Below are 143,639 nucleotides of genomic sequence, written 5' to 3'. Positions count from 1 at the left end.
CCTATGATCCTTTTCTCAGATTTTAGAAAACCACATAGCATGATATTGTATGTATCAATGTTTCTTTAAAAATTTTGTGTTGCTTTTTTTCTTGAGTTGCTGTTTTCTAAAGCCTCCCTGTTATTTGAAATTTTTTTTTTTTTTGGTAATGAGAAAACTAGTTTCAAATTATACATACCAGAAGTACAGAAAAAATAACTGTTTTCTCTCCAATATATTCACCCAGTTTTTGTGATGTACAGCACAAAGTTACAGGATACTTTTTTAGTCATCTCCATTAAAAGCAATACATACACATAATTCAATATAATGGCTTAGATCATCAGCCACTGTAAATTAGCACATCTCTGCAGAAGGGAATTGCAAGAGATGAGGGTACTGACTGCTGTGTATAAGCATCCAAAAACACACAGAGGGCTGTGTTTCAGTACTCCAGTTCATAGATACATGATATAACATCCTTTTGTATAGAAAAACTTGGCAGACAATGCCTTGCATTTTCAATACTAACCTACTTTCTTTCCTGGCTAATGCATTTCTTTGTTTTCAAGGTTTGGGGTGGGGGCAGGGTTGTTTGGGTTTTTTGGTCTTGTTTTGTTTTTATTTAATGAAAGTAGGTTGTATTAGCTTTCACTTCTCCATATCAAATCCCATTTTTGTCATCCACATTTGCTCTTACTAGAACTAACTGAATTATTTTTCAGCCTTCATTTGTTTGCAAACACTCTAAAAGAAAAATAAATGGTTAAGAAAACCAGAAACAGATCCTTATGGTACCTGTATTTAATACTTCGCAAAATGTGACGCCTCTCACTTATGTTCTTAAGCAATTTTGTGAAAGTGTGCCATTTTTCATATGCAGACCTTTTGAATTAATCTGAGGTTAAGATCCTGTTGTCTTCACATTCAGAGAGACACTGCATGGACTCTATTGCTGGGAATGTAGAAAAGATCTTTCAAAGCATTAGAGAAACAGCCCCTCCTTCTTATCTAAATAAAACCATTTCAAATGCTGTTTGCTGTGGCTAAATGAATTTGGATATGCCAAGAAATCTAAGTCTTCTTTATCTGTGCACTTACCTATCTGTAATAGGACTATTGCTGCTAATCATGCCTCTGTGTTCAAATTGTCATCAAAAACCTCTATGAAATGTGATGAACTGAGAATTGGAGGGAGCTACTGTTATAAAAAGTTGTGCTATTGTGTACAGTTCATCCTGCTTCCTAAAGTTTTAAGTTTTTGGTATCAACATGCTCTTCATAATCACGAGATAAAATGGAATTAATTCTTAGCTTAGGTTATGATTTCACATAATGACTGTTCAGAGATTGTGCTTCTCATTTCATTTGGAGAATACTTATATGTACACTGGTTATATATTTATGCCAGCAACAAGTCCTTGTGTACATTCCTTGGTAGGCTGTCGCTTCATTTAAAATGTCTCTTATCACCTTCTCCATTCTCTCCTACTGCTCATGATTAGAGACCGAAAATAATTGTTTAGTTCCTGTATCTTTCACTCTCCCTCTCTACATTCTAACCTTTTTTCCTCATTCTAGAGCACATTATATTTTTTTCAACTAGAAGAAGAGTTTCCTACTTCCAAAATTTCTTCCTGTGAATGTTCTGGAGCTCAGAGGGCCCAAAAGTAGTAAATAACTCTTGGCAGCCCTCATGCCACAAAGTTGTAAATTTATAAAATATAAAGAGCTTTTGAACCTCTCTATGAGAGAGATGCTGGAGGTAGATGTGTCCCTTGCCTGTAATAAGTTTGTGTTTGCCCAGCTCACTCAAAACTTTTGGACAGCTCTGTTCAGGGAGTTTCCTTTCTCTGCCTGCTACCTGTTGACTTCTGCAAGTACAAAGAGTTATGATTAGCTATATAAACATTCTTTTAAAGAATGTTTCTGCAAGGAATGCAAAATGATATGCTTGAACATTGGCAAGTTCGGGCTCCAGGTTTCTTGACATATGTGTACGTATTTCAGTCTGAAAAAATTGTTTAGAACAAAGTGAAGTACATGTTTATATGAAACTGAAGGACTCAGACTTTACACCAAAAGTATATATCTTTTCTTCTGTGAACATGTCCCACAGTTTGCTAATAAAGACCACTTTACAGAATAATTCAGCATTCAATATTTGCCCTGGAGGTGTTGGGTTCAGGAATGTTTAGAAAGTGAATTTTGAGTGTAGGAAAAAAAATAGTCTAGTAGATGCATTAATAAATTTCAATCAGCTTTAAAAAAGAAAAGTTATTTAATAAAACTTATAAGAGATAAAAAACCATTACCATATGGAAAAATAATTGCTTTATGAATAAAATGAAAATGCATTTTAATTTTCCTTTTTCTTTTTTTCCCCCTTCATAGATCAATAACACGCTCTTATTATCGCAATTCTGTGGGTGGCCTACTGGTATTTGACATCACAAATCGACGATCTTTTGAGCATGTGAAGGACTGGTTGGAAGAAGCAAAAATGCATGTGCAGCCCTTTCAGATTGTGTTCCTGTTAGTAGGACACAAATGTGATTTAGTGTCACAGCGTGAAGTAACAAGAGAAGAAGCTGAAAAACTGTCATCTGACTGTGGTATGAAATATATAGAAACTTCAGCAAAAGATGCCACAAACGTTGAAGAGTCCTTTACAATTCTTACACGAGATATCTATGAACTTGTAAAAAATGGAGAAATCTCAATACAAGATGGATGGGAAGGTGTCAAGAGCGGCTTTGTTCCAAATGTTGTACATTCATCAGAAGAAGCTGTAAAGCCCAGGAGACAGTGCATCTGCTGAGTTTGTAGCATGCCAAAGAGCCCATGGGGTGTTTAGAAGATGATGCCAATCTAAATGACAGAAAAATAATTTTGAAACAATATTAGATCATGGCATAGCTGAATCATAGAATGGTAATTTGATTTTGTATCCTTCTGTCTAGGTTATAATCCATAACACTTTAAGTGCTTTTTTTCTTTACAGTGTACAATAACTTTGTGTGGTCTTCAGGAAAATAAATTATATATTGCTAAAGGGAAACCTAGTTCTATAGAAAGACACTGAGAAAGTGCAATAATCATCACAACAGCATCTTTGCTTGGGCTTTGTTTTTTGAATACTGTTTAAAATCAAGTCTTCTTAGATGAGGATCAGATGAGTTCATTACTTTGGTTCATCCTGCCTTAGCTTTGGACAAGAAAATATTATACGTTATATTTTTTAATGCGATTCTTTACTTAAGGGCAGGGTTACTAATGAACATTAAAGTTAGAATGCTGTAGAATTTGATAATAAAAATAACTCTAAGGAAAGCAAACTGAAAGATTGCTCCAATAGCAAACACTTTTGATATGACAATGACTACAAGCCTTACTAAAGAAAAAGAATGTTTTAGAACAGATGATTTATTTGTATATGAAAATGGGGAATAGAAACAATGGAATTTATTATTAAATATTTTCTGAATTGCCAATGAAACTAAACATAACATGACATATGATCCAGCTGTTATTTGACTTGTGTACAAAACAGCTTTCCCAACCACTGGAGTTACATTTCAGTGGCGAGATCCTCAGCTGGGTAATTATCATCGTCACATTGATGCCTACAGAATCGCGTTAATTTACACAAACAAATTCCATATTAGCTTTAAAAAATTAACCTGCTTCTAACTAGAAGTAAAAAAAGTTTAAAAGTGCTGCAACCCATGGGAACCCAGGCCTTAAATTTGAATAGAGCAAGGACAGTTTTATTCTTAGCCAGCAAATGTTAAACTGTTGTCTAAAAATGAAATATTTTAAACTAAAACTGTTACAAAGCAAGCATTTGGAGAGGAAAGAATTTATAAAATAATGCTTGTCTACAGAGAGCAAAGTAAGAGAGCTCCTAAGAAAGAAACACATAATAGCTTTTAATAACAACAGTAGGAGAAACCTGTGATAATGTAGCATTTTACTGAGCTTGGAGTCATCTTCCTACTCCTCTGAATAGAACACACACTAGCTTTATGCAAACTAGGTCTAGCACGTAAATACCAAATAAATCTATTTCTATTTTATTGTAGTAGTATAAAAGATGACTTGATCTCCAGAGTTAATAAGCATCTACAATTTATCTGGCATAATCATAGCCACCAAACATCAAGCCAGTAATCTTCATATAAAAGTGTGTTATCATGTACAATTCTCCTTTTTCAAGATCAGGCAACAAGTCTAATCTAATCTTCTTCTTCAACAGGCATATGATTGGTTTTCTCTCAGGTTACTTTTACATTCTTTTACAATCCTTTTTCAAATATTTTGTAGTTTGGAGACAGGTTATTTGGTTCCAGTTATTTTATACATTTAGGGCAACTAAAATCATTGACTTCAAAGGGAACTAAACTTAAAGTTTTTCTAAAGCCTGAGTCTTACTTGCACTGAATCACAGTTACACTATCATGGAAGGATACAGAGGCCTTAATAGAAACAGGAATCAGCCTTAATTCATTAGCAAATAGAACAGATAATTCTAGTCTCAGCATGCTAGAGAGTAATTGCTGTGAACCTGATTCTCTGTTAAACTACATGTATTGACACCAAATCAACTTTGTAGGGTATTTTAAGCCCTCTTTACAAAGTAAACATGACTACAGATGCCAAAAGGTAGTGCAGAATCAGGCTACGAGCATTTGATACTGATTTCTTTATGATATGAAGCTTATGTTGTGCATCTCAGAAGACATCTTTGCTGTTTAATTAATTTATTTAATTAAATAAATCAGTGACTAGGGAGTCAACAGACCCAAAGTCCACCACTGGTTCACTGTGTTTTTCTGAGCAAGGCATTTGTGTTTTTTGTGCCTCACGTTCTGTATCTCAAATATAGACATGATTGTTCTTCCTCAAATTCACAAAAACTGCTGAGACCAAATCAATCTATATGATCTTCAGTCCTGGACTCTATCCTCTGTGTGCTACCTGGTTTTGAGTGTTTAGCATCACGCAATGTGGATATTGGTTTCTTCTGGCATACCCAAATAACAATAACAACAACAACAAAAATTAAAACACCCTTCTAAGTGCCAGGTATTGCTGTGAATCTACATTTCATTGCATATTTAATTATTTTTAGATTAAAGTCTTGTATCTTTAATTTTTCTTCCTGAATACTCTGGATCCAATGAGCTTTTCATTCTGTATGAAAAAAAATGGGTTGTACTGGGGGGAAAAGGACTGGGAGAAGAGGGGAGTGGAGGGGAGGTATGCACAGAGAAACAATCATCAGAACAGAGCCTTAATCTCTGTTGTCAATGTTGTACCTGTGGTGTCACGTTTATTACACTGGGAATAGAGCTTTTAACCAGATTTAGCTGTGTAAGGAACTGGTATTGGCCATGCAACTAGAAGAGAAGTTCACTACATTTTAAAGTACTGTACACATAGTTGTCTTATTTGTAATTCCTAAAAATGTAGATTAACATGTACTTTCAAACATTGTCTGTCTTTATGATATATTAAACCACTACTGTATCTTCTCAATACACACTTGCAGTTGATAGAAATGTCTGATAAACAGATGATTTGTCAAAATGCATTGTTTTCTTTTCAGATGCTTTGCAAGATGATATGTAAGTAACAGCTTGGATAAGCTGTAGAATGGGTGATAGTTCAGTGCATGTATATTCTTTTTCTCCCCAAGGAAGCATGAATATTGACAACAGAATTAAATTCCTAGAAATTACAGAAATTAGATAGATCTTACATGGTAGACAAATTTAAAAATAGAAAATATTTAATAAGAAAACACAAACTTTGCAAATTAAGATTTGGTCAATCCCAGTTAGGAAATGAAAAATGTTGAAAAATTTTGACAAAGGTTTTATTTGGATTCATAGGCCTGGCAAATGAATGGATAAAAAGTATTGTTTTGGACTCCTAAAATGTTTAAACTTCCATTGCTTTTATTTTAAGTTTGATAAAGAAGAGTAAATATCGTCCTCTACTCATTAAAATATTTTACACATGAATTCTTAAGATATTTTGGTTTGCTCATAATTGTATCTGTCCCATGTAAGAAGCAGAAACTAGCCTCATACCTTAGGAATCAACCATGGAAAAGATTAGATTTAGTTTTGTTCATCTATGCCTTCAGTATGGAATAGACTTATCGGTCTAACTTCAAGCTGGCGACTGTCCTGTGCTCACAGAAAATGATGCAGGCTTGACTGAGCCCCCAGGCACACTGTGCTGCCCTGTGCTGAGATCCCTTCTGCCTCACACGAATGGCTACTGGTACCCCTGCCGCCTGTCTGAAAGCAAGGGTGGGGGGATGCGCCATGATCACAGATATTTCAGTCTCAGCATTTCAGCTCCCTGAGGGAGTACATGCTTCATTGCCCTCTTTTTACATAATTAACATCCAGGAAGAGTGCTTTTTCCTTCACTGAAGACCCCAGAACAATGAGAGCTCCTCCAAGTCTCTGCCCTCGCTTTTTACACAGAGCTGGCACAGCAATTTCAGCAGCCTTTATTCAGTCCTGAAGAAAAAGAAGGAAGGCTGAGGGTTTATTTTCTACATGGGCATGGAACCTTACCACAAACATGGTAGACTGTTTAAGAAATCATTAAATATCAGAAAACAATTGTCAATAGCAAAATATTTGCATTGCTCATTTCTCTGAGTCTAGAGACTATCTTTCAAATAAGTGAATGAAATTAAAATTCTAAAAGAGGAATCGCCCATCACCCACTGAGGCTATTGGGAGTAGTAGGCTCTTTATGAAGGATAGGTAAATCTTCATTTAAACTCAAACTGAGGAATTCAAATTCCTAATCTCAAGCTGCTGGAGTGGATCTTTGCAAGTATTTAATTCATTTACTTCTCAGAGAAAGTAACATTTTAGGCCAGGCCTCAGTGATGCAGGGATGGATGCTCAGTATGTGGATGTTCAGCATAGAGATGACTGCTCCCTGGGAGCAAGCTGACAGCAGCCCCCAGCAGCCTCACAGGCTACAAGGGCAGCTCAAACTGAGATTAATTGATCACAGGCTGCCAAAGGCTCACCTTGCAGCCAAAGAGCTACAGAAAGGTAACAGTAGAAGTAGCAAACTCAAAAGCTATGCATTGTAAATAAAAGCGATGTCTAGGTAAAAAAAACTGGCATTTCAGCTATAGTTCAATTACTGCCATTCCTCATTGCTGTGGCTTCAAATCTGTGTAATCTATGCAAACTGAGCTTTCCTGCTCCATGAAAATTGTGGAAGAACAAACTGAAGGTCCTGTAGCAATAATGTCAGTCACCAGGGAGAGGGCTGCACAAGATAAGGGTGGAAAAAGGACATAGATAATTTCTTCCATCCCTGCACAGCCCTGAGGTAGAAGTGAGACTGACCACTGTCAGAGCCTGTAAGACCCTGCAGAAATATCCATCAATGTAGTGGGACATGTGGGATGAAAGAAAGCACCAAGGACCTGGAGCCTGCATAGCGATGCAGGCTGCTGACTCCCTAATCCCAGCGCTCCCTATGGGTAGGTTACCTGTGTGGCACAGCTGCAGGAATGGTTGGTATAACTCTGTGCTGGCACCATGTCTACATTGCATAGTGTCTACATTGCATAAAGGCAAATGTCTACATTGCAGGCTTTTTCCCCTTTCACCTTCTCCCCCACGTGGTTTCTTTACAGGAAGAGACTGACAGAAGGCATATCTGGCACCAAGGTCTGACAGTGAGCAGGGCAATAGGTGGAAATTTTAGTGGTCGTTGCTAAGTATTAAGGTACTAAAACTGATGGTAGGAACTGTGGAAAATATTCCAGTCATAATCTTAGTAATAAAAACCTTCCAGGCCTGGCACTGCTCTGCAGCACTTTCGAGAATTGTCCATTTTGGTTAAGTATTCAATGCCAAGGAAATAGTTCAGCTATTTAGCAATAATTTATATTAGTTCGTCATTTAAAAATAATTACTGCATATTATTCAGGAAGAAAAGTCTTCTATGTGCAGATCATTTTAGTAATTTTGCTGACATACAACTTGTGTTGTGTATTTTAAAAGAACAGGCTATGCCAGGATGTAAATTTAAAATACATAAGTCTCAAATCCCATCAATCAGTCAAATCCCATCAAAACAGTTCATTTTATTGGGATTTTTCTCTGCCCAATTCTCTGTGGAAAAGAGTCTGATTCTCAGAAAAGCTTTTAAAACAAAAGAGAGACAAAACTTACCGAGCACTGAAAAAGAGATTCATATGTGAACAAGTGTCAGAAAAGAAGAACATGTTTTTTCTTGTGGTATCCTCTTTCACACTACCATGCTTCACAGCCCAACTCTAGCTCCCCAAGTGAATATGTGAACATAGTGAATGGAACAGTAAATTTCTAGCTGTCCAAAAAACCACTGGGAGATCAAATGTAATTCCCCACAGCAGCTCTCTGCAACTCTGTGCTTGTGTGAGGAACAATGGCCACATTCTGCCTAATGCATGCCATGTGTTTCTCTGTGTCCCAGGAGGAATCTGGCCTCAACAAAAACCCTCTTGCAGGTTCTGCCTGCCAACAGTCACTCTGCACCACCCCACACCATCCTCAGTGACACTTAGGATAAAAAGTATAAGACTTTATAAAAAGTATAAGGTTTTCCAGCAAGGAAACTATGAGGGAATAGCACTGTGGTCTAAAAAACACATCAGAGAAAAACAAATATCAGGGAGAGAGGTTATTTAAGCTATAGGACAATGCTGGCATGAGAACAAAGGGGTCATACTGAGATGCACAGGATAGGTGGCTCTGGCGACGCTAAGATAGCAAAGCCCTGGGCTGCTTTAAGTGAAAGCAACAGTAATCTTTACTGCCACATGCAGGCAATTTCTGCAGAATGCCATTGTTTTTAACAGAAAAGGTGATGTGAAGCCCAGATAGTAAACACTAGAAGTGTTCGTTTACTTGTTGAAATGGAAACAAACATAGAAGTTTGGTCACTGACAGTGCCTCTTTTTTCAGCTACAGGTAGATGTCTGAGTGTTCTTGTGCTTTTAAAAGGATTGTCTTTGGTGACTCACAGCACATTTTGTGCATGAGGTCATTGTGACAGTCCACAGCGGTGATAAACAAGAATTTCCAACTGAAAAAAAACTTTAAGTTTTAGTATCCCTACTGAATATAATTAGTTGTATGGGAGAAGAGTTTAAAACAGACTAATCAAGCATCACATGGTTTTTCCCTTCATGGACTAAGATTAGAACCACGTTCATCTTATTAGTTCATCTTTTTGGTTTCAGGTCATTAAAACATATATTTCTCTCTGATGCAACTCATTCAAAGCTTGGAATCAGTTTACTCCAAGACATATAGAATATTATGGTGGTATGAATTTCACTGATCATCCAAATCTTAATGAGCTGCTCCTTGCAAATCACTTTGAAGCAGTGCACGTCTGGGATTGCCATTCCCTCTGCCTTTTACAATCCATGCAAAAGATTAAAACTGTAGGCAAATGTAGTACCAATCAATAACTAATATCTTCATTACCAGCAGAATTTAATAATAATCCATTTGTAATAGAATTAAAGCAAATAAAACAATATTGTGTAACACTGAGCACTGTAGAAACACCCTGAAGTGGTACTAAAATACTACAAAACCCTAAGACTCACAGATGTCTTTACTTCCCAGAAAATTCATGCACATATCTTCAGGGAAAATCCCCCAAACAATTACAGTCATTGTGTAAGCCATGCAAAATGTGACACACACTATTTTTAATATCAGTAAAAAGTACCAGCATTTCCTTGTCTGTCTGCTTCTCAGATGTTCAAGTTCTCTTTATTCCTTGGCTAGCCTATTCATAACTGTTGAGCAAGAGCATATTGGGGCAGGATGCAGGAACTCTCATACTCAGCACAGTCACTGCTGACCCATCCAGGCCAGCAGCATAAGTGATACATAATGTCTACCAGGTGCCTAAGGGGACTCAGAAATGACCAGACCATGAAAAGTACACTGGTGCTCCTGCATCCTGTGTCCTCCCACATTTTTGTGGTAACATTTGGTAAGATTAGATGAAAAGTGCAAATCCATAATTTTCAAACATAGGATTTTAAAACACTGCCCAACTTCATTTAGCTTCAGTGTTGGTTAAGCAAGATTTGCAGTTACAGCATTCTAATGATTTGTGTCGTTGTCTAAGCTTTGCATCAAAGGGACCTGAGATGAAGCTCTCTATAGTAGTTCATCTTCTGGCTCTATGTATCAAAAGCAGTTTATAAACATCACTGAACTGTGGCATTAATAGCAAACATATATTAAAAAAGAAACAGATAAAAAATGAAAAGAACAAAAAATTATTGGAAATGCTCACATTTTTTAAGGGTTTGGGCAAAAGAGAATGAATCAGTTCACAGAGTAGTGACTCATAGAAGTGGCTGTCTCCATGTCACACTCTGTAGAATATTTACCTGTATCTCAGCTTCTCTGGTACTTACACACCTGTAACGTAATACACTGACTGGGCAGCGGAAAGGCTGAAGCAAAAATGCATAATGCACACATTTTACTACCCCTGCTGGAGGCCTCCTAACTTCAGCACTGTTGTAGGATATGTGTGCAATAGAAAGTGCATGATACAATGAGATCTATAATTTGCATAATTATATATTATATGCAAAACTGTATAACCGTGTCCATTATATGCGCAATAAATAGCATATACTGAAATACTGATAGTATAGAACATAAAATAACAAAGAAAATATAATAGCAAAGAAAAAAAATCATAAGTTGGAGCATTTGGAAGATGGAAACCTCGTCAAAATAGGAGATTATTCAACACCTCGTTTCCACTTCTCAATTAAAAGGAGGCCTTAATATGACTATCATAATTTATTCATTTAATAAGGCTGCAGGCCACATTTGGTCAGAACAGTATACACATTTCTTAAATCTTTTTTTACAGCTTTTCTGACACTTCAGGGTCCCTATACTCTGCAATATGAATTTATCTTCAAATCCTGTGCCCCAGGCAAAGGGCAAAGGGAGGGCTGCCATCCCTGGTGGCCAGTGGTGTGGCTGTCCGTGCTAATGACTCAGGGCAAGCCAGGTTGAACAGGAAGCATAACCTCTCAGGGCTCTAAGCCTGTACGGAAACCTTAGAGAAATTTTCTTCAAGGTAAATTTTTAGGCAAAGGCTAAATGTTTTAAGAGAAAAGTGAAATTCTGTTTTATATAAATATATAAAGAAACCCTGAAATTTTCCAAATCCTTCTCAAAAGGTGCCTAAATGCAAACTTTTCCTACTGAATATTCCCTTGTTTTTGACTTGGATGAACCTTGTATGTCCCTTCCAGCTCTGAAGATGCTGCGATCACAGCATCACAATGAGTCAGATTGGAAAGGACCATGGGGGGGTCATCTGGTCCAACTTCCCTGCTCAAGCAGGGCCATCCTAGAGCAGAGGATTGTGTCCAGGCAGTTCTTGAACCCTCCAGTGAGGGAGACTCCACAAGTTCTCTGGGCAATCTGTTCCAGTGCTAGGTCACCCTCACAGTAGAGAAGTTCTTCCTTTTGTTCAGGCGGAACTTCTGTGCCCCTTGCCTCGTATCCCGATTGCAGGGCACCACTGAGAAGAGCCTGGTCCATCCTCCTGAGACCCTGCCTTCAGACGCTTTCACACTTACTGATTCTGTAGATAGAACACTTGTGACAACTGGCACGAAGCGTGATGGCTTGGCCGGAGATTGGCTGTAGGGCAGCGGCCTGGCTTCGCAGCACACGGCTTAGTGCGGGCGGCCGTGCCGCAGCACCCGCGGGGACAGCACCGCGGCACGGGCCGGGGTTAGCTAGTTAGATAGCTAGTTAGTTAGACAGATAGCTAGTTAGTTAGTTAGAAGTCAAGTTATTTCTGCCCTTACAAACCACAGCGCCCCGTCCCGCCGAGCCCGGGGCTCCGTGCCGAGCCCCGTCCCGCGGGGCCGAGCGGGCAGCGGCGCCGGGGCCGGGCGGCGCGGGCGGCGGGCCGGCAGGGGGCGCTGCAGGCGGGGCCTGCAGCCGCGCTGGGCGGCGGGGCCGCTCCCGGCGCTGCATCATGTGGGCCCGGCCCCTTCCATGGAACCGCGGCCGCCGAGCGCCGCCCGGGCGGACGCCGCCATGAGGCTCTGAGGGGCGGCTGCGTGCGGAGCACCCGGCCGGTCCCAGCGCTGTCGAGCTCCCCGAGCCTCGCCGCGGGACAGGGAAGCCTAACGCTGAGGCCGCCGTCGCCGCTGCTGCTGCTGCCGCCGCCGCCGCGGGTCCGGCCGGGCGGGCGAGCGGCCCGGGGCCATGTAAAGCGGCAGCGGCCGGTGGGAGCCGAACCGAGCTCGAGCAGAGAAGCCGCCGCCGCCGTCGGCCGGGGAGGCCCCGCAGTGGGGATCATGGCGACGTCTAATCTCTTAAAGGTGAGAGCGGAGCCCGGCCGGGTTCTGCGGGAGGAGGGGGTAGGCGGCGGGGCCGGGCGGCCCTGCGGGTGGCCGGACCGGGCAGGGCGGCGGGGACGGGGGCAGGGCCAGGGTCGGGCCGCGGGTGCCACTGGCCGGAGTTGCCGCTCCCGGGGCCCCCCCGCAGGTGAGCGGCCTTGGGCTGCCGGCCTCGGCCCGGCCCGGCCCGGCCCGGCCGGCGGCTGCTGCCTGCTGCCTGCACCGCGCTCCCTGCCCCCGGCTCTCCCTTCCCAAACACGCCCCGTTGGGAAACAGCGTTGCGTCTTGCGGATAGACAGGGCTCGGTGTCTTCTCTTTGTTTATTTAAGAAAATCCGGGTGTACGGAAAATGAGTTTTAAGTTAAACAAAGAGTTGGAAAATGTCTTCGCTGAGGGCAGGTGCCGTTATTGGGGTGGCTGCCGTGTTCCAGTTTTTTTGTTAACTGCAGTTTTCCTGCAAAGGAAAACTCCCGGAGGCCTTTCGCTTGCGTTTAGCAGCTTTGCTTTTGTAGTCGTATGTTTTCAAGCACTTTCCCGGCGTTTGATGGCAGATGTCAGTCACCCCAAGCTGCCGCAGGTTGGAACGGAAGATTTCAGTGGGACAGTCCAGTGTTTGAGCTCAGGACTGCCTGTCCTGATCTCTGTGGTATGTATGAGGAGAAGACTCTGTGTGGCCTTTGAGGCCATGCTAGCACAGGGAAGATGGGCCTACTTGAAACCACTGTTAATGCCTCCAGTAAGTGTTTCTAAAACACTAGTTAACTACAGTGCTAAGATGGGCCTAGGGCAGGCTGTCTGCTTAACTTGAGGAATTGACAATTGAAGATATATATAAATATAGGCATAAACATGTGTTCAGCACTACGTTCAGTGTGGTCCTGAAGAAGTGTTGCTTGCATTTTATTAACCTGACCTAATTTGGATGTATAGATCTAGCCTGAATCTGCTGGTTTTATTTATTACACTGAGACAGTCAGTGTGAAGAAGTGAGAAGTAATTTATCCCTTGTTTCTTCTTGATATTCAGAAAAATCTCTGTATTAAAAAGATATGTTTAAAAAAATCTTCCTTGAAATTGAAATGAATTTTAATTGATTCCTGTATATTTTTATGCCTGTAAGAGGTTCTTAGATATTATTAGATAATACTTCAAAATACTTAAAAATCTAAAATTGAGGAACTGGAGAACACAGGTGAAAAAAATAATATCTCATAAGAAGAAATGTCCTTTTTGTGGAAATGCGTGTGTTCAGAGCAGGGCTCAGACAGTTTTATCCACTTGTTAATGTCTTAGACCATCTCTTTTCTGTATCTTTGAGGATTTCTTGGAAGTCCAGCATGTACTCTGATGATACCTCTGGTGGGATAGCCCACAGCAGTTAGGAGAAACATAGGCCTGTAAGATCTGTCAGCATTCTTCTTCAGCTATTTTGAAAGAGCAGTAAGTAGTAAAAAGCAGAGGCCTTGACTTGGTGAGATGGGTCTTGGCAAACTGAAGTCTTTGTGTTAATTAGTCATGTTTTTGCCATTGGCCTTTGAGTCATCAGTATTTTATATTGACAATAAAATATATATGCTCAGTGTCTTTTAGGAAAAATGCTGCAGAGATATATCTTCTAAAATAGCCATTTCTGGTTACTCAAAGTGTTTTTAAGCATTTAGCTTACTAACTAGTGAGTTTTCCATTGACCATAAAATATGATTCCCACATTACAGAAGGAAAAATTATACAGTGATTTGACTTTGTTTATAATGGCAAGATAAGCTAGTGTGAGAACTAGAACTAGGTGAGGTCCTTTGTTCCCCAGTTCCACTCCTCAGAGTGCTCTCCGAGGAGCAAACTGTTGATTCCAGGTCAGTGTTGCCTGGCAGTGCCTTGTGCCGTCTGAGTCTGTCCAACTTACTTCTGCTTTCATCTTTAAGGGGGAAAAAAAGCAATGTCTGGGCACAGTATAAATCCCAGGATAAGAAAGGAGAGGTGTTAAAATCTGTGAGTTTTTTCCATATCTTTTCCAAATAAGCCTGCATAATCAAATCTATGTTGTGTATAGACGGACCTTAGTTTTGCCAGCATGAACAGGACTTGAGTATTTTCTTTTGTTTTCCCCATCGTGGTCCAGCTTTCCGCATAGTTGACACAATGAAGTGAAATATTCCTTTCTGATTCTATTAACAGATACTAGCTGAATCCAAATCTGACTGGCTGTCATAATTTTAGAGGGCATCATTTAAACTTCACTAGCGCTTAATTTTCCTAATTGTAAATTCTTTTTTTTTAGTGAGAAGCATATTCTTGGAGAGCCTTCTTTAAATGCAAAATTAGAATGACCAGTCATGTTGAATCCTGGTGAGACAGAGCAAACTGTAATGTGATGGAAATGCTGCAGTACTTAGTAAGAACCATTACAGGGTCAGCTGGTGCCTGCCCTACCTGTAGCAGAGCTTCTCTCCCTCGTTGAGGCAGTGACTTTCTGGTAGGTGACCAAGCCATTTCCAGCTGACTCCCCTAGAGATTTTTGTCTCAGTGCACGTGTGACACTTCTAAAGAGGGGTACTTCATTTTAGGGGCCCTGTAGGACTTTGGTTTGTCTCTTTGCAGTGATGATACAGTCTAGACCAATTCTCTCATGTGACATGAAGACACTTGGGTTTTTCTGCAGCTTGTGGAGCAGAAAGCACGTCAGCTTACTGTAGCACAAAGAAAACCTGTAGCTGTTTCCATGCTAGCAGATCTTGACACTACTGTGGGGCAAATGCAGGAGTCTTTCCTTGCAAGATGAACTCCAGCATGAGCCTGATATTAAGAAAGAAGCAGCAAAGGAAACAACAGTTTTTCCCTGGGCTTAAATGAAATTAAAATCGCTATTTACCTTTGCATCAATTTCAACTGTTTGTCACTGACAACTAGAAACACATTTGAAGTTTCTGAATTTTTTGACTTGACTTACATGTTTCCAGATCTGTATTTGAGGTTTGTCTGTTTCTTCCTGGCTTCCATTTAGGATAGCCTTAAGAAGGTAGGGAGTGTTGCATGCTAGTTAGTTACATACAAAAGCTTTTCCTGTGGCTACTTTTCTGCTCCAGTAGAAACTTGCTACAAGCATTACACTGATTTTTAGAGCTACTTGTAGCGGAGATTAATCAGACAGTGTTTGTTTCCGTCTAGGACATCATATTTCCTACTTCATCCCTCTGTGAGCTGGCTTTAGTATAAACACTGTCTAAAAACAATGAAGTTATAAAGGTGAAGATGTTACTCAGATGTAGATCAGATGTACAGTAAGACCTAGAGAGCATTTCTTTTCTACAGTACTTGTGTAGAGTATCTGGCAGAGACCAGGGCTGAATTTCTGCGTGGCCTGAAATAGAGTACACAGCGTAGAGAGTTCCACAGAGACGTTTTTGACATTCAAAGGGAGGGTAACGTGAAGGTCTTGATGTGTTGCCCTGCCTTGTTATATCTGTAATGTTTCAGTACTTATGCGTAGAATTGAAGAACGGGGAAAAGTATAATGTGTAAAGTAGTATGTATTTCAAGTAAAGTTTAGTGTTAAAATGGAGCTTTAAATCTTTATGAACAAATATAATTAAGTGAATTTTAAAATAAAATATTTCATAAGTGGAGTTATTTTTCGAAGCATTAAAATTTAAACACTAGAATGGCTACTTGGCCAGGGTGGGGCTATCAGCTGTAGTCTATGTTTTCAGAGAAGATTTGATAAGTGGAGTAATTTTGTTTCATCAAAGGTTCTTCCTGCTGTTCTTTTTCCCTTTCCTTTGGAACTGTGGTTGGAAGCAAAGCAGGAAAGAAAAATTGCCTAGGAAATACTGCTCAGAAAGTGCATGTGTGACTTTGGTAACAACTAAGATTTGCCACTTTGTTGGACCTCCTCTTCTACTATAAAATCTGTTTTCTGTCATGCACTAACAGAGATTGAATTAATGAATGGGAATAATGCACAGTAGGTGGTATTTAATGTACCCTTTCTTCCTGTAATTACTGTATAAAATTGTAATGTCATGGAAGTCTAAATCTACCTAAATGATGTCTCTGTAATCTTTTTTGATTTCAGTAAAGCTTTCCATACTGTCTCCCAGAGCATCCTTCTCGAAAAAATGTCCAGCCCACAGCTGGATAAACACATCATGTGATGGGTGAGCAACTGGTTCATTGTAGGGAATTGGCTGATTTTAGACTGGAGACCTGTCATAAGTAGGGTTCCATGGGGCTCTGTCTTAGGCTCTGTGCTCTTCAACATCTTCATAAATGATGGACACAGGACTGGAAGGGACACTAAGGAAGTTCCCAGATGGTGCAAAAACAGGAAGAGCTGCTGACTCCTTTGAAGGCAGGGAGGCTGTGCAGAGTGACCTGGACAAATCAGAGGGCTGGGCAATCACCAACCAGATGGAGTTCAAGAAGGGAGAGTTCTGGATTCTGCACCTGGGATGGGGCAACGCTGGATGTAGGGGCAGACTGGGAAATGAGATGCTGGAGAGCAGTGCCACACAAAGGGACCTGGGGGTCCTGGTCTGTGACAAATTGAACCTGAGCCAGCAGTGCCCTGGGAGCCAGGAGGGCCAATCCTGTCCTGGGGGGCGTCAGGCACAGCATGGCCAGCTGGGCAAGGGAGGGGATTGTCCTGCTCTGCTCTGCTCTGGGGCAGCCTCACCTCCAGGGCTGGGGGCAGTCTGGCTGCCACAACATAAAAAAAGACATGAAACTATGGGAGAGTGTCCAAAGGAAGGCAACAAGGATGGAGAAAGACTTTGAGGGGAAACCACATGGGGAGTGGCTGAGGTCATTGGCTGTGTTCAGCTTGGAGGAGACTGAGGGGAGACGTCATTGCAGTCTGCAGCTTCCTTGTGAGGGGAAGAGGAGGGGCAGGCACTGATCTGTTCTCTGTGGTGAGCAGTGACAGACCTGAGGGCATGGCCTGAAGTTGTGTTAGGGGAGGTTTAGATTGGCTGTCAGGGACAGGTTCTTCACCCAGAGGGTGTTTGGGTAGTGAAACGGGCTCTCCAGGGAAGTGGTCACAGCACCAGCCTGAGAGGGTTCAAGCAGCACTAGGACTATGTTCTCTGGCACGTGGTTTGGTTCTTGAGGATGGTCCTATGCAGGAGCAGGAGTTGGATTTTGATGGTCCTTTTGGGTCCCTTCCAACTCAGCTATATTTCTGTGAATTGTTTATTGAACTTAAAGAATAGTTGAGTAGGATTTTTCATCCATTAATTTTATTTCATCTTCTGCTTAATTAAAGAATAAAGAAGGGAATATAGAAAAAAATTTACTCCTATGTATAGGAAATGAAGTTATACACTTCTCTAATGGGATTTCAGGATAAGCTTTATTTGAGGAATTCTTTTTAAGTAGGCAGATGTTGGTTACAAGTGGACACTGGGTTTCTTTACAACTGAAGTTGAATTTTATTTGTGCTTCTTAAGATTAAGAAGGTAATCACAATCTAAATCATATAAACAGTTGTGTTTGTAGTCCTCCTCCTCCCCATGTTTTACAGTGAAACTAATCTTATTCACAAAGAGCATTCAGGTTTTGTCTTCAGCTGGTTTTGGTGAAGGGCTGAATTGCACTTCTCAATAATTGCAGAACAGATTTTTTTACCTGTTCCAAAAAACTTAACGGGTCTTCTCTAATGTTTCATTCAAAAGGAAAACTTTTAAGGAAGTTGCTTTTACTTTTTTTATAATGCCTTTTCTGGAACTTCTAACTGTTCAGTAGCTGATATTTTATGTTCAGTATCTTTCCAAGAGGGACTTGGAAGAGAAGTATCTGCAAGTAGAAGCTAACAATTTTCACAGCAAAGATTAGAGCAACGCATCAAACATTAGGAAATAATTGTAAAGCTGGCTCTATATAGGGGAAGCATTTAGTTGATGATTCTCAAAGATGATGCATTCAAATTTTCTTTTTTTTTGCATTGGGAAAGAATAGGTAAAACTGTCTCTGAATAGGCAAACAATTTTTTATTTTATTTTTTATGTTGAAAGATTTATAGACTTCATCAACAGGGTCTGATTCTGTGAAAGCTGTGTTCAGTACCTACCACAATGCTGTGAGGCCTTCAGGTGCTGGGGCTGTAAAAATAGTTATTGTGATACCTGTTGCATCTTTATAGCTTGAAGATGAGGTATCCTTGCAAACTTGAGAACACCAGGGGATATGGTTGCCAAACTGTGCTTATTCTGAATACTAAATAACAGATTTAATTGTAAATTTCCATGTAGAAATTAATCAAAAGGAGGTGATTGAGGGAACGTGGTGTGCTGCTTGTACTTGTTTATCTGAAGAGATGTTAGTTGCAGAACAGTGCACTTATCAGAATTTAAAGCAGTTAGACTGTATTAGTTGCTCTATTTGAAGTGAATTGTGTCAAATGTAGTATTTCTAGCCAAGACAGTGATCTGTTCAGAAGTAAACAGTGCACTGGAACATAGCCCTGCAGATAACTGAAGCAGTAGTCTTTCTGCCATAGAACTCTCAATCAGTCTATTCTTTTAATTGCAGATTTTTCTTTTTAGAATGTGGAGCTTTAAGCAAATAGAATCACAACATATGTGGTAGAACTGCTGTTTTTCTCTCAAAGTTGTTGTCTTGTTTGGATTTTTTAATGTGGTGAGATTTTTCAGAATAATCGGAATTACATGGGAGTACTTCATTTCTTTACCTTTCCTCTTAATTTGTATTGTAAGTTTGGAAAGTCCACCTGGGGTTAGATTTTTCATCATGGTGTAAATAATTTTTATCTGCACCAGCAGTAGTCTTGGTCTTGCGACCAGTTAACCCACAGGAAGGGAATCTGGGATACAGCATCTCCTGCGCTACTCTGCCTCCTTCCTCCCTCTTTGCTGCTGATGCCAATTGCACAGTGAGAGAAAAAAGGTACATGGTAGCATCCACAATGCCATTTCTGACTCCTGGCTGCCATTTTGATCAGGGTAATTTATTGAAGGCAGGTTTGCAACTGCCACCTGACTTCCATTGGAGGTATCTTGGTTGGAGCAGTGAAGCTGCTCCAAATACCATCCATGTTGTCTGTGTATAACTCCACTAACAGCTGAAGAACACTTGCTAGAACTTTGCATTCTAGCTAATGCAGTGATTAAATGAAGAAATTGGCAGTTTCTTTGAACCAAATAATAGCTCTGTCACTTCTTAAAATAATACTAATTGTGAAAAGTGTTGTTCAGCTGTGGTAGTGTAGCTTAAATGCTGGCTTATGAGGAACACCTGAGAAAATATTTTTATGTTAACTGTATAAACTGCAATACTTAAAGACAAAGTAAGATACTGGTTTATTAACATTACTTTTTTGTTTTTTCTTTTAGAATAAAGGTTCACTTCAGTTTGAAGACAAATGGGATTTCATGCGCCCGATCGTTCTGAAACTACTTCGTCAGGAGTCTGTCACAAAACAGCAATGGTTCGATCTGTTTTCGTAAGTAATTGGTTTGTATCTTGCTCTTTCTGCATGGTGGGAATACAGTTACTGAACTACTCCTGAGACAGAAGGATGTGACACAGATTGTTTGGAAACACAGCACAAAAATACTAGTTTGTTTTATTAAGGGGTTAGTCTGCCAACATCACTCTAAGTGTGCGAAAGTTGAGCTTTGCTGAGATTCGGGTCTTTGCAAATAGGGTGGAGAAAGAACAGCCGAGCTTTTGACTTCAGGTGACTGTAGTAAACAAGTTTTGGACCTGCCCACAAACTTCTTGTTAGAATTAGAGAGAAAATGTTTACTGCTGCATCAGTAAATTAATTTAAAGGCGGTTTGCTGAATATTACATTATTCTGATTTGAATGGCTTTCTTCTAAAATAACTGAAGTAACAGGATGGTGCTGTTTAACTTGAATTAACAGATTAATTTGAATACTTTTTTTACCCTAAGAATGAAATATAAGAGTTTTCAGACAATGTTGGTATTAATGTACTTTCTATAAACCCTGCCAGTTTCTTCCTTCCAAAAAGCAAGAAGCTGCTTTCCCAGAAGCTTAGGTGATAATTTTTTTGTGTGATTTTTGAAAACATTATATGGAAGTGAGTTACAAAAGAAACATCAAAAGTATATCTAAAATAATCTTTGTCTCAGTGGAGTTATTTGTCCTCTAATGTAGTCGTAATTCAAATCTGCACACTATTCTTTTGCTTTTTAAAATCTGTCACAATTGTAGGGTTTTTTTCAAATGCAGTCTTGTTGCACTCTTTCTTCATTGCTCTTTTTGATGGGGACAATGTAGTGACTCTTTTTACACCCAATTTAATGCACCTGTCACACTTTTGTGCCAGCCAGGAGGAAAGGTAATCTAACATGTGGTGGGTTTTAATATCTTACAATGTCTCTGCTGTAGTAGTTGCCAGACATGGTATAGTTAAGGTAAAAATTAAGTTCTGAGTCATTGCTTTAATTTTTAATAACTAGTTCAATAATTCTGCATTGGAATGAAAACTTAATATTTATTGGTTTTTTTCTTATAGCTGAGTTATTGAATAGAACTTAAGTAACTTCATGGCTAAATTAAAGCTATTGAGGGAAAGGATCCCACTTCCCTAGACTTATATTTTTAGACAGTGCTCTTTGTTAAGCTTCTTAATAAAAATGCAAAATCTGTAGGTGTCTTCTACATGCCCTGCGAGTATAATTATCCGGTACTGCTTTTTATTCCACTGCTGTCAGGAAACAATGACATTCTAAATACAGTAACACCTTTTCTGCCTGTGAATGTTGTGTAAGTCTCACCAGTTGGGTTAGACCTCTGTAAACCTTGGGCCAGCGCCTTTAATCTTTGTGAGAGCAACTTGAAAGTTTTGCAGTTAAACTAAAAAAGGTGCTTTTGTATTGAAATAAGTGTATTGATTTAATGGGAACAAAGTGATAGCTTTAGACCATAGGGGTCTTTAGACCATAGGGGTGCTTTTCTGCAGAGATATGGCCCTGTTACTGAAAGGTGGAAGAAGAATCAGAGGATGGTAATGAGTCAAAAAAAGGCTTGCTAAACCATGTTATATATGATATATGGTTCAGAGTGTAACTTTATTTAGTCTTCAGTATGGAAAGAACAGGAGTTAATATACACTTATTGGGCTGTAAGGTAGGAAAAATTTAATTTGAATGACGATTAAAACTCAGAATTTTGCTTTGCAGTGCAGTTTAGTAACTTTTCTCCAGTAGTGTTTCACTTGAAAATGCTACCACTGCCATGAAATGTTTTGAGTGATCTTATTTAAGTCTTTTAAATCACCTGATCCCTCAGGGTTCAAATTTCTCACGAAGATGGTCTATTGCCTTTGTAGGATGTTGCAGTGTTTGGATTGTGAAACTGTCAAGGAAGGCTGCATGTTAATTATAGCATTTTAGAATAGCATGGGCTGAGTAGTAATGCTGTTACTTGCAAGTGATGTCTTTGTCAAAGAAAAGCTTTAAAAATTGTCCTTAATTCAATAACGATTATTGAGTAGGTACTGAAAACAGAATTGCCTTACACATCTTCTTGACCACAGCCTTCTTCTATATAGGTTGCGGTTATTTGCTTCCAGGACTTTTCTTAAAACTTCAGTCTCTTCCCCAAACACGCTTTCTCCCATGTGTCACTAGGATCTAGCTGTGTGTTGTTCAACAACACATTTAAATTTCTTTGACATGCTGAAATTATGACTGGTAAAACTTCATATGTTACGGCATTAAATTTGAGTAGCTGTTACTAAAAGGCGGATAAATTGTTTTCTAGAGATGTTCATGCAGTGTGCTTGTGGGATGATAAAGGTCCAGCAAAAATCCATCAAGCTCTGAAGGAAGACATCCTTGATTTTATTAAACAGGCACAAGCAGTAAGTTATTAATATTTCATAACTTTTATTCACGTTGTTAGAAAAATAGCCAAGTAATTCTGACTTTTGTTGGATCTAAATGCATTGCTTTTTTTGTTTGAAATTTTGTGATGTTCTGGAGATCGTAATTACCCGGCAAATTTCTATTGACATAAAGAAGAACCTTGAGCATTTGCCTGGCTCATTGTTTTCTCACAGTGCTTGAAGCTGGGATGGGCAGTGATTTTTATGGTATATTTTAAAAAAACAAAATACAGCATTATTTTTGTTTATCCCAAAGTACTTATGGAATTTTCTTCTACTTGAAAACTTCTAAAGGCAGAATTTTCCATAAGAAGTTACTGTCTGAAAAAGAAAAATATATAGCTTCAGTGCTATTTTGACATGTTCATGGATGGCTTTAAAAGAAGCCATATGTACAGTGTACTACAAATATCTGTGCTATCGCCTCAGCAAGCTCAGCTGTCCAGTTAAATGGGCTTCCCTCCAAATGAGTGGCACTGTCAGTAGACTCAAAGGAAGTTCTTGTGTTTGTAACACATACTACAGAAGACATCTTTTGCTATGAGGGATTTAAAAGAGGGAGTTGTGAAATGGAAAAGAAATTCTAAAGCATCCCATGACAGTGGTTTAGAAAGATTCTGTACACTTTTATTTTATCCTTTAAGTGATTTACACCACTAAGGCTTTCCTTCAAGAAAAATAGTTTTTTATAGAGGCCTTTTAATAACCAGGCATATAAATGTTGTTTTTTAAGTTCCATACCTTACTGCTTACATGCATAAATGCTATGCTGAGCTGAGGCCTTTTGATGTGGTTTGTGTTGGCTGTTATTTGATAGACAGGTTTTATTTTTGGCATTATGATAGCCAGTGTACAATGTAGCTAAGTTTTCAGGATTTAATAAAATATAGATGTTAACTATCTGTCTGAGTCTAATGAAAGGTTAGTAGATGCCATTGAATCAAAACGTGTCAGTGTATAGAATATAACACAGTCCTTACAGGTTTATGTTGATTTAATTTTTTTTAATATGGCTGTACCAGCACATGCCTTTAGACCCAAGATTTAAATTTTTTACTTGCACATGACTTAAAAAGAGAAAAAGAGGTTAATTTGCAAAATTTGAACTTACTGAGTACTTTTTTACTGCTGTCTTTCTTTGCCCTCTAGAAATGACCCATATGACATGGGTCAATAATTGCTTCAAGAAACCAAATGGCACTTCAATATGTAGACTTCCTTAGTCTGATATATGTGTTTATTTGAGTTTTATATGAGGAGTTATTTTCAGCATAAACAGAGCCCATATTTTGTGCATAAATTGATTAATAAATTCCCTCCTCTGCTTGCCCCACCTGCAGAGAGTGCTGAGTCACCAGGATGATACAGCCCTACTCAAAGCCTACATCGTGGAGTGGCGCAAGTTCTTCACCCAGTGCGACATTTTGCCCAAGCCCTTCTGTCAGTTAGAGATCACTCTGATGGGCAAGCAGGGCAGCAACAAGAAGTCCAACGTGGAAGACAGCATTGTTCGAAAGGTGAGTGAGCTGTACTGCCAGAGAGCTTTGTTGCACCAATCCTAATGTGATACAGCAGCATTAGTAGCAGCCACCAAAAATAAAAAATCACACAATGGAGTATAAAGGGTCGCATCATAAGAACCTCCATTACTAATCTTAAAACTTGGCAGTGCTTAGATGAGATGTGGAGATTTTATAAACTACAGACGTGTTACTTGAATACTGAACTTTCTTGTTGGATAAATGCAATACAAATCCATCAGTCTTTCTCTTCATGTAACTTTGGTGTTAGTTGAGTTTTTAGTTTTGTCTGAGGCCATGCCTGCCAAATAGTGAAGTATATTTAGGTATTTGCCTCAAAAGCACCCCAATATAGCAACTCCTAACACATTGTATTGCTGGAAGGTTACTTGACTGATTATGAAGAACTGTAGAAGTAATAGAGAATTATGAAATGAATACATGAATTTAAGACTGATCCCCTTAGCTGTCCAGTTACATAAAGTAAATTTGGAATGTGAGCTGAATATGACTTGTATAACAAGTTAAGACCAAGATCAAGTTCTGACATAACTGAACTACTGTGTAGGACCTGAAAATTACATGATATATTGCTCAATTTGTTTCTGATGTCTTGTACTTTTTTGCACAAACTTAGGTCTGCGTGTACCTTTCTGACAGGTTTTTTTTTTTTCTTCCTGATATGCAGCTCATGCTAGATACGTGGAATGAATCCATATTTTCAAATATAAAAAACAGACTTCAGGACAGTGCAATGAAGCTAGTTCATGCTGAAAGACTAGGAGAAGCTTTCGACTCCCAGCTTGTTATTGGAGTTCGAGAATCATATGGTAGGTCTTGCACACACTGATCTGTTGCCTCCTTACTTTATTAAATGAATTTTCTTCATACAAAGTTGACAGTTGTGGTAGTAGGGTTGGAATTATCTCAGCATTTTCCATTGATTTTTTTTTTTGTTGTTGTGCTTGTTGATACATTATACCAATTAAGTTTTGTTTATAATCTTTAGCTTCTTAGGTGATTTACCTGTGAATCAGTTACTGCAAAATCAATGTTTTCAAAGAGAAGAGTACTTTTTGACCTTTTGGGGTTGCACATATAACCGTACAGCTGTACAAAAACAATATGTCTGTACTCCTTTGCATACTGTTTCTGATTCTTTTGACAGTTTGAAGAAGAAATGCTAAGCAGTATACATTTTAAGTGTTTGAGTCTCTCTTTATTGCAGAACAGATCTGTCTATCTGAAACTTCTGTGATACTTCACCATTGCCTGCTACTTTTGAAAGCTTTCCAGCCTGTTGACCTAAACTTGTGGCTAATATTTTTTAAGACAGATTTTTATATAAGTAAAATTCTAACTTTTTTTAAAGCATATTCCATTTAATGACTATTCTTTTCTCTGTAACAGTTGAGAGGAAAGTGGAAACTCTCTTTCAAATAGTGCAAAGCACTGCAATAAGCTTACTGTCTCCATTCATGTAAAACAGGGAAAAAAGTCTAAAATGGAGACATTGTGATTTCAGGAACAGTGTCTAAGAGAAGTTTTTTGCTCAGTCAGGTGGAGAACTTTTCACTTTATTACGTACTATTCTGAGCTTTTTTATTCCTTCCTTACAATTTTGCAGTTGTATGTGTATGGTTACCAAGTTTGAATGTCAGAAGTGCTGGAGCTAAGTATGAAACTTCTTTCCAGTTTGCCGTAGCTGATCTGAATGTTTCTGGGAGCAGAGATTTGTCACATTTGGTTACCTTTGTGATCGGAGGCCATTTATCAGATCTTTCAAATTGCTCAATGCAACCTTTTAATACAAGTCTCACTCTCTCATTGAAATTTGCTTATTATTAGCCACATAAATTTCCATGACTTGACAGTAAGTTTGGACTTTCTCTTTGCAGTTAACCTTTGTTCTAATCCTGAAGATAAACTTCAGATATATCGGGATAACTTTGAAAAGGCATATTTGGATTCAACAGAGAGATTTTATAGAACACAGGCTCCTTCTTATTTACAACAAAATGGTGTACAGAATTATATGAAATATGTAAGTAAAAATTCTGTTGTAACTTTGTACTGAATGTGTTAGTACTTAAAATGATTGCTGTTCTACTTTTGCACAGGCAGATGCTAAACTAAAAGAAGAAGAGAAAAGAGCACTACGATATTTAGAAACAAGACGTGAATGTAACTCTGTAGAAGCAGTGAGTATAATGTGTAGAAGAATTGTGTATTTCCTAGTTATATAGTATTGTCTTGTAGTTTTTAGTTTTGTGTTACAGTATTATTTGATTGACAAAATTGGAACTGTTTCTTTTATGTTTGTTAATCATAAATTATTTGTTGCAAAAACAGGTATTTCTTTCCAATCTGGTAATCTACAATTTCTGCAAATGTTTAAATAGTACATGTAGATCAAAAGTTAGAACTGAAAAGCAGATTTTTATTCAGATTGGGTTTTGTTCTTTAATTTGGAGTTAGGTATGGTGGATATTTTTCCTATGGTTAACAGTGGAGAATGTTTGAAAATGAACTGTCAAATCTGTTTGGCAGACGATTTCTCAGTGCTCATTTAGAACACCTGAAAGAGTTATTGTTCATTGCAATCAAAAGGAACAATAGAAATTTCATTAAAGCTGTAATATATTTCCTCTTTGGCTGAAATATGGCCATTTAATATAAAAGATGGGTTTTCTTTTTTTCCTTCCCCTTCTTCCCTCTTCAGCAATTTTTTTACACAGTTCAGATTCTAGAGGAAGAATGCAATGAATATGTCATAATTGTCTGTGTTGAAATTAGTTCAGGAAACGGGTTATTTTAAATAAATACCTTTTAAATCTGATCATTTTTCTGAAGTGGATCAAAATGTGCTTTACACCTTTTGTTAAGCTGTGAGTCATTCATTTTGCACAGGTATAAATTGTAGCACGTATAAAGAGGCTGACAAAGAAGAGATGGTCCTGACATGTTCAGGCATTTTCTGTTCTAGATCTAATGCCTTGTTCAAGCCATCCAGCCTGGTCCAAATAGGGTATGCTGGAATGAGAGCTATTCTTAGCTCTTGGATGTATACTTGGAAATGAAATAGGGTAGTTACTGTTCCAGAAGTGGTGGCTCCCCTGAGAGAAAAGAGTCGACAGAAATACTAAGCTCCTTAATGGTTTGGAGGAGACTTTGCCACATTTACTAACCTAAACATTGTGAAGAAATATGGTTCCTGTATAGATTCTATTCAAACTGCCTCATAGTTTTATGAATCAGTGAATGAGTTAATTATTTTATAGAGCTAATTGTTGAGAACAGGTTAGATTTTGTGTCATGGCAAACTTGAGACACATCAGACTTTGGTTCAGGTGGCTGCTTGAGCTAATCCTGTGTTTAATGTATTTCAGCTCATGGAGTGCTGCGTCAATGCCCTGGTGACATCTTTTAAAGAGACTATTTTAGCTGAATGCCAAGGCATGATCAAACGAAATGAAACAGAAAGTAAGTGGAGATTCAAGAGCAGTGCAGGGTGAACCCTGCATGAACTGCATAAAAATAGATTTGTGTGTAGATATATCAAATTACTATTTTTAATAGATGGTGGTAGTGTTACATATAAAAATATTATTGCACATGAACAATCCCACAAAAAATGAGCATCATTGATTCATATTTTTTCCTATCACTTTTGAAATTGATGTACACAATACTTTAATTTGAATTAGTGGATAGTGGAAAGAAAATATTTTGTGCTCCATTTTCTTTATTTTTTCCTACACTTACTTGCATTATATTGACCAGCTCTGGTAAATGCTCCATATGTCTTTACTTTGTCTTTGAGTACTCCAGATAAAAACATTTTCTTTGTTTCACCCCTCTACCTCTTTATACCTGGGAAAAAAAGTGAAACATCTCTTTATAAAAATTTTTTTTTCTGAAAGGCAGGGAGAAGATTTTCTTATTCTGATTATTGATGCAGGACCTGTAGGTCAAATGAACAAAATCTTTGCAAGCTGTTTATGGGGTTTTATAGCCAGTATATCAGTGTGAGTATTGAAAGTTAGCTCTGCATGTCTTTTGAAAGTTTTCAGAAGATTTTTTTAACTCTGCTGCCAGAAGTTGAGAAGTTAGTATGATAAAACAAACTAAATATGTCATTAACATGTAGGAAAAATGAAAAAAAAAAAGAAAAAAAATGAAAAAATTCAGGTAGGAAAAATGAGAAAAAGAAACGAAACTGAAATCACAGATTAATTTTTCTTTGAGGTCTTGGTATCCTGCATCCAGGGAATATTTACAAATGTCTTCAGAGGTTTTCATTTCTATTGAAATGAGAAAACTGTTTTATGACTTATAATATTATAGAAAATACTTCTAAAACCAGCATTTAGGAAAATATTTGACCTCAAAACTATGTTATACTGATCTGTTCATCTAGCAGCATGATTTCTGGCAATAGCCCAGAGCTAAATGTAGAAAGCAGTGAAACTTCTTATGAGTATATGTTACAGCCTTTGGGAGAATGCAGGAGGCTTATGTAAATACAGAGCTTCAGAAGGGTTCATCTGCCAAAGGACCTTTCTTTAGAAACCTGTTGAACTATTCACAGAGCCCTCTCTTGTGGCTGTGTCTGTCCTGTGGTAGTGCTTGGTTGCAGGGCACTTCCGCTCAGTCTGTAAGAACTGCTTCAAATGCTTCTATGAAGGGTGCAGCTGCAGATGACTGAAACGTAATTAAAGACTGGAGCTATGCATAGTAATGTATACATCTGATAGTGTCCTCTGCTATGCTTTGCTTACTCATCTGACTTGCTGATATTATCTGCCCCAAAGAATTCAGTGATGTTTTCTTTATTAAACAGCACTGACAAAAAAGGACTGTTTTGGTGGGGATTTTTGGCTATGAGCTGTGCACATACTCTTATTATGTTAAGTAATATTTACATGCTGTGCAAAGACAGGAAGGAATAATATTTTTCCACTAAAATCTATCCAAAATGTCATAGCTTGCAAACGCTTCAGGACTGACTTTCTGTGTTTTTGTTTGCTTATATTGTTGGGGAAGGGAGGCCTAAATTTTATTTCTGAAGTGCAGCAGAAATAAAAAGTATGCTTGGCTTTCGTGAATACAGAATGAAAGCAAACTTTAAGTGCCCCGACAACTACAGCACTGATTTCTTTACTCTTCAGTGTCATAATATATTCTGAGAAAAGTTCCAGTAAAATACTCCTTTTGGTTTTGTTACTTTGAAATCTGTCTTTGAAGAATTTATGGGTTTTTGGAGTCTGCAGTCTTAGGGATGCACCTGGAGTCTTCCTTTGCTACTGATTCTTAAGAGAAACCACTGATTTTTTTTTTTTTTTAGTATTTATGGTATCACTACTGTACAGAAGTAGATGTAGAGCCCTTTAAGACAAGGCCTTTTTGTTTCTCTTTTTTTCTGCCCTCTTTTCCTCCCTCTTACTCTTTTTAAAAGCCTAGATTAAAATATCCAGTAAAAGTTGAGGTTTTTGGACTTTTTGTATGTAAAACAGTGCTACCATTGGTTATAGCCGATCTAAATTGCACTGAGAATGCCTCCAACTACTTTTATTTTCTTGTTCCTGGAATTCAGCCCATAATGAGTTGTCTGTAGTACCATTGCAAGTTCTTATTCAATGTTGCTTGTAGTTTCCATTCTCTAAATTTGCTTTGTTATGTTCTAAAAGGATTTATTTTCTTCTCTGTGCTTTTCTATTTACTTCTGCAGCAGCTGTTGCAGTACAGATGATGGTAGCATATTTCATCCTCAGTGGTGATGGGATCTTGATGTTTATTGCTGACAAAAGAAATGCAGAAAAGAAAGCAAAGGCAGGGCCTCTGACTTTTCCACTTTCACAATAGACATAATATTGAGGAACTAGGTGAATCTATAAATTTTGTTTTCTGACCAAAAAAAAAAGTGTCCATTTGTTCTACTTCATGAAGCAAAGTACTTTGCCAAGCTGTGTTGAAATCTCTGTGGTCTCTTTAAAATAATCTGGTGACCTTAATCCCAGTGTTCTTTGTGGACAACTTTGTCAAGATGATTATTGACGTTTCAATATCCTCTTTTTTTTTTTTTTTAAGCAGTATACTGTAATATCTTCGCAAAAAGTAGACAAATAAAGCATCACATTTTGATGTTTTTGTACTGGTAACTTTCTGAAAAACTAAATAAACTCTTTGGGAAGAAGAGTTTTCAGTGTTTGCATTAGTCAGTTTTGGTTACTTCAGAACTTTGCAAGCTTTTATAAAACAAAGCGTTGTAAATGGTGTTAAAACATACACAAAGACAGGTGTGTTTGGCTTTAGTTTAAAATGTAAAAATGTTTTGAATCCATACAGTCTGCTGCATAAACTCCTGTAGGCTTCCAGCTGAGAGACATTCCTGCCAGGGATTTGAAGGCAATTTGTTAGAACCTGGATTTAATCCAAATTGGCATTGGTTTTAGGAGGGGTCTTATTCAAGCATGTGGTACTAGATGCATTAGTATAATATATAAGATACTATATGCATAAGCAAGTATTACATTGCAATAAATATTGCTTTTTTTGCCTTCAAAAGAATCTTCTTGTGGGACCAGAATCAGAACAGTACTCAAGACATCTTTCTTTTTGAGATGGATTATCCGTTCTTCGTGTATTTAATGTTCTACTTGAGACATGCCTAGAAGAAATGCAGTATATTTGGGTTTTACAGATGTCTTTGACTGGTGGCTTCATCAGTATTTATATCTTTCAGAGTTGCATTTAATGTTTTCACTGATGGATAAAGTTCCAAATGGCATAGAGCCTATGCTAAAGGATTTGGAAGAACATATTGTTAGTGCTGGACTTGCGGACATGGTAGCAGCTGCTGAAACTATTACTACTGTAAGTGTATTGGGTTTTTGTAAAATAACAACAGGAAAACAACTTTTCAGAAGTTAAATAGTCTCTATTTTTGGGACAAATGCATGAATGGAAATAATTTTTAAGATTTTGTGTTTAGAGATCAAATTTTGATCCACCGAATGTCTTTAGGATAATTTTTATTCTTTGTTTTCAGCTGTGGCTTTAAAAACTGAATCTAATCTGCAGTAAAGGTTGTAAATTAAGTGCATGGGATATTTATACAATACAATCATGCTAGAATCTTAATTTTAAAAGCCTAATCAGTTTTCTCAGAATTATAACTTCCTGATGAAATTTGCAATTTGATTTCAATCTAAGAGTGGTTGTTCAGTGTGGCAATTATAAGGGTTTTTCCCCACTGTACCTTTTCAGCTTTTTATCATCTTTTTTTTATGTGGGTCTAGGATGCCTAAGTGTCTGCAGCAGTTAGGATGTGGCATTTGTCTGTTATTGATCCTTGAAAACATCCTTTAAAATAAAATGCTACTGTATAGTATTTGAAAGTTACAGGTTTTTTAATATTTTTTGTATAGTGGAAATATTATCCTGAAAGTCTGTGTTCAAGCCTACATGCTGTAGAGCTCATCAATCCAGAGACTAAAGATAAAATGTAAATTCACAGTATGCAGTTTTTTAGGGTACAGCATTTTTACAGATTAGGGAATTATGTGTATGCTCACCCTGAATTCTGTGGAACCTTGGTTTTTTATTTGATTTTTGCCTCTTTAGGATTCTGAGAAGTATGTAGAGCAATTGCTCACGCTATTTAATCGGTTTAGCAAGTTGGTTAAAGAAGCTTTTCAAGATGATCCAAGATTTCTTACTGCCAGAGATAAGGTATGTGTTTCTGCTGGTCTTTTGTTCTTTATAAGACTTGTTGCAATTTGTGTTACGATGTCTCCAAAACCCTTGTGTGCATTCGCTGTTAAATTTAGAAGCTGCTATTACTCTCTTAAATGTGCAGACTAAAATATCGATGAAACTTACCACCAACTTAAGTGCTTTCAGTTTCTCTTATAGTGCTGCATAAAGTTGCATATATTCAGCTTTGTAATGGTGTAGAGCACATCAGAAGATGACCTTTGTATTGAGAACTGTAATGTCCGATTCAGCAATTGGAATTTACTTTGTATTTGTGTCATGACTTCACATGTGCAAGCTGCTCCATGTAATCTCTTGCTAAGTTATTGTTTAAAGGAAACTAATATGTTAGTGGAAGAGAGGAAAGTGTCAGTTTATTGGGAAATTGAGTCATAAAATTTGAACTCTCAGACTGAAAATAGAATCTGCAAGCTTTGGGCTAATAAAAAAATTTTAATTCCATGTTACAGTAGTGTAAAAAGAGATAAAACCTTTGCAATTCATATCAGAGAGAAATGGAGTGAAGCACCAATAATCTAATTATTTTTCAGGCATACAAAGCAGTTGTGAATGATGCTACAATATTTAAACTTGAATTGCCATTGAAGCAAAAGGGGTAAGCCATGTAAACTTTATGTGAATCAAGGTTTTTAAAATGTCTCTTCAAAAATAATGCTGTGTTTAAAAGGGCTTTGTGTTATTTGCATTATGGAATTTCAGATTGCTCATTGACCTCTGGTAAGACTCTCTTCGTGTGGAAGTGGATTAGTGAATAGCAGCCTGGTTCAACTTAAATTTATTTGTAGTATTTGGGGATCTGTTCTTTTATACCATGAGTCAGTTTGTTAGCTGAAGTTCATAATGATTTCCTGGATTATTAATTCCAAAAACCTTAGCTGTATAACTCTGCCACAACTTCAGCAAAGGTCCTGGGGAAAAATGAAGCAGTAATCTTCATGGGAATAACTGTGGCTGATTAAGGTGTAACCATCCACAAGCTGTTTTCCACCTCCTCTTGTGCCAGTTGTGAGTGTGACCTGTCCAGCTGTTGCATTTTTGTTTCAGTGCAGGATTAACCAGGTTAGTTTAAACAACTTCCAGTAGATTAGGCAGACCTGCGTGACTCAAGAAGAAGGACCATGCTTACAGTGCCCGCTCTGCTAACTCAGCCAAGAGAAGGTAGCAGTCAGTTAATTGATTGTTAACATTTACTGTGTGATGTGCCACTTGAGTAGGAACTTGTATTTATTTAGGTGCTTGGGATCGCTTATATACAGTTTGTCGTCTGATTTACTGTGGATACAAAGCTTTTGTAGCTGGGCTGCCAGCTTCCCTTTCCAATTGCTTCTAGTTAGGGGTGGATGGTTATAAATATCTGTCCAGTGTCTTGGTTCATATTCTGGGTTTGGTTTCGGATAATGGCAAGCCAGAATAGGGATTAGTCTTTCTCCTTGTATTTATTGGAGGAATGCTGTCACAAAAGACTAGATCCTTGTTTTCTATACTTCACATAGATGTAGGTAAGGTAGAGGAGTTTCTTAGGTATCTTCTAATAGTTTCCTTTCCTCTGGGACCATCTCAATTGATACCTCATTCAAACTGTTTCAGTCCTAAAGTGAACCCAGCCTAGTGGTTTCTTAGAAACCCCTGTAATTGTGATGGTCTTCTGTTCAGCATTCTTCTTCCCAAGCACTTTCAAGTTGATTAGATATGCAGTCTGGTTTGAGCAAAATGAAACTTCATCTTGCTGAGTCTTCTGTAATAGCCAAAAGACTTGTGATCTGCTTGTACTTCAAATGGGCTTTAGGAGGGTGGAAGACATTAGCCTGCAAGCTGCTTCATGAATTTAAAAAAAAGGACAAGTTGTCTGAAGAGTGTTAGCCCTGTCTATACTAATTGATGAGAGGCTGAAATAATGAGCAAGAAAAATGGATTCTTGAGCTTGCTGTGGGCCCTTTAGTAGCAGTCAGGTTGGTGCTATCTGACTCTAGGAATTGAGATTGGTCCTTGCCATTTGATTTTATTCACCAGTCTAGACACAGGTTCAGAGCATGACCTGTGCTTGACGAATTTTGAAGAACCACAATTTGACAACTGTAGCATCTTGTTCAACTTTAGTCTGCATTTAATCTCCTGGCTATTAGTCCATCCTTTATAGCTGTGATGAAATAATTTTATCCTGTTACTATGTGTTAGATGGGTTGAGTTTTGCAGTCTGTGAAGTGTGGTGCAGGAGGCTGTTCTTGAGAACTCGTTACAGCATACTGAGGAGATAAGTGAAACATTTCACTGTAGTATTTGTTAATTCTTTACTGTAATATTTCTTTCCATACAATATTTTGTTGTTTCACGCTGTAGTTTCACCTGTATACTTCATTGTTACAGTTCTAAAATAGTAATTAGTTAAAATAAGCTGTAGGAGCTTTCTGAAAGTGTTTGGCAGTATTTATTCTTTCAAGAAGAAAGGGTGTTATTTCTAATTTTTCATTGGTTTAACGAGGATATAAATTCACCACCAGGATCCTTGCCAAGGGGATCAGGAGAGAGCAGTCTGTCTTGTTAACAATGTGACTTCTCCAGAATAGCAGGATGCTGTATGGTTTGAAGAATTACTGTTCTTCTTTTATCTAGTGTTGGATTGAAAACACAGCCTGAATCCAAATGCCCTGAGCTTCTTGCTAATTACTGTGACATGTTGCTAAGAAAAACACCACTAAGCAAAAAACTAACCTCTGAAGAAATTGAAGCAAAGCTTAAGGAAGTGGTACGTTTTTGCTTTTTATTCCACAATTATTCTGAAGAAGGAATTTATTTGCTCTAATTTATTTCCTTATGTGGGTTGAGGCCTTGATCCTCAAAAGCAGTTATGCGGGGTGTGATAGTAGAGAAAAGAGTTTATTATGTTATGAAGTGTATGTGTGTGTGTTTAAATATTGTAAATCATTCAGTGTTTCATGTCTCCTGCGTTGGATCACAAAATTGGTATATTAAATTAACGCCTATATGGGACTTTAACATATTACAATAACTAATATTTGTCTAGAAAAAAATACAGGGGATTTTCACATACCAGTGTCAATATCTTCCTTGATTTAAGATAATTTCTTGATGTTTGAAAAATTGAGAAATTGAAGGTGTGATATTAGGAAACATTCATCACTGATGCCTATGATAGTATTAACACAGTTGTTCTTAAGGCAATGTCAAGTAGCCTTTCTCTAGTCATACAGTGCCATTAGATCAGGATTCAGAGTCGTCTGGCTGACAATGCAAATAAATATATTAAACTCTGTTTTTGACAGCTTTTGGTACTTAAATATGTACAGAATAAAGATGTTTTCATGCGATATCACAAAGCTCACTTAACAAGACGTCTGATATTAGATATATCAGCTGATAGTGAAATTGAGGAGAATATGGTGGAATGGCTCAGAGTAAGTAGCATCACATCTTTCTTTGATTGTGCCTCATGCTTGTGATTAATTAATATTCCACTCTTGAACTTAAATAACTTTCTTGCTTAGGTGAGTTTTATCTTAAATAGCAGGCCCCTCAGAGCATCTTAATACTTCCCTTCTATCACAGTACTTCGTTAAAGTAAAACTGTTTGGCTCTTCTCTAGTAGTGCCAGTGACAGATTTTAAAATATTTCACATACAATTATCTAAAGGTTTCATATATTCCGTATAATCAAAATGCAGTGTACTTGTTTAATTATGTAAATAATTTGAGATCCATTCTAATTTTGATTTTTTTATGTAGATTAGAATATTATTTGCATGCCTGAAACATTCCTTCAAATTTCAGAAGTCATGGGTTCTTTAATGCATGCATATGTTCTTCGGCACTTGAATTTCTTTAAAAGAATCACCATATGTCCTTAAGGGATAACTACTTATGATCCATGCAAAAAACCCCTTTATATTGCATTGCAGATTAACTATTACTGTAAAGCAATGACACCAGTGTACTTCTTTGTGCTCTTAATTTATTTGAGCTTATTATTTTAAAAATAAAGTTTTTTGTTCATCATTTTCTATGTCATATTTGTTTATGTAGGAAGTGGGAATGCCAGCAGACTATGTAAATAAGCTGGCTAGAATGTTCCAGGATATCAAAGTCTCTGAAGACTTGAACCAGGCCTTCAAAGAAATGCACAAAAATAATAAGCTTGCTTTACCAGGTATTGTTTTCAAATTATTTGCTACTTTTTATTTCTCTTGGTGAAAAATAGCTCTGTTAAAATCTTAGGTTAAAAATTATGTCATCTGCAGGTTGAACACAGTCTCCATGGCATTGTTGCCCCTAGATTGGAATCGTCTGTAGACTCTGCTTTCTCCTGCAGTTGATGTTAGAGCTGTTATCACTCTGAGTTGTTGTGGGTTTTTCTTGTGAGCAGTCTTGTAGATACAGATTCCCTTCTCTTCTAGACAAATTGCAAGCAGGGGCTTGCATTGGTATCAGCCAGGTGAATGCCTGCACTACCTCCTTTTATGCCCTCATCATTCTTCTAGTGCTCCATGCTGTGCTCCTTCTTTATCTGCCAGCAGGAGAGCTGGATGCATGCTATGGAGGGCTTAAATCACATTCTGAGATTGTTTCACTGATGAGCGAGGCTGAGGAACATTAAGTATTGGACCTGCCATGCTGAAAACTCTTTGAGTAGTGCTTGTAAGCATCATCTGTAAAGCTGCACCAGTGTTTAAGGAGCTCTGCAGCAGCAAGAGAAAAAACAGGTTTTGATCAGTGCTTCTGGCAGAAGGCCAGTGGTGCATAGAGTGCCTTAATGTTTAAGTAGGTAGACACTCTGCAACTTTCTGAAAATTCAATCCTTCATAATTGTGTTGAGAGTAGGAAAAAAACCCAAAACATTTTGGTTTATCTATCTGTTATACCTGGAGATTAATATAATCCAATATCATCTTACAGCTGACTCTGTGAATATTAAAATTTTAAATGCTGGTGCCTGGTCCCGAAGTTCTGAAAAAGTGTTTGTCTCACTGCCCACGGAATTAGAAGATCTCATCCCCGAGGTCGAAGAATTTTATAAAAAGAATCACAGTGGTAGAAAACTCCACTGGCACCACCTCATGTCCAATGGAATTGTAAGTGTGTATTTTTCATTGTATCAGTCTTATTGAGTGCACTCTCTGTGTATTTATAACAGTAAGGAAGCTTGTGATTCAGACAGGCCTGTAAGTAAAATTTTCATCCTCTTCACAGATAACATTTAAGAACGAGGTTGGCCAATATGACTTGGAGGTTACAACATTTCAGCTGGCTGTGCTGTTCGCGTGGAACCAAAGACCCAGAGAGAAGATCAGCTTTGAAAATCTTAAACTGGCAACTGAGCTCCCTGATGCAGAACTTAGGAGGACTTTATGGGTATATCCCTTTCTCTTGAAACAGATTGCTTCTTGATTTTTGTACTCTGAAATACTGGATTAGTATTTTTAAAGCACTGTCTGATAACACTTTGAAACTGAAATGTGAACGCCTTTCTTGGTAATTAATCAATTGTAGTGCTGGCTCCTTGCACTGCTGCTGGACCCACACAGCCTTTATATTGACACACTCTCTCTACCCAATGTTACTTCAGAAGCTTTTGGAAACTGCAAGAATTTTTTGACCATATGCTGTCTAAAGCAGAGAGTTACAATTGTGTATTGTCAAGTAGGTCTGGTCTAACTCTAGGAAATTAGTGACACCTGGTAAATGTTGCTTAAAAATAACTTCAATGTTTGCTTTAGCAGACTACTAATTATTTAGCTCATGAATAAAGAGAGAAATCACGTAAGTCAGACTTAACACCACTTCTGTAGCTGTGAGTTTGTGTTTTACTACTTTGTATAATTTTGCTTATGCTAACCCATTGCAGAAGGAGATTTGGTAAACTGTCTCCCCTCTCTGATTTTACTAGTTCCAAACAAGGTTATGTGGTTCTCTCTCTACAGTCAGTACTGCAGTGAATTATGGTTGTAGAAAGTAGTTGTTTCCATTTAGAAAGTCTGGTGTTTTATTTTCATTCTTTCTCCCCCTCCCCTTTTCTCTGTAGTCTCTTGTAGCATTTCCAAAGCTGAAACGTCAGGTTTTATTATATGAACCTCAAGTCAATTCACCCAAAGACTTTACAGAAGGAACCCTCTTCTCGGTGAACCAGGAGTTCAGTTTAATGTAAGATGATGTTTGAAAAGTAAAATAACAATGTACTGTTCTATAACTAAAGGAATTCACTTAAACTTTGTTCTTGAAAGTTTTCAAAATTAACCTAGACACATACTTTGCTGCCCTGCACTCACTTATTTTGGCAATGGTCATGCTTCAAGTCGGTGATTGGACTAGATGACCTCCAGCAGCCCCTTCAAACAAATGTTTTTATAATTCTAATTTTTGTGAAATTAAATTTTTTAGACACTTAGGGACGAGGTGCAAAATTGGAGGCTTTGCTATGGCAGTAAGTCCATAAAGTTTCAGGGAAGACAGCCTGTAATCAGAGCAGTAGTGCTGTATTGATTATTACACATGCACAGAAGTTCAGAAGCAGAGTTATAAGTTAACAAAAAGGAAGTGAAGCTGCTTAATAATGTGGTGTGCTGTCAAGGGCCAGGATTTTTGGTGTGGCTCTCACCAGAGAGGAGTGTCTTTCTTTCTGTGAGAATTGCAGTGCTCTTTTACTGGTACTTTGAAATCCTTCGAGCACAAAATAATACAAAGAGAGAATGTCTAAGTGATACATTCTACGTTCAGTGTGGTTTACTTGCTTCTGCTTGCCTCTACTCTCAATGTCTATGATAAGAACTGGCTCCTTGCCAGGAACCCCAGATTCTGTGCCTCATTCTCAGCAGCAGCTGGACATGTGGATCTGTGGAGAAAGAGCTAAGTGACGAATTTGCTTCCCTGGGGCTTAGTTTGTTGCCCAGGGTCATAATGCTTATTCTTGTCATCAGGATTCTGAGCTTTGGAAAATGATCAGAGGACATGGCAGAGGACACAGGCTGTAGAGAAAGTTTGTGGGTGACTGCTGAAGAATGCCATCAGCTTTCTTTGTTGCAGTTAGCTGGGTTTTGTGCCAGACGGTTCTTTGATGGAATGTTCACTAGCCATATGTCCTGAATTTTGTTCTAAAACCTTCCTCCAGAGAACCCTACATTTATATAATTAAATTGAAATATATTTTTCTGAAATTTTCTTGTTTCAGCTGCTGGATTTACTTGTAATGCTTGCTAGCATTATTAGGTTTCATTTTGCGGAGACATTGGCATTGAGTTTTGATCTGTCAGACAGCTCTTTCACTGCTGCAATGCTAATAACCTATAAGTATCTGATCTGTCATGGTACTTGTTGCTGTTGTAATTTAAGTTTAACGGAATTATATAATTGAAAGTTTTGGGGTTTGTTTTTGTTTTGTTTTTTTTTTTGCTCACTTTTGTGCAATACAACTTTTTTCAGAAAAAATGCTAAAGTTCAGAAAAGGGGCAAGATAAATTTGATTGGTCGATTGCAACTTACTACAGAGAGGATGCGGGAAGAGGAGAATGAAGGAATAGTCCAGCTAAGAATATTGCGAACCCAGGCAAGTAACCTGCCAGAGAAATACAAAATTCCCCTATTTCTTTTGTTGCATTATCATGACTATAATCTGTTGTGTTATTATTACATGCTGCCCACTATTGGATGTTGGTATATGAAATGGGTGCCTTTGAATCCCATTGGAAGTCAGTTCTGCTGCATGACTCTAGATCCTTGTGAATACCTGATTTTGCATGTGTGTTTGTGCACTTGTAGTTATCAGCCTCCTGTTCTGAAGTACCAAGTCATCATCTCAAAAGGGGACAAAGCAGATATTACACAGGTGGTGAAGGCATATGGTGTGGGGTGGTGACAGCAGCAGATTGGTAAAGTTGAGTGACACTGGCCACCACCATGAATAAGCAGCATTGTTGATCTTGATATCTCTTTGGTCTGTATGAAGAGAATAATCTTGGAGGTGGAATCATGCTGTAGTAACAGTACTATGACTTCTCTTTCGAGGAGAAGTTGAAAAGTGCATCTTAGGTGTACAAACTACAGCTTCCTGCTCTGTGGTTGATAGTTAGCTACTATCAACCAAATCTTTTGAGCTGACAGTTTTTAAAAAGCCTGGATTTTTTTAGGCACTGGGGATCATTACATACAATGGAGTCTCCTTTTGCTGTCAAGTTTCAGGTCTGTTCTATCAGTGAGGTTGGATTGCAGGCCATGCAGATTATGAGTTGTACCGCCTGATGTAATTTACAATGTAACCATTCTGGCAGCAGCAGGGTTAATGCCTAGTTGCACTTAAAAAATGAGTGAAATGTTAACAAGGTATATCACAAGTCACCTAGGAAACTGCAACTTCTGCTCAGGGAGTGAGTGAGCATTTGGTTTTAGTGAGTAATTCACACTCTAGATACAGGATTTAACTGCTCCTTTGATTGGATTTGTCTTGTATCTCTTGCATCTTGCCAGTGCTTCATTCTTTTCCTTTGTCAGCTTCTTTGTAAAAGCAGTTCTATATAGGCTAAAAAATGCAGCGAATTTCTGATTTCTAAGGAAAAATACAGATTTCCTTGCTGTATTGCCTTACCAGGAGCCTCCTATTAATGCTGTGTTCATTTTGTCGCTTCACCCAGGCATTTAAAAATAATTATTTTTTTCCTTCTTGTCCCCCACTAGGAGGCTATCATCCAAATAATGAAGATGCGGAAGAAAATTACTAATGCCCAGCTTCAGACTGAACTCGTAGAAATATTGAAAAACATGTTCTTGCCACAAAAGAAAATGATAAAAGAGCAAATCGAATGGCTTATAGAGCACAAATATATCAGAAGAGATGAGTCAGATATCAACACCTTTATATACATGGCCTAATTGGAGGACTCTGCGGGATGCTGAGAACGTAAATGGAAGGGTGCTTGGACAGACAGCTGCAACAGTTTGTGCTGCAGAAGGACTTGTTTTGACTTTCATTACATATTAAAATCCCTGCCTTACCTTACAGAGGACTATATTTTGCCAATCTCATTCAGCTAGCATGATGGCATTCCCTTCATGTTGCACACTTTTAACAGCATGCTGTTTTGTGGGAAACTTGCATTCATGAAGAGCCCATTGTGAACTTTTTAAAGTAGATTTGATTTACACCCACCAGGAAGAATACAGGTTTGGGTTTTTAGATGACCAGTACTTGCACAAGGAAAAAATACTCAAATATTCATGCACTGAGGAACTGCTATTAGTTTTGTTTTGGGTTTGTTTTTTGTTTTGTTTGGTTTTGGTTTTTGGGTTGTTGGTTTGTTTTTTTAAATGCAATTAGGACTAGAAGTAGCACTTTCACTTTTGTGTTTTGGATCAACAGAGTAATGTACTGTCCATCTCTGATCCTTTTCATGTAATAACATTTGAGAGACACAAACACATGCATCACAACTGATACATATTTGTTACAGTTAAAACCTGTTTGCTAGAGCAGTGCTTCAATCTAGTAACTGGATTTTAATAATTGACACATTAAGTGACACAAAAGTAATTCCAAGTCATCGGTGATATTTTTCCCTAAGCAAGAGATCATTGTTTTTAAATTATTTCCTGTAAACAAGTGGATATGTTGTTATCTTAATTTGGACAGGTGATTTGCTACAATCCTTTTTGACGAGGTAAAAGTTTCTTGAATGATACTTCACTCTAAAAGCAGCTTTCGTGGGTGGGTCTGCTATAGGAACAGAAATATTAAGTGTATTTCCTTGTACATTTAATATTTATATTCCAAATATTTCAGTACGACTACATATATCAGGAGGCATTAAAGAGTAATTTATGCACAACTCCCGCAGAAAGAGAATAACACTTGAAGATCCCTGTACTATTTCCTCAGTGGTAACTTTTATATACATGCAAGGTTAATCCAATCGGACTAGTCAACATCTTTATATGAAAACCAAACCCTCTGCTTTCCATTTGGTAACTGGTAGGGTAGGAAGTACTCTTCTGATTAAAATGATAAAACGCTAAGGAAAAATACCTTGTTCAGTGTATGTAGAGAGAGTGCCAAACACATCAGGAATCTCAATTTCTTAATGTTACCTCTTCCATTCTCAATCATCTGAAGTAGTCATTTGGCACTGCCCTACTCTCTGCTGTTCTGAAAAGTCCCAGCATGTACTGGAGCGATACCATGAGTCATAGGAGCAGAGTGCCTGTCTTAGGACAAAGGTAAGTTGCGCTTTATTCAGTTCTGTATGAATATTTCTTCTATAAATTACAAGTGTGTGAAGTTATTTTTTAATTAACCAGTTGAACTACAACATCTAAAGGCCTCATCTTCTATGAGGATGAAATGGAGAAGAGGATAAAATTAACTTTAGTCAAAAAAGAAAGCCTTCCAGTAAGTAAGAGGAGGAGTTTTACTCTCACATGGTTACAGTAGAGTATGCAGGAAGAGTGGTTTAAAAGCAAACTCTTCAAGAATGGCTGTTTGCACCCTTAAGCAGGCTGTGTGCTCTGTTACTAATGTAAATGCCAGTGTGACTGCCTGAGAACAGTGTGGATTTCAACATCTGTTTGAGTAAGAAGTTTTTGGTAGTGAGGGTTTCATGACCAAGAGATGGAGAAATCAAGGCCTGGCCAATTACAATTGATTGAAATCCTACAGCTTGTATTACATGCTTTTATTGATACTCAAAAGTAGATGCTGTTTAAAAATATTGCATCTTTTATGTTGGCCCTGTGGTGTTGCAATTCAGAATCAAAAGGAAGTGGTGCTCTGTGTAGTTAACCAATGAAACTATTTGAACATTAGAAAACAAAATTCTAATAAAACACTTTGTGCTGCAAGACTTTCAGTCTTTGTAACTTTAAAGTAATAAATGTTTACTTGGGATAACTGGGGAGAACATGACAGTCTGAGCACACTCTTCAACATGAAAAATTCCAACCCTTAACCAGAGAAGAAAGGTGTGAAATGGTCACATGGAAAGAGTCACCAAGGGGATAATGCTAATTTTGAAGCCATTGGTTTAGATTTGAGAGAGAAGTTTAAGAGACTGCATCTCAGATACAACTCTTTAGGAAGGTGGAATGTATGCAGAAAGGAAAAGCTTGCTAAAAGCTAAGGAGCTACACATTCCCTCAGCTAATAAATACAATACAACCTGATTGTTACCTATACATTTCTCAAAACCTGGGATGGAAATACAATTGGTAATGTGCCTATGACATGGTCATTTTTTCTTTAAATATATACCAGAAATGGATGTTGGGTTTTTTATGAAATCTAAGACAGACACCAGCAAATTTGTTAAAGATGCAGAATCACGTTTACCATCCTTCATCAAGTCACTTCACCAATATGCACTTAAAACTAGTATCACCTGGGGCACAGGGAGATACCTGGGGTAAGCTGTTCTTTTGGGGAGGGTAGAGTTCAGATCTAAATGAAAACTATTCTTCACTTGCAATATGGCAACAACGCACTTTTAAGGCTGCAATTTTTAGCTATGAATATATATGTCCAAAGACCTAGCTTGAGGAGGTGCTGCATCTGAAAAACACGTTGCCACACACACTGCCACGGTGAATAGCTAAGGAATGAAATCTGGTGTAGAAGGGGCGGGGGGAAATCTCTCTTAATGGGTTTAATTAAGAAATACTGTTAAATATTTCTCTGTCCCAACAACTTGATGATAATCTCAGTTTCAATTCTGAAGTCTTCCATTTTCCTCTTTCCACAGTTGGTGTCCCTAGCTTCTACTTTTACTCATTTATTTTTCGTTATGACTGTAATGCAGTTACATTTCCAGATGACAATGTGACTTTCTCATTTTCATATTTTTAAAATTATTATAAATGTTCTGAATGTTCACATCTTGCATTTATCTGCATTGGGATGCCATTGTCCTGTAAAGTGCAAATTTTAAAAATACAATTGGCAAAAAGATTTGATAGTTTTACAGAAAGATTTGCTATCTCAAACTGTTTTCTATTTTCATCTAAATGACTGGGATGCTATCTTTGTAATTCTTTAAGGTCATATTTGTGAAATAAACAATACATGAAAGCTTTCCTGTCATATACACTATATGTAGTCTGGAGTGTTGAGCAAACTTGGGTTCCTGAGTTGTAATAACTATCTCCGTATGGTATTTACAATTTTGAATGTGTGCCACTACCAAGATAATAATGCTGTACAATTTTGAATGGTGGTAGTTTCTTTATGGCAGTCCAGCTGAACTATTTTGATGTACTGCTTAATTTTTGAATTTTATTTTTTAAGTTGTATAATTTATTTTCTTGCAAAATAAAAATGTAATTTAAAAGACTACTCATTTAGCAAGGTATTTTGGTGTCTCACCCTACAAAATTTTTAAGTTGAATTCAGATGCTGCTCCTAAAATTGCCACTGTATGAAATTTGCCTGACTTCAAGTCCCAACAGCTGTTATGATCAGAGTAATTAAAAAACAAAAGTGGAGACTTCCAATTCTTTTCTTGTTAAAAATTATTACATATGTAAGATTATATGTAGAGCTATTTAGTCTTTAAATTTTATTTAAAGATGAGCTGTAGTCTTTCAGTCAGTGTATCAAAGCTTGCCATGCCAAAAGTGGCTGGGAGTTGCCTAACTTAGTTTATGGAATTTTTAAAAAGGTTGTGTCTCTGTGCAATTTACAGGGATGAACTTGGATTGCTGAATATTTTGGTTTATTTGTCTCTGAAGTTATTTACAAGGTGCATCACTGAAACTTACTGGTGTTGCCACCAGGACCTTCAGGGAGCTGATCCTACAGTAAACAGTGATATGGGAACAGTCGCTTGCCTGAAGGAGTGCTTTTAATGTAATGGCTTTTCTTTTCTGATTGTTCTTGCCTTTTAATGTGAATCTCTTTTTACATTTCAACTCCTTTCTTTAAGTGCACCAGCTAACCATCGGTGTTTTGTGTTCTCTGGTACATGCAGAGTTTAGAACTATTTGTATGGAATAAACAGCTATTTTTGAGTGACTGCTCAGTACTGTGCATGGCAGTTGGCCAACTGGCAGTTCTTGCAGGAAGAGTTTTGATGGCAGGTTGCTGTTATTTCCAAACTTTTTCCCTCTGTTAGGGCAATATATAGTCTTCCCCAATGATTTTTCAGGAGAAGTTGTTCTCTAGAAGCCAGTTATTGCAGGAGTTCCTTGGCTGAATCAACTCCTACTCCTGTAAATTGATCACAGTTCAGGTAGAATCATTGACATAAATACAAAAAGCTTAACCTGGTTCATTCCTCTAATAAAGTGAGAATGTGGCTTTATTTTCTTCTTTGCTTTACCTGTGAACATAGAATCATAGAATTGTTTAGGCTGGAAAAGACCCTTTGAGTCCAGCCGTTAACCCAGCGCTGCCAAGGGCACCACTAAACCATGTCCCTGAGTGCCACATCCACTAAGTCCAGGGATGGTGACACTTCCCTGTTTTACTGCTTGACAGCCCCTTCCATGAAAAAAGTTTTCTTAATATCCAATCAAAACCTTCCCTGGCACAACTTGAGGCCATTTTTTTGTTACTTGTTAGAAGGGACCAACCCCTCCACCCTTGGCTACAACCTCCTGTCAGGCAGTTGTAGAGAGTGATGAGGTCTTCCCTTTTCTTCAAGCTAAACAACCTTAGCTGCTCCTCACAGGACTTGTGCTCTTGATCCACTCCCTGGATATCTCAACATCTCTAGGTAGACATGGTGCCTGACATTTGATCTCACTTATTTTAGTGATGGAGATCCACTATGGAAATTCATCTGGATACTGTGCTTCAGCTCCTGCATGCAAGCTTAAACACCTGTAAAGAAAGAACAGGTCGAGTCACGAATGGCAGCTGCTGCTTCCTTCTGCGGATCCAGGGCATGGCCAAAGCAAATACCACCTGCTGAGCTAAGCAAGAGCAGCACAGTGTTTTAATAGTCCATGACTGGACACCAAAAGTGAGTGACTTCGAAATTAGTACATTATAGTCAGTCTTGGTGAGAAGAGATGATGAAAAAAATTAAAGAATGTTAGCAGGTTATATCCCTGAAAAAGAGCTTTATACTGCAGGAGTAAAGGCAACTTAAATGAGAATTTTCTGGGTTTTGTTCTACCTGTTTTCAGCATTACTTATTTCTGAAAAATATCTTCATCCAACCTGGATGTTTTTTGCTATATGGTACGTATATATGTTCAGAGTAAAACCTTCAGTTTTTCCTGAGACAATATTTATCAGTTCCTATGTTATGTTATGGTTTGAACTTGAAAACTGTCTCTAAATCAAAGGTCTAGACTAGACCACCTTAGAACATCAGCTACTGAGAGTCGAGGAAGCAAAGGAGTACAAATGCTTCCCTTGCCAGTGCCTGTCCCAGTCAGCCTCTTGCTACATGTCTGGAGAATCTTTGGATATATATGGAAAGCAAGAAGTCTTTTACTTTTGAGAGCCAAGATAAAGGGAAATCCTCTCTCACAGGGAATGAATGAGATGTAGAACAGAAAATCAATTGAAGTAGTTTTGACAAATGTTAGTTCGACAATGTGAAGATCAAATATTTAAAAAAAAAGAAGTCAAGGTAGCAAATGGATGTTAACAGGTTGTTGAAATACTCTCGCTTTCTAGTGCTATATCCAAAGCCTGGTTCTTGGCATATTTTCTATTTTGGGGTACAAGAGGAAGGAAAGGTGCAAGTAAATGCTTGTTTATATGACAGGTCTGGGGAATGCTTCATTCAGTTGTGGGTTACTGTAACAGTACACTAACTCCTTCAGGGACTAAAAAAGTGGTTGAGGAGAAGAGACCGATCAGAAACAAATACAGAATTGCTTGTCCTAGACTGTGTGCTACAGCACAATTCAGAGAAAGTCACTTTGCGTTCTCAACCTGTTCCTTTGAGATACAAAGCTTGAGACCGGGAAAGATCCAGGCTTTTCCCGACCTAGCTCTGTGCGTGTTGGAGAGCCAGGGTGAAGTGGGGCACCGTCACGCTGGCAAACAGCTGTAGAGATTTGTGCTGGCTTTCAGTCTAGAAATCCAGGTTCAGAGACAAGAGAGTGTGAGGGGAGAAAGCACAGTGCAGAAAAGACCGTGGGGCTCGGATGGGCAGCCTGAGACTCAGCTGGGGTTGAGCTGGCATCAGTCGTTCCGTGAAGGCAGCTGCCGGGACCGTTCTCGGCCAGGTTCGAATTCTGAGCTAACAGTGTTAGGGGTTTATGCCATGGCCAGGCAGGAAGGGGTTTAGGGGGAGTTAAGTTGCTGACTGTTCCGAAAGCAGCGCTCAGCTGCAGCACAAGGGCACGCCAGACACAAAGCGTGCCGGGCTCACCAGCACTCGGCGCTTTCATCCCCACGACCTTGTCGTGCGCGGGATGTTTCCGATACGGGATTAAATGTCCGCGGCTCAGGTCAGCTTAACCTGCAGCGTGAGGCGGGCGAGGGCCAGGTCGAGGAGGGGCGGAGCGGTGGCGGAGAGGACACACCCCCGGGGGCTGGTTCTTTTCCTGTAAGGATTTTCCACGCTGTCTCCCTGCGGTTCGTTACCAGTGATTTTTCTTCTCGGCGCGGCTTTCTAGGCTGTCCACCCCGCGCAGCCCCTGCCCCGCCTGGCCCCCGAGCGGCAACACTGCCGGCGAGAGGAACGCGCCTGGAGCTGCAGAAACGCAGAATCCGCTCGGTCGGAAAAGACCTCCGGGATCACCGAGTCCAACCCGTGACCCAGCACCACCGGGCCAACCAGACCGTGGCACTGAGTGCCACGCCCACCCACTCTTTCCTTCAGCACCTCTAGGGCCGGTGGCTGGGCCGTCTCTCTGGGCAGCCCATTGCGATGTCCGATCCGCCTTTCCCTGGAGGAATTCCGCCTGATCGCCAGCCTAACCGGGCTCCCCGCTGCGGAGGTCCCGCGCACGCGGCAGCAGCGGCCCTCGGGCACCGCACGCGCCCGCCCCTCTGACGCCGCCACCCGCCTTCAGCGCCAGCCAATGGCAGGGGCGGGTGTGGCACCGCCCTGCGCCGCGGGACCAATGGCAGAGGGCAGGGGGCGGGGCGCCGCCGGCTATAGGCGGGGGCGGCGGCGGCGGCGGCGGCGGTGAAGGTGACGGGGGCGCCGGCGGAATCATGGCGGCGGCAGCGGGGGCGATGCTGTGCGGGCGGCGGCCGGCAGCGGGGCTGCTGCGGGTGAGGCGACCCCGGGCCCAGGTTTACCTTCTCCTTCCCTACGCAGCCCCAGCCACGCCGCTGGGCCCGGAAAGGCTCGGCCAAGGTCACACCGCCCCTACAGCGAGGCGGCTGCGTCCCCCTCCCCTCACCCTTGTGGGAAGCCCCGGCCCAGGAGGCGGCCGAGCGGAGGGAGCGGGTCCTGGGCCGGGTGGGGGTGAAGGGCGGCCTCTGTCGCCCCCGCAGCCCCGGGCCCCGCACTAAGCCCGGCGGGACCTTTATCCGCGATCCTGAGCGCGGCTTTTTCCACTGTCAGCGCCGCCAATGCCGCGGCTGCCGAGCCCTGCCCGGTACCGCTGCAGCCGTAGGGGTGTCCCGGCCGGGCCGGCCTGCGCTCGGGTTGGATTCCTCTAATTAAGCAGTGTAACGATATAAATTTACACCCGGGGGAGTTGTTTCTCAGCTGGGCAGTGGGATGCTGCTGACCCAAAGCCTGTGTGGCTGGCAGCGCTGCTGGCACTGTTGGGTGCAGGTGCTGGCACCCGGCACGGCGGCGGGGATCTGTGCTGGGGAGAAAAGGAGGGCAAGGGGATCGCATCCGAATTACCATATGCTAAGCTGGAGGTGGCATTTTACCAGGTGTGGAAGGGGGTCCTTCCTTCCTCCCTTCCTTCCTCCCTTCACGACAGAGCATGAATACTCCTAGCAGATGCCAGTTGCACTTGGTAAACAATTGGCTGGTTAGTCCACTTTAAATTTCAGGCCTTGTGCAGTAAGATTTTTTATGGTAGTATAGGTATTTATTTTACTAGGCTTGGTTAGGCTTTGTTTTTTTGACACTAACCCTTGGAAGCACTGCTGTTAAAGCCCTCTAAGGGACATAATTCTTTTTCAGGGAGAAGTTTAATTTAAAACTTCCTGCTGGCTATTATAACTTGAACTGGGGAGAAAACCAGACAAAAATCTCCAAACAAAACTAAAATCAAACAACTGATTCAGAACAGTAAAAAAAAAAAAAAAATCAGCCTTTTGTTAGTTGAAGACTGGCTGGTGAAGAGGAGAAACAGGCTAAATTTTCGTGTTGGGACACAACCAGAAGGCATTATCTAGTTTATAAAAAGGGTGATGTTCTTGTGGTGTCCTTAAGTGGTTGTTTTTAATTAGTATTTATTTAGGTGTTATTCAGTAATTGCAGATAGAAGGCCAGAAGTTTCCAGTGTGCTGAAATGTTGTCTCAAGAAATGGCTAAAGAAAGTGGTTTAAGCCGTTAGTAGAAAGATCACTTTGTTAATATAAACAATACCTACAGATACAAAATTATATCTTTACACTGCTTAATTAGATGAAGCTACTGGCTGGTGAATTAGAATGCTCAGATAATCCCTTTTTCTTGGTTTTGTTTTATTAGCTTATCTTGGTGTGATGTTCTGAATATGTAATCTTCATTTTTGTTCTTAAAATACCAAGGGAGTGGAAGTTGTAGATGCAAACTCCACTGTTTAGAGGCAGTGGAGTTAATGGTAGGAATGAATGAACAAAGTCCAGGGAAGCAGACAGAGGGACTAGTAAACTTTTTCAAGATAACAGCACACACCCCTGGCTTAGATATATGCTGTAGGTGTACATAACAGACTTGGACAAAATGAATTTGGCCTTGTTTTTGAAGGAGTTTTGTTTATTTTTCAGAAAACATTTTATTACAGATGTTATGGTGAGACTGTACTAGACTACACTTCTTTTCAAAGGCATGTTATGATTTTCTTCATATTTTCCAGTGTTTCTTAATAATTAATTTTTGAAATAATGACTTCTATGAAAATGGGTACATTTTAGAACGAAGCATCATGGCATTGGCTTTCTTGATGTGAGATTCTGAGAACTTTCTTGTTTTCAGGCTCTGAAGTATACAAGCCGTGGCTATGCATCACAGCGTACTTTAAATGTAAGTATAAAGCACTGTCTGACTAATAAACTCCTATTTTGGATTTGTTTGTTAATCACTGACATTTTAAAGAAAATGATCACCAAAAAAACTGTCTTAAAGACAACATCACTTGCACCCAAGCCACATTTTAATGCAAAATCTGAAATAAGTCAGATTGCCATTTTTATTTTAGTTGGCTAAGTGTGGGACAAAATTAGAAATGTGTCAGCTGACGTAAGCTTCATGTAGCTGTCAACCCAGAAAGGGAAAATACAGCTGATATCAACTGATCCCTTTGAAATTATTTGTGTTATCCTGCAACTTGCTGTTACAACAAGAAAGATGAGGACAAGTTTGTTACTGTCACTGAAGTCAATCATGATGAAGGGGTTACAGTAATAGCCCTTCATAGTTTTAAACACGTATCATTTGTCTTTGTTTATTTTTTTCCTAGTGTTTTCTTTCTTTGCCTGTCTAAATAGAAAAACCATCATGACCAGGCCCTGTAAAGCTTTGTGGTTAACTTTCACTGAAACCAATACAGCTGGAAGCAATCATTGCTGGTTCTTGACAGCTGTCAGGGGCAGCCAGAGGTCTGACATGTGCATCTTTTTGGTGCCAGGTTCTCGTGCTGCTCTCACAGGGTTGTCAGGTGCACATGTGGATGGATGTAGCACTAAAGCTAAGAGGCAAAATAAGAATAAATTGTCTTTATTACTAGCAGAGGGCTGAATGTCATAAACTGCTGCTTACATGTTCTGCTGGCACCTGGGCTTTTGAATATATCCAGGGGTGGAGACTTCACAACCACTCTGGGTAAACTGTGCCAGAATTCAGTCACACTCCCAGTGGAGAAATGTTTCCTCATGTTCAGTGGGAACTCCTTTGTGTCAGTTGGTGCCCACTGTGCACCACTGACAAGAGTTTGGCTCTATCTTCTTTGCACCCTTCCTTGCAGTATTCATATTCATGGTGAGGTGCTGCTATTGAAGTTCTCTGTGGTAGTACAACCCTCTGGTGTATCAGCCACTCCTCCCAGTTTGGTTTCACCAGCAAACCTGCTGAGGGTGCACTGCACCATCATCCAGTTCATTAATGAAGGTGTTACACAGGACTGGAACCAGTACTGATCACTGCTAACTGGCCTCCAACCAGACTTTGTACCTCTACCACCACTGGCCATTCAGCCCTTTTCTATCCCCCTCACTGTCTGTTTGGCTAGTCCATAGTTCATTAGTTTCTGTATGAGGATTTTATGGGAGACAGTGGTGAAAGCCTCACTGTAGTCCAGGTAGACAATGTCTGCTCTCCCCTCCTCTACCAGACCAGTCACTTCACTGTAGAAGGCTGGCAGTTTGTCTGAGCATGGCTTCCCCTTGATGAATCCATGCTGATGCCTCCTGATGATTTTCTTGTTCATGTAAATGTTTTTTAGGATTAGTTGTTTCATCACCTTGCCAGGGATTAAGATGGGTCTCACTGACCTGTAGTTCCCTGGGTCCTCTTTCTTACCCTTCTTGAGGATTGGAGTAATGCTTTGGCTTTTCTCCAGTTGCTGGGCACCATTCCAACATTATTGAAAGTGATTTCAAAAAGTCACCCACAGAACTCATGGGGGCATCTGGTCAGGACCAATGGATTTATGTATGCCCAGTTTGCCCTGACTTATTCCTCTTCCAGTAAGGGTGCATCTTCACTGCTCCACCCTTCCCCCAATCTCTGGGGCCTGAGATTCCTGAAGGCTGGTCTTAGCACTGAAGACTGAGGCAAATCAGGCATTCAGTATTTCAGCCTTGTCCTTTGTCACCAAGGAGGCCCATATTTTCCTTGCTTCTTAGGTGCTCATGGAAGCCCTTCCTTCCTTTGCTTTTGACATCCCTTGCCAGATTCAATTCGTGGCTTTCATGACCTCATCTCTGCTTGCTCAGACTGTGTGCCAGATTCTCAGTCCCTATTCCCATCACTTGTGTGATTCATTTTTGTGTGTGAGTTTTGGTACCCATCCTGGCATTTTTACCCGACTTACTCCTTGTTGGAATGGATTGCTCTGGACTTCAGAGGGGGTCATCTTTGAACATCAGCCAGCTTTCTTTGATCCCCCTTTGCTCCAGTATGTTCAAGATTCTTGCAAACATCAATGCCAAGGCTGAGCTCAATGCACTCCACCTGTTCTGGCCCATAAAGTGCAAGGCCTCTCCTCTTCCCCCTTGCCTTGTCTTCTTGACCTGCCCTTCCTGGAGAGCCCTTATCCCTGCATGGCAGCACTCCAGCCATGTGAGCCATCTCACCACAACTCCAGGATCCCAAGGTTGTAGTGCTGCAGCTGCATACCAATCTCCTTATGTTTACTCTCCCTGCTGCATGCATTAATACAGATTTTAGTGCTCTGAAACACTTGCAGGGTGAAAGAGAAGCTGTGACATCAATGAAATAATAAAAAGTAGATACATTTTAAAAATACTGCTATATGTGTGCAGTTGTTAGAGAGATTGTAACTTTTACTCTGTCGTTCTGTACTTAGGAGGTGGTGATAGCAAGTGCCGTAAGGACACCTATTGGATCATTCCAAGGATCTCTTTCCTCACTGCCAGCCACTAAACTTGGTTCCATTGCAATTAAGGGAGCAATTGCCAGAGCAGGTATGTATACACATTTTTTTCCTGCGACAAAGAAAACCTCAAGTGGCTCAGTGTCTTTTCAATGGCTTGGTAATGAAAAAAAACCTGCAATGTCCTGGATTTTTTTGCTCCTGTGGCATTTTTAAGTCTCTCCATAAAAGCCATTTAAGTAAAGTTGACTGTCAGGCTTTGGTTCAATCTGAATTAAGTGCTGCTTCTAGGAGCAGAATGTAGCCTAGAGGTGTCTGTGCTAGTCCAAATGTGATTGAACATGGTATTTGGTTTGTTGGGATGGGTTTTTATGGCACATGGGAGCTGATGCAAAGGCTGCTTCCTGCTGAGACCAGTGGCCATTCCTTTCCCTGCCTGGTTTTTATATGGGTGCATGTATTTGAAGGACAGCCTTGTCAGCCTTTTGATGCATTCAATCTAGGAAAAAAGTTTTTTAGGGAAGAGGAGGGTTAATACTACAAGACCTTAGACACCAGGGCTGTTGCAAGAGATGCAACAGGAGAGCAGACCTCTTCTCTGTGGTGGCAGCTTGCTGTGGCCTTGGCTTGCCCCTGCTAAACAAACAAAACTATCTTTAGACATAATTCTAGCACAAAAAAAATGTTTTGTGCATTTAACTATCCATGAAAATTGAACTTCTCAGGTGATTAGTGAGACTTGGAAATGTGGACTTCAGTGAAATAACTGCAGCTTGTTCTGTAGGTGGACAGGGGAATTATCTTCTGGGGGGATCACCAGTTCGCCATACTCCATTAATATGAGGGTAGAGATCTGGAATGCACCCACAGGGGCCTGGGTTCTGTTAGCGCATGGATTGGATGTAGCAAATTTCATTAGTCTTTGATAGAAAACTTCAATGCAAACCTTTGTCAAAAGGATCCTGTATCAAAACAATTTTGTTTTTCAGGAATCCCTGCAGAAGAAGTGAAAGAGGCCTATATGGGCAATGTCCTGCAGGCTGGACAAGGACAAGCTCCAGCCAGACAAGCAGTTTTGGGTGCAGGTATTCCTTCTCTTGCTGCTGGGGTTGAATGTTTTCTGTCTTTATGTAGCTGGAATCTCTTGGGCTGTGAGTTAAAGCAGAGTTGTGGGCAGTCCTTTGTCAGGACAGTCCGTGGATGCTTTTTGCCCTGTGATGGGTGAAGGGTGCACATTGCACTCATGCAAGTGGGATGTTATTGCCTACAGTGTTTGCAGGACTGGAGGCCAGCTGGTAATTCCACAATCCTTTTCATTAATGATGGATGCTGCTCTGCATCTTTATTATAAGACCTTTATAATGAAGATTATAAGAATAATGATACACTTATGTGTATCTTTATAATGATACACATAAGTGTATCGTTATTCTTAATTCTTACTGGATAAAGAGCCAGTGAGTTTCTTTCAGCTCATGAGTATGGACAGCTCATCTTCCTGTGGAGTCTGGAGCTGACACTGGAAGGATTCACCGTATGTTAGCTGTAACATGAAAGTTATTGGGGTGCAGAAATTATTTTCTTCTCCCTTCTTCTGTGGGAGTGGGATTCCATACCTTAGCATGTTTCTAGGCAAGCCTGTAGGTCAGGGAGGAACTATGTACTTTCTTGGATCTGTTGTACATTTTTGAAGAAAAAACTATTACCATATTAGGCAAAGTGATAAATATGGCTCTTTTCATTCACAGAATTATATAGTGCCTTGAGTTGGAAGGGACCTTAAAGATCTCATTCTAACCCCGGTGCTGTGGGCAAGAACACCTTCCATTAGACCAGGGTGCTCAGAGCCCTGCCCAGCCTTGCCTGGGGTTGCTAAATTCTGCAGCTTGTTTATGCTTTTTCAGCCTTGGATGCTTCTTAGAGGCAGGAATCAGGGTTTTGGACCAGGACCAGTTCTGGAGTCCCTTCCTTGATCTTCCATTTCCTTGCCTTTCTCCTTATCACAAGTCAGTTGTTGGAAGGGGAGAAACAACAGGGGCTTCCAAGAAGGATGGTAGCTGTGGATAAGTGTAGATAAATTGCCTTGGCAGGCTAAACAGTGCAAGCTGGACATCCTGGGCTTAGATAAAAATTAGTGCTATATGAAATATTGCTGAAACACCACTAAAATACTGAAGTCTACCCTCCAAATAACAGCTGTACAAACTTCTTTGACTCAGGTCTGCCAATCGCCACTCCTACCACAACTGTCAATAAAGTCTGTGCTTCAGGAATGAAATCAATCATGATGGCAGCTCAAAGTCTGATGTGTGGGAGTCAGGTATGTGGATTTTATGCTGTTCTATGGAAAAAACCACACAGTTAATGTTGTAGATCCTGTCCTACCAATAGCTGTGCCCTTTGATTTGGGATTGTGTTTTGGCTTGGGATAATAAAGCTAATTAGCAAAGGCTTGTTTTGTTTTGTTTATGCAACCCCAATTTTATAGTTGTTTAAGTATATTTGAGTTCAAAACAGAAAAGCAAGTAAATACTATAGTTGGAAAATTCAGATGTGTTTTTAGAGCTGAAGAAACAAGGTGGATTGTTTGGGGGGTATTTATCTCATCTTTCTACTTCTCTACCCCCACCCCACCTGCCAGTCTGGCCCCCAAAATATAATTAAGGGAATTTTCAAACTTTCAGTTTTGAAAAGGGAAGAAATTTTTATGTACTTAGTTTTTGGTGAGTTGACTTTCAAACAGTGTTAACATTTAAATAAATTTAAATGTTCGAGCAATGTTGTTTCCAAGAACACGAAAGATCTTTCAGGCTTATTTATTGTTTTAGAAGAAGCAGAATTTATTGTTGGTGAATAAGCTTTTTCATTACAGAGCTTGATGAAGGAGAATTGCTCATCTCTGTCAACTTTCTTACAAGATTTTCTATACAATGGGAAAAAAATTGTCACTTGATGGGAGGATAGGAGAATACATCATTTTCAGTAAGCCATTAAATGCTGTGCAGCAAAGAATGTGGGAGAAGTGTGAATGTGAAGAAAGACATTTCAGTTTTGTTTTTTATCCCACACCCAAAGCATTTTGGCAGCATCTTTGGTTCTCTGAAGTGAAAGTATAATCAGTTCAATTATATATATTTTTGGCTTTAAAATTAAGTGGCTCATAAGTGAGGAATGCTTTTGTGTGTGTGTTTAGAACAAAAGTAAAGTGTTTAAATTTTGATGTCCCTTTTGTGGAAATCACAGTGTAACTGGAGTTAAGCAACTGCTTTATTGCTTTGGCCTTGCCCTGCAGAAAAGAGCACTTTGTCTGGGGCCTGCTGAAGTTGATGGAAATCTTGTCACCAGACTTTGAACCAGGCCCAGCATGTCTTTGTAAACAGCTACATTTGGATTTAGTCATTTATATCCAATGACTTCATGAGAGTGGTTGTGCCTTTGGTTGGTTTGACAGATGTATGCCATGAGCTCTGAATAGAACTGGAATTTTCAGCTGAATTAATCAGACAAGCTGTGCTGCCAGTCTCAGCAAAATCAGACTCAGCCAGTTATTAGTCTCTTAGAGCTATTAATTATGGGGGGATTGGTATTGGTTTGTTTTTCCTGGCTGTGGGCTGTGAGGTATCTGTGGTATGACAGTCGGTGATGGTTCCCAGTGGCTTGAGTCAGTGTACACCATTATATAAACAATTGTATTGGCTCTCTCTCCAGGCCTTTCACTTAATGGAATTTAAATGCCAGGGCTTCTTGTTCCTCTAGTCTGCTGCTTCTTCCATATCTCCACTGCCTTTCCAATCTATCTGTCTTTTCTATAGTTTTGTCTCCAGCCTTCTTTTTTTCTTTATTACTTCATATCATGTTTCTGACAGGGTGCATTACCTATCTTCAGTTGTTCCTGTTTGCTTTTTAAATGCTTAAAGGGTGTTATTTTTATCTCCTTCTCTAAGACTTTCAGAAATATGAAGTGCCCATGCTTAAGCTTTTACTGATACTGTTCCTACAAGAAGTCATGGAGAACACACTGCATGATTATTAATTTCATCTGGTTTCCTTTGGGCAGGATGTCATGGTTGCTGGTGGAATGGAGAGCATGTCCAATGTTCCCTACACGATGAACAGAGGGGCAACACCTTATGGAGGAGTAAAGCTGGAAGACCTGATAGTAAAAGATGGGCTGACAGATGCTTACAACCATATCCATATGGTAGATATTCCTGCAGAGTGTTCATGTGTCAACCATAGATAGACCTGATGCAGATCTGAAAAGCTTGCTTGTAGCTGTTATGAAACTGCTTCATCCAGCAAGCCTGGAAATGAGGAGGAAAGTCTTCCATATCCAGTTGTAATGGAGGGACTGGACAGAAGACCAAAATAGCTCAGCAGTTTGTGTGTTAGCAATTACCTGTCTCTGTAGGCTGAATAGCCTAAAGCAAGGATTAAGAGAAAAATTAATTCTGCTACTGATGGGTTGCTGTTGCTCCATCTGAGGGAGGGAGCAATCAAGTTGCTTGGTGTCTGTGAGGATATCTGCTCTGAAGGATCCAGCAGGCTCATGTTTTTCCCTCCCCCAGAGTACATATCTCATATCTCCTGTGGGAAGGTTTGAGTCAGCTGGTGTGCTTACTCATCAGGGTAACTTAAATTGGACAAACAAGGGCAAACTTAGGATGGGTTTGGAAAACAACTGATGCAAAGACAGTCAAGAACAATCACCAGGGAAGAAAAGTTTTAAAAGAGAATGGCTACTTTCAGCTTATTAATATTTCTGACCTTTACCCAGTGGTAATTCACAGCTGTAGGGCATTATTGATTGATCGGCTGGTGTTCTTGCTGGGATATAGGAAAATGTCATGAAGAATATTTACTTTGATCCATAGATTTGGTACAGACCTCACTTGTGTATGATTTATTCTTTTTGTACTCTAGTGCTTAGGCTATGTGGGAATGTTGAAACTCATTCCCACATTTCAGCTAAAATGGATTTTGAATGTGAGGATTTTATAGGAATCTAGAGGGTGGCTTTGATAGCTCCCTCATGTGAGGAAAAATTCTAGCAGTTGGTTATAACACACAAGTTTTAATAGATTGGGACAGTATGTTGGAACCTTTTGTCTGTCTTATAGCAGATGTAGATTGTTTAGAAAGCCTTGGCAGTCTGTGTGAGAGCATACAAGAAAGTCCATAGGATGGCTTTGGGAACTTACTCTTGTCTGTGTTTTGGCAATAGCCCAAGTTGCTGGTGCTTTGAGGTTTGAAGACTTTGATTTCATTCATTACATAGAAGTGAATGTGTTTATTTGAAGAACTGGAGGGACACAATACTAAAGGGTTTTGTGTTGATTCATTGAGTTTTCTGATGAAATGAGAGGTGGAACAAAACCTCTTCAAGGGCAAATCTTTCCAGTTGACTAAATGATTTTTTTTTTTTAATTTTGTCACTGGATATTTAGACAGTGATGGTAATGAATTGTGAGTATATAATTACAATCATGATTTGTCTATATAAAAAATGATTTGGTTGTTTGATTCTACTTATTTCACTCCAGATATTAGAAAAAAGGGATACATACTTTTATTTCTACAGTTTTAGAGATTCTGAGTTGTAGAGTTTTTTAGAGATTCTAAAGGCCCTGTGTGTTGGCCTCTTCTTGTAATCTTTGGAATAGGCAGGGTAATAATGGAGTGAAAACACTAGGAAAATGATGTGATCATGTGGTTCTGTGGCTGAACAATGATCTTCAGTCTCTGAAGATGTCAGTCCTAAGCACTTTAAACTTACTTTTGTGTGCAGTTTAACTGGAAAAAAAAAAGCCTTATAAGGAAGGTTCCTTTATGGCTTTGATAATCTGGATCCAGAAAACATTTGCTAAATCTGACGATTATATTTCAAAACCACAAGTTGCTATTTGTTCATGACTGTGTAAATCAGAAATGGACACCAAATATTAGTCACATTCAGTTCTGGAAATCTGCTGGTTGAGGTTTTTTCAGTTGTAGTTGAGCTTTGCATCTTCAGGAACACCAAACCTAACAGGCCTGTTTTTCTCCAAGGGCAACTGTGCTGAGAACACTGCCAAGAAGTTCACTATTTCCAGAGAGGAGCAAGACACTTATGCCATAGGCTCTTACACCAAGAGCAAAACAGCCTGGGACTCAGGAGTACTGAAAAATGAAATAGTTCCTGTCACTATTTCAAAAAAAGGTATTGTGGAAAGGTGTGATGAGATGAAGTTTGTTTCTTTTAGAAAGCTGTGATGTTGTCAGTGTTCAGTGCAAATTTTATTGTTTAAACATGTGAATCTCAGGAACGTTAATTTTGATCACCTAAGAATTTTCTGTTAGGCAGACTTCCTGGTCAACAGCAGTCAGTGAGGTTTTTGGTTTTCAGTTTTTCTTTAACGTTGCACACTGTATCTTTTTTCTTTTTTTGGTCTAAGTGGAGGTTAGCTATTGAATTTAGTCATGGCTTAAGGACATCTATTTGTATCTATTTGTTTTAATTTACATTAAAGATAGGCTCTTTGTCCTTTTTGTTCAGCCACTGGGGCATATAAACGGATTTAGTGTAAATAAACTTGATTAAGGAATAACTTTTTCTTTCAGTTTATGAAAGCTCATTTTTTGATGTACATTTTACATGCATTTGCACTTTTTTACTGAAAAAAGTTATATAAATAAGGCAGTATTTAGTCAATTGTTCTACAAAATACTAAACCAAATCTGAATTTCAGGGAAGCCAGATACAGAAGTGAAAGAAGATGAAGAATACAAACGTGTTGATTTCAGTAAAGTTCCAAAGCTGAAAGCTGTTTTCCAAAAAGAAAATGGTAAGTATTGTTAACAGAACTGCTCTAATTTTCTGCCGAGTGCAAGGATGCTTTGTCAGGGCGGAGAGTACTGTTCACAAGAGCAAGAATGCTCAACAACAGCCCCTTTATTTTTAAATGTCTGCTGAGATAAAGAAACATGCTGCACAACAGCATGAACTGGCTTGGATTAAAAGATGGTCCAAGAACCTTAAACCAGTGAACACCTCTGTTTGGGACATTTACCTCAAAAAGAGTGAAAGAGTGATAGGTGGGTTTCAGTTTCACTGTTGGTTTTGGTCTCTGCCAAGTGTAAACTCCCGTTGCTGTGCAGCTGCAGTGGCTTTACAGAGTTGCCATTGCTTCCCAAATCTGTAATTGATAAACCTTCCTGGCTAAGTCAAAACTGCCCCTCATTCACAACCCCTCCTGAGCTGGAATTCTGTGACAATGCCAGCAGTGCAGCTGCCATGGAAGGCACGATCTAAACTGGCACCAGGATAAGGATACAAGTACCTCTGGCTGCATTTGTTTCATCAAACAGACACCAAAAACCAACTCATTTTTAGTTAACTGAATGCAAAGGTTTCACCAAATGATTGAGACTTTATGTTCAATGAACTCAGGGAGAAACAATCCTTAACAGGATATACATGAGCTGTTTTGCATATCGCTTTCACCTCTGCCTAAGGAATGTTTTACCTTCTCTAGGAACAGTTACAGCTGCTAATGCCAGTACTCTGAATGATGGAGCAGCTGCTTTGGTGCTGATGACTACAGAGGCAGCCAAGAGACTGAAAGTCAAACCTTTGGCACGGATAGTAGGTATGATCTTCCTTACCTCTAGGAAAGTCCTGGAAAATACTCCAATAGTGTGCTCTCAGACTGGGAGTCCTGTTTGGCTGGTTACCTGACATTATGGCTGCCATCTTCCCAGCACAGTCCTTGAAATTTCAAGTGTTACACCAGCAGACTTTTGACCATTATATATAATAATAAAAATCTGAAAATATTGTGTGGCTTACTTTGGGCACTACATTTTAGATGCACTTGTTTCATAGACCATGGTATTCAGAATTTCTCTATCTTGGCAGTGTTTGCTGCTTGCAAAGAAAATAATGTATGGTGAAAACACGAGGTCTTCAAACACCTTTTCCGATCGTTTCTCTTTTTTCAGCTTTTGCAGATGCTGCTGTTGATCCTATTGACTTTCCAATTGCACCTGCGTATGCTGTTCCTAAGGTAAGAATAAAACAGAGTGGGTTTTGCAAAAACAAGCTTCCCTAGCGTTCCACTGTTAGTTCATCCCCTCTCAGTGAGTCTTCTTGAATTAGGACTGAAATTTTAATGATGTCATAAATACAAAGAACAGATGTTTCACAGAGGGCCAAGGCTACACTGCAGATCTTCAGAGTTAAAAAATTTCTCACACCTATTTTGAAAGAGAGTATTGTTCTATACTGGTTTTAGCAACTTCTGACATGTTTACACCTTTGAAGTTTTGCAGCTTGTATGGCCAAAAGGCAAAATAAGTATGATTGTACATGGGTAGAATTGTTCTAAAAGGAACTGAAGAGAAGTGTATGGTATGAGGCAGTACTGGAGGAGTGATTTTAAATGGACTTACTGCAGCAGCAGTCTTAGTGTTGTGTGATGGAAATGCATCCTTAGCATGGGCTGCTCTCCATTCCTTCTTTGGTGAAAACTCAAGTTTGTGGTTCAGTCCCTCAGTTTTGCTTTTTCCCATCTGACAAAGAGGTTCCTAAATGCGAATTTGTGAATCAGATTATGGGGAGCCTGAGTCACTGACTTCAAAATAGACCTATTATTTCTTTAATTAGTTTCCTAATTTTTTCATAGTAGTAACTAATTTGTATTATTTCTAGATTCTAAATGAGACAGGCCTGAAAAAAGAAGACATTGCAATGTGGGAAATTAACGAAGCATTCAGTGTTGTGGTGCTGGCCAATATTAAAATGCTGGACATTGATCCACAAAAAGTAAACATTAATGGAGGAGCTGTCTCTCTTGGACATCCAATAGGGTAAGCAAAATAAGCTCTGGGTTTTCTCTGCACAGAGGCATTGTCTTTTAGGTAAATGAGTTTTAAGCAAGTAAGAGTATGTTTGAATTTAATCCTTATTATTGATTTGGTTGTGGGAGATCTGTTCCCTTCTTTGAAAGAGCTTCGCTGCATGTAGAGGAACTCTGTAATATAAAGGCTGACATAGAGGTGATTTCTTTTTCCCAAAGAAACTTTAGCGATACATACACAAACATTTAAGAATCTTTGTGTTTCTTCCTCTCTAGCTTGAGTACTTAATTTGTACTGCACAGAACTGCAGACAAAAGGATTGTTTCAGTTTTTTTGTTGGTACTATATTCTGCCAATGCCCCTGTGTAGGTCAAATTAAGAATTTCCTTTAAACTATGTTCTTTTGTTTTTCTGTTATCTAGAATGTCTGGAGCAAGAATTGTCGTTCATATGGCGCATGCTTTGAAACCAGGACAATATGGTCTTGCAGGAATCTGCAATGGAGGAGGAGGTGCTTCTGCAATGCTGATACAGAAGCTGTAGCCCAAGCAGCATCAGAAACACAGCCTTAAAAGCTCTCTGAGTGGTAGCTGTTACATCTTATTTATCAATCAGTGGATGAATTCTGTAACTGGTATTCTAAAATTTCCTAAAGCATCAATGATTACTGATCCAGACAACTGGCCTTTCATTGCTTTACCAGTTCAAGTTTTTATACAGTACAAGTAAGCAATGTCAAATTTTAATTTTGGCTTGACTTCTGACAATAAAGAATGTTCACTATGGCTCCCTCTGTCACTCATATATCATTTCTTAAAGGCCCTTGAAAAGGAGTTCTCTTGGTAACTCACAGAGTGCTGCTACTGGAAATGGCTGTTTTCCCCTAAAAATTATTTGCAGTACAACAGCAGCTTGGTACTGAAAATACTTTTTTTCTTATGAAAATGGATGAATGGATAATTCACATCTTCATAAGAATCAGAGAGCCTGAGCTGAAACATTATGGTGAGAAGTGGATGGCCCAGGCAAGAGTTACCTTCATTCTAAAACAGCAAAATAATTTTAAGTGTCACCATTGCTATTAAGCATAAAATGCTTAAGGCAATTTTGGAGCTTGCTCGGCCTAGTCCTCTGACAATTGCTATTAGAGCTTAGTGTTTAATATTGGACTCTTGGTCTTCAAAAACAACTGACCAACAGGACTTTTCTATTCAATATCTGCAAAGCTGCTTAGTGGACTTAAAAAGATTAAGCAAGACACACAACTTTTTATTAAAACAAAAATATTTATTCAAGCTGTAAATGCTATGCAGTATTTAGTTACTGGATGGGTTTAATATAAACATCTACTGCATAATCTTGGTTCCTTAGGAATCCTCGTATTGTATCTGAAACATTGCCCTGTTGCTGTACAGATCTCTTACAAGAAAACTTTTTTTTTTTTTTTAAAGATGTCAACAATTTGAGAACAAGAAGAAATACCAGTAAAGAAAATTTTGTAGTTTTGGAGCAAGGTGTGCTCATTCGGCAAAACGTAGGCTGAGCTCCTCCTGCACCCCTTTTGGAGAGTGTATAATAGCTATGACAACCTCTATGTTAAACAGAAAAATCAGATGCAAATTCTTCCATGTCTGGCTAAAAATTTAAGAGTTAGATAGTATAATTTCTCAGCAGTACAAATGAAAGGTGAGGGAATTGACTTTTGCATTAGAACACACTGTAATTCTTGTTTAGCTGTTGCTTCAGTTGAAGTATTTGTACTGAGGATGACCCCACACAAAAATATGTTGCTTAAAACCAGCTTTTGCATTTGAACAACATTCAGCAACAAATACTGTAAACAGAGAAGGCCTTTCCAAATTAAAGTTATTTTCTGAATGACTAGCTGGGAAAAGCTCCATCAGATGAGAAATGCTTTTTGAGGTTTTACTGGCCTTACATTTAGCTATTGGTATTTTTGTCATTTAGTTCAAAGCCTTACCAACATGGGCTTGACAATTATGAAATGAGAGAGTGTGAGCACAAGCCAATTAGAGCTGAATATTTAAGTAAGTCCCTTTCAGAGTCAACAAAACAATGAGAAGTGGCCAAGGTAGCTGCCCCATCTTAGAGTGGTGAGTGACAAACACCACCTTTTCACAGACTGGCTGAGTGCTTCAGAGGGGTAAGTAGAGAAAGCAGCAGAACACAGACAACGTGGTCTAACAGGAAATGTACAATCTTTCTTACATTTCATTTACACAAATTTACAGTTTTGCAATTTAAATGGCTCTATAATTATGCAAGTGCTTTTTCAAAAATAAACATATACCAACTCAATGATATTTACACTTTGCAACCTGCTTCAGAATCAGCACGACTTTGCTATAAAGTGAAACTTCAGTGCACTGAAAGTGCAACTTGCCCTTTAGAGTTAACTTTTCTTCCCATGCAAAACCTCAGCACTGCTCCAGTGAGCTTCAGATAGCCTCACTTCCAACTTCTTTTTATTCATTCATCATAATGCAAAGACAACAAGAACTTGTCCACGTCCATTCCTGCTGGAAAAGAATTTGGGAGCTTCTTTTTCTGTAGGAGAGGAAAGTAACAACTGTGTTAAATACAAAGACCTGGGGAACTGAAGAGTCTGCAAGCATTCTTTTCTTCCCCATCCATCCACCCACCTTTTATCTGTTCCTGCACAAATCTGCCCCAGAACTCAGACACTGCCATGTGCCCTTCACATGTCCCCCCGCTCCGTGGAATGGAGCATTTTCTAGTCTCAGTGTTTCAGGAACATGCTAAAGCTAAGTATGGGAATTACAAAGTTATACTCCTTTTTGGTTATTTACATCCAAAGATACCTTTTTGTGTCGCACACCTTGGCTATTTGCCTTTAAATCCTCAAGTCAAAGGCACAGTGCTGCACACTACAGAGATTGGGAGTATCACTAATGGTACTAAACAAGGATGCAAGAGCAGCCTGAATTCTAGTAAGGCCTACTTTGAGTTTGGCTTAATTCCTACATTCCACCTAAAAACTTGGAATTTAGAAACTCATTCACATTTTAGGAGAAATATTGCAATTGTTATTGATGCCTATTTAGAGAGTTAGTAGGAGTTACTTGTATCAGAAGACCAAACCAATCTTAAGAAAGCTTCAGAGTACGCTCAAGAGGCAAAGTTGGAAAAACTAGCTAATCTAAATAGGATGTCAGGGATTTGCACTAGCATCTCTGAACGGTTCCATTATAAAAAGTATACATGTAGATACCTAATACATATTTAGAGTTTTAATGAGAAGAAGCAGATGTTTGTACTTGCCTTGATTTTCTTTTTTTTGCATGGTGTTGGAGAGCTCTGAAGCTCTTTTCTGTTTGCAGAACGGGAATTTCTCTCCCCCTCATTTAAGTCCTCCGGTTTCCTTTTCTTTACGGTGCTCCTCAGAGCCCTGAACTGCTGGGTGTTGTCCTTGAGGGGGGTGGCAGTGCTAGTCCTTGCGATGGCGGCCCTCGACAGGATCATGAGGGTGTGGGCGGCCATGCTGACGCTGTTCTCGCTGCCCGTCTCGCTGGCGGGGCTGCAGGCGGGCAGGTCCGGCGTGGCGGGGGGCACCATGATGCGGGGCGTGCCGCTCTCCTCCGTGAAGCGCCGGCAGGTCGGGGTGCGGACGCTGTCCGTAGTGTCCTCCGTGTGCCTGTCCCCAACTCCGGACGGCGTCCGGGGCACCGGCAGCTCTCCGTTCTCAGCGGTCTTTGCGGTGGGGCTTTGCCACTGGATGTCCTGCAGCATCTCCACACACTGCTTACCGAACGGGCTGGACAGGCCCAGGCCCTGGCCGGAAGCTTTAGCAGCTTCTCGCTTGGGCTCCTTCGAGGACGAAGAAACGGACACAGATGATTTGCCGCTGCCAGCCCCACTCGACAGCGACCCCTGCTTTTTGTTCAGCTCTTGTACCGAAGGAACTGTCTTCTCATTCCATAAGGCAACGCTTTGTTGGCCATTCGAGAGTTTGGCAGTGTCCTGGTTCTTCTGCTTTTCATCAGTATCCCTTCGTAGCTCATTTTCTTTGTTTGCCGTCGTCTTGTGGAAGGGATCTAATGAAAGCCCTGCAGTTGCCACCTTCCGCTCGGGCTGTGGCTCCTTTGCAGATGCGCCTCTGTTGCTACCAACTTCTGGCCTACACAGAATTCTGGGCAATGTTTTGTCTTTGTCTCTCTTTGGTACCTGTGCCTTAGCAGAGGAGGATGCAGAGTCAACAGCAAATAAAGGGCTTTCGTTTCTTTCTTTCTGGGATGAACTCTTAGGAGGCTGAATTTGGGTGCTTCCTCCTGGAGTGGGTAGGACGTTATCAAAGCAAAGCACTCTTCTGTGACTCTCACTCTGTCTTGAATTTGAGCTTGTGCTCTCTGCTGGTGCAACAGGTAAGTTCTCTTCCACTTTCCTTCCTGGTTCTGCACTGGTAAGCTTGTCGTAATTTCCAGCCCTGAAAACGAGATGAAAACATTTCACTGACGTGTTTCTTCTTACTAGGCAAGGTAATTTCAGCTGGCTGGAAGTCCCCACCCATCCCTCTAAAAAGCTCTCTCCATCCTAAATACGAGTATTTTATCAACACGTAAAGACCAAGAGTAAGGAATGACAACTGCCAAAAGCTCAGAGAAGGCTTTCTTGGCAGAAAGGTAAGAAACAGAGCCTGTACACTGAACAATTAGATAGACTGGGGCTCTTCAGCCTGGGAAGAGAGATCACCGAGGGGAAATGCAACAGAGCTCTGAAGAAAGCTTATAAAAAGGACACTATCTGCTGCACCTTCCAGTAGAAAAACTAAAGGCATGAAGTAACACTGGTATTAGGCTCAAAACACAACAAGGAGGTCTGGACACTACAGGTAACTAAACCTGGGAACTTTTTTACCTTGGGATATTTGTGGATGCTGGTAGCTTACCTGACTTCAAAAAGAAACTGAGTGCATTCATGACAGGACAGTCCCTCCCAGAATACTACTTATGGCTCTGGAATCCTTGGAGCTGAAATTCCTAAGAGGCTGCCAGAATACATTGGACAATGTAATCACATGTGTGCCTTGTACTCTTCCCTATGCACTTGCTGTGCATGGTGGGACACTGAGCAGGACAAAAAGCTTCTGGTGGGCATCTGAACAACAACATCCAAACTCCCTGGGGTGTGGTCTCCACCTGACAACCAGCCCCATCATGTGAAAAAGCCACCATTACACTGTGGAAAGAAAAATGCTTCTGCTCTGTCAGCTCATGCCACTGTTCTGTCTGTGCCCTCTGCCTGGCTTATGCTGCATTTCCAAGAGAAGCTCTGGCATCACTCATTCATGCTGGTAAGGCTCTCTCCCTGCACATAAGCCTCTATGATTTCTAAGTGGAAAAGTCAAGTTTTTGGGATGCTAACTTGATACCTTTGAAATGGTAGAAAAGGTCTGAGTGGTAGCATCTTGTTTTATTTCCATGAAATTTGAGATCAGACAGAGGTAGAAAGTGTAAATAAGAAATTACATGTCTTTGCAGGGAAGATTTTGCTATCTTTCCTATGCAAAACACACATCTAGAGATCAATTAAAGATAACAGAAAGCTGAATTATTGAAATGCTATTGTCCAAATCTTGCTTCTGTGGTTTTTAAAAAAATCAGTACTTTTTGTGTGCATGTATATGGTATAACTTGATGTATGGTTGGGATTTTCTAATAAGTTGACTTTAATGGTCCTGTTTTACTTCCACTTTTCCAACATTTTAAGTGAGCTCTAAATAGGCAGGGTTTTTTTTTAAAGTATGTGCTAGTTTTCCAATAAAAGATCATTTCACCTCTTATATTTAAATTGAACTTCTGATCTCCTCCTACACTCTTTTGCTCATTCCAACAACCTTTTCTTTCAGAAGTCCATTAATGGTGAGGAGAGATTACTACTGCAGCCTTGCTTCCTTCTCTCATTTGTCCAACAGAAAACAAATACCTACCCCAAGAAATTAAGTCATGCTCATCAACATAAAGTTAGCATGCTGTTGTCCTCACCGTCTTTGCATTAAGTTCTCACTTTTTAATGACCAAGCAGAGCTGTAATCTACACAGCTGAAATACAGATGCAGAACTCAATCTTATAAACTCAACTGGATCTGGGTCAGAGAATGGTAAAGAGAATGAGACTACACTACAAAACCATGGGTACCACTCATGTGAAAAGAAAAAACAAAGATTTTAGTCATTTAAATCTACCAGTAAATGTACCAGGCAATTCTCCTAGCTTAGACTCCGCTCAAACAATTTTTGACAATTGACACAGGAGACAATGAAGACAAAGCCATGCAAAATTAACACAGGAACAGTGACAAGACAATTCTAGCACAGGCTGCAGCAGTCCCAGCACACATCTGTATCAATACTCCTAGCAGACAGGCAGCCACTACTAAAAAAAACTCCTCTCTTCACCAATACTGGATGAAGAAATTCACAACAGGAAAAAGAAAGCAAGTTTCAATACTCAGCACTACTGACCTCTGTGTTCGAGGATTTGCATTGTTCAAAGGCTCAGCTACATTTGGTACCAGTTTTCCTGGAACAACAGATGAAGTATTAATGAATAACAGGTAAATAATTTGACAGTTTTAGTACAATGACATTTCACCTGACAGAGGACCAATAAAGAAAAACCCAGCAACAAACTCCACAGTATTTCATAACTTTAAACTTTACTAATTAGCAGACTAGCAAAGGTCCCCAACTAAGAACAAAAAAAGAAGCTTGCTGTCTACACTTAGATAATACACAGCCCAGGGAAGACAAAACAAACTATCCTGAACTTAAAAATGCACAGTGGGGATTTCCAGGTAGAAGGAAATTAACTCAGGGAACTCTCAGCTATCCATCAGCAAACCAGAATGCAAGCTACTACACAATCCTAGATTTTATCTTAATTTGAAATTTCATTCTATTTTCATTTTTATGTGCAAGCCTACTCTTTTTTAAAAAGGCAGGCAGGCTAAAACAAGTTGTCTTTATAATTCAATGTTTCTATTTTCAATTATTTTTCTTTACCCCTTCCTAACACTGAGATAACTCCAGTTTTGTTACAATTAACAATTTAATAAAGCTAGGTCTCAATGAAAAGATTATAGAGAAGCATATGCCTGAAAGGGCAAAAGGAAGCAAATAGTAGAGTGCATTTTTTATATAAACATCCAACACTTCTAATAAATATTTTTCCTTAATAAATGTTTAGAACTGCTGACTCTTCTAATATCTTCATTAATATTGTGGCTTGGTTCCAATGGCAGCAGTAAACTACTTAAAACCAACAAGATGAAAAATAACCAGAAACATAAAGAAAAGTAAACTTCTAAAACTGCCTGAGAGCCTTGAAACATTACATTTTGGAAATAAGCTTGATGCAAAAACTGGAATTATGTTATATGCTGGAAGTTCTTTGTAAACTGACCACACAAGAGTCATTAACTGCAGGAACAGACCTCTCTTAAGACAACCCAGCAGTTGTCAGGAATAGAAGCACAGATATTTACAAAACTTTTTTTACTTAGAACTGACTTGTCTTTAGAACCCTCTGCTTTTCTTCTGCCCCTCTCAAGAACGCAAGGCAGGCACCTGTAGTATTCCTGTTTCTTGCTCCAGGAATCTTCTGGGATTTGGGAGGGATGGGAAGCTTTGGGACACTTCCGTTGCACACTGGATTAGCCACAGGCATGTGAAGAACCTTGAAAGAATCAAAATATTCTATTTCAATTTACCAAAGCACTTCTTATCACTCCAGCTTTAATCCTTAAAACCTTTATTTGTGATGTGCTACCTGGCAGGCAGGTGCTGAGAACGTATTTCCATTCTGTCCTACTACGGAGAGAGGTATCATTCCCACCATTCCTTGCAAAACTGGCTGCACTGGAGATGCAATTATAATGGCAGAACCTAAAAAATACCAAAGTGTTAAGATTGTACAGAAACTAAAAGTACTTCAGTGAAAAGAAAAGCTTCTTAATATTATGTGTGGTCAAAACCTGTGACAAGAAAAGCTCTGGATTTTTAGAAAAATTTCACTGTCCTTTGCTATAGTTCACTATTAGAAAACAGGGTAAGCACCAGTTTTATTTTTAGTTTATAAGGAATTCTTTAGTATGATAAACCTATCTTAACATTTACACTTTAATTTAAAGTGATTTATAAAAACCAGTAAAAGTAACATTAAATATCTTATTTAGCTGCCAGATATATGGGAATTATAAAATATGGAAACTATCTTAGCACATTAACTGAAAAGTGGAAGAATATTTTCAAAAGAGAAAGGAAACTGTTCCTCTCTCCATGACAAAAACATTGAAGGTAAGAGTTGCATAAAGAAATCAAATGGCAGAAAAAGCTGTCACCCTAAGGCCTTGCATGTACTGGTCTCTGACCTCAACGAAATGACTACACACAGAAATTCAAAGGTAACTGCAAAAAAGTTCATAGTTTTTGAAAGAAATCTAAATGTGCTGATTACAGCTGGTTTATAGCTGGTTTTTTTCATTTCAAAAAGCACTCAAGATTTTTATTACTATAGTGATAAAAATGCTTGTACAGATTTTAAATCATGGAAAGAAATAATGTTACACTTTCATATTGACTTAAATGTACTTCTAATGCAGACTAGGTTTTGAAAGATGAAACAAAACCAAGAAAGTGACTTGGGAAGGACTAGATACATCTACCCAGTTATCTACATAAAATATGGATACCTCTAGCACAAAACATTCCTTTTATAACAGAAATCTTATTAAATAAAAACCTGTTTTATTTAGCCAAAGTAATGGAATCCTTTCCAGTGTAAACCAAAATATGCTTCCTACATCTAATGCTGCTAAAATTGTATCAGTTAAGCTTCTGAAATATAAGGCTTTTTTTCCATTCAAAGCAGCCTGATCAATGACTTCTTGTAGTTTTATTTCATTTCTATTAGCAATTAATATATTTTAAAAAAATCTAACTCCTGCATAGTTTCAAGTGGCAGACAGAGCAGTTTAAAAATTGTTTTACTTTTAATGTTTACTTAGTGGAAAAAAAATAACAAGACCACCATACAAACACCACATTTTCAGTACTTTTCTAACAATGAGATTACCCTGTGGGAAGTTTGGGGAGACAGTCTGGTTTGCTGGAAATGTATTGCTGGATCTGGGAGGAGTCCGCAACTGTTGTACAGCTGGAGCTTGGGAGGTCAGTGGCATAGAACTGCCAGGCAATACAACTACATTTGACGGTGTTACAGCTGCACCCAAGGTTGCTGGATCAGTCATACATGTGGCTATGTAAAGGTTGCTTGAATTCCCAAAAGCTGTGCTTGTGGCTGGCATCAACTGTATAAATCCCCCTTCGTTGGAAAGATGAGTTGAACTTGCAACTGAAAAACCAGTGCAGTCTTCATTCTGAGTGTTAACCGAGGTGACCACAGGATCCTTAGGTCTAAGAACAAGCAGATTCTGCTCTGCCAGAGCTGAATCCACATTTTTTTCTGTGTCTTCTGAAGTCAGACATTTGGGCAGGCCTGAGGTTTTGGTTGGGGATTTGGCTGGAGATGACAGTATTATAGTAGGCAAATTTTCTCCTGTGATGCTGGAAACAGCATTATTTAACTCTGTGTCTGATGCAATAAATGGATCATCACTGATGATGATCTTGAGGGACATTATATTAGAAGGATCAACATCCATTGGTTGACTACTAGAAGATACACTGCTTATACTTTTGGCCTCAGTACCTGACTCCTCTGCTGAGGATGCAGTTTCAGGGAGAGGAGAGTGGCATATTTCAGAGGTAGCAAGATTGTTTTCAGTGGATACGACAGAAACGTCAGTACATGCATTATTATCAGATGAGAAATATAAATTATCAGTGTCTACTTTTGTAGAAGATGAAGGTTCTTGCATCTCCCCTTGTATACTCTCTGTGTTTGGCAGTTCTGAAGGGAGGTTAAAATCTTTCTTACAAGGCTTATCAAGTGTATGCTGATCATTTGAGTAAGCTTTGTTAGATGTATCAACAACTTCTAGCTGCAACTCTGTTTTGTCAAGATCTGGGACGTCCATCGCAGATCCCACAGCACAGTCTGCCTGGGTACTCTGGTCCTGATGATTAGAGGGGTGGCTGGAGTTCTCCTCGGAAACACCAAGCAAGGCAGCTGGATCACTGGTTACAGTCTGTTCTTTTTCTGCATCTGCAAGTGGACTAGAAATGGATGAGCTGTTTTTTCTCAGCAGTGCACCGTGGCCAGGGCTCCCATCAGAAGGGCTTCCAGGAAGTCTTTTTTCAGACAGGGATGTATCTGGTGATAATGGACATTTACTTACTGAATCAGTTTTGTTTTCACCAGCTATAGTATCCTCTGCCACTGAAATCAAAGGAATCTGTGGAGTACCAGAATGAACATATTCTAAATTAGGACTACTTTGAGAACTATCACTGGATGGGCCTTTTTCAATTTCCATAGCACTCTCACTTTCAGATACTAATGTAGATGACTCTTTTGTAACGTAAGCGTCTGCACACTGTTCATTACATTTGCTATCAGAACTTGGTCTCTTGTTAGGTTCGGTCAAATCAGACACCGAGTCAAAAGCAATTTCAAGCTCTCTAATATGTTCAGGGATAATGGCTGTAAGTTCTTCAGTCTGCTTCCTTGGTCTACAGTTTTCATGCAGCTGTTCACTGGCTGGATTTTTCTTAGCCATATCATCATCATTAATGCTGGTCTTCAAGGCACATGATGCTTCTCCTAACTGAAAGCCTTTACAGGATAGTGGTTCTCTAGAATTATCACCTGTAAAAGATAGAATAAACCAGTTCCATAATTATTAGAATGGATGATCCTTTTAGAGCATTTTAGAAATAACTATCAGTTCAATGGAAAGCTATTTCCCATAAAACTAAGTTGGAATGTTACTCATCCTTACATTCAAGTTGAGTGGAATATATACAAAAAATATAGATACACTAGATAATCTGGAAAATCAGTTTGGACATTACTAATAACTATACAGATAACATGTAAATATCTCAGGTCACTACATCAGATTTCCAGAAGCACAAAAACCATCTCATGATAAAAACCTCTTGGCTCTACTTTTCATATACTTTCACTAAATACCTGCTACTCATGAACTGTTGTTAAGAATGGTGGAGACAGACTAACATCCCCTTTGTCCAGAGTAAGACTCTTTTTGTGTATTAATTACCAGATAACATTACAGAATGGAGATAAAAGATTAATATGGTTCGATGTAAAATAATCTCTTTATGTGTTCCCCAAGGGACACTGCAAAGTATCCATTTATTGATGGCCTGCTTGCACTAAGGAGCTTATCAAGTACAATTTTAAAGTACGCTGATGGGATTACTGTTAAATTTAATGGACTGAAACTTTGTAACAGGCCAGGTGTATCCCTATGTTCAGGCAACATAAATGTCCACATGGATATTACCAGTGAAAAAATAAAATTCTGAAATGTACAAATTGCCTGAAAATATTTTCATAATGAAAAGTAAACAGAGAAATCTTAGAGAGAAAAAAAAAAACATACATCTGTTAGTTTCTTCTGTTCCTAAAGAACTTCCAAATGTTTCCAGGCTATCCTCAGCCACCAGGATTTCGTTCTCTACTCCATTCCGACCAGAAATACCAGCAGTTAAGTTCTTGTTTACCTTGCTCTTTCCTATTTTCAAAATAAAGCATGAAAAATAGTTAAATGTGTAATTTTCCACATACATGTCATCACTACCTTTTAAATGAACCATACCATAGTGTAAAGATCTCCTTATGGTTCATGTGAGAATACCCCTAAAAATTTTACAACAGCAAACAAATATAAGCTATCAATCTTCAGAGCTACAGTGTCTTAAAAAACAGCAATAAAACAATCACTGAGCCAGCACAAACCCGGAATATCAGCCATAGAAAAATGCTGTACTTTCACACAACTTTATAGCTGTGTATAAATGTATCTAAGAATCTAATTCTGTATTAAGGCATACCAATGTCATTTCTCTTGCAAGAGGCCTGCTGAATTCCTTTGCTTTGACAAGCAATGCTTGGGAGAGCTCATCATTCAGGATGCTTTACAGTAACAGTACAACTGAGTACAATGTAGCCTACCATAATCAAAGCAGTCAAACAGAGCCTGGAAAGCTGGATCTGATTCTGTCTGCTCCAGAATGTCCTGGATAGCCTCTTCTGACATATGAATTTCACCCTGAGAAAAGACATGATATACAGAACTGTTAGTCACTTCCATAACTTAAAAAGTTTTAAAAATAGACAAGAAGTGTTTTCTTTTCAGATTGTTTTTGGTTCTACTACTTCTGCTCAGCACAGAAACAAAGAGACTAATGCTGGGAATACTTCTGCCACAAACTTAAAAAATCTTAGTGATAGAAGTGTAAGAAATAAAGTTCTCCAAAACCCATATGTGTCTGTCAGACATCACCCCCACCATGTGTGTACTGGAGTATTCTCCACATAATGGCCAGTACTAACCAAAAAGGAGGACTAAATCTCAGGCTACACTGGAAGCTTATGCATGTGATATGGATGCTGTGAGCCTGTACAAGCAAACCACCATTAAAAAAAAAAAATCCCCAAATTAATCCTAATTTCTTAGGTTTGAATATATTGTATATCTAGAAGCCAACACTAAGTAAATAGAAGTTTTATTCCATATACCCATTTAATGTTCTATAATATAACCTCCAACTACTTCTTTGTGGAAGGCATTTTGGAAAGCACAGCTACATGGGACAGTGCTCTAAGGTTCCTGAATCTTGTTCTGTGGCAGCCCAGAAATAAAATGAGTATCTGGTACATACTCAAGCAATTAAATACAAAGTATCTCTTGCCTTTCTGGAGACCCTCTAAGCACTCTCTAACCTTTGAAATATATCTCCACCTTTTTTGATACTTTTAAGGGTGGATATTCCACGTTATATCCTTGATTTTGTCTCAGCAACTCCAAGCAAACCAAGAAGCTGCTTTATTTCTGCTCAGAAGAATGGAATACAGCTTTTTAGCTCTGTATTTTGACAACTGACCTAAAATCACCAAGCAACAGAAGAATAGCATTTATAAACCAGACATCTCCACTTCACAAACAGGGAACTGCCTCTACTCCTTTCTCACAAAGGCTGTGAATTTCCCTCATTAAAAGTCCTTTTTAATTCTGCGATTGCCAGCTTGAGACTTACAGAAAAATGAAGGGAGAACACCATAATTATGTTTAGCTTGCAGAAGCAGAACACACATTTCCTCCAAAAGCAAGAAAATACTAAATTAGAAGAAAAAGCATCATTATTTAGGCTCAAAAAATAATTTCTCCTGCTACAGTAAATGATCCATGCTTATCTTGGAGCAAATCACAAAATCAGATCAGATTAAATGTATTTGGAGACAGCAAGGTATTTTAAATTCTTTTTTCTTCTCTAAGGCTATTGATTAGGTCCCCAGTCAGAAGCTGGTAGCCAATTACTGATAGGAAAGACTGAGGGAGAGGCAGGCAGTTCTTAAATCCAGTCTGAGTGTAGGGTTACCAGCTAATTACTGCCAGAAGCAATCCTACTCTCTTGGCTTCGACCCTACTGCACGCTGCATTCTGCCTTGGACAGGCACTGGGAATGAATTCAGAATGCTAAGCTGGCACAAAACAAGCTCCTGCAGAACACCAGGGTCCTGTCAGCTCAGCTCCTTGAACCTGCCCTGCACCACACAAGGTCAGAGTTCACACCTCTGCAGGAGGAGCTGCAGAGCTGCCTCTGCACAGAGGGGAGCATCAGGGAGGCTCAACTGTGCTGGCAAACAGAAGCAAAAAAGAAAGGATAGGAAGAGGAAAGAATATCCTCAGGTGTCAGAGGTTCAGCACAGGTCCATCATTCTCACATGCCTTGTCCTTAAAGCAATGTGAACAGGGCAATCTACACCTACCTGAAGTCCAAGGATTTCATCAATTGAAGTCTCCTGTTCTGTGGGACCACTGTCTGTCTGTTTAGGGGCCTGAGCAACACTGCCATCACTGCAACATGTACATCATTAGTTCAAAAATTAAAAATAAATCAAATGGGAATACATATTAAGTTTAGAGGTTCCTTTTATTACCTCCCCAGGATTTTGTTAATGTTTTCAGCGAGCTTCTCCTGAAGAGATTTGTTGCTCAGGATTTTTTCTCTGGCATTTTCAATAACCAGTTGCTGGAAAACAGTTTTGAAGTGGTCAGGTTTCTATTTTTAACATCACTAGAAAAGGAGCATGAATTTCTGACTAACCAGTAAAACATAATTAAAAAATCAATTCAAAGAGAGAAGACTTCTATAACAGAGAGTAATTTGTGACTGCATTACATTGCTACAAAAAATCAACCCAAAACATTCCTGTACTTCTACTCTCCTAAAGGACAGCAAGGCTTATTGTGCCTTCTGGTTTCCATTCTCTGAAGAATTACTGTGTTCTGACAGCCTACAGGTATCTTAGTGAAGCAAATAAACCAAGAAAAACAAAACTCTACGTAGCCATGTCCACTTGATGAATTTAGTACACAAAAGAGCTAGTTCAAATACAAACCAGTACATCTTCTAAAGAAGAAAGAACAGAAAGAACAACATGTTAAAGACTAGTTCTCTTGAGTTTGACTTTATTTCTTAAGTGTAAATACCTTCTGTAGGCATATACTCACTGGGAAGTTACCATCAATTAATTCTTCTAGGGGCTCACTTTCTTTTTCTACTACTGCTTCTTCAGAGTCTTGAGAACTTCTAGCTGCTGAAAGAGGTCCAGATGTTGCAATACTTTTCCTCTTCTGAGATTCACTGAAACATTCCAGGAAATTTATGACACAGTTTATGAGAAAATTGCAAACAGTAGAATGGTGAGTAAATTAAGTGCTTCTCTTTCTTTTTAGCAAACAAAAGATCTTACTTACCAGGAAATTGAATACATATTGAAAATCCAGTAAAAACCTGTGTTATTATCTCTTATGCATCTATTGTGTCTGCCTTTACAGAAGTTATAAATTTAGAGAATTTAGAGATTGTAGGTAAACAGCTCAATGGCAAACTGAATTCCATGCCCACTATTCAGCATTTACTGCCGCTCCACTACATGTTACTCTAACTGGTGGTACCAGTTAATGGATCCTAATTAACTGCAACTCACAATCAGATTTGGGCATTACCACTGAAAACAAAGACTTCTCAAGGAGCACTTATTTTCAAAGAAGAAAACAAATCTTAAGTTCTGTAAGAATTTAGTTGATAAATAGGAAAAGGAATGTTTTTATAGGAGACAGTTTAGGCTCTTCTGAAAACATCTATTGGCAGGGGCATTAAAATTACATTAAAAAAAATCATGACAGATTAGGAAAGACTTGGTGAAAAATGGACATTTGAATCAGAGACTAAAAAATGCAAAACTAGTGTAAAAGAAGTTTTTCGCACAACTTCTAGTGCAAATAGTCTTATTTTTGTGATGAAATTTATTCAACTCAATAGTTTTACGAAGTTAAATGCACATTTTTATCAATAATAAGACTTTTCATAATTGAAAAGGACATTTTGGAAGGAATACCAAGTCTCAGCCCCAAGATTATTAGCCTAAGTCTAATAGCGGAGTAAAGACAGTGTACACAAAGAAGCATGAGTAGCCTCCTATCAGTCTACTGTTAAGCTCTTTGAGTTCTCTTTCCTCTGCGAAACAGCAAACACTGTCCCCCCTCAGCGGATCTTATATTTGAAACACTCCACCACTGAAGAAAATTTACACTAAAGGTTAAAACAGTCTGAAACACTGCCTAATTTGTAAACAATTAAATGAAAAAAACCACCCAAAACCAAACCCACATCCCTGTTTACCTTTTTCGCCTTCCTGGAGAAAGCAAGTTTGAATGAAGCTTTCGTTCTTGTGATGTTGGAACTTGAATGTGTATGAAACCTCCTGCTTTATAGAGGGAAAAACAAACAAAAATACCAGTCATTATGTCAATACCTTTTCCAGTGACACTGTTAAAGCACTACAAGATCTACACATTGCTTACTATGTTCGAATCAATTCCTGGAAAGTCATACAAAAGAATTTGGTATTATCATGGAAATGAGGACCAGTCCTTTTAAATATATCCTGAAATAGACATCCACTTAATGTGGATCATCTCTATCTGATGAAACAAGTTATTTGGGTAAGGATGAGAGCACAGAACAGAATATCCACAAATTAATGCACTTCTGATTTCTGAACTCACATTGGCAAGCAAGTATGCAACAGCCATCTCTTTTTTGGGCACTTATTTTCTTTTCATCACCTGAACCAGTCCAGACAGCTGGGAAACAATGCATGAATTTTCTGGAACTTTTTGGTGGAAGATGATTAGCCCTGATTTTAGAAAACTTCCATTGACAGCCATAGATTTTTCACAGAGAAATAAGGTTCAAAAGTTTTTGCAACTTACTGTTGATCTTGTTTTCTTGAGCTTGTGACTGGTTCACAAACAGTGTACTCAGTCTTGTCTGTGGCACGTTTTGATTGATTGTTGGCCTGTGAATTACTTGAGGAGGTACAACAGAAGAAGAGGAATTCTGTAGCCCTGACTGATGGGCTACTGACAACAGTCCTGAGTTTGCAGGAGCTGACTGCTGAAGCATTCTCTGTCTTTTCATTTCTACAATTCCACTTCTTGTACGTACTGAAATAAAGACAAGATGAAAACATATGATAAAGGAATTTTTAAAAATTGCTGATATTCACACAAAATCTGTTTAAAAAAATTTAAACAACAGAACACCACCCAATCCAGTGAATCTCAAATCTGGGAACAATCACTACCTGTATCTCACACTCTTTTCTTCTACAGTAAAAATACTACAGAGAAAAACTTATTTTTAAGTAAACCAATTTTTCTTTGTTGAGAGCTCATTTTCAGCTTTTGTAATGAAAGAAATGCATTTATACACAACAAGTATGTTTTTGTATTTTGGTTGGATATATGTTTATATATATAACAAATGCTACAAGACTGTAATATGTTTTTATGTTCCCCTTCTACAGAAATCCAACTGCATTATAATTAGACCCGCTACATTTTTAGTTCATCTATGAACCACAAATTAAGTCAGCAGTTTCAGGAGTGAAACAGCTGTTTTTAAACATTCTAATCATGTAAACTTCCAAAAAAGTTTTTTTTCAGCAGAGAAAATGCTATAATAGAGAATTTATGCCCCTTGCAAAAAGCTCAGCTTTTCTTATTTTCCTCTCCTGATCATTACAGAATTTCACAGACCCCAATGAAGACAATAGACATGCATTACTGATGGCTGCAGAAGGCCCCTATTTTTTTGCCAAAACAGGCAATTTTAACATAAAACCTACTGATCCCATGGAATTGACTCAGTTACTTACTCCTCTGGTTAGAAGAAAATCTGAAATCTGAATTCTGCATGCTCCTAAAAAATAAAGCAAATGGCAGAAATTAATGGAGCATAATGGAAGCACTCAGCTACACAGTGTGACACTACCTATCACATGGGTAATGTCACTCTGATCCTAACCACACATTCCTTCAGAAAAATCCATTGATTGCTCTTTTTATTCTTTCCAACAATTGTCACAGATCCTTCTAGTGAAGCTTACTGTTTCATTTTTGATCAAGTAACCACAAAGATATCAGATTGTAGATGAGTCACAGTATATTGTTTTATTACAGGAAGATCACATGTTCACACTAATGCCCTCCTTATTTGCTAGCCCCTCCTTAAAATCTTTAAGTGTCTGCTCAACTGTCATCTCTAACATACCCATCTTTTTCACTGCCTCTCAAATGAAACAGAGAGCTAAACCATACTCATACAATGATAAGGGGAGTTGGTCAACATAGGGACTCACTCTTAGAATAAAATATTACTTTCTTGATTTCAAAACTACATTACCTGATCTGAGAAAGTGTATAGTCTAATTTTTTCCACAGAGATGACATCATTGCTGGAACTTCATTTGTTGTTTCTGAAATGAACCATAAAAACAAATTGATGCCCAAAACTGATATATGCCGAGAGAAAAGTAAAATCACAAACAAAATTATTATGGAGTGTTTCAGACATAGTTAGAGGGCCCAAACTCTTAATTTAAAGAATTTTGATTGATATGGATACAGTTCTGGTTTAGAAGCCTTGATGAAACTGAATTAATGACTATAATTCTTGGTGGAATTTGCACATGGTGTTGACTCCTCAGCAAATACATGCTAACCTAACCCATGCTAACCCCCCAACTCACTTCTGGAAATGGTACTCATATTCCCAAGTGACTTTTGTGCCCTTGAAAATCATAACCGGGCAGACAGGCCTTTAAAAGTAATAGTTTGTTTTATGATATTACCCAAGCAGGTAAAAACATTTGGTCTTTCTGAAGCACAGAACATTAGAAGTGTGATGGAAAAGTAAACAGTTCAATTTACTAAGTTTTTCAAGATGCCAAGTACAAAGCATTTTGAAGGAAGTACGTCTGTGTCTTAGTTACCATTTCTGGCAAACCTAGTGTGAAAGGAAAAAAAATGTTCAGAAATGTTCCATGTATGATTTTTAATACCAAGCACCACTAATATATGATAATATAACAGATATCAAAAACGTGTATGATTTGGAAACATTCAGAAGCTTGCTAACTAATTTCAAAACCAGCAAATGCTTTAGCTCTGCCTACAGTATTCATACAAAATATTAAGTAGTTCTGAAACTCTTTTAGTCACTCTTAAAAACAAGATAAGAAATATTTCATACCATAGGACTCCTGATTATTTCATGGAATCACAGAATACCTTAGGTTGGAAGGGATCCATAAGGGATCACTGAGCCCAACTCCTTGCTCCTCACTGGGCTACCTAACTCTTAAATCATGTGACTAAAAGCATTGTCCAGATTCTCCTTGAACTCTGACAGGGCTCAGTGCCATGACCACTTCCCTGGGTAGCCTGTTCCAGTGACTGACCGCCCTCTCAGTGAAGAACCCTTTCCTAAGATCCAATTTGAACCTCCCCTGACATAGCATTTCATTTTTCTTGCATTCTGTTGCTGGTTGCCAGAGAAATAAGCACCCCCTGCCTCCATTGATAGTATAAGCAATAAACAGTATAATTTCACAAGCATAAACCCATATATTTTGCACATTTTATTATATCTCTAATCTCTATGCTTTTGAGATATAAAAATGCTCACATTTGAAGTGAAAATATATGCTGGCATATGCAAACTAACAGAATCAATTACTTTTGCTCGCTAGATGTCATGGCTGCTGGCTGTGTGATTTGGTAACCCTCAAATTGTAGCCTAAATGGGTGATTACTCTAAGACCATACACCTCTTCCTCAAGGAGTACACAGATAAATAAAAATAAAACAACACCTCATTCTGAAGGCTTACCTTTTGTTTTCATGGCTACGTATTCATTAAGAATTGTTGTCAAATTTTTTCCACACAGCGACTGGAAAAAAAAAATCAACTGATCTTAGAATCTTCACTAAAAACTTCTGCTTCATCATATCATAGTTAAGGAGCTCTTTAGCACTCTACACCATGCTGACCCTCAGTACAAGGGACTGTACTTGGTAGAGAGCAATCAACGGGATAAAATGCTCTTACGTACCCAGAATGTGAAGTACTCTATCTCAAGGCATAACACTGGTAGTTAGAGCAGTCTGACCTTCACTCAACTTTTTTTATTATGGAATTAAACCATGAAAATTAGATGATGAACAGCATGATGCTCATTAGTCTGTTACTGATGAGCAGTAACAGACTAATGAGCATGTTTCATGCTGGAAAACAACATGCACTAAGACGCAAATGTGAAGGAACCTCTGTCTGAAGTAAAATTTTTAACAGTCACACAGAATTAACCTTATCATCATGTTTACTTGTAATTTTAGGTGACACAAAGATAATTAAAATGTTAAAGTTACCACTATCCTGTACCTTCCTCTCTTGTTTACTAGTGGGAACTCTACAAGACATGACAAGTACAGCCCTTTATTGCAAGTACTTGAGCTGCAGCAAGAATTTTGTCTTAGATACTATGATATCACTTTTATGTGAATAATAGAAAAAACGTTTCTACTGAGAAAAGGATGATTATAAAAAAGCTTTATTAATCTGGATATTCTATTTACATTTAGGTTTTCTAATTTTTTCTGGCCATAGCTTGGTTGTCAACTCTCTACCAACAAAGTACAGACGACTAAACACTTGTAAATAAATAAATTTAATAGTTTGTTTTGAATAGGTGCATCAAGAAAGTGCACCTTGGATCTCAGAAAAGACTTCTGTAAATTTTGAATACTGTGGACAAAGTCCCAGACCATGAAATTAACTAATATACTAAAAGAATGAAACAGGAAACATAAAGAGGACACACACATAAACACTAAAAGTTTGATACACAGCAATACCTAAACCCTGTAATTTGCAAAATGTAATAAAAATTCCATTTTGTATATTTGTTTAAAATGCAAACTAATTATGCTTTAGCTCTACACACATATCTACAGATGTGGCTGCACACTATTTATGCACACCCAAAATTGTGACTTTCACTCAGAACAATGGAGATGATACTGAACAGTGAGTTATATTATTATTTTGTCAATAAAATTTGGCAGACTCAGACAAATCTGAGGTGCCTTACCTAAATATTTACAATGTACCTGAAAAAGAACATTATTGGCTGCCATGTCTAGAATAGGAAAGTGATACTCAGTAAATTAAAAAAGCAGCCCTAAAATCAATAAAACCTTTGTGACAACACCCTTCCATAAACCAATCTCAAAGCTGTAATGCAGACTAAGCATAATATGGTGAAACCAATTTGCAAATTCAATTTGCATATTTCACACTTAAATGTTTCTTAGTAAGCTTAAATACTAGAAACCAAATAACTGCTACTATCACAGGATGAAAAACACTAAACAAATCAAACATCAAACAGTTTAAGCAACATTTGAGAATTAATTGTTACATTGAGAAATCCCCAATATTTTTTTCCATGGATGAAAGACAATGTAACTTTCTCCTTTGCAAATACAAACTCACCAGCAAGCAGGCTGGAATAAAACCATCTTCTGTACAGTGCTCTGCATATTCTTTCAAATCTGAGCTTTCCAGAATAAATTGATGGCAGGTAGCTTGAAGATTTTCCTGTTGCAAATAGCCTGCAACAAATCAGATGGAAAATTTTGCTAATTCATTCATTACTTTTACTCAATAGGTATCAAAGCTGCATATAGTGTTGGAGTAATCAGATAAAAATTTCTATGTAAGAAAAGTAAAGTTACATTATTTTGAAAATACATAAGTTCCTACCAGATAGGTAACAGTAAAACCCAGAAGAACAAAAAATATAGATTGGAATTACACTGTATTTACAAAGTAGTCAAGACTGAAAGTGAGTCAATATATACAAATTTTAGTTTATCTTTAGTGCACACAAGAAAATAAAAGTTCTTGGCTCAAAAGGCTGACAAGCAAACCCTCATATGGGCTGAATCACTCTATTTGATAGTTTAATGGAAATCTACAATATTTTGTTAATAAAATGCATTGCTATGCAAGAGTAATTCTCCACACATTGTACTGTTTCAAAATAGGTAAAATCTGTATAGCTGCTGCAACAGTGGATAAGATTTATTAAAAATATTGGCATTGTACACAAATTAATAACAGAAAAAGGTTTTTTCCCTCCTCACTTACAGTAATTTTCATTTAGGATAGATGTACTAGATGCATATTGTGCTCTCTACACCCTAAGAATCAGTAGTTACCATCACAGAAAATGTACTGACAAATTTTTCTTTTCCAAAATTCCATTCCTCATCAAATACATTCTGCTTTAAACTTTTTACCCTGCTTTAATCTTCAAACACCTTAAACACTAAAAGCTAGAAATGGACCAATCTGAATGAAGGATTCTAGAACAAAGAACCACAAAGAAAACGTTTCTTCTTTCTTGCTCTTAGCAGAGCTTAGCATGGAATGTTTTAAGGGTAAGATAAAACATGTGCCTAGGTAAACAATGCAGGATATATACATTATCTATTTCAATGGACCCCCAAAATGGTCTACCTCAGTTCATGAGGAAAAATGTGCCCTTCAAGTTTAAAAGAAAACAAATATCTTTCAGCAGATCTGAGTATAGCTGAAGAAAACAAACCATATTTCCAACATGCAAGCCTTGTTCATCTTCAACAACTAGGCAAACTAGAAAGTTAAACACAGCCTGGGAATAACCACTGTGAATTTAATCACAATATATGAGCAGGTCTATCTGACAGAAAACATCAGCGGTGCCTATGGAAAGGAAAGGAATATCCTATTCAATTTTTAATTTTTCAATTACATTTTTCTAGAAAAATCTCAAGACACAGGTGGCTGAACGTGTATTTTGCATAAACATGATGATATCTCACTGTTGTCCAGGCTGGAAGATGGAGTATTAGGCTTGGTGGAGCTCTTATCTGTGCTGGTATGACTGCTCTTACAATCAAACTTACCTGAACACCTACAGAAAAAGCTGGAATTTTTCTTTCTTGAACCTGCTACTACAGTATCACTAGGGATGACCGAAAGCTTGGGTACAGGCACGTTTTACATACACCTGGTAATTTCCTGGTAATAAAGCATTCCAAAGGCTAAAAATGCCTGTGCAGCTGGCCCGAAGTGCTTGTGCACACACTGTATAATGACATATGAGTATATGGTCCCTACGGTTGCCAAAATCAAACTGAAGGCACAAAGGTGATGTATGTTTTGAATATATGGAAATTATTCAATATTTTGTTCTACCTTAAGAAATGTCTAACCCATAATACACATTCACTCTATCAAATAGGATAAGATAAATGTTCTTATACATTTTCCTCTGTGTGAGCTCAGCTTATCATTTTAGTTTTGTTTCTTTAACAAATATTCATCAATCTTCACAGCACCAGAAAGATTTTGGGGGGAGCTTGGGGGAGAAAGATGGAAGAGATGCACTGGGAAGTCTGTTTACCCACTGAAATTCAGAGATGCCTCACAGAAGAGGAATCCCTATTAGAGAACAGAAATGGTTACAAGGAATATCCTGTTCTACAACCTTAGGTTCCTCGGAGGTTTTCCAGACAAGATGCATACTCCATGCCATAACAGACACAAGATATGATGGATCATTCTCAGCACACAGGATGTTGCCAAGGCTCTGAACTAAATCTGCAAGTCTCAGGTAAGCACACAGATAAGCATTCTACCTGGAAATTTTTAACTTCCCCAACCTTGTTTGCAAGAGTGCAATGAGAAATCTCACTTGTTTGAATTCAAATCTTCTTTTACAGGCCATAGAGCTTCTAAAATCCTGTTACTTCACAGTAAAAAAAACCTGCATCTCTTACTAGCCTTTTTTCTCGAGACAGTAGCAAGCAACATTTCAGGTAGTATTTAAAAATAAATTGAAGAAGAGATTCAGCTTTAATGGCTTTGAACTTAAAAAAACTGAACAACTGAAAACTGAATCTCACAGAGCAAGCTGCCAGGAAATCTTGGCAACCTGTGCCAATAGGTACTTACTATGTGTGGGACTGAAATATGTGGGTCATATTTTTGCTTACCATCGATTTGCTCTCACCTTTGTAAGGATCTAAATAATCTAAAGCTTTAAGTAATTTTAAAAATTCACTGTCTGCTGCCAGTGTCCTGAACACACACTTCTGCTGTGCTTTCCACAGACTCTGATCACGCCTGAACTTTTAGCGCACCCTCAAAGGTGAGCAAAACACGGCCGGGAAGAAAAACCATCTGACCCTTAACGCAAGCCTTCCCCGGGATTTCAGGTCACCCTTGGACTCCAGTAACCAGGAACTGTTTAAGCACTGCTCAGCAGCTCTCAGACCGCAGGTGGGCACCGGAGACCACCACGGTTCCTTGGCCCCCTGAAGAACCCGAGCCCAAGGCACGGCCGGGGAGCGGCCTGGTCCCTCAGGACCCGAATCCCTCAGGAGCCAGCTGCCTTCGCTCCCCGCAGAGGCCGGGCCGGAGAGCGGCGGGGCCAGCCTAGGGACCGCCCGGCGTAAACCCCGGCAGTGACAATCCCAGCCCGGAGGGACCAAGAGGCGCTGCCGAGGATCAAGGGCGAAGCCGGCTGCGTCCCGCCGCGCCTCGGGCGGCTGACAATGCCCGGCAGAGCCCTCCCGGCGCGGCCGGTGGTCCGCGCCTCACCCGTGCATCCCCCCGTCCCTCCCGGCTCACTCACCCAGCACCAGCCGGGCCACGTCGGACGGCAGCAGCATGGCCCGAGGCGGAGCGGGGCACGGGCGGGCGCAGCTCCCCGAGCGCAGCCGGCCGCCCCGCCACCCAGGCGAAGGCGCGGAAACTCCGCCAGCCAGCGCCGCGCCCGGCCCCTTCCGCCGGAACCCGCCGCGGCCGCTCATCCGCTTCCAGGTCCGCCCGTAGCCGCTGCTTCCACACGTGAGCCCCGCTCCGCTCTGCGCCGCGCCGCCGGGAGCGGGGCTGCGTGCGCCCCGGCCGAGGTGAGGGGCCGGGCCCGGGCGGGGCGGCCGCGGCCCCGGCTGCGGGTGCTGAGGGGCGGCTCGCGGGCCGCGGGCGCCGGCGCGGGGGACGGCGGCCCGGGGTTGCCGGGGACCGGAGCTGCTGCTCGGCGCTGCGGGTCTGCCTGTGCCGGGGCACCTCGCAGCGCCCCAGCCAGCTCCTCTCTCCGCCTTTCGTGGTGTTCGGTGCGCCTGCATTGCCATGGGTCATTCATGTAGCGCGTGAAGGTGGCTGTCGTGTGGTAGTTGGAAAACTGTATAGGCAGGAAGAGAAGTAGTACGTGGATTCATTCTTGGGAATTTTTCACTGCTTTTGTTACGGCTGTTGAAATACCAATAAGTACAAATGAGAGGGCTGCCTTCTTGAGTGCCCAGGCCCTATAGCGGACGAGCCCTGTTGCCACACTTCGATCAAGCGCATCAGAAGCCACTGGTGTTTGAGAGGTTTCTGTTTCGTTTCCAGCAAAAGCATCAAGTGTGCTGGGTTGGGTTATTTTTTGTTCCAGTGCCCGACCACCAGAGGGACAGAGTAGTTGAGCATTTGCACAGGCTCCCAGCGCCAACCTGCCAGAATGCAAGAGCTGTTTGGAAACACTTTCAGGCCAGGAATTGGACTTCGGGGGTCCTTGTGTGTCCCTTCCACCTTAGGATATTCCATGGTTCTTGAAGTTAGGAAAGGAGCACTTAATTTAAATAAGTGTAGTTGTACAGTACAGGCAGCCTTCACACTTAAAATGTGTTATATTTCATACACATCTATCAGACACCAAATCTCTGATTGTACTTAGCCCCAGCCTGATCTTGATGGAAGCCAAAGGAAATAAATGCAGTCTAAGACAGTCGATATTTAAAGTTTTACTTAATTAAATGGCTATTTTTATTCTCATGTAAGCACTCAAGATGCAGTGCTGTGCATCATGAATACTTGTTCTCCCTTGCTTATTACAGCAGCAGCATGTGTTTGGAGTTACTTCCAGCCAGTGTGATATGTCTTTTCCAAAGAGGGTTTCTCTTGGGTCTGCTTTAAGGGTGTAAAAATAGAAGCATGGCAGTTAAATAGAATGTCATGGTTGTGATCTGCAGCATCATAATTTCATGTACTGCAAGGTCTAGCTAATTCCAACCTCTGTCAAAGAAGAGGAGGTGTAATTTTAAGTGATCACAGAAGGAAAAAGTTGTGTTTTTTCATATGACTAATACTTAATAGATAGTTTTTCAATAGATAGGGCCTACCTATGAAAGTGTACAATGTGAGAGAGCATTTTTCAAGTGTGCCTTCTCCTGGCAGTATCTGGTTAAGAGAGCTACTGAAAGTTAGTGCCACTTGCCAGAGTGTATTTAGCTCTGTCATTCTTCATATAATTGTCCTCCCACTCGTCTGTCCATCTCTACTCAGCACTCATAGAAAGGGAGGAAGTCATAGTTATGTGTAGGGGTTCTCTGCAGTTATTCTGTGACTGTTGTCTGTGGGAGCAGATTGCATTCTTGACGTGAAACTGCTTCAGTTTTGCAACCAATAAGACTGACCCAGCTGCAAATGAGCTTTTCCATGAAACATTGAACATTGTGGTTCTGTTTGATACTGGACTTTCAGTATACTTTTTTTACTTGGCTGTGTGGTCAATAATTACTGTTTTATCCATTTCTTCTGTTGCAGATATAAATGAGTCTTTAAGCTGAACCATGAGTCTTGCATTACACGATCTGCTGGTTTGTTGTCGTCGCCTTGAAAATGAGAAAGCTGTGGAGCGAAGGGTAACAAGTTTTCTTTTGGATGGTGTACCTCCAATAGCAATGAAGTGAATCATAAACAATTATTCTTCTTGTAATACATTTTCAGAAGGAAATTGAAAATTTCAAGCAACTTCTCCGTGATCCTGAAACGGTTCTCCAGCTGGACCGGAATTCTGATTCTAAACAAGGAAAGCAACTCAACTGGGATGCTGTATTTAGGTAGTTCCTTGGTTTTGTTTGTGAATGGTCACAATTTTCCTGAATGGGACATTGGTCTTTTGTTTGTTAAGCCTATTTTAGTGCTTATCTTTTTGTATATTGATTTAGACTTCTTGTCAGCTTATAAACAAGTAATTACTTACCTTAGTCTCCAAAGGAAGTAAGTTTAAAATGGCCAAAAGTGCCACACTTAACCCTTACAGAAAACTGCTAGGAAACTCATTAATTGGGTGGATTCTTTACTTGCAAATATAATAGTTGCTTTCTTCTGTGGAAAATTATTCTTCACTTCTGATTTTCAGTCTATAGTTCTTAGGTGGATTACAGGTAGGTTTGTTAAAGTTTCTTGTGTTGCTGAATTCCTCAAGATACAGTAGAAGGACCGTGGCATGTTTGTAGAGGCTAATCTTTGGTACAGTCTGCTTAAGGTGTACTTTAAGATTGGACTAAGCATGAGTGTGATAAGTTCTTAAACTTCATGGTAGAAGTTCATGTGAATTATTGCTTTTCATTGAATGGGTTCCTGCTCTCCATTATGTTCTTTTAGTTTGACAGCACTGGAATAGTTTTTGTTTCACAGGTTTACCAAAAGTTTCGTAAAAAGTACTTGATAAATTTTATATATTGCTTTAGAGACAGTAATATATTAGGAAAACACACGAGAAATACAAAAATAAAGCCTCTAAACTGAATTCAAATAGAAGGCTAGAAAATCTATAGCAAATATAGTGAAAAGTTTAATTTATTCATAGATCTAAAATATAATTCATATATTAACTTTGATTTATAAGGAAATAGGACTGAAAGGCTTTCCCAATAAAAGCAATGATAAGTACTTCTTATTATTTTGTTTTATAATGTTACAGCGTAAATAGAAATACTTAGCAATGCTTTTTTTCCTAATTGTAAGTTGTATGTTTAGCACTGTGCAAAGTTTAAAGGAAAGTTTGGTTCCTACTCCAAGTTACTTTTTTCTTTAAAATTTGCATCTCCTTTTATAGACTGTTTTCCCGTCATGCTTGGACTGTAGTGTATTTCAGTTTGGTTTAGTCTTTGATAATTAGAATTGTGAGAAGAACAGGAACTGGCATTTTAGCCTAAACCAACATCTTCCTATTTTACTTCGGTCATAAATGAGCAGATCCTTGGTTAATCTCTCTTTTATTTTTGAAGTGTCTTGCAGAAATATTTCCAGAAAGAACTTAAAAATCTGCAGCTGACAAAACCAAATGCATCTGCTTCAACCCAAACTACAAGACAGAAAAAAATTCAAGAAGTTGGAAGCTTGGTCAAATACTTAATCAGATGTGCTAATAAACGTCAGTAATACACATTATTATATAGAGATACTGGTTTGGTTTGGTGCTTTGCTTTCAACTTTGAATTTTAATTTTTAAGTTACCAATGTAGGGTTCATCATATTTGCTTCCAGGTGTTTGCTATTTAAAAATCTTAATGTGAATCCATCACTTGTGCTCCTTTTCTGTCCTTTTTGATGTTCACAGTGCCTTTTTCTAATTACTCGATGTGTCTATAACTGATAGATCCTCCCACTGGTAATTTATATTTTAGAAACAGTTTAAGAAAATATTTCCTCATAGAACTGTTTCAGAACTGTAAGTTTGGGTGTTTTGTTGTGTTGTTTTTTTAATTAGGTAACATTTACAAACAATTAATTACAGATTTATTTGGTACAATTTGGGTTAATTAAATAATCTCATGTTGTTTCTTCATATAGGAGGACCCAGACTGAAATGTCAGGAACTTCTGATTTATGTCATAGAAATTATAAGAGATCCAATAAGTTGTGCTGCTTATGGTTCTGACTGTAGTAGTATACTCCTAAAGGATATCCTGTCAGTAAGGAAATACTGGTGTGAGATATCCCAGCAGCAATGGTCAGGTAACATTTTTGAGCCTACTTAGAAATATGTTTTCCTTCTGTAGAAGCATGTTTTAGATGTGTTTTTATTTGTTCGATGTCCTGTTGTGTGAGGTAGTGCACAAAATATGGAGTTAAGCTGTGTCAGCCTCTAAGGGCTTACACTTGAAGTAAACAAAGCAACAAAGATTAGGAATTGATTTTTTTTTTCTTTCTGTGTACTGTTTGTCTATTCTTGCTGAAGCATAAGCACTTCTGTACAGTCAGGTCATGTATGCATGGTCTGCACAGGCAGCTGGATGAGAACAGAGGCATGGAGAGCCAGTGGGTTGCTGTGTGGTGGTTAGTTTCTTTAGGAACATGGAGGTTAGCTGAGTCTGTGTATGGGCAAAACTGGGAAGTGTGGCAGAAGAAAGGATGACATTAGATCGTAAGGAGCACAGTGGAATTTAGTTACTGAGGTGAGGCAGGGCTGAAGGCTATATATGTAGAGGAAGTCAGACTTTAATCCAGTAAGTGGAACAAGTTGCTGTTATTAAAGGAAGGGTATGTGATCTTTATGAAGGTTGCTATAAACTTTTCTAGAGATTCCACCTTAATGCTTGCTTATAACTCTTGGGCTACATTAGAGAAATCAGCTTTTTTATTTATAAAATCAGGGATCTGTTGCTGTTGAAAGTAAGAACATGGATTCCAGCTGTTGACCACAGAGGGGTGGTCTCTGTGTCTTTAATGCAATATTTTGTGTCAATATTTTTTAATGTAATCCTCTGTAATATATATGTCTATAATTACCTGCATTTTTTTTTTATACATTTGCAGAGTTGCTGACCCGGTATGGCCATTTATACCTCAAACCTTCTGGGAGCATTAATAGAGTCTTAGTGGCTAGGATAATTCACACACTTACGAGAGGGTACTGCTTCCAAACAGATGGGTTGTGTTCTGACATGCTTGTCTTCTTTTCAAAAGCAATGCAGTCTGCAAGGTATGTTGCAAGTGCTCCTTTTGTATGCTAGAAAATAATTTATATTAAATACTTGGGATTAGACTTGAGTAATAACAGATAATACTTCTTCAGATATATTTTCTTCTGCCTTTGAATGCCAGTTAAGGAACTTCTCTAAAATACTAATGACTTGTGCATTTGTTAAGCAAATACTATTCTGAATGTTACTTGCTAGTATTTGTGTTTAAACAATACTTACGAAAATAAATAAGATTATTTTGCTTGGAAGTTTGAGTGTTAGGTTTGTTGTTGGTTTGATTGTTGTTTGTTGCAGACAGGAGAAGAATACTGCAGGCCTGGATCATATTGTTGGAGCAATGAATATCTTCTGCAACAAGTTTGCTGACAACTGTCGCATACAGATTTGCAAAGTAGGGGAAGAAATTTTGCCTACGGTTCTTTACATGTGGACTCAGTATAGACCACAGGATTCCCTGAAAGAATCAATAATTGAGTTATTTCATCTCCAAGTTCATATTCATCATCCAAAGGGTGCAAAAACTCAGGGAAGAGGTACAATGAAAAGCGTATTTTTTTTTTTATTATTGCTGCATGTCATTGTTTAAATTATTGTGCCAACTCTGAATTTTGTTACTGAGTCACGGAAACATTAATGGTAGTGATGATTATTTGTCAGTAGTTTTATGCTGTGGGTTAATACTGAGTGAAAGTGAAAAGGAGTTTTCACATTGTATCTGCTAAGACTGTATTAATTGTGCTAAGTCCTTTAAAGTTTGGGGCATCTTTTAATTAAAAGGCAGTTTTAATTACTAAATGAAAATACAAAGTCTTTGGGGAAAGGAAATAATAATTTAGATTTGGTTTAGATTGCCACATGTATTGGTGTCTTACCAGATCTATTTAAACCCAGAAATTACTACTGTTAGTTGAGTCCGACTTACACTATAAAACTGGTCAGAGAATATAACTCAGTAATTATGTTTGTCATGGTCTATTTTAGTTCTAGCATAGTTTTTTTAATACTCTGTATAAATCTACCCATTACCTTTAACTCTATTCTTTCCAGTTAGATGAGAAATTGTTTATTAGAAGCTTAATTCCTACCCTAATTACTTCTATATGCTGATTAAGTTCTCTCTTAAGTTTTCCCCTTTTTTACTTTATTCGTTCTAAAGTATAGAATTTGCTTTTCAGGCCTGCACTTGCTGAGCTTGTGCCTTACTCAGATTTTGTCTGTATTTTTCATTGTCTAGGTAGGTTTATGTATTGTATCAAGTGGGTGATACATGCTATCTTTTAATTGTTTTTGCATGTGCAGGTGCATATGACTTTACAAAGTGGCAAAGCATCTTACATAACCTGTATGATCTGCTGGTGAATGAAATAAATCTCATCAGTAGCAGAGGGAAGTATTCTTCAGGCTCACGTAATATTGCTGTGAAGGAAAATTTAATTGAGTTAATGGCAGATATTTGTCATCAGGTAACATTTTTATTTGAATACATGATTGACTATACTGAGCTGTATCCTTTGCTGAAGTACTCATACCTTTTGTCTGTGATCTGTGGTATTTTGTTAATTCTGTACAGTTTAGAAGTGCATTATACTGTACTTCACTTGTGTTTCTTGTTAGGCTGTAAGTATTCCAGTTTTCTTGTAAAGGCTGCTGCTTTTTTTTTTTTCTTAAATTGACATACTTCTAAATTTTTCTTTATGAAAGGTTTTTACAGAGGATACCAAAGTCCTTGAAATTACCCAGTCATATGCTGTTTCACAAAGAGAGCCCAGTGAGAACGTGGTGCCAAACAAGCGCAGGAGGATTGAGCTTGGCTGGGAGGTCATTCGAGACAACATGCAGAGATCCCAGAAGGATTTTGATGTCATACCTTGGTAATAACATCTTTGCATGAAAAAAGTATCACTCAAGACATCTTCTTACATTTAACATTCTCCTGAATATGTTGTGCATTTAAGTTGGGTGTCTGGACATGCTGTGATTATATATCTAAGCAGTGAACTTAGATTGTCAGATCATTTGGAAAGTTGCTCTTAGATGGCTGTGTCATGGTACAGTGACCATTAAAAGTTTGGCAATTTTGGACGAGTTTGCACAGTTTTTTGTAATACCTATCCTGTAAACTATTCCAAAGCCTGGCTTCTTACCTTGGACCTTAACTGAGTGATATTTTGTTTGCCGTGAGTGGCCTCTGAACTGTAAGAAACTGTTAATGGTAGTGAGGCTAGATGAGAAGTCTTCACAAGTGAAAATGGTAGGAATACTGACTCTTTAACTTTTGATAGTAAACAAATCAGCTCAATGCCATAAAATATAAATGAGAAATGGCAATCAAAGAAGGTTTTGTTCATTTACTGCTGAAAATGCAAATTTCTGTATATTTGGTATTAATTGCTTTACTTTGTGTTTTCAAGGTTACAGATCACAAGTCAGCTAATATCCAGGTATCCCATGAGTATTCCTAACAGTGAGCTGCCTGCCTTACTCAATGTCCTTCACCAGTTACTGCCTCAGCAGCGCCGAGGAGAAAGGACCCCGTACGTGCTGAAGTGTCTCACAGAGGTAGCTTTGTGTCAAAACCAGAAAACTGATTTGAAAAGCACCCACAAGCTGGAGCTCCAGAGAACCTGGGCAAAAATCTGGACTCTTACCGTTCGCAGCGTAAGCCTTCAGCAAATTGAAGTGGAGAGCTTTGGGCTGCTTGGAGCTATGATTCAAGGGAACCTTGTTTTAACAGATAAAGAGCTCTGGAAAATATTTTCAGGACCTGCATGCAAACCTTCAAGGTAAAATGGAATCAAGGATAGTATCTTGTGTCTGATTCACATTCCTCTTTACTGTGTTACTCAATATTATTGTCGTTGTGACTGTATTTCTATTCAAGAACTGCACACATTTGTGTATTTGTGTTCCAAGCATTTGAAATTACCATAAATGTGTAAAAAGACTGAGAGTAGAGGCAGAAGAGGCAATCATGTTCACGTTTAGAATATAATAAAATTTAAAATGGACCAAAAATTTAAAGACATGACAGACAGATGTTGATTTTTTTCAAGTTAAGAAGCATATTTTCTTCTGAATTTTAATTCTGAAATAAGTACTCTGACATAGTCTTTAAGATAGGTAGGAAATGTCTGTAATAGCCAAAAAAAATGAAAATGCAAAGATTTTAATGAAGGAGTTGACCAGTATGCATGCTTTTTAACTTGCTTATGTACTTGATGCTTCCTGTGCTTGCAGAAATACTCACTTCGCTTTAGAGTGCTAATCAACAAATACTACATAGTTTCTGACAGATCCCCTGTTCCATTTTTGTTGCAGTTCTGCTATATGTTGTTTATCATTAGTGATGTCTGCCTATTCAGTGCCAGAAAATTTGGACATAGGAATGGAACAGAATAGTTCTGAAAGAAATCTGGGTTCTGTGTTAAGGGAGGCAATAATGAAATGGCTCCTGTCCAGCTACTTGGAAGAAGAAATAGAAGAATGTGCAGAGTTGCCTCCTGTGCTCCTCAGGTAAAGTTTTTGTGTCATAATTTTACATGTAAGCTCGCCCTGGAACACAAAATCTGCAGGGAAAAACATTTTATATTAATGCAGAATTCTTTTATATTAAAGCTTAAGCAGAGTCTGTAGGGTTTTTCAGCTTCCTGTTGAATGTCATTCTGGGGATATAATTTGGTTATCTGTCCATATCATGGCAGATATGTGACCTATGCATTAGAAATCTTCAGTGCAAACTTAAATTTCATTCAGGAATCCCAAGAGCTTGTCTAATTGCAAGAAAATATGAAAACATTTTCTTTCTTACAGTGATTTTCCTCATCTTGTATTACAAAAAATTCTTGTGAGCCTTACAATGAAGAACTGCAGAGCCTCCATGATCTTTTTCCAAAATGATGCTAAGTGGTATGTTTTCAAATTAATCATTGCAGGTACTTAAGCTAGGAATGCTGCTGCATCTTTCATCAATGCTTTGGACTATATCCAGTTTCTTCTTAATAAGACTGAAATATGTTCTGATGCAAGATAAGACTTCCCTACTAGAAGTTAAAAATGCTAGTTTTAGGGGCTTTTTGGATTTCTGCTTCAGCTGTGTCAAGTAGGCTGAGGTCAGGGACCCTAACACAAAGCAGATGCTGCTCCATAACTGCAGGAGAAGGTATGATCTCTGTGCAGCTTCATGTTTCCTTACAGTTCAGTTAGAGCTGGAATGGTATTGTCCAATCATGACAGAAAGTAAAGGTCTACCAGGGCAGAAGCGCAGAAAGATAAAATATTTTATTTTGCTTTTGTGTATTTCCTGTATTTAAATAATAGTATTTCAGACTTGTATATATACTGGCTGCTAAAGTAAAAACTGTGTCTCTTCTTCAAGTGAGCAACATGTGCAGAGGAAAGAAGAAAATAATTTTTCTGATGTTGAAGAGCTGTACCTGCAGACTACATTTGATGAAATGGATATTTTCACTAACTTTGGAGTAAATGTTGCAGATAAAAATGTGACTGGTTCAAGACTTGCCATCAACCAAAATCTTAGGGAAACACTGGAGAACTGCCTTTTAGCAATGTCAGAAAAGCTTTTAAGCAGTTGTGGTCCTAAGGTAAGTTAGATATTGTTGTTACATCCTTACATTTGTGCTCCCAAACAATCTATTTCCAAGGTTAAGTGTATGGAGTCTGTATTTTGTGGTGATGAACTGCTGGTATTGATACTGTATATTTGATTTAGTCTAAGGTTGTTGCTGCTGAGCACCTTGTCCGATGTGTCAGTCTCTTGGCTGGTGTTCTGGGCTGCTACTGCTACACTGGTATTTTTAAAGAGGAGGATGTCTGTAAGTCAGCATTGTTCCAGAATGCTAAGGTAAGCAGTAATGCATTTGGGACCTATTAAAAATGAAATAAAGCATTGAATATAAATTAATTAATAAAATTATGTTTGTATTGCCACATTTTCAAAGCACAGGTGTTGCCTCAAAAAAAGGCAGCTTAGAGAGGTTTAAATATGTTTCTGCTGCTGAAAGAGAGGAGTCACTTAAATTCTGTCAGTACACCTGCTCATGAGTTTTGCAGTGGAGATTATTCTAAATATTGATACATTTCTGAGTCATGCCTTTCAAAAAAATTGAAGTCATGGACATATAGACAAAGGACTAATTAGAGGATATTTCATTTTTAGGTCTTTTATTCAGGAATTTAAGATAATTTGATGGTTCAAACCAGTATGAAGGCTGCTATTGCTATTATTTTTATTATTAGTATTATCTGAGGTGGTTCTTGGCTTAAATACAGAAACCCAAAACTTGCATTTTATGGAGATGTGTTGTATTTTTCTTTTGTGATGAAAATATAAGAGTTTCAAGCATGCTTAAGCCATGGTTTTGTCGCTACTTAAGCAAAATGAGCACAACAAAAATCACAGAAAAGAAAAGTGGGTTCATTGATGCACACTATGAATATCAAAGCTGTATGAACAAGACTGTATGAATGAGAACCCATTCCTTTTGTGAAAATATGTGTACTGTGTAGGTGCCAATTTCACTGAGGTTTTCTAACCATGTTATATTTTTACTAGTCTCTCATTCATTATGTTGGAGAAAGCATTTCCCAGTCTAAAAACAAACTAAATGAAGATGCCCAGATCAACATGCTGAGGACCTTGATGATGCAGTGTACAAAATGTTTGTGCAATTGTACCAAGGTAAAGTTTATAAAGGAGTTTAAATTTCTTTCTTCATTAATGAGATCAGGAAATTGAGTATATCATACCTTTAATTCCTGAAAAAAAGTTAATTAATCTATCTGTACCTCTTGCTTCCTCACAGAACAGTGCTAATAAGATGCTGTCTAATATATTCCTGCGCTTGTTAACATCAAAATTTATGAACGATCTGATAGATATTTGCAACAATCTGGTAAGTACATTCTTTCTTTTTCTGAATGTAGTGCCCTTCTGTGAGGAGGATTGTTTTTACAGCGCAGTAATCTGGAGGCAAATCAAACAAGATACTGAAAAAAGAAATTGAAATACAGTGGAGTTTTATAGAAAATTCCTAAATAGAAACATTTCTGTTTAGCGTTTGAACACAGGCTTAGGGTAAAAAGAAGAGCAGATGTATAACATTTAAACAAGGTGAGCATTCCAGCTCATAGTAGAAAAACAAATTTGTGCTGTTTTTCATGTTTTTAGTATTTTCTAGCAGTAAAGGTATATACATAAGAATTCTGTTCCACTAGACAGTTAGTGTTAATGCACTTGTAAAGGAGCAGGGTTTTTTGTATTTATCATGTAGGTATTAAATCTTACTGTAAATTACTCCTTTCCCACTAGGAAAAGTGGAAGTGGAAGTGTGGCACATCACTGCACAATTCCTAAAACTTCTCTTTGGCACATGAAGCTGTAGTCAGCTTCATGTCAGCTAGGTAGGCAAATTCCTGCTTTTCAGATGAGGAAGAGCTGGGGGTTTTGCTATGTGTTAACTTGTCACCTGTTAGGGAAAGTAGTAATTAGTTTGCCCTCAGAAAGTCACATGCCTCCTTTTAATTTCTTTCTAATTATGAAGTATGATGAGAAGTTGGTGAGTCTTACAGAGAGAACTGTTTTTTAAAAACTTAACACTGTCCTTGGCAGAATGTAGAATGCAGAGATCATTATCTGTCTGAGGAAGCTTCTGTCCTAAAGAGAATAGTTCAGACAGTGTAGAGAAAACAGGTTTATCACAAAGGATGAAATTCATCAATTCTGTGTCACTCTTACTGTCTTAACCTGTTCTAGTTCCCTGGAAAACTGCAGTGTCTCTCCTTGTGCTGTGTCTATGATGTTTCTTCTGTCCCTAAAAAACAATTTTAAAGGCTGTGATGTTTTTTTCAGATGACAGTTACTGGAAAGCCAAGTGTACTGGGAGAAGTGGATCTCAGGAATGATCCTGAGGAGAGTATAATGGAAGTAGATAACCAGGCATCTGATGGTTTGTTTGATGATCATTCAGTGCCTGACATCAGTGATACAAATGAACCTGGTGACGTGCAAACTGTAACAGGCAAGTCTTTTCTACCTCCAAACTACTTTCAAAAGCTTGTTTTTGCAAGTATCTCTTTGCTTGAAAGTTATTAAGGTATAAAATTGTGCTGCGTTGTTAGTAGTTGAAGCAGGTAGTAGTTGAACCAGGTACTTCCTAAGGAGTAATAATTTTCATCAGTGCTTTAACGATGTTAATGAAGTGTTCGAGCTCATTTAGAAAGAAGTAGTTTATTTTAAATTTTATAAATCAAATAAGGCAAGAAGAGACACTTTTTCAGAGTCAGACAGAGGTTTTGGCATAGAAAAGACTAGAAAATATGTCTATAAAATGCTCCTCTCTCATTAGATTGTGCTTCATTATCTTAAAAATAGTCCTATTTAACTTTTCTGCTTCTCCTCATCAATAGTTCTTGACACTATATCTGGACCTTCAGAGGGGTAGGAGCATAAATCTGTCTGTTTATTTCTGTTAAGAGCTACATGTACTGATGTTACCTTTTGTTTTAAATTCTTACTTAAAATGCCCTAGCTGCTCAATAACAAATGAACATAAAGGTTGCTTGTACTCTTTTTTGAGAACTTATATTAGTTTTGCAAAGACTTAAAATGTTACCACCTCTTCCATTGTCTTTGGAGAAGCTTTTTTTACATGAAAATCTTACTTCCAGGTGCTTTGAGCCCATTAGCTGAAGAACAGTTGACCAAGCAGGATTTACTTCTCCTTGAAATTGTGAGGTTCTTATGTATTTGTGTAACTACAGTCCGAGTTCAGACACTGAGCTTCCGAGCCTGTGATATTCGGAGGAGGCTGTTAATGCTAACTGAAGGCAGTGTCTTTGACAGCACTAAGCCACTGCATCTGCACATGGTGAGTGTGAGGGATTTTTACAGCAGACCCACTTCTGTAATTGTACTTTTACTAAATTTGCTTAGTCTTCTCGATTGTGCATTGTCTTTCTCCTGTCATCAATGCCCTGGAAGACTTAAAATGGCTACATTTGGTGGTTTTGAAGTCAGGAAAACAGCAGTTGGAATTTGTAAGCCAGAAAATGAAGAGTTGAGAAAAAGATATATCTTGCCTTTATAATAAATTATTTGTTAAAGAACTAGAAATAGTCTCTGCCATAGAATAATATCTGTGGCTTAGTTTACAAAGGATATATTTTTTACTGCCAGAACTAAAAGTTTGATGACGTGTATTACTGTGTAATGGTGTTTGCATGAAAAGATGACCAGTCTAACATGCAATTGCTGATGATAGGTGTCTTCCTGCCTGGTTTTGTGTAAGACCTAACAAAAAAGTTCCTAATTTTTTTTTTGACTACTTATTCTTCCAAGTACTGTTTATAATTTTAGTTTTGTTTGGGCTTTTTATTCCATTTGGGTTTTTTAATTCCACAGTACTTGATCCTGTTGAAGGAGCTCCCTACTGAAGAACACCTCTTGCCTGCAGTCGATGTTGATATGCTTCTTAAGCCTCTTTCGTAAGAAAGAAACTATTCAACATGTTTTACATCTGTTTCAGGGGATTCGGTGGCTTTTTCAACATATTTTTTCTATCTTTCTTTACAGTACCGTGTGTTCTTCATATCGTCGAGATCAAGAAGTTTGTAAAGTAATCCTAAATAATTTGCTCCCTATAGCAGCAGGGTTGGCCCATTTCAAGGAACCTACTGAAGAGGCACGGAATGCCAAAGGACAGGTTTTGACAGTTGTTGGAGCCTTTTGGTATGTTATTCAATGCAGAAGTCTGTTGGACATAAAATTTTTGATTTTTAGTTTTTATCTTTGCTATCAGTAGGAAGACTGTAGTGCTGCTGGGTGCGTTGCTAGTTTTGTGTGCTGTGGAATCTTTATGTCGCATTTAACTTCTCAGATTTTCTGTGTCGTGCTGTATTTGTAGGAAAAAAATTAATCCTTAAGATGGTACCAGAATGATAAACACTACACTGCTGTATATAAATAAGGACTGATTCTATGCTGAATTGCATCAGTAATCATGACAAGGGCTGAACTTCAGCAACCCAAAAAGACTATTGTCTCCAATTACCAATAAAAATGTCAAATCCTCCCAGACATGCCCATGGAGCACAAAAGAGTCAACTGTGAGCAGCAGAAAGTAACTTGCCTAGACTGTTTCTCAAAATTGCTGACAACTTTTTCCGCTAATTGAGTATTCCTTGTTTTAGGCATTTGTCTCAAAAAGGGAAATACACAGCATCAGTAAGAGTGGCCCTTTTAAATTGCATGAAAACCCTCCTTGAGGTAATCCCACATTTTCTGACATTAATTAGCGTACTAAATATTTATTTAAGATGTACTTAAAAACAGTATATAAATATCTTTTGCATATTGCAGAGTATCTTCTATACATTTTGAATCACAATGTTCATTTTCTTCAGGTTGATCCTCATTGCGAGTGGGCAATCCTTCATGTGAAAAATGATGATCTACCTGTGAGTGATGCTTTCCCACATTTCCTTGCAGACAGTCACCATCAAGTTCGAATTCTTGCTGCAAAGTCAATTACCAGGTGATAATGTAGATATTTAGAAATTTTTTCTGTTTGTAGGAATAATGCTTAATTTCACTTAACTGGGTGTCACTTCTGCTACTGCATAGCTGCTCGTTTTGATACTTCTGGAACTGCAATCTTGTCGGAATATAAAAGCCTATCAGATTTTGTTGAAGTGTTCCAACTTTGCATTTCAATTATTCTGTGATATGAGAGATTGATATAGAGAGAGAAACTGCTCTATAAGAAAATAAAGAAAAATCTATATAAGGCAATTAAGACAAAAATAATTATATTCAGAAAATCAGAATCATTGGTATGCACAACATACAGTAATTCTGTGGTGTTATGCTAATAATTACTGTTCTTTTTTAAGTTTGTTTCAAGATGTGAGACAGAGAGATTCTTCTGGAATGTCAAGACCTCTTCCCCTGAAGCTTCAGCAAAAGGCTTTTGAGAATGCATACCTGAGAGTTCAGGAAGGAATGAGCAATATGGTACCAACATCTAGTCATTAGTTTTTGCCTAGTTTGAATGTTTTGAATAAAATTACTTTTAACATGATCATGGTTAGTTTTCTGAAAATATTAATTCTTCTGGACTTTTGGTAATCTGAGCTCATGAAACAAAGTAATAGTCAGAAAATTCCTTTCATATCCAGTCGCTTGCAGTTTTGCCCGCATTAGAAATTTGTGAATTTCCAAACTATATGTTTCAGACTCTGCTCCTCTTTATCATACTATATGTTGTTGACAGGTTCAATTCTACACTTAGGAATTGTAGAAAAATGTAGCCTCAATGATCTAGAAAACATCTAAATAATGAATAAGGAGCAGTGTAAATTAAATAATGTGTTTGCACAGTATTAAACCAGATTTGTAAATTTCAGAAAGATCATATTTCCAGTGGTATTAGAGCAGTGGTTTTCAAAACTGAGATTTGCTTCAAAATTTGAGCTATTCAGAAGAAGCTTGAAGTGAAGGAAAAGTTACACTTCAGTGCAGTGCCTGGAAATACAACAGTGTGATGTAGTACTGTGGAATTTCTTAATTTTTCTTTTAGTGTCTTTCACTTTTCCTCCTTCCTTGCCACCATGTTAAGTCATCTACTTCATCGTTTTCCCTTTTTTTCTGTCATGCTGTTACCTACCTGCATGTCATCTCTCTTCCTTTGTCTGCTGTGGCCTTGCTGCTGAGGCCTCTTCTCTCTGTCATCTTTTCCATCCCTCTGTACTGTCACCTCCAGCTCTTTGTCATCATCTGATTTCTGTGTGGCTTTGAGTCCTTGTTCTGTCCCCTCAGCTTGGTGGTGTCTGTTAGCTTTTCCCCTTTCACTGCAGTTTCTTTTAACTTTTATTTAAACTCATCACTTGTCAACACAGTGCCTTGGTAGGGGGAGAATTGCATTTAAATAGCAAGGCAGTTCTTCCCTATATGCCTCAAGGAGTTTAAAAAGGAGACTTGACTTGTTCAGCAGTATTTATGTCAGTGCCCTTAATTTTAAATTATTCATGCTGATTTATTAACTAGGAAATTGCTTTAACAGAATATTTGCTCAAGGTCTTCATAATTTCTTATTGTAGGTCAGGGGTGATGCAAGTCCTGAAGATCTTTTGGACAAACAGAGTAATGGAAAAGCAGTTTTGCTGATGCTTATAACCATGGTTCTGTGCTGCAGCCCGGTCTGTGAAAAGCAAGCTCTGTTTGCTATTTGCCAGTCTGTGAAAGAGAATGGATTAGAGCCTCACCTTGTGAAAAAGGCAAGTGTGATATTTCATCTGATATTTAGGTTATAAATTAAGGTTAGGTTAAGATTGGAAGACTATAAGATGTTCTGCTCAGTATTGAAATTTATTAAATATTGTAAAGGTATGACTAACGTAGTACTTACATAGCTGAATTAATTAGTCTTTATATTTAATGACTTACATAGAAATAATAAAATCATGAAAGGCAATTGTAATGGTAAATCTTGTATGTTCAAGGCACAGATCTGAAATACAAATAGACTTTTATACGTTAAATGTTGTAGATCTCATTTTAAAATATCATTGTACCCAGAGGAAGCAAGTTCTCTTTTGTAGAAAATATGTAAAATAAATGCAGTGTATTGGAAGATGGTATGTGTCTTGTGGAATTCTATTTTGAAGTTCATAAGGGTGTACTGAAATGATTGCTGTTCATACTTCAGCCTTTCATGCCAGGAATTTTTTTAGTGCATGTGTTCCTTTTATCCTTTCTTTCTATTCACTGCTTCCTGTTTTTGCACACAGTCTGTACCCTGCAAAATGGGTACTGGCCATCCTTTCTTAATGGGATAGTTGTAGTTCCTGGATTGCACTCTCCTGAGATATGGCAATACATATAATAAGATGGCTTATGCTAGAGAGGGGCTGAGTGACACAAATATTCATTAAAAGGCTAGAGGGTACACATGGAGGTGTAATATTGTCAGTTTACCATAATACCATGAGCTCTCTATGCTATTTTTGCATTATTAATTTGTGCATTTCAGGTTTTGAAAAAAGTGTCTGACATTTTTGGCTATAAAAGTATAGAAGACTTCATGACATCACATTTAGACTATTTGGTGATGGAGTGGCTGAAAATAAATGACACTGGATATAGCCTGTCTGCTTTTCCTTATGTTCTTCTGAACTATACTAGCCTTGAGGAGTTCTACAGGTGAGTTTGCTGTGTAATGAAAGTATTATTTAGATTTTATGTACAGTTATGACACAGGGTCTCAAGTTGCTAAATGTAGTAATGCATCAGGATTTTGTTGTAAGGTGATGTATTGAGAATTTTTGAAATGTATTCCAAGCATCATGTGTATTATATTTATGCAGGTAAGATTTTCTTCTTTTTTGTGTATGTGTGTAGTAGTAGCTGAACAATGATTGGAAGTTTAGTTATACAGTAGAGGAATGGTATTTACTATGTGATGCTCAAGGTTTTTTTAGAAAGTAATTTAAGGACATTTTGAAAATGTATTTACTACATGTAGGTCTTGTTACAAAGTTTTGGTTCCACACCTGGTGATTAGAAATCAGTTTGAAGATGTGAAATCACTTGCCAACAAGATTGAGAAGGACTGGAGACAAGTTCTGGCAGACTGCTTTCCAAAGTTACTTGTCAGTATCCTCCCGTACTTTGCCTATCAAAGCCATGAAAAGAGTGAAGTAGCAGAGCAGAGAGAAATGGCTTCTAAAGTCTACGACATGCTTAAGGATGAAAACTGCTTAGGAAAACAGGTATCCATTTAAAATGTGTAAGTTGAGTTTTATGGTGTTTAACAGAGCAGAAAGAAAAATTTATATATTATGTAAATAGTTCAAATTTATAGGTGCAAAAGTAATATTTTATTAAATTAAAACTAGATTAATTTTTATCCCAAGGATTTCAAGGAGCTGTTCAGTAGAAACTTTAAGGCAGAAAGTTGACTGAAGCATAATTTTTTTCATGATGCAATAATTTTTTTTACCATTCATTGTACAACCCTAAATTTCTCTGTTGTATATCTATCACATTTTCCTCTTAAAATATTTTTTAATGTTTTATGATGAGTCATCTTCTCCAGAAGCAGACTGTATGTTCAGAACTAGTAGCAAAGTGAAACTTTTTTTTCTATATACTGTAGGAAAGCAGATTATTCTACCTGTAGCTGCCACAAAGAAGCTTAATCAGGCTTAATGTATGAATGAATTGTATGTCATGGATGATGGAACAAGTAGAGAATCTAAACAAGTAGGCTTTCTCAGAAGCCAAAGAAATAATTCTGAAATACATTTTTCTAATTAAAATGCAATTTTTCTTCTTGTAGCAAATGGACAATTTATTTCATAGTAACTTGCCAGAGATTGTGGTTGAACTGTTGATGACTTTACATGAACCAGCTGGTACCACAGTCGAAGAAGGGTCTCATCTAAGTAAATACATAAGGTATGTTCTTGCCGATTTTCTAAATGTTGAGTGTGTTTGTGTAACATTGTGCATTAAATTGTGCTCTTCAGGCATTAGAAGAGGTAACCCTGCAGCTGAGAGGGTTTATTGTTCCTAGTAGTGATAGTCATACCTTCTCAGGTAGCAACTCCCCAAGGTCAGGAGGGAGAAGCTCCCCAATACTGCAGCTAATAGAAGGAATGAACAGTGGGGAAGGGAGTGCTGTTGTGTGGCACTGCCAATTGACATAAGTTCAAACCTAAGTGGACTGCCTTCTGTAAAATTGGTCAGATTCCAGTCTATAACTTAAAATGATTTAATGGTTTTTAATAACTTGAAGTCATGGAGAGGGAAAGTGAGCTGTTTCTTAGTGGTTCTGGCAGTGACAGCTCTTGCCTTTGGTAAAGAAATTGGTTAAGCAATGCCAAATAAAACAATTGCTAATTAATAGAAATAGCCTAGTGCCATAAATATCTTCACGTTTATTACCTTTTCAGTCTTCATTGTTGTCCTGAAGTATTCCTATTTGCATAATAATTCTCCAGATTTCATAATAATTATCCAGATTTTTATGTTCAGATAAAAACTTATTGGAAAAACATTGCAATTTGTAAAATTTGTGAAGAAAATATTGTAAAAATATCTTCTTTATTGTAAAATAGTTAGTTGAAAGAGTCCAAAGAATTTCTTGGAAAATCTGCCAAAAGTTAAATGGCTGAGATTTTAAAAACTCTTCAAAGAATTTTTTCGCAGTGGGTTTATTAACAAACTGTGGTGTCTGCGTGTAAACAAAGCTCTTCTTTTTGAGAAGGAAATGGTAAGAATAGGATTGATGAAACTTAGTTTATGTGCCTTTATTACAGATACCATGATGCATTTCTTTTCTTCTTGAGGTCCCAGAAAATTTCACTACCCTGTTTTTCCTCAACCAAATTGTTCCCATAATTACAAAATGCAGAAGATTTACCCATGAATTGTAATTAGATTTTTGTGCTAAGTATCTTAGATGAGGGGTTTTAACAATGTGATTTCTCAAAAAAAACCCTAAAAGAATGTTTAGAAAGTACAGTTTTGAAAGCTACCATAGAGGAACAAGAAGCAGATACAAAATAAGATGCATGTCATTTTTCTGGATGCTTGTAATGCTTCTTATTGAAAGCAGGTATTTTCTAGGAATTAATGTGTTTATTTGTTAAGACTTACTGTATTAAATACAAGTGGTTTGACTTTTGAAAAGAAAAATAGAAATCTCTTTTTTATTCATTTAGGGAACTGGATCCTGCTCCTAATCCGCCTCATTTTCCATCTTATGTGATTAAGGCAACCTTGGACTATATTAGCAAGTGTCATAAAAGCAAATTAAAAAGTATTATAGAAGTTCTTTCTAAAAGCCCTGTAAGTATCATGATGTATGAAAATGATGAATTTATTTCCTGTAGAATGCAAAATTTCTATTTATGGGTGTCCTTTAGTTAAATAAGACATTTTCATCATTTCTATGTGAAGAAAATTAATAATCTTAGACCCTTTTCTATTCATTTGTTTGCCTTTTGAAGTGTAAGATGTCCTAAATTCAGGGACAGAGTTATGTGCATCATATAATTATATTACTTCATTAATTATTATATTGTGTATGTAATATGTCTTATATAACTGTGTAAATTATGTAATTATATGCATTATATAATCCATATAAAGTAGAGTAGATTAAATTAAAGGTTTTTATTTTAAAATCTCTGTGTACCAGACACAGTTTAGAATGTGGCATGTTTGTCACGTGTTTGAAGAATGTTCTAAAATAATTATACTTGGCCAATTTTAACTAAATACAGCCTACAATTAAAATATAAAATTTACTTACTTTTACTGACAGTGTGAAAATTTTATGCTTAGGGATGTTTTTTGACACTTCATTTTCATTTGTTAAAGACAAATATGAAGACATAGGAAATTATACAGCCTTGCAATAAATCATAAATATATTAGTGTCTTCTAAATCTGTTCCATAGAAATGTATGTGTAAAGTTATGTTGCATGTGTAAAGTTTTATTACATATGTTGTCAAGAACTTTCTTTGCCTACCTATAAGTAATTAAAAATAGGAAAAAAACTTCTCCAAACCACGTTTTATCTAAATCTTTTGAGTGTAAAAGTTTATACTGCCAGCCAGGGGAGTAAGTTTTTTAAAATGTTACACTACTTGCCTAGTGTTTTATAAGTTTACAGTTTTAACAGTTGCAGCCTGCACTGCTGTGTTCTGTGAAATAGTGCATCTTGCATACATGAACATTATGTTTGAAAAAATATAGGTTGAATTCTTACCTCATGTCTTCATGGTTTCTAATTGATGTTTCTCTGTCAATTGACATTGCTGTCACTGTTTGGCTTTCTGAAAAATGGGCATAGCATATCTCGTGGGGGGAATAAAGAAAGGAAAATGAAAAGGTATATGGCTTATAGTCCTGTTTGGGGAAATGGTTTCTCTGTAGGTCTTTTGTTTGTTTAAAGCAATAAAAATAATGAAACTGTTTTGCCCATGTTATGTTTTAAGTTTTTGAAGTTTTTTCTTGATACCTATACTGACATTTTGAATAATTTTTTGTACTCATATTTTGTTAATTTTTAGGATTCATTCCAGAAAATCCTTCTAGCTCTTTGCAAGCATGCATCAGAAACAAAAAACATGTATAAGAAACACAGAATTCTTATAATTTATCACTTGTTTGTTGGTCTGTTACTCAAAGAGATCAAAGACAGTTTAGGAGGAGCCTGGGCTTTTGTCCTGCGAGATGTAATTTACACTCTGATTCACCACATCAACAGCAGGTAAACAAAGTAATTATCTCTAGTTCTTCCTGTCTGTGCTCCCTTGCTCCTGTAACCTTACATTCTGATATTGCTAGCAGATGTTAATTAATCTATAAAATTAATTATAAATTGCTAAAATTAAAAATAAAGTTGCCCTTCTTTTATAATTTCAGAATTTAAACATAGAATGGAATGTTTTGTACCAGCCTTGTATTTAGATGTTTGCTGTATTGCAGGTTTTGTATCTGTAAAAATCTTATCAAATTGTAGAAATAAGCAGTGTTAGGAGATTTTGATGACAGAGTGTTTAGGAATTTAAGTCATGTGGGAGAAAAATTGAAAATATGGAGTTAAGTGCAAAGTAAGCACATGTCAAATAAAATGTGCCTCTTGAGTTAATAAGAGTGTTGGCATTTATATTCTCACCACTAAGTACCTAGAGCAAAGTGAGAATTGTACACGTTATCTTAGCTTGCCTTCACATTGAGAAAACTGGTCCTTCATTAGGTTAAAGTGGAATTCTTACCTTTTGCATAAGAAGATTACAGATACTTTCTTACTTGAGCTTTAACTTGGGGTTTCCTAGACAGTTATTAGCCTACATGTCTCTGAGTTTATGTATAAATTGACTCCTTGGTCTGTTTGAAGCATTTCATACTCTGAGATGTTGAAGAGATGTGTGGATTTTATAGTAAATGCCATTATTATGGCATTATTTTTCTTATGCTGAGCACTCAACTGGGGCAGGGGCTGCTGATGCACTGGAGAGCAACACTTCCTTTCAGAGGGAACTCAGATTTCAGCTCAATAAAACCCTGAGAACCTGATCTGAATTTGAAGCTAACACAGCTTTAGAGGGAGGAAGCTGCACTGCATAATCTCCAGGTGTCCTTTATAACTTTTTTTTTTAAACTAGATAGAGGAGGATTCAGACAGCGTGTTTTCCATTTTTTTCTTCTTCTGTCAAGATTGTCCTGTCAAATAATAATCTAAAATCCTTCTGTGGATTTTATGTTCTTTTTGGTGTATATTTTTTAACAAGATTTTATTCCATTTTCTAAAGTGATCAGTGAGATTCACCGTGTTTTAGTTTCTCTGTGTCTCCTGAGCTAAGTCTTTAGAGCTGATTCATGGAGTTGATAGATTTTAAAGTTTACAATAAATTCATCCTGACTTTCTTTTCTTTTTCCCTTATTATTCCAAGATGCATAAAATGTTGATACACGAGACAGTGCCAATTTGCATTTCTTTAATTCCACTTTGTTTCCTGTGACAGACCCATCATAATCAGAGACATATCCATGCGCAGCTTCTCGCTCTGCTGTGATCTGCTGCATCATGTTTGCCACACGGCAGTTACATGTTGCAGCGATGCTCTGGAGACCCACCTTCGTGTCATTGTGGGAACCCTGATACCTCTTGCTGTGGATCAGTCTCAGATTCAGGAACAGGTAGTTTTGTGATGCTGCTTATGCCTTACCTGTTAGTTTTCCAGTTCATGTTCACTGTTCTTAAGACTTTATCTGTACTCGTGTTCAATTTTAATTCCTTTTTCCTATGCTTTGGAGATTTATAGAAAAGCTATTATTTAGATGTAACACTGTGCCTTTATTTTTTTAAAATGCAACTTCACTTTTGGTTCTACTGTTTTGCCAAACAGCACATTAAGCAGCTAAGCAACTCCTTAATAATTCTGTGGATGATTTAATGGGAAATATGATGAAGACCTTTGATACAAGATGTCTAAAGGACAAAAAGGAAATGTGTGCCGAGGATAGATTTCAGTAGTTCAGCTATTTTTTAAATAAATGATCATTTTAAAAAAATGTAGCACATAGGCCTTAAAAGGGAAACAAAGCAATTTCTGTTGTGTGACAAGCACTGTTTCCCCTCTAGTGTTGCTTTTTATGTGCATTTTGCTGGGGGTGGAAATATAAGAGGATCAGAGATTTACAATTAGTAGCTGTAGGTCAGAGGAGTGTACCTGTTGCACTTCAGTCCTCATGTTGCCTTCTGGCTTAATCTGATTCCACTGTACCGTAGGCATCTGCATGGTTGCACTGTAGCCTTGTGCTGTCCTCCTCCTTGTACTTCCAGTTCAGCTGGAGGGCTGTGCCAGCCCAGCTGAAAATAACCTGGCAGTCTTGTTTCACACCTTGTGATTGTGATCAGATTTACAATATGTCTGTGTAAACAGTTGCACGTGCGCATCTGCAAAGGCCACGTGTCAGGGTATCCCTGGGCAGGAACAAAGTGGGGAGGACAGAAATTTATCTGAACTGAGTTGGAACTGAAGTCAAATGTGAAACCTTCTCATATCATATCCTCCTCATATCCATCAGGGATGCCCACCCTCTAGTGATCATTTTTCAGTTTCTTGTTTTTTATGTTTTCTTCAAGCATTGAATGGAGGCTAGTTGATAATTTTCAGGTAAATACAAGTCTTCAAATAAAACCCTCATCATTTTGATTTAAAACACCTCCGAGGTGCTTGGATTTAATATCCAGTTGCATTGATTTTTAAGCAAAGCAGAAACACAGTGTTTTTCCAAAGAAAGTATGGTACCCCATTGACATTTATTCAAGTTGTAGATATGTTGTTTTACAAATTCTGCCACAGTTCAGTAATTTGGGTAGTAAGGTATGATATATAGGCATTTGTCTAAATTCCAAATTACCAGCACTTTAGTGAGAACAGGAAAGCCCTAATAACTCCAGAAATGCTTGGGTGCAGTGTGTTGTTAAATCATTGTGAATATCATAGAGATCATATTGGCCAGCATTTGAAATCAGCTTCATCAAAAGACAGAACAAAACTGTAGGCTGGGATAGTAAAAGCTTTGATTTCTGTTTGGGAGGGGGAAGAGCAAAAATGCTCCAGCATTTTAGAATGTATCTCTAATCATCTTACAATTTTTAACAGTGTAAATAAATTATCTTACTAGTTTAGTGAAACTTAGAGAAATACAAACTTTATAAGCTGAATAAGAAATACGGCTCAAAAATGTTCCTCTGTCTTTTTTGGTTTTCATTTGCTTTTTATATTCAGGTCCTAGACTTGTTGAAATACCTGGTGATAGATAATAAGGATAATGAAAGTCTGTACCAAGCAATCAAGTGCTTAGATCCTTTTCCTGAATACCCTGCTTTTAAAGATTTGCGAGCAACTCAACAGAAAATAAAATACAGTAAAGGACCATATTCTCTTTTGGAGGTAATTACATTTTAAGTACATCTTACAGCACAGTGTTTTTTGTAATGCAGACTTTCCACAGAAGAATAATTTTCTAACTATAGTTTAAATTTAAATGAGACATATGGATTCTTTTATTGCTGGTTCCAGCCACAGAGATACTTGTAGGTCTCCATTTTTACTTTGCATCCATATTGTGAACTTGCTTAGAGCCCCTTCTTTACCTGAAGCCTTTACTTGTATGCTGTATATGCTTAATGCAATTTTGTTTTGCAGGAAATTAATCACTTTCTCTCAGTTGGGGTTTGTGATTCACTGCCCTTGACGCGGCTTGAAGGACTGTATGATTTACGCAAAAAGTTGGAACAGTATAAAGATCAGATGAAGGATCTCCTGAAAATTTTCCAGGGTACTGATATCTGATTATGTGTTTTATTTCTTCTCTACCTGGTTTTAGGTGTTTAGTGACATACCCTATCATAATTTGACATGGAAATTTTTTTTGTATGTTTAACAATGTAATCGTATTATAATTCAACACACAGAGTAGATTGACATTTATGATTTATGCAACATCAAAAATATCTTTAGGAAAATGAATTATAAATTAATAGAGGAGATGTTACATGGCAGAGAGGAAAAAATACCCTTCAGGCATTTGGCATGGGTCATGTGTGATTGTGAGTGACCAGGACAACATAGCAGTATATTGATTTGTGGTTGCTTAATGCATTTTCTTGTATATGAATCTCCCTACTCTTTTAAATGAAACAAAACTTCAATTTATTAAAGGCATGTTAGAAAGTAAAACTCTCTGAACAAACAGTAAGATTTAGTTTAGTTGAATTTTGACACATGCCAAGATTGTGTTTCAGCCCTCAGTCCAGATGCAGTTCCTTCCTTATTTGGTTTTCAGATAATTGTGCCAGACCATTTCACTTTTCTCCTCTCCATCAAGTCTTCATCAGATTGTGTGCATGACAGGAAGATAAAAAGAGATGATGTGAACAAGTAAACAAGTGCAAAGTAAAATTTGGTTAAGAATTGTAATGTTGTAAGGCTACGGTTCAAGTGCATTTTGGCCCCCACATCCCCACACTTACAATTTTACAAATAACTCTCTTTGAACAGAGTTAGTGAAAGGGCAACAAGCTTGTGTGGAACAACTTCCATCTCAGCCTTTTGAGATTGGAAAAGAGATTGAGTAGGAATAGATAGAGCTGTATGAACTGGTGAATGAAATGATGAAGCTTAGTAGGGAGTGCTTAACACTTTTGTCACAGTACAAGAACAGATTAAATAATCTGGGAGCAGTTATACAAAAGAAACCATGTAATTTCTTCAAAATACATTCACTGTGACACTTACTACTACTTACTATGAAGATTAACAACATAACTGACCTTAAAAGGAGTTGGACATATTTTAGAGACATTATTAGGTATGAAGATGTGCTCAGTCCAGCCCTGAGAAGTATTTTCTCTTGCTTTGCTGGAGATGGGCTGGCAAGCTTAATGGGGCTTTTGCCATATAATAAAATTCTGTTAAGCACTTACAAGTCCATTATTCTATGTATTAATTTTTTTAAAGATATCAAGTAAGCATAAAGTCTGATTTCAGGTTTGTACTCCAGTCAGTACTTTTTTTAAAAGTACTGCTTTCTTGGTTTTTTTTTCTTCTTTACACTGACAAATCAACATATTATTTCCTAGACCATTTTGTTTGGAATGTTTATTTTTAAAAAAGACCTCAGGCAGGGAGCAAGTATGCAAGGAAATATCCATCTTCAGAGTTTATAATTTGGCAAAGTTAGTTTGGCCACTGAAAGCTGATCAAATTCTTAGAAATTCTTGACAGGAAGCCTAATTTTGAGATATTCCTTGAGTTCAAATTTAGAACGGAATGATTACATTAGCTTAAGGGCTGTCAGTGGAGCCACATAATATGCCTTCACTATTTCAAATAGCATTCTTACACCAACTTATGCTAATATTTCATGTATTTAGTTATGTATTTTTACATCAAAACACTGAAAATACTTGCATAGGTGCATTCTAGTTTGGGGGATTCTTTAGCTTGCTAAAATGCACAGATATTTTTCCAAGCCATGATGAATAAGAAAAATCAGTAATTTAGTTGGTGTACTGTTTAATAACATCTTGCTTCAACATTAATAATGCATATTGACATTTGTAGGTAAAAGACACTGAAGCAATGTTTTCTTCTAATAACTTCTCATTACAAATATACTGACATATTTGACATCTATTTTTCTTTCTGAATGATAGAAAAGCCAGAAGATTCTGTAATAGTGAAATTGGTGGTGAGCTTACTGCAGCTGTCCAAGATGGCAGTTAACCATACAGGAGAAAAAGCAGTGCTGGGTAAGTTAATTAGACCCGCAAGTAAATTATGGCTGTGATTGCAAACACCAGACTGAAACTGTGGTTGTTCTCAGTGTTACTTCCCACTGTGCTTTCCACTTCAACACGCCTGCAGAGTATGAAGGAGAGAGCAGGGAAATAGATTTTGGGTTTTTTCTAATGAACATTTAACATCCCTTGTTAAAAATTATTTTCAAGGTCACTTTTTTGTTTTATTTCTTTTCAGTTGTTGTGTGTTTTGATAAAATACTTTGTCTGGAAATGAGGAGCACATTGATACACATTTTTATGTAAAATATAGATTAATTCTTACTGAGTTTGCAGTCTATGTTTGGGCTCACACAGGTATCTGTTTGTATTTACCATACCCTTTAGGTATTGAAAATGAGTAATTGTGACCTTTTCCATTTGCCAGTTTTTGGCTGAAGCAAACATAAAAGACATATGTGATATAAGCTGGAAAATCCAGAACCATAGGCACTCCTGGAAAATTCAGTTATAAAGTACAACTGTAATATTTATGAGTCTTGAGCTGCAAAATTTGTTCACATGTAATTTTAATCATAAAGCTCCTTAAGTGATTATTTATAAATGCTTCCTGCTTTTTATCCCTTAACAATCTCAGTTCTAAAAGTAGGGTGAGACCTTGTTCTAGTATGCATAAGACTACAGGAAGACTATAAAATGACATGCATTTGCAGAGGCTGTTGGAAGTTGCTTGGGAGAAATAGGTCCCATGGATTTCTCCACCACTGCTCTTCAGCGGGCTGAAAATGCGCTGGATTCAAGAGCAGCAGATTTACTTGAAGATAGAAAACTTCAGTGTGTCTTCATAATGTTAATTCAAATAAACACTGCTTTAACAGATAATTGGTGAGTATACTTATTTATTTAGTTAACTCAAAAGCAAAATAGGAGCTATTAAATTGCACATGGTTCAGATCACCTCAGAGTAACTCTCTGAAAGTGTTCTTAATACCAGCCATGTGCTTCTCCAAGGCTCAGATTATTTACCCAGTCAATCTTAGATGTTTCCTAGAAATTCTGTAGTATGATGCAAGCCAGAGAGTCTCCTCTGTGCTGTAGAGGATAGCAGTGCTGTGGAGTCAATACTCAGGCTTTGTTCTGTAAAGAAATATGCAATGGCACCGTAGATGGTGGAATTATTTATCTTGTGTACTTACAAAGGTGATTTTGAAAAACAAATACCTGAATGAAATTAATGATAACAACGTTGTGTATGTTCTTTTTTTCAGTATTGATGTTAGAGCTGCTGCTGTTTCCTGTTTGAAGAACATATTAGCCACCAAGTCTGGCAATGAATTTTGGGAAGTTTATAAAAGTAAAGCTGATCCCATGTTAATTTATCTACAGCCTTTCAGAACATCCAGGAAAAAGGTACTTCTGATACACCTTATATACATGGCATGTGGAGTAGAGTAAAAAGAAATATCTATCTTTTTTAAAAAGTGAATTTGAAAAGATGTTTGAGGTAGGCTTTGATAAATGCCAGATTTGGCATCAATAGAATTGAAAATCTGATTGCTTTTGTATGTCTGTTTCTCATTTCTGTTTTACCACTTGCAGCTTTCCCTTCACATATGAAATTACTATTTAGACATTAGAAAGCTGTGTGCTTTCATTTAGAAAGACAATTATAGATTACCTAATGGAGAGTGTAATACTTTCTCAGGATTCCAGTGTTATTTGATGCAAAAAATTGTGGAAAATAAGTCAGAAAAAAGTGCGTAATTAAAAGTGCATAAATCAGACATTTCCTAATTTTCAGTCTTTTTATTTGTAAATTAAATGTGATGCGTAATGGGACCTTGTTGATGTCACCAGTAAAATTTTATTTTAAATACTTTCAGATTTCCTTGGAAAACTTTGCATTTGCATGAACAAAATTGATATTGTTAATCAACTGGAGAACCAGTAATAGTTAATATGTTTGAATGTGTGCATTGCAGTCTGACTTTTTAAAATGCCATAGAAGTTTTTTATATTTGCAATATGTATATTTTTCTTCTAGTTTCTTGCAGTGTCTGCTAATGATACAGAGGCTCCTTTAGAAAGATTGGATGACACTAACCTGTGGATTCCTCTGGGAGAAAGTCATGAGACCTGGATCAAGCACCTAACTAGTTCAATACTGGACAGTGGAGGTGTGAAAAATGAAGTTCTCCAGTTGATGAAGCCACTGTGTGAGGTGAGCTAAATCATACATTTTTATATGTATGTGTGCTGTGATACACAAGAAATGCGATTACTCATCTTGATAGCAGATAGTAATTTCTGCTATTAAATAATTCAGGGCCTTTGTGATCATATATTGCAGGTACTCATAAAATATACTCTCAAAAGACAGGATTTGAGAGATAATTGCAAACATAGATGAACTTTATATGGCTGCTTTAAGTGAATGCCAGCATAGCCCTGTTGGGTGGTTTGTGTGTTCTCTCTCAAGCATTACGTGTTTGTTTGGGCAGTTGTGAGTTTGGTTGTAACCTGAGAAAGACAATCAAAAAGCATTTCTTTCTTAGCAGCTGCTGTGCATTGTTATTTCTAGGTGAAAACAGACTTGTGCCAAACTTTACTTCCATACCTGATTCATGATATCCTTCTTCATGACTCAGAAGAATCTTGGAGAAATCTTTTGTCACTTCATATCCAGAAGTTTTTTGCAGCCTGTTGCAAATTTGCCTCATCTACTAGATGTACTCCAAATTCTGATTCAGGTAATGCCATAATAGTTTTGTTTCAGCTAAAAGAGGAATTACGGTTGTGAAAAAACTGTCTTCTGTTATCAAATGTATGATGTGCATTTGTAGGCAGGCAGAATTTAGAAGCTTCTGCCCAATTGATCTTTTTCAATGGAGATGCCAATAAGTTTGAATATCTTCATTGGCAACACCCAAGAAGTATCTTCTGTCTAACTTCTTTTCTTATTCATAACTGGATAATGTTTAGTACTTGCTGAATTTAGACGTTATCCAATGTTAAATGCTGCAAGACTGAGTTATGGACTGTCTTTTAAAATGACTGATGGGCAGGTAAATTCCTCTGTTACTCAAACAAGAGCAATAAAAAGCAGTTTTCACCTGAATTTTCCCCTTGGAGAAGACTAATCCTTGGTTTAAGTATTGCCTAGTATTGTTAATGGTCTTCCTATACCTTCAGAAGACCTGTTCCATTCCAGCAAAATAAAAGGAAGTTGTAAACAAAAGAACTGCACCAGAGTATGAGAAAGACAGTAAGTTAATTTTAAAGAAAAGCACCATTTAAACAAGCTGTTCATGTCCTTTTCAATTAGATTGTGGTTGAATTTAGGAGAAATCTGTGTAAAAGGAAGATCTTTGTTGTTAGACACTGGGAATGGTACATGCACTTTTTTTCAGGAGCTGAAATAAATATAGCAACTTCAGGTTAGGGTAGGTTTGTTTTTTGGTTTGGTTTGGGATTTTTCTGTGTAGTAGGTACTGTGCTATATCCTCTAACTCCATTGTTCAGTGAAAAAAAGAGTCTGTACAATGTTTTGCAGTCTCTTTACAGGCAAGTCATGCAAGCTTCAGGTTGCCAGAGAGGAAGGAGAACCTTTAGTATTGCAGTTTTTGCTAAGAGTGATATAAATAACTCTAATGATGCTAGGTATATTTTAAAGTATTTTCTTGGATGCTCACTAGCCTGGACTGAAATACTGGAACAGTATTCTTTCACATTTTTGAATTCAGGTAACAAGCTCTTTCTACAACTCACAAATTTATGCTCAGATGTACAGGGTGACCCAAAATATTTTAAGAAACGTATGAAGGGATTTTTCCAAGTTCTAGAAACTTGCAGTTAGTTCAGCAATACCAGTGAGCAAATGATGAAGGCCCCTTCAAACACTGTGATTCTTAGAACCATGATCACTTCATATGGAAAAGACCTCTGAGATCATTTGAGTCTAACCTGTGGCTGAACACTGCCACATCAACTACACCTTGCACTGAGTGCCACATCCAGTCCTTCCTTAAACACCTCCAGGAGCAGTGATTTCACCAACCCCCTGGGAAGTCATTCCAATGTCTAGTCACCCCTTCTGTGAAGAAATTCTTCCTAAAAAGAATTCTATGCAGGGAATCTTACTGAGGAAATAATTGGAAAAAAAAAAAAAAAAGACATACAGAAGCTTTAAATGGAGTTCTCCAGATGAAAAACTGTCCTGGTAACAAAAAAATACCCCAAACCATGAAGTAGTACACAGCTCATTGTATGACAGATTGTTTACAGATGAACTGGAGGTGTAGTAGCCAACAGAGCAAAGATAAGTTAATTCCAGACTTGGAATGATAGAGCATCAGTATTCAAAGCAAAAATTTTAGTCATTCTCAAGGAGAATCTGTTATCTTGAAAACAAGGAGAAAACTCTTCCTAGAAAATATACATAAATTTCATTCCAATCCATCAAGATCAAATGGGATAAAGCAAGCAGTTAGACATGGGAGAGTCAAATGCTTCTGAACACATTCATTTCTGTTTGTTGGAATGCAAAAAAATGCCCAGATACTTTTTTAACGTGGCTTTTGCATTCTTTAGAGGAAATTGCTACTTCTGCACCTTACTGTAATGTAGTAGTAATCAAACCTTTGCTTGTGTGCTCCCTATTTCTTGCTTCTTGTAATTGGTAGTTCAGAAATGACCAGAGGAATGAAGAAATTATTAAGCCAATCACCAGAACACAACCTGTAGCCATCTGTTTTGTTTTTTTAATCCAGAAGCAACATATGGAAACACAGATTCTTTGAAAGTATGTGCCTGTATGTGGAAAGTATGGGGTTTTGTGTAGCCATACACACTCTAAAATCTGCAATACAGTAATTTAATAAGAAGTATTTCTCTGACTTTGGAATAACTTACATGGTGGAAGCCTAATGGCAGAAGTCTGTTACAGTTCTTTTTGCAATGATGTTAGTTCATCTCTGAGTTCTCTAAAAAGAAATAGAATCCATAAGCTAATAATACAAAGATAATTTCATCAAATTGTGGTACAAATTACTATACTCTCACTAACATCATCTAAGGAGAAGAAATACATTTTGTGACAAACTATTAATTTAATTTTGGAAATGCAATTCAAGGAAATTTTTAGTTATTTTCTTGACTGAAAATTAATTACTTTTTATTTTGTAAATAGATGTCATATGACAAAAATTCATTATATTCTTTCCTTTGAAATATACATCCCAGATCAAGAAACCCATAATTTCAGAAGTTTGGATAAAGTATCTCGACGAGCCATGCTTGCTGTTGTTGATTATTTGAGAAGACAAAAGAGGTGAATCCAAGCTTTTCAAAGCATTGCCTTAATTTAATTGTGACTGTTCAAAGATCTGTTGGTTCTCTAGATTAAAGAAAAAGAACATGGTAAAGAACGTGTTGCTTAAAAGAAAAGATATAATAGTGGCCTTGCATTTGTTACAGAAGTGATATGGCTACCCTTAAAGGCTTCTAACTATGCTGAATGAGTTTTCTAAACCCTTTTGCCTGATGTACTTCTTGTAGTGTGGGTTTTTCAGGAGCTAAGATAAAGTTAGCCTTTGAAAAGCTTTATAGTTAATACTGGATTTATTTTGTGTAATGCTAGATAAAAGGTCTTTTACAGCAGTATTAAAGTCTTTATTTAATCAGATCTGTTTCAGGTACAGTTTTTGACGACAGCTTCTGGCTAGATCTGAATTATCTGGAGGTTGCTATAGCAGCACAATCTTGTGCTGCTCACTTCACAGCCTTGCTGTACGCAGAAATCTACGCAGACAAGATAAATAGGGACAAGCAGCAAAAAAGGTAGGAGGAGGAGTGCTATTTCCTGACATTTCTAGTAAAATGAATCATGTTTTGTGAGTCCCAGCAGTGTTTTGGTTTTAGTTATATGAAAAGTCAGGGAAGCTTTAAAAATATTCCATAGGTGTGTATATGGACATGGAAAATATTTCCAGTCCTTGAATGCGATCCGAGCCTCAAAAGAGTGTCATGTTGACTTGTAATCAGAAACTTTTCTTTGTGCTGTTGGTGAAATTACAGCCAGAAGTTAATCAAGGGGAGAAAGAAAACCCCAGAATGATGGCTGGAATTCTGTGGATAGAGCTAAATGATCCTTGTAGGAGCTTTTCTTCCATAACAGACAATTATCTTTGTTTTCTGGTCAAGATCAAGAAGATCAAAGTATGGAACTAGTTTAGGTTTTGTGACAAACCACTGTCAGGTAGTGAAAATATAACAAAAGTTTGGTCATATACACATATATTAACTACTTGCTTTTATTCTTTCACAGAAGAAAGAACACTTCAGGCATTCACAAAGCAATTTGATTTAATAAAAGATTACAATGTGTGTGTGCAATAGAAATTACAATGTGTGTGTAGGGGGCCTCTCCAAAAAAACACCTCTGTGTTATAATCCTTTGATGTTGATATTCCCAGCTCAGCTGATCACTTCCTCATTCTGATGGAGAGCCATACTGAATAAACTGAGGATATGATAGTCTTGCATTTATTGTTTGTGTCCCTTATTTTTTGAGTGTTGTCTCAGAATTTCTAAAGTTCTCTATATGAAATTTCATTTTGAAACATTTCTTTTAGATCGTCTTTTAAAGCAGCTAAGAGTTTGACATTTGAAGAGGAAAGTCAAAGAACACCTATTACTACCTTGAATGAAAAAAGTAAAGAAGAAACTGGCCTAAGTTTGCAGGTACTTGTGTGTACTTCCTAATCTGAATGCAAACCGCCTCATGTAATTATGATTAGCAGTAGGTTTCATCTGAGCTGAGGGTAGATCTAGTAGAATTCAAAAAATGTGTTTTAAAGTTCTCCTCATACTTTAATTCAAAGTGAACTCTGTTGCCTTCCCAACAAATTAAATTGATTTGTTCACCTGAAACACTAACTAACTGCCAAGTCTGAAATCACAGTGAAGCAGTTTTTGTTTCCCAAAAGAACTGACTTCAGGGTGGTAGCCAGCTAAATATTTTTCAGTTTGTTTTGCCACCGATATATATATGCATTAAAAATCAGGAAGTGATGTAGAAGTTGCAATTATCAAAACCAACTTAGTATTATCTCCCTCAGGTGTATTTGATATATCAAATCTGAACAAGTAGTCTTATCTAAGTTACTGCTTTCCATAGTTAATTATTCCAGGACTGTGCTTGTATAACTTCCAAGATGCATTGCTTACTTGGTGCCTCTGATGTCATTTACTACTATTGCCTTTTGCTTTTCAACTAGCCCACCTAAGACCCAGCTCTAGGTCTTTAAAAACTAAATTAGCATTGAAACTAGGCCTGAAGAGTTTGGCTAGACTGTGTAACTTTTTTTTCCCTGTCATGATAGGCTCAGATACTACAGAAAGGAAAATTAAGCAATGATGTTACCTGTAAAAACATTTATAAACTGATATGATATATGTAAAACTAACTTGAGCTGGTTCCAAAAAAATAGTTCTTTGTTTTGTGGTGCACGTTCTAGGACCTTCTCATGGACATCTATAGAAGCATTGGAGAACCTGACAGTCTTTATGGCTGTGGTGGAGGAAGAATGTTGCAGCCATTGGCACGGTATAATTTATTCATGTTCTTATGTTCTTTAAAGGCATTGTTTTCATTTGGAAGGAATGAAAGGAACTAGTAATTGAAAACTTTTTTCACTTATAACAGGATAAGAACATATGAGCATGAAGCAGTATGGGAGAAAGCCCTTGTAACATATGACCTTGAGACAAGCCTCTCTCCATCTACTCGCCAGGCAGGAATAATGGAGGTAATATTATTTTGTAAGAGGAATTGAGTGTAAGAAGTGATATTCATCATATTGAGTCATTTGTAGTAAGTCCAGACTTGTTTTAGGACTGAAAGTGATCTCTTTGTTCATTAAGTCTAGCCCATTGTCATAGGCATCCAGACTGCGGATATAAGACAACTCAGTATTTGTTCTGAAAATATTAAGGTTCTTAGTCCTCTTGTCATTCACCCATAATCCATCATGGGTAATGAATTTTGTGAAATACTTAAAAATAAGTATATTCAATATTCCAGATTTAGGCCAGCTCCTAAAATGACAGGATATAGAAAGTAATGTAATTGGTTATTTTTGCTATCTCATTCTTAAATCACTCCACTATGAATCACTATGTGATTTTTCTGATAGAGTAGATAAAAAGAATTGATGTTATTTTGAATCCTTAATATGCTTTGTCTTTTTAGCCTAAAAATGTTTATACCAGTTCTATAAAAATGTAGCATAGATGTTTGTGTGTTTCCCTCATTTAATTTTCCTATGGTACTTTTAATTTCTTACCAGAAATTATTTTGTATCGCTGTTAAAATTCCATTGCATTTGTCCTTCATAGTGGCGTGACATGTAATCTGATTAATTGGTCACAATTATAAAGACGTTATGGCCTTCAAACAGATAGGAATTATGGGAAATCTTTTCAAATCCTTATCAGGAGAAACAGTTCATTAAGAAGTAAAATTCAGTTTGACTTACCACCCAGGAATGATGGCCTGGAGTAGTGTGTGCTGAGAGTTAATTTGAAGCACAGTGTGAAAAATTATTTTGAAAAATGTCAGCCACAGTAGTAATAAAACCATTTTCCTGGAGTTGCAGATATCAATAGTGTGATTGGTAGTCTTATTAAAAAGTTTTCATTTTACATGTAGAGTTTAGAAGTAGTCATGGTCTTGTCTTTCCTGCAAAGGGTTCTTTGTTTCCAAAAGTAAAACAAAGCCCTTAAAAAATACCAGTTCCGTTTAATAAAGGAGGAAAATAAATTTTGAGTCATTTTCTTAATTCCAGGCTTTGCAGAATTTTGGGCTTTCCCACACTCTTTCCATGTACTTAAAAGGTCTGGAACATGAAAACACTGAGTGGTGTGCAGAACTGCAGGAAATACGGTACCAGGCAGCATGGAGGAATATGCAGTGGAGCCACATCTCTTCTGTCAAGTAAACCACCTTATCTTTTTGCTATTTCTTTAAGCAAAAGGCAATAGGGTCAGATCCAAGGAAAAAAAGGCAAGATCAGAACGTAATTTCTGTAAAGCAGGTCACCTAGTTCATCTTAATCATTGAACTGAAAAGCAGTGTTTTTCACTTAGACTTGTCTGAATGCACATCACTTTTTGTTTTCCTGGGAAACTGTACACAGGTGATTCTTCTTTGTGATTGTTCGTAACGCTAAACTGAAATTTTCCATTTTTGACTCATATCTTATATGTACTTGTATCTTAAGTATGAGAGAGGGATAGAGAGAGCTTTTAGTATCTAATTTATAAGAAAACAGGAAATATTACTCAGTAAGCCACAAGAGGTTATCAAGTCCTGGATAAGCAAACGCCAGTATAGATTCATGGCTACTCCTTCACAAGGAGTAATGTCCTGGAGAGAGGATACTGCTGGATGCCTGGCAGCAGTTACTTGATATGACTGACCAGGATCCAGTGTGAACTCTGTCCTTCCTTAGTACAGCTGCATCAGTGCACAGTTTAGGAGGAATACAGAATTGACTCACTGTGTTTTGGCAAAAGCAAAAAAAAGTCACAAAAAAAGTAGCTCCTACATCAATTTTGAGTAGTCAGGAGAATTTTTCTAAGACTCTTACAGCAGGGTGGAGAACATACTCTTCATGTGCTCATTCTCTGCTGATCATTGTTTAGACATACCTGGAGAACTTCACAAATGGCCTGTTGAAGGGCATATGCCATGCCACGATCAGAACAAACTTTGTATAGGTGAGCTATAACAAGATTCAAGAACAGCTAGAATTTATAAAACACTAAATTGATTTTAAATGTATAGCATCACATGATTTTTTTATCATTCAAAACAGCAACCTATCCAACTGCAGAAAATGTGCAACCAAAAATACTTGTTACAAAGACAAAATTTACTTCTTTATACAGAAATATGTGTTTCATTTTATTCTATGTTAACTTTTGTTTATTTGTTAGAGATGAAGCAAGAAGTCCAGGATACCATGAATCATTGTATGATGCTCTTCAGTCTTTACGAGATAAAGAATTCTCTGCTTTCCATGACAGTCTTAAAGATGCCAGGTAACAAACTGTATGCAAATACTGTGATGTGGGAGAGAGAGGTGGGGACAATGTGTGTGTTTGTAGTCACAGGTTGTGTATGAAAGACTATCAGGAGGTTTTAGGGCTCAAATAAAGACTCATGCATAGAATAAAACTACTTCAAGACTGCAACAATATTTTTTAACTTCAGTTTGTCATCTGTGCATATGTACTTTGTGTGCTAATTGAAAATACATTTCCTGTACACATCCCTTACTTTGTGGACCTCTTAAGTGGATTCCAGTGCTGAGTGCTCTTTAGCTGAGCTATCACATTGATTTTGGAGTTTCTGTGTCCTTACTGTGTTTTCATTTATTGACAAACTTAATTTTTTTGAATTTGAGTGCTAGTGCAAAGTTAACTCTAGACTGAAGAGTTTTGCTGTTTAAATTCTGTTCACTGTGTGGAAACTATGTTATGGATATTTGGAATTACTTGCTGATATTAAATAAAAATAATTACTATTTTTCTATTAAATCCTTAGAGTGAATGAAGTAGAAGAGCTGTGCAAGGGCAGTCTTGAGTCTGTTTATTCTTTATATCCAACCCTTTGCAGACTACAGCTAATTGGAGAGTTGGAAAATGCGGGTCTGCTGTTCTCCAGGTGATGTTTTAAGATTGTTTCACACCACTTCCTCAGTTTGCAGGATTTTTAGTAATCAAGCATAGCACAAAACTTAAAATGACCTTAAGAGATTTTATTCATCAACATCTCAAACTTCATATTGAGAATGACAAGGAATTTAGCTCTACTACGTGAAGACAATTTTAGATTTTCTTTATTTCCAGACTGGCTTAGTTTGCAGTCTAGTTTGAGTTATTTGAAATCATGCCAATATAATGTTTTAATTCATTGTTTTCTTTCCTTTATATTGAGTTCCCTCATACTCCAAGGTAGCAGTCATATCTCCTAGCTTCTGGTTTACTCAAGTAACTGAGTCCTCCTCTTTTAGTTTCTTTTCTAAAAATCTTTTCCATTTCCATAATGACATCCATAGCTTTACTGAAAGCTGTTTCAGTTTGAATAATTTTCTTCATGGACCTCTATTACCATCAGTATTCTTCTTAAGTTCTTAAGATTGCTTTTTAGTCACAGGAAGGTATTTATCTCTGCAGTGCTATTAACACTGAATTTTCTCTGCTATAGTTCTATCCCTTTGGTAGCTAATAATCACCCTACAGTCTTTTCAGCAGCCCTGTGTTGGAGTGTGATTCCCTTTGCTGATGGACCTTTAACACAAGATTTTGATGCTTAATCAAGAATATTTACAGAGGAGTAGTTCACCTGAGTGTTGTTGTACTTCATGTTTGTTAAAACTGGAAGGCTTCCAGTTTAGTCTGCCTATGGTAACCATTGTAGGGTTTTATCACTATTTCTTGAAGTGTAGGATTTGAACTTTCTCTGCAGTTTACTTTTTACTCATCTTGCATTTCACTGATATTTACTGAAAATTAATAACAAATCTTTTTTCTTTTGGGAACAATTGCAGATCTGTTACTACTCAACAACTGAATGACATTTATTTGAAATGGCAGAGACAGTCCCAGCTTCTCAAAGACAGTGACTTCCATTTCCAGGAGCCTGTCATGGCTCTGCGCACTGTAATTTTGGAAATCTTGCTTGAAAAGGAGAGTGAAAACACCAAAAGAGAATGTATTAAAGACCTGCTGACCAAACATCTGGTGGAGCTCTCTAGATTGGCAAGAACCGCTAAAAACACTCAGGTAACAAATTTCAGGAAAGACCAAGAACAGATGTTTAGGTTTTTTTAGTTTATAAAAGAACTTTATTTTTAACAGTACTAATGATTAACTGTATTCTAAGATTATTCAATAAATCAATCTGAGACTTAAATTATGTAGAATTTATTAATAAATTGTATTTATGAGCATGTTTTTGAATTTTGTTCATAAGTGTAAGCCACTGGATGAGGTAGATAATACAGAAATGACATTTTTAGTGAAGAGTGCTTTTCTAGCTCTGTTTCTCATTTTGGTGTAGTTTTACATATCCAACTTTCACTTGCATCATATGTTGTAGTGTTCCAAGTAAAACTGCAGAGATAACTTCATTGCATCTCTGTATTTAGTGTTGTCTTCAAAGCTTTGTACTCTCAAAACCCCGTTGCGCTGCGGTAAATCTGTTTCTGTGAATGACTTTTTGGGATTTGCACTGTCAGTGGTTTTTTCAGTTGCTGATGCATTTAAGGCCCAGAGTCAGCCTTGGCTTGTTCAAGGTGGTGCATCTGGATGAGTAACTCCACAAGAATTTACAGGGCAACAGTATCCTCCAAGGACCTCTACAGAAAATAATGCCAGCTAAATACAGAACCTGGAAAGGTGTTTAACACTTCAGATATGCAAAACTAAATTAAGCTTTGATTTCACTATTCGCTATTTCACACATCACTATTCATAAAACTCCTTTTATGAATAGTGATGAAATCGGTAGAATAGTGCTGTCTTTGATTCATGAATTTGCAGAGGCACTTTACTCAGTGCCTCTGAAGCTGTTGGGGAGAATGATTTCAGATATTTTTGTCTCATGCCTGCCCAGCCACCAGCACTGTGGCAGTGAGTATTCTGTAAAAGCCTCAAGTTTGTTAAAAGCATAGTTTGCTCCTTGTGCTGTCGCAGTCATACTAAGTAGTGAGGATGGTACTTTACCAGTGATATATGTGAAGATGTAGGCATGCTAAAGAATTAGTATATGGTGGTGCCATTTTTATAATTATTTTTCTGTGGTCTGTAATAATGTATGTAATGCATGTAATAATGTAATAATAATTGCTAAGCTGTAAATTCATTACTTCAGTAGGTACTGATTATAGAATTTCTCTACCTCCAATTTAAAATGTTAAACGTAGATACTTTATTTTAGAGTTTGTGAGATTTGATTCCAGTCTGTTTTTGTTGCAAATCAGGATTTTCTGCAAGTATATAGAAAAACAATTTCACGTCTTTGCTGCAAATAAATTTTTAATTTGGATGGGCAGACTATGCTGCACAAATAGAGAAAATGGAGACAGAGTCTAAAAACAAAACTTGCTGTGAGATACAGATATTTTACTTAAAGAATTGTTCATTATTTTTCAATTTCAGCTTCCGGAAAGAGCTATGTTTCAAATCAAACAACACAATCCAAATGGAAATGGAGTTTCTGAATGGCAACTTGAAGAAGCTCAGGTTTTCTGGGCTAAAAAGGAAGAGAGTCTTGCACTGAATATACTTAAAACAATGATAAAAAAATTAGATGCAGATTGGTTTCGGGTATGTGTTACATAATGTCTGAACTTACAGGAATTAAATTATTTAAGATCCTAATTCCACTTGCAGAAGTTTTCTCATGGAAGAAAATTAAAAGCCTCTCTGCAATATTAAATACTAAATCTGAGTTGTACTCTCAAAATGTCTGAAAGCAAAAAAAACTGTGTTAGCAAATCTTGTTAGGGATTTTCAAAGAAAGTCTGTAAGATCGGCAGATGTAAGAATTCATTATTCATGGTCCAACACCAAACCATGTCCCTAAGCACCACATGTACATGTCTTTCAAATCCCTTTTAAACAGGGATGGTGACTCCACCACTTCCTTGGGCAGCCTGTTCCAATGCTTGACAATCCTTTTAGTGATTAATATCCAATCTAAACCTCCCCTGGTGCAATTTGAGGCCATTCCCTCTTGTCCTACTGCTTGTAGCCTGAGAGAACAGACCAGCCCCACCTGGTTGCACCCTCCTCTCAGGAAGTGACAGAGGGCGATAAGGCTCCCCCCGAGCCTCCTTCTCTCCAAGCTGAACACCCCCAGCTCCCTCAGCTGCCCCTCCCAGCCCTTGTGCTCCAGCCCCTTGCCCAGCTCCGTTGCCCTTCCCTGGACACGCTCCAGCCCCTCAATGTCTCTCTTGCAGTGAGGGGCCCAGAGCTGAGCACAGCATTGGAGCTGTGGCCTCAGCAGTGCTGGGCACAGGGGGACGGTCACTGCCCTGCTCCTGCTGGCCACACCCTGCCTGATCCAGGCCAGGATGCCACTGCCCTCTGGGCCACCTGGCACACCCTGGATCGTGTTCAGCTGCTGCTGACCAGCACCCCCAGGTCCTGTTCTGCCAGGCAGCTTCACAACTTCTTGGGGTTGTGACTTGGTGCTTTACCTTGTTGAACCTTATACAGCTGGCCTTGGCCCGTCAATCCAGCCTTCACAAATGCCTCAGGATGATGTTTGTTAAAATATGGTCTACAAATACTTGACTAGAATTTGTGTGTACCACTGCAGTAAAAAAGCCTTTTTGTCTATACCTTTACATTTACCTGTGATGGTATTCTTTGAGAATTTCAAAGCCATTTGCTTTGAATCTGTGTATGTTCTTAAGGAATATCACACTTCAGAAAAGCTGGGTTATTTTGGGCCAAGTTCTCTATACATACCAGGGCAGAATCAAGAGTTGCTGTTCTTTTGATTTTTGTAATCTCTCCATGAATCAGTTGATGAGGCCCTCCAAAAATTTTGTCCTTCCTTACATTTACCCTGTCCATGTAAGGAGAATTTGTGTTTTCACAGCCTGTGATGTTCACATACGTATTTCACAGTCAGTGTTGACAGCATGGTCACATGGTTCTTTATATTTGAAGTATTTTGCAAACGTGTCCAACTCTATATTTAAAGCTGAACATCCAGTCTGGAGAAAAGTCTTTTGGAAGTGTACTCCATCATTTTCTCAAAACACTTTAATCAAATTTCCATGTAGAAGTCTGTCTGAAGAATTTGATGATCACACATGGTTATTGTGGTTCCTGACTGTTACCTATGGAGTTGTCTGTGATACTTCAGACTAAATGGGGATATTTATAAAATACAATTCTGAAAACATACTGTGAATGTTTAAGATTTTTATTGCATTTTGTCTTTGGTTTATTCTGCTTTTGATTGTTCAAACTATCAGGCATTTTAATATGTGCACTCTCCTTTTGCCTTACGTAAAATGTGAATGTGATTTAAGGTTATTGACTATTGTAGATGTGGATGAAAAATGACTCTGTAGATGCATTATGTGTGACAGACCTCAGTGATTGAATTCTGTTGGGGGTTTAAAGGGTTTAGAAATTTCCTACCTCATATGTAAAAGATATTTTTGTTTGATTCTCTTTAATTTTTTCCCCAAAACTTGCTTTTCCAAAGGTCGAGAATGATCCTCACCTGAAATTGATGTATACAGAATGCCTGAGGCTCTGTGGAACCTGGTTAGCGGAAACATGCTTGGAAAACCCTACAGTCATCATGCAGAAATACTTAGAAAAGGTGCATCCAGTCTTTGAAATGTTCAATCTGTGAGATAATGCTGTGTTAAAGTGTCAAGTAGATTTTTCACTGCAGTTTTTATTTTTCTGTATTGAAAGTATGGTTTCTTTATATATATATTAAGGTTTCACATTGTATTGTGTAACACTGTAATCTCATTAAATGTTTAGAATATGGCTTTGTAGAAATTACAATGAAACGTCTTTTATTGGCTTAGAAGTGCAGTGATTACAACTACTTGTCTAGTTTCCTTTTCCTTTTCCCTATCCCTACTTCATCCTTCTCAGGACAATTATTCCCTCACCAGCTTTTCAGTACAGCCACTGTATTTCAGAGAACCATAGAATCAGTTAGGTTGGAAAACACCTCTGGGATCATGGACTCCATCCTGTGACCCACCACCACCAGGGCACTGAGTGCCACGTCCAAGTCTATCCTTCAGCACCTCCAGGGATGGTAACTCCAACACCTCCCTGGGAAGCCCACTCCAGTCTCTAATCACCCTTTCTATGAAGAAATTCTTTCTAATGTCCAACCTGAGCCTCCCCTGGTGCAACTTAAGGTTAAGGTTATGTCCTCTTGTCCTACTGCTTGTTATCTGGGAGAAGAGCCTGACTTCCCACCTGGCTACACCCTCCTTTCAGGCAGTTGTAGAAAGTGATAAGGTCACCCCTGAGATGATGCAAAGTCTTGGTCTAGTGTTTCAAAGTGCTGTATTTTTTTGTTTTAAACTTTTAGCCAGTAATAGAAATATTTGTATTAATATTTGCCCACTCTGCATTTCTTTATTTCATGCTAATTTGTGAAACTCAACATAGTTGCCTATATGCTTTCTTCACGCTGATGATTTGAATCCATGACTTTTTTTATATGATTTCCTTTACTTTGGGCACTTTTTGGACTGTCTTCCATTTTTTTTTCTCACCATCTTGTGATACAAGTCTGTAAGACTATTTTAAAACTTCATGCCTCGTTACTGTAAAAGATAGATAAGCATGGAAAATTCCTGTATGGCTATTGAAGCTGTTTCATACAGGATAATATTTTTTGACTGTTTGCACTGAAACATTTCTCAAAGATTAAATTCACTTAGGAGAAAAATATTTAGCCTGTTAGATTTATTTTGTATGCATATTTATTCCATCACAGGCAATATTAAATAATCTATTCAAGCATATGACTCTGGCTGAGCAGGGAGGAAGTTGGACAAGATGAGCTCCAGAAGTCCCTTCCAGCCTCAGCCATTCTGTTTTTCAATGAAAATAGAGTTTCATCAAGTTTTCTGCAGCACTGTTTATCTGATTATTGATCTTACCATTAATGTAACTTCTCCTTTAGGCTGTGGAAATTGCTGCAAGCCACAGTGGAGACAGCAGTGATGAGCTGAAGAAAGGAAAGATGAAGGCTTTCCTCTCCTTGGCCCGTTTCTCTGATAATCAGTACCAGCGAATTGAGAATTACATGAAATCCTCGGAGTTTGAAAATAAGCAGGCGTTGCTGAAGAAGGCCAAGGAGGAGGTTGGTCTCATCAGGGAGCGTAGGGTTCAGACCAACAGGTGAGCATTAAATGGAGACTGGATACTATGGAGCTGTCACAGGCTCCTGCTCTATTCTCTGGGCAACAGCTGCAGCGTGGATCACATCTCTACAGCTGCATTTTCCCTTCTCCACAAAGCAGTGGCCAGATCCACAGTGCTTGTTGTGAATGGTTTCTGAACTGTGCCTGGACATGGTCTAGGTGTGTGCTGGATAGTGTGGGCCAAAACTAAGCCAGAGACATAAGTGTGGATGATCATGGTGTGGAATTCATGTATATCCCCTGGATCTGTTCAGTTTATTTGACAAAAATGTTACATAGTAGAAATAAATGAGTTGACATTTTTCTCTATTTCATGTTTAGTGAGAGAGTAGAATTAAATTTAATACAGGATTCTTAAGGATTTAGTAAGAGCAACTGCAAGTGAGTAGACAAGGATGAACTTCAGCTGCTGGAAACTGAAGTCCTTACACAAATGATCTGTACTGGATATTCACATTTATGCCAATATTGAGATTTAATCAAGAAGACAGAAGACAGGAAGTTTACTTGTGTGCACATACAGCAAGGGAGTAGCTCCAACAATACAGTTTCTTCTGTTTATTTTACTGTGCTTGTACATAGAGAACAACTTAAAAAATGTTAAATTAGCGAGAGACTTAGGGAATGCCTTGCTGTAAGTTGATTAAGAAATAATTTGTTGTTTAAACGTGACGTCTGTTCATGTAGATACACAGTGAAGGTTCAGCGAGAACTTGAGCTGGATGAAGGGGCAATACAAGCCCTGACCGAGGACCGCAAACGCTTCTTGTGTAAAGCAGTGGAGAACTACATCAGCTGTTTACTAAGTGGAGAAGAACATGATATGTGGATATTCCGACTCTGTTCCCTCTGGCTTGAAAATTCTGGAGTTGACAGAGTCAATGAAATGATGAAGGTATATGTTTGCTCCATTTTTTTCCTAATGCTTTGGCAAATAAATATCCATCTTCTCCTTCTCCTGTACTTCTAGAAGATGAATTATGTAGCTCCTTAACTTTTCCTGAAAACTTGTTTTTTTCAGTTGTCATTGCTTATCAGTTAGTTTTTCATCAGTGAGACCTGTAGTTCTCAATGCATTTTAATTATATTTTAATTAGCATTTTCATTTGACAAGTCTGTATGATTAAACATTTCTCATGATCGTTTACTGTGGTCCCCTTGTTCTTCACATACCTTGGAATCTACCCATCTTCAACAGCCTTAGGTACATTATTCTTGTTTATATTACATATACTTTCAGGTTAAAAGCCGTGAAAGGTAGAATAGAAAATAGTACTCCTATGAAGGACTTGCAACATTTAGGAGACATGGGCCAAGATGATATGATACTCCCTGAATTGCTGCTTGATCAGACAGCCATGATAATTTATTTTTTATTATTATTATTATTATTATTATTATTATTATTACTATTACTATTATTACTATTATTACTATTACTATTACTATTATTGCAGCTTTTGTTAGGTTTAGTACAGCTAGTTTAGTTTAGTACAGCTCTCTAACTGAGTTTTCTCTCCTACAGAAAAACGCACAGAAGATCCCTTCATACAAGTTCTTGCCTCTGATGTACCAGCTGGCTGCTCGAATGGGAACTAAGATGATGGGTGGTTTAGGATTTCATGAAGTTCTGAATAATGTAATTTTTGTTTTTCTTACCTAAAGATACCTTGATTGGCTTGGTAGTGCCTACTTCTAAATAATATCCACCTTCCTGTGAGCAGTTACAGCTAAAAGAAGTTATGGCTGTGATAGGGGTGTATTAAACATGAGTGATGCCAAATCAGTATGGTGGGGGCAGAGGATTGGGGACTTCTTTCATTTCTTAACTTAAAAAATCAACTTTATTGATTTTCTTGTAATATAAGAGTAATTTTTTGCAGTTATAGAAATGTACTTTAAAGGTTTTTTCAGTTGTGGAAAAGTATTACCTTTTATTTCATCTTAGGAACTTAAGAAGTTCAAAAGAAATAATAATGTTAATTAAGTATTGGGGGTTTTTTTCTCTTCTGTACTGTTTTCAATAATGGGATCTTTTTCTTTTGTTGGCAGCTAATGTCTCGAATCTCACTGGATCATCCACATCATACTTTGTTTATAATATTAGCTTTGGCTAATGCTAACAAAGATGAACTCCTCACGAAACCAGATGCAATAAGAAGAAATAAGTTAATTAAAAATGCACCAAAAGAGATCTCCCAGCTTGATGTGGTGACTACAAAAACTTCTGTTCTCTTAATCACATTCAATCCTTTAATTTTGTTAAAAAATGAAAAAACCCAAAACATGTAGAGGGATGTTTCAGTATAGAGATTATTAGCAGACTTTTGTTAAGAAGCAGTAGGAGGGAAACAGTACTTTTAATAATTAAAAAACCCCTTTTGTGCATACGTAGGTAATTATTATTGAAAGAAATCATTACAGGGTTGAGCAAAATATGGTTAATGTTTTGTGCCACAAATAGCCCTGATTATTGCAGACTCTTGTGATAAAAGTCCCTGATGTGTCATTCTGTAAAAGGCCTTTTAGATGCAAGAAAGACTTGAGTGGCTTTATTGTTGAAAGTACCTACTGAATTGGGTATTTTTTCTGCTTTGAGTGGTAACATGTTCCATCAGGCAGTTTGCGTTGTGCAGTATATCTTTGGGTCCTTGATATGTTAAAAGCCATGCTGATAGGTAATACTGACCTCTAGTTTCATGATAATGTTGGTTTTGTTTAATTTTTGTTTAACCTGTCTTTGGAATCATCCCACATCTAAAATGTTGCCCCTTCTTTCCCCCATCATTGTAGGCCTGACATGGTTGGTTGTCATTGTCCTCTTACCCCCCAACACTGATACGTTTTTTCACCACATTTTAATGTGGCTTTTTTTTGCCTTTCTCTCCCATCTGTAGTTCTTTTGTGATTTCCTCCCTTAGGATTGGGATTATGATAAAGTAAGTCTCTCAGAGCCAGGCATAGAAGGAATGCATGGACAGGTTGCTGTCTTTTGCATACAAGACTTTTTTTCTTCAGCTGGGAGGAAATAACAGAAGCGGGCAGATGGGGGAAGAACATCTTAAAAAACCTGCCTGTCCTTTATTCTGAAGAACTTTTGCATGTCTTTTGCACTTTGCCTGGACAGGTTTGCTCCCTCTCCATTGCCAATAATATTTTACATTACTCATTATCTCAGATCAGACAGCACAGAATTTTTTCTTATAATTATTTCAGGTCTTCTCACAAAGGGCTGTCCATTGCTGCAGTTTGCTCTGTTTTCATAGGACATGTCTCAGTTGTACTTAATTGCTGCATGTTATGATGCATCTTTAATATTAAAAAATATAGACCTGATGTTTGTTTTCCTTGGATTTTTTTAGGACAGAATGGAAGCTGCCAGTACCATAATGAACATTGTAAGGAAAAGAAGAGCTCCTATGGTTAGAGACATTGAAGCACTTTGTGATGCTTACATCACATTAGCAAATTTAGATTCTACTCAGTGGAAATCTGAAAGAAGTAAGTCTTAGGAAAACTGGGTTTTGTTTTAATAATGAAGATAGGTTTTATTTCCTCAGATTAAAAAGTTTATTTCTAAATACTGATATTTAGTTAAAAGAGGTAGCAGTACTGTGTCCTATTTTTGATAGATATAGAATGTAGTCTGGATTAAAAGTCATAGTAATTACTTGCACTGTAGGGCTCAGACCCTTAGTATGAAATTCTTAAAATCACCAGTTGTCCTGTGGTCATCTTCATCAGCTCATTAAAAGTATGCAGTGAGCTTTTGGGTCCAAAAGCAATGTAAGTTGGGTTTTGTCAATTCAGGTGTATTTTATAGCTCTGAATTTAAAAATATTAATTCCTCTTAATTACAGAAGGAATAAGTATTCCAGCTGACCAGCCAATCATTAAACTGAAGAACCTGGAGGATGTTGCTGTTCCTACCATGGAAATTAAGGTGACTGAAGTTGAAAAAATATATACTATAATATCATCATCATAGAACCATCTTCAAGCTTTTGTAATGTCAGTTCTCTTCATTCAATTCCCATGGTCTTTGCAGGTCCACCTATGGGGATACTTCCTTGTCAGATGGGAGGTGCAGGGTGAGATGGTTTCCTTAGAAGACCATGATCCCAGGCATTATGTGTGCTGGATAGTGGTTTATTTTGCCACTGTTACCTCTGAGTAGTCTCTCATTATCAAAAGGTGATATCACAGTGAGCTGCCTAACTCACCCAGGGGATTTGGGAGTGTGAATCTCCTAGCACCTTGTAGGTGCTAGCTCAGAGTTTCAGGGAGGCAACTGAATGTCACAGAAGGTGTGAGAATAATAGGTGTGCCTCTTCTCTGTTCCTGTGCTTATATCATTCAGTAATGGGCAATGATCCATTCCCATTGGCTGGGTGGGTGCACAGGCACTCCCCTTTTGATACCACGCACTCCACCTGGGAAATTGCGCAGTTTCAGGAGTGTAGAGTTGCTTTTTTGACCAGCATCTAAGTTTAAATGTTGCAAGACCAGAATTCCTCCTGTTGAAATCCCTTAGGCTAAGTCTATAAAGCTGAATAAGTTCAAGGGAGTGCTTTAAGATAATTGACTTCAGAAACCAGAAGTTGCCAACCATGCTAAATATCATCTGTTTGTAGGGCTCCAGTTGGTCCCAGGTGTTGCTGCTTTGTACAACTGGATCATTCTTTTCTTTGCCTTTCTTCTCCTCCAGTACAGGCTGACTGTATGGCTGCAGGTCTGTGATGTAGCCCCCTGGGGCAGTATTCCTCTGGGCATGAGGATACAGGGGCTGGCTGAGGTATAGATCCTGTACCCTGCAGCAGGTTTGGCATTGTAGATTTGGTCCTTAAATTAGTCTAAGCCTAATGGTCCCCAGCTATATGTGAGCAGTTTCTTGGGACAGTGCTAGCTGGGACAGGCTGACATTGTGTCACAGCTTGTGTAGTGGAAGTCTGCACTACCAATGAGGTAGTGCACTACATCCTCTCTACCAATGAGATGAACAAGGAGGAATAAAAGAAAAAAATCCTTTGCTCAGCATATTTTCATAGCCTTTGTGGTATTATTTTTGTAGGTGATGGAGTGCTCATATTAATATTTAGCATATAGTCTGCTAATGAGGTTTGGAAGCAACTTATTACTGCTTTGTCTGAGTGAAATGGAGGTAATATTTACATTCATTTTAACTGTATTTTTAATTTCAGGTGGATCCCACAGGACAATATGAAAATTTGGTGACAATAAGTTCGTTCAAGCGAGAATTTCGTTTAGCAGGAGGCATAAATCTGCCTAAAATAATAGATTGTGTAGGATCAGATGGTAAAGAAAGGAGACAGCTGGTTAAGGTGGGTTCTGTCAGTTTTAATGATATCTCAGAGACTTAGCATGCTGGAAATTTTTTTTTAAGTACTCCTGTCAGTTTTCTCATGTATCATTTCTGTACCATGAGCAGACTTTTCACACTTCACTGTCAGCTTCCTCAGCTGAGGAATGCTTTAATAAACTAAATTTTGAAGTATTAATAAGTAATATAATATAAATAATAAGTAATTATATTAAATATGCTTGTAATTATTTTTTCAGCAGTGCATGTAATTAATAGCTAGTAGCTTATCTGACAACTACCAGACTTGCCTGGTCATGTCTCAGCTGGTGACCTGAAGTGTTCTGTAAATAAGAACCATCAACATATTGTGTTAAATACCTCCTTTCTTCTTCCACATGTAAAAAAGTATTTGCAATTCAGATACAATCAAAAGCATGCACATAGAAGTAAGGATCTCTAAAAAAATTTATTTCTTCTTTGACCCAGCTGATTTCATTCTCTCTTTGAACACAAACATTGGGCAGTTGCTGGGAGAATTCTGTTTTGCTGCCAAGTATGGCTTAGTTTTGAAAGCTTTAAAGAGAAGCATGAATCAGTAGATCTGCATCCAGCAATCAGAACTGCAGTGCCAACTGATGCTGCTTCGCCTGTGTGCTGGCTTGCTAAATAATGGTGAATCAAATACCTGTTTTTAAAAAGAGAACCATTAGAGATGTCGGTTGATAGAAACCTGAATCAAATAACATCTGTCAAAAAAAAAAAGAAAAAGAAAAACGAAAAAAAAAAGGTGATGATTTAAGTTCATGATGCTTCCATTTTAAGCAGCTGAGCACTAACAGAAAACCAAACACAGACAAAAAAAGCAATTGTTAATTACATTTAATTGCAAGTGACTGTTGTGGAAAAGTAACTTGTGTTTTGTGCAATTTTTAAAATAATTTTTCTACTTGCTGAGCAAGAAATGGATGCTGAGAAGTGTTTTTCAGCTGCTTTTTCTGTTTATGCTGAAGGGGCGTGATGACCTGAGACAAGATGCTGTCATGCAACAAGTTTTCCAGATGTGCAATACATTGCTCCAGCAAAACACTGAAACAAGAAAGAGGAAATTAAATATCCGAAGATACAAGGTAACCCCGAACACTAAATTTTCTCTGTGGCAGCAGAGAAATAAAATATATTTCCCCCTTCTCCTCTTTTTAACCCAAATGCAATATAAAAGGATTTTTATTTATGGGCTATTAAAATAGTCACTGTGCCTTCAGGGATGGAATAAACAATATATTTATTACAATTTAATTTTTTTCAAATCATTAAAATAAATTTTATGATGCCTAATATATATTTAAATACTCTTCAAAGATTTCTTTATATGAACTTCTAATTGAAAAGAAATTAGGTAATACACTGTCATTAAACTGTAAGTTGCTAGTCATTAAACTTGAACATACAAGTTTGTTTATGAATTCTCATTAATTTGCCTTGTGATATTCCTTAATGAATAATTAATTCTAGTCTTGCAACATTCTTTACAAATAAATTCAGAAGTCCCATCTAGGGTCCTTCATGCAGAATTTGAACTGGTTTTTTTGGAATTGGGAATACAATTCCAAATTGTATTGGAATCAGAATTGGGAATAGGAATTGGAATTGGGAGTAAGAATTGCAATAAATTCTTATTGTGAATGCAGAAAGTGTATTTAAACAGGAACTTTTGCTTCCTCCTTTTATGTACTTGGCATTATAATAATAGCTGTGAAGGTGACCTCTGAATAAGTACTCTTCTCTTTGACAAATGAGAAATGTGCTCTCTGGAATCTCTAAAGGTGCTTATCTGAATTGCTAGTGTGGTTTTAAGAATTCTCAGGTGGAGTTAAAGTCACTTTTTTGAATAATTTTCAAGTAAGACTCAGGTTTCTATGTGTGTAAAAATGAGCGACAGCAGGGAAAAATAGAATTGGTGAAAATAATAGAATTGTGAGATACAGAGACTTCCATAAGAAGAGAAAATTGAAGGAAACAGGCAGTAACTAATCATTACATGTCTAGTGGAAGGTTCACTGGGCTAGGAAAAAGTTGCAATTATTAGGTGAGAACATTTGTATGGATTTTTATATATACATATGTGTGTATTTAGAAGATATATTGAGGTGTCAGCTGCATGGTTTGGCCTTCTTTGTCTTTTTAAGCAAACAGAAATGTACATCCATGCTCTGCAGGGTGTGTATTCATAGTTTAGTGTGTATAGCCTTCCCCCATGTATAATCTTCCCTCTGTGGTTTTGCTTTTCTAGGTGGTTCCCCTTTCCCAGAGAAGTGGAGTTCTGGAGTGGTGCTCAGGAACAACTCCCATTGGAGAGTTCCTTGTGAATGCTGAAGAAGGAGCTCACAAGAGATACAGGCCAAAGGATTACTCCAGTTACCAATGTCATAAAATAATTCTGGTGAGTCCAAATAACTTAAAAAACAAAACAAAGAAAAAGCTGATTCATAATGTTTACACAGAGAGCTGTGTACTATACTTTTGGTATATCTAATAATGAATACAACCAGTGGCATGGTATGAATAGATATTCAGACTTTCAGTTCAGTTCCACAGATCACCTCACCATAATTTCACAAAATTGCAGTCAAGTATACCTGTTACTTTATATACCCATGATTGTGCAAGAATTGATTTCCTTTCAAGTTGCTATAGTAGTAATGGGATAAAAGTGTGTTTTTATGCTTGGTGGAGCATTTGCATGGAAATGAGTGAGAATGACTTTCTCACAGTGACAGGAAGCCATCAGATAAGCAGAGGTACCAGAAAAGAGTGCAAAGAAAGGAAGTGTCTCCCAACAAGATCCATTTACCTCCACATGCCTATAAAATACATGCACCTGCTGCATCAAGGAAATGGGAGTGTTTTTTCCCATGTTTTTTAGCCTCTAAGTTGTGTATAAAAATAGAATTGTTTAGTAAGACAGATAGGGGCATTAATAATTGCTGCAAAAAAAGACAATAATTCTTAGCTCAGAAAGAGAAAGATGTGATAACAGCATTTGATGGAGGGGAAGGGGTTGGAAAGGAAGGAAGAGTTCATGGGTATGTTTCTTATGTGTTTAAAGGATGCCCAAAAGAAACATTCTGAAGAGAAATACAGAATCTTCATGGAAGTCTGTGAGAATTTTCAACCTGTGTTCCGGTATTTCTGCATGGAGAAATTCCTGGACCCAGCGGTGTGGTTTGAAAAACGATTGGCATACACTCGCAGTGTGGCCACATCTTCTATAGGTATTGCATTAATTACAGTGGCTTTTTAGGCTACACAACCAATGAGTTTCTACCATTTCAGACATAGCAGCTGTCCTGCTTTTGTCACATGTCAAAAAAGGCAGAGTAGGGGGCAAAACAGGCCAGCAAGAACATCAGCATTATTTTGGTAATTAAGATTTCTGATTTGTTCCTCCACACCCCCATTTTTGCTGCAGAAGGAAGAATTCTGTGCTTCTTTGTTTATATAGTGGTTTGTTTTCTTAGATTCTGGTAGTTTGGGTTTTTTGACCTGAATTTATTTCTGTTGTTTTGGTTTAAAATTTAATCATTTCACGTGTAGCCTCTGATGCTTTAGCTGCATTGAAAAGCTCAGTCTTTTACTGTCTTTGTACTGGCATTATTATCCCTGGCTGAAATGGTTATTTTAGCTTGGCTATTAAGCCTTTGTTTTTTCTGTCATAATAAAGAAAAATAAGTACTTAAATGTAAGTACTTTGGATTTTTTTCTGGATGACTCAGCTCTGTACTGAGTCTCTAGAGGACATTTGTTAGTAGATTTTAGACATTACAATAGAACCAGTTTAAAAGGTAACATGTTTGTGCACACCCTTTTTACTGAAAAAAAAAAGTATGTCTGCAGTTTAGTACAATTCAGAAGAAAGATTTTTGTAGGAAATACTACTGCTGTCCATGTCCATCAGCTAACAAAAACAGTAAAAGGTGTAAATTGCAGTAAGGGAAATGTGGTTTGGAGTTTTTCTACATTTAAGGGCATTAAAGCACTGAAATAGGCTTACATGAAAGATCCTATAATTTGGATCACTGGAGATTTTTAAAGCTGACTTAGACAACAGTTGTTTTGTTGGGAGGGGGCACTGCTAATATTAGTAATAATAACACCTGATTTTATTATGAACTTGCTTTTAGTTTTAAATTTTTTTTTGAAAGATGCAGTATTATTTGATAATCTTTGATATACAAGTAGAAATTGGGAAGAAATCTGTGGAGCAGATAAAACAATGCACATCTGTATGAGAATAAACTTTTTGCAATTTCATTCAGTCAACATTTTCTTTTTGCATTTGTGGAATGATATTTCCTCTTTCCTTAGGCAACACTATATGGGGACAAAATATTCTCAGTAATCTTTCTTAGGCTTTCTGTGGTTTTTATGTCATGGTTTCAGCACTTACATTTTTGTTTCAGTTGGCTACATTCTTGGACTTGGAGACAGACATGTTCAGAATATCTTGATAGATGAACAAACAGCAGAACTGGTGCATATAGATCTGGGTAAGTAGGACAGCAGGAGAACCTTGATTTTTGTTTACTTTCACTTTTTTAAAAAAACTTTTATTTTCTTTTCATTTAGGGGTTGCTTTTGAGCAAGGCAAAATCCTTCCCACTCCAGAGACTGTTCCATTTAGGTTAACCAGGGACATTGTGGATGGAATGGGTATCACCGGCGTGGAAGGGGTCTTCAGAAGGTGAGTGCTCCTGAATTGCACAGGGACAAGGAGGTAGCAGAGTCCTTCCAGCTTTGTGATTGTCACATGTTAAATAGTTCTAATGCTTGAGAGGGGACTCAGATTTCTGCTGGTAACACCCAAACCTAAATACTGACCTTTAACTCCTATGCTTGTATTTATATAACCAGCTGCAAGCTCATTTTTGTTGCTCAGTGTTTCATACTGTTCACATGTCAGTGGGTTAATGTCACCCTCTTGTGGAATTCAGGGAGGGCTCAGTGTTTCCAAAGGCTCCATAGCTAAATGCTGATTCAGAATGATTTTTTTTTTTCCTTCAGAACTGTGCATTTCTTTCAGTGCTATACTATATATTTGGAGCTGTTAAATGTCTTTGAACCAATTTGTTTTGACTCTGTTTGGTTTTATGGATGTAATTTGGAGTGTTTTTTCCCTTTTGGAAAATATATATTTTTTATTACTTTGCAAGTACAAAATCTAAATCCCATAATAGGTCTGGACTGCAAAACAGAAGAATCCTAAATGAGTTGAGTTTCAGTCAGCCTCCATCCTACCTTCTGTGAATGACCCAAGGGATTCCTAAATAGCAGGACATTTCTCATTCCAGACTTAGATGATGTTTGTGAAGTAATCCTTGCAATCCCCAAATTTCATGTCTTTTAAAAAGCACATAGTGTAGGTGTTGTCTTTCTAAGGCAGCAATTAAGTTTAATAAGTAGTTCCTAGCACACCTTTGTCCCATGAAGGAGCAGTCACTGCCAGTTCTAGTCTAAAGATGATGCTGTCAAACTCACAGTTTGGTATTACTTCAGAAACCATGATAAAGAAAAACTTGACTTGTTGAGCTCCAGCTGAAGTAAATAAGAGTATCAAAGGCACTGGTGCAGATGCTGTTTCTGCCTCAGCCAGCCTGATTTGTACATAACAGTTCAGGTATAAGTGGTAAACAGGCCCTTGGCTGTGAATGTGTTCAGTTAACTTTGGTGTGTGTTTTCTCATTCTGAGGTAAGCAGATCTCAAACCCTCTTTCACAGGAGTGCCTGTCCCATAGGATAGTTTGGCATTCCTTCCAGGAGCTTAGTTTGCTTGAGAATTCATGCAGGTAACCACTTCTGTATCCAAACTCATTAAGATTTCAGAAATTGCTTACAGTCTGGCTAGTGGATCTGCTCATTTCATGGGAAACAGCCCTACCAGGATTCTCCAATTCCAGAGCACCCCAGCACATGTTTTCATCCAGCTAAGCAATGCTGCCATCATGGCACACCCTAAATAGGCAGTGTTAACCCAGTGGTTAATCCTGCATATCAAAATATTTCAGACAGGGAAACAGGTCATCCTTTTCCACAGAGAAATAATAATCAGTGAACTACACAGTCTTCTCTTGGTTTTACATGTCTAAATTTCTCTTTTTATTTTTCCCCCAGGTGAAAATATCAGATTACTCCTATGTTAGAAATTAAACTTTAAGTAGGGTACAGATATCCATTATTTAAATCACAAAAATACCATTTCATTTTACCAAAAATAACCTAAAATACTGTAAAATATTTTCTAGATGCTGTGAGAAAACAATGGCTGTAATGAGAAATTCTCAAGAAGCTTTGTTGACTATTGTAGAGGTAAGCATTTTTTCATGCCTTTGGATAGTAACCTGCCAGAATGTCTTCAGTTTTCAGTCTTTGTATGCATCACTGCACCAAATACTCATTTAGAGTGTTTTGTACTGAATTGGAACATAGTCAGGTGTTGGTCAGATTTGGTAATTCATGTAATCTTTGATAAAGTTGTAACCAGTTTGCATTTTCTCTGGAAAGTATTTCTTTCAGGCAGTTCTCCCTGTTCAACACATATATGCTTCTAGCCATAGTGCAACATTCCCAACAGGAGTAATACTGATTGAATTCAATCTTTGCATAAGAAGAGAATGAAAGAGAATGAAACTGACTTTTGAAAGCAGGTTATACTGTGCACTAAAAGCTAATTATTCTCTTTAGTGCCTAGCAGTGTATTAAAAAATTCACTGCTGAGGTGGGACTGATGGCAAAACTTTGTGAAGTATGAACAGCACAAATACCTGCAAGTGCTCAGAGGCAGTTTTGTTGTTGGATTATTTACTAACCAATTTAGCCCAATTCTATTGATTAAAAAAAGAAAAAGAAACCAAACAAAAACACTCACCCTCCTAATATTGTGGTTAGTGTGAGCATTTCCAACGGTGCTAGGACACTGAACTAGCTGTAATTAACACCTGAAATTAAAAAGAGGTTTATTTACTGTGTAGGTTCTGCTCTATGATCCTCTTTTCGACTGGACCATGAACCCCTTGAAAGCTTTGTATTTGCAGCAGAGGCCAGAGGATGAGGCTGACATGAGCTCTACACTTGGTACTGATCCACAAGAACCTAAAAGAAAAGCCAGGTGCAAGATTTTTTCTTACTCTCCTCTTGCTGCACTGTTGCCTTGCTTTATGGTTTTCTCACTGGATGTTGTTCATGTTGTTCCGGATCTGTACCTACAGCACCTGTTTTTCTTTTTTTATTCTGCCAGCAGTGATGACCAGAGTTTTAACAAGGTGGCTGAGCGTGTTCTGATGAGACTTCAGGAGAAGCTGAAAGGTGTTGAGGAGGGAACAGTGCTCAGTGTGGGAGGGCAGGTGAACCTCCTCATACAACAGGCCATGGACCCTAAAAATCTGAGCCGTCTCTTTCCCGGATGGAAACCCTGGGTGTGACTTGGAAGGATCCAGCACACTTTTAGAAGAAACCTATTTTTTTTTGCACCAAGCGTTCTAATATTTCAAACTGGTATTTCATTTCAAATTTATATCTAGAGCAACCATGATGCCTTATCCATATTAGCATTTAGTGGATGGTTTGGGGTTTTTTTTCAATAACCTGTTACTGAGAAGCATTTTTTATTCTGCTTAGGTTCATCCTACAGCATAAACCACCAAGCACTGCTTTGATGTTCCTTGTGACCCACAAGGACTTTGGTTGGGCAGACTGGATGTGTTGTGTTCTTAAAACATGAGATTCATCACTGCTGTGTATCTGCTAAAATGCAGGACTCAAATGTGCTAGTGGTAACATGACATGACTGTGTAGAATGGATGATCCAAAAACCAAGATTCATGATATAACTAGCTAAACTACATTTCAAAAAGGGAGTTATACTTTAATTTCACTGTGAAAGAAAAGAAAACCAGAGAACCTCATGTGTAATGAATCAAGGGGTTTTGGGGTTGGGGTTTTTTAAGCTTAGTTAAATAGACACTTCTGTATATAAATGACAGCTTTAGGACAAATAAAATAGACTGGGTTTTTTTTCTGTTGTAAATTAAATTATGCTGGTACTTTATATTACTCTAATAGTACAGAACAATAAAAAATATTTAGCTTTTGTTGCTCTGACTTCCTTGACAAGACATTGACCATACAATGAAACTTAGTGTATTGGAAATGCCTGTAAAAAAACAGTCACTGTATCTGCAGCAAACACCTCTCAGAAACACTGAATTTGTATTCTGAGCACAAAAATCTAATTCTGAGTGCATGTGGTTTTACAGAAGACATTGCTCCTTCTTAAAAGTAAAAAATCAGGTAGTTGGTGAATATAGATAATCAGAGAACCCATTCAAATAATGGTCTAACTTGCATAGTTAATAAATCGTCCCAAACCATCTTTATATTTCAAAACAGGAATAAAGGTTGGTGTACCCTTACATTATCTTAGTTTACATTCCATGCAATATTTTTACTACAGTATAAATGAAGAACTCCTGTTCCAATCAGCATTTAATGGGTTTTTATTTGTACAGTGTTCCCACAACTTTTATGCTATAAGATATTGTCTATATGGCAAAAGGAGTCTTTTATAGTGTATTTTCATGCAGCTGACATAAACTTCTGTTGATCCTTGTAACCAAAAGCATATCCTGGCTTTTTTTGTGGGGAGGAAATACTGTCCAATGATCTGTTTGTTCTCTGAAAATTAAAGCAACTGACAGAGCCTGTGCTCTTTATGTGAAATTTACAGAACACTTAGGAAAGGGAGAAACATCTTATTAAGCAATGGCAGGTAGGAAAGGACTAAACAAAAAGTCCTTTTAAGTATTTTTCTTCACCAGAGACTGTCCTGGAGTGACCTATAATGTTACTGTATTCCATATCTATCTGCACCCAGAAATTTTTACTGTCTCTTACTAATCACTGTAGTATTTTTGTACATTATATCCTCAGTAAAGGGAGAGCATATCCTGCTTTTATGTGA

At 38.0% G+C, this 143,639-nt stretch overlaps 5 protein-coding genes across 7 annotated transcripts in view; 4 read left to right on the top strand and 1 right to left on the bottom strand.

Moving 5' to 3' along the window:
* RAB39A (RAB39A, member RAS oncogene family) overlaps positions 1–2,800 on the top strand; it is a gene marked incomplete at both ends in the record, with an annotated part of 6,832 nt that extends 4,032 nt beyond the window's left edge. The window contains one exon of the mRNA XM_084226101.1: positions 2,374–2,800. Within this exon, the coding sequence (XP_084082227.1) occupies positions 2,374–2,800 (427 nt within the window). The remainder of the gene's footprint in view (positions 1–2,373) is intronic.
* Positions 2,801–12,073: 9,273 nt separating this feature from the next.
* Positions 12,074–43,936, top strand: CUL5 (cullin 5). The gene is made up of 19 exons (XM_084200877.1): positions 12,074–12,409; positions 19,774–19,883; positions 22,176–22,275; positions 23,640–23,816; positions 24,508–24,649; positions 25,718–25,863; positions 25,940–26,020; positions 27,209–27,302; positions 30,565–30,695; positions 31,446–31,553; positions 32,129–32,193; positions 34,209–34,341; positions 34,880–35,011; positions 35,637–35,760; positions 36,507–36,682; positions 36,801–36,962; positions 37,633–37,751; positions 39,027–39,150; positions 40,275–43,936. Exons 1-19 carry the CDS (start codon positions 12,386–12,388, stop codon positions 40,467–40,469), a joined length of 2,343 nt encoding a protein of 780 aa, XP_084057003.1. The 5' UTR covers positions 12,074–12,385; the 3' UTR covers positions 40,470–43,936.
* Positions 43,937–47,644: 3,708 nt separating this feature from the next.
* Positions 47,645–61,842, top strand: ACAT1 (acetyl-CoA acetyltransferase 1). 2 transcript variants are annotated; one of them, XM_084200879.1, is made up of 12 exons: positions 47,645–47,766; positions 49,640–49,687; positions 52,191–52,308; positions 53,207–53,302; positions 54,437–54,537; positions 56,275–56,418; positions 58,266–58,416; positions 58,946–59,041; positions 59,732–59,845; positions 60,198–60,262; positions 60,907–61,064; positions 61,478–61,842. In XM_084200879.1, exons 1-12 carry the CDS (start codon positions 47,707–47,709, stop codon positions 61,596–61,598), a joined length of 1,272 nt encoding a protein of 423 aa, XP_084057005.1. In that variant the 5' UTR covers positions 47,645–47,706; the 3' UTR covers positions 61,599–61,842. The 2 variants fall into 2 exon arrangements, with proteins under 2 accessions (XP_084057005.1, XP_084057004.1); XM_084200878.1 differs by having other exon boundaries at positions 47,684–47,787.
* Positions 61,843–61,998: 156 nt separating this feature from the next.
* NPAT (nuclear protein, coactivator of histone transcription) lies at positions 61,999–85,477 on the bottom strand. 2 transcript variants are annotated; one of them, XM_084200875.1, is made up of 18 exons: positions 85,344–85,477; positions 82,154–82,272; positions 80,489–80,549; positions 79,001–79,073; positions 78,474–78,517; positions 77,527–77,760; positions 76,934–77,018; positions 75,760–75,892; positions 75,186–75,277; positions 75,015–75,102; positions 73,197–73,293; positions 72,625–72,756; positions 70,170–71,864; positions 68,865–68,980; positions 68,606–68,771; positions 67,559–67,616; positions 64,359–65,520; positions 61,999–63,623 (listed from the first exon to the last, which is right to left on the bottom strand). In XM_084200875.1, exons 1-18 carry the CDS (start codon positions 85,378–85,380, stop codon positions 63,546–63,548), a joined length of 4,470 nt encoding a protein of 1,489 aa, XP_084057001.1. In that variant the 5' UTR covers positions 85,381–85,477; the 3' UTR covers positions 61,999–63,545. The 2 variants fall into 2 exon arrangements, with proteins under 2 accessions (XP_084057001.1, XP_084057002.1); XM_084200876.1 differs by having other exon boundaries at positions 68,663–68,771.
* A 68-nt stretch (positions 85,478–85,545) lies between these two features.
* ATM (ATM serine/threonine kinase) lies at positions 85,546–143,257 on the top strand. Its single transcript, XM_084201462.1, has 63 exons — positions 85,546–85,620; positions 87,296–87,393; positions 87,479–87,591; positions 88,765–88,910; positions 89,330–89,494; positions 90,296–90,461; positions 90,757–90,995; positions 91,762–91,925; positions 92,164–92,333; positions 92,874–93,245; positions 93,781–93,975; positions 94,273–94,368; positions 94,838–95,063; positions 95,192–95,323; positions 96,035–96,160; positions 96,285–96,374; positions 97,331–97,499; positions 98,149–98,348; positions 98,882–98,964; positions 99,053–99,208; positions 99,670–99,745; positions 99,883–100,013; positions 100,372–100,492; positions 101,578–101,754; positions 102,510–102,679; positions 103,002–103,248; positions 103,818–103,936; positions 105,205–105,331; positions 106,563–106,762; positions 108,021–108,195; positions 109,794–109,958; positions 110,214–110,346; positions 112,226–112,321; positions 113,023–113,194; positions 113,578–113,719; positions 114,354–114,530; positions 114,891–115,059; positions 117,551–117,638; positions 117,992–118,147; positions 118,942–119,050; positions 119,827–119,915; positions 120,015–120,117; positions 121,156–121,304; positions 122,309–122,413; positions 122,919–123,038; positions 123,925–124,159; positions 125,537–125,704; positions 127,605–127,724; positions 129,063–129,280; positions 129,991–130,198; positions 130,829–130,942; positions 131,356–131,514; positions 132,666–132,804; positions 133,164–133,246; positions 134,505–134,645; positions 135,637–135,753; positions 136,917–137,066; positions 137,733–137,898; positions 139,087–139,173; positions 139,253–139,367; positions 140,926–140,989; positions 141,652–141,788; positions 141,921–143,257. The coding sequence occupies exons 2-63, from the start codon at positions 87,322–87,324 to the stop codon at positions 142,099–142,101; spliced, it is 9,198 nt and encodes a 3,065-aa protein (XP_084057588.1). The 5' UTR covers positions 85,546–85,620; positions 87,296–87,321; the 3' UTR covers positions 142,102–143,257.
* The last annotated feature ends 382 nt before the right edge of the window (positions 143,258–143,639 follow it).

Source organism: Fringilla coelebs, assembly GCF_963513975.1.
Source record: "Fringilla coelebs genome assembly, chromosome: 2".
Lineage (NCBI taxonomy): Eukaryota > Metazoa > Chordata > Aves > Passeriformes > Fringillidae > Fringilla > Fringilla coelebs.
Note: the sequence above shows the minus strand (reverse complement) of the source record. Positions and strands in the feature narration are given on the sequence as shown.

Coding starts and splice junctions, on each gene's coding strand:
- CUL5 (XM_084200877.1), top strand. CDS start 12,386: ATGGCGACGTCTAATCTCTTAAAG. Junction 36,683..36,800: donor ACCTCATGTCCAATGGAATT/GTAAGTGTGTAT, acceptor TCCTCTTCACAG/ATAACATTTAAGAACGAGGT. Junction 37,752..39,026: donor AACCAGGAGTTCAGTTTAAT/GTAAGATGATGT, acceptor AACTTTTTTCAG/AAAAAATGCTAAAGTTCAGA.
- ACAT1 (XM_084200878.1), top strand. CDS start 47,707: ATGGCGGCGGCAGCGGGGGCGATGCTGTGCGGGCGGCGGCCGGCAGCG. Junction 54,538..56,274: donor GTCTGATGTGTGGGAGTCAG/GTATGTGGATTT, acceptor TCCTTTGGGCAG/GATGTCATGGTTGCTGGTGG. Junction 59,846..60,197: donor ACCTTTGGCACGGATAGTAG/GTATGATCTTCC, acceptor CTCTTTTTTCAG/CTTTTGCAGATGCTGCTGTT.
- NPAT (XM_084200875.1), bottom strand. CDS start 85,380: ATGCTGCTGCCGTCCGACGTGGCCCGGCTGGTGCTGG. Junction 79,074..80,488: donor CGTAGCCATGAAAACAAAAG/GTAAGCCTTCAG, acceptor GGTTCATTTCAG/AAACAACAAATGAAGTTCCA. Junction 75,278..75,759: donor TAATTGATGGTAACTTCCCA/GTGAGTATATGC, acceptor ACTGTTTTCCAG/CAACTGGTTATTGAAAATGC.
- ATM (XM_084201462.1), top strand. CDS start 87,322: ATGAGTCTTGCATTACACGATCTGCTGGTTTGTTGTCGTCGCCTTGAA. Junction 105,332..106,562: donor AAGTTCTTTCTAAAAGCCCT/GTAAGTATCATG, acceptor GTTAATTTTTAG/GATTCATTCCAGAAAATCCT. Junction 122,414..122,918: donor GACAGTCTTAAAGATGCCAG/GTAACAAACTGT, acceptor TTAAATCCTTAG/AGTGAATGAAGTAGAAGAGC.